Genomic DNA, 144,179 nt, shown 5'->3' with positions numbered 1-144,179 from the left:
TACTATTCTGTAAGAAATGTCTCCGTAAATAAGAAACTGCCAATACCAAAAAATAAAGTGCCTAAGAGATATCTGCCATGGAAGAAAAAATTTATAAATATTCATATTTTATAGAGCAATCAAGATGTTGATGTTAATATTAAAGCGGTATCTTTAATTGTATTTCGGCAAACGGATGCCAATTAGGAAACAAATTATCTCACAGAAGCATGTCTTGCACACAGTTTTGCCCTGAAGGTAAGCCGAGGGCCATGCCAGCTTCCTGGATTTTAATGCACAAGCGAACACCTCCAAAATTATTAAAATTAAAACTAAGCATTTAGAGGGCTTTAAATTATGCCAAAAAATAAATGACAGCTACCTGCTTACTGGTAAAGGCAGAATATTTTCTCCCATAGATGGAAAAAGAAAAGCACTTGTAAGATAAAAAAAAAAGGAGGGCCATTTAGGCTGTTCCTTAAGTGATGGATTTGAGATCCTCACGTCATTTCTGATAAAGCACTCAGAATTGTAAATTGCCATGCAAACCTCATTTGAACTTTCTAAACTCTCTAAAACTCCACATTCTTAAAAATAACAAGATTTTACTTCAAATTTCTCAGTGCATATCTAGAAAAGCTCCAATGTGAAGGTCCAACAGGGTAGGAAACGGGCATCAAAAGACAACTGTTCAAAAGGATCCCAGACGGGCTAGGAAATGGTTGGTTTTTCATGGTCTCCAGAAACTCTAAGGCATCTAATTCTGGTGTAATGTGTCCCAGATGTTATGGCTCATAGGACAGAGCAGGCTCTGTTCTCTGAGCTCATGCTGTACAATTCACCTGTATCAGGGAGCCTTTGGGCATCCTAGGAACTAGTCCCCAGTTTGAGCTTTCTCTTCATTGCCATGGCAAATTGTGCACATTCCTGACAGTGCATGGATCATGTTGCAATGTTAGTGTTTGGCCACAATGGTCTCCCTTACTAGGATGGAGGTATTTCATGGGAATAACTTATTTTCAGAAGCATTTCTGTGTTTTTAGTGGAAGCTAGATTATTCCTCAGTAGAGTGTAGCTCAGATCTTAGCTGGGATCTCTCTGGCTCCTTGGTTTTTATGTAAGGTTATCTGGAACACCATGAGCATGATGTGGGGAAGTCTAAGGCCTCTCCCCTACCTTGAGGGACGTTCCTTGGAACTTATATTTCCATAGCCCTCCTTGCTTCTGAGTTCATACCTCTGAACATGTTATACAGACCCTGACCTAATACACTGGTTTCAACACACACACAATTCACTTACCTATTTTCCCATGAAGAAAGTAGACCTCACTGAAGTACCATTGTGCTTTGCATACCCAAAATGAATTAAAATCCCATCTTAGACATACCTGTCTTAAAACAGCCTTGCCAAAATCCCAGTCATGGGTTTCCTTACATACTCCTCTGGTCCCTTTCATTTTCTCCTCTCTTTTCCTCTGTCCGCTCTACTCCCAACATCCACACTTGAAAATAACACATTTATTTCTATATCTCATTCACATTTTTTTTTTTTTAGCCTCCACGTTCTTATAATAAGCTTACCTGTAAATCAACCCTGAACACAGTTATCAAGCTATTTTATTTTATCACACAAAGACTGATACCTCACAGCTGGTAAGAACATTTTTTTAAAAAAATCTCATCTATCAAGAGAGTTGAGAGACATACATAAAGATCAGTCTATTACAAGGTGGCGGCGAGAGTTCAATGCGCTAGAAGAATAAATAGCTGAAATAACCAACTTAGTGTATGGTTTGTATAGCTGGATAAATTCTAGGGTCTGTTTGCCTAGCTCAGATTTATATAATTGTGCAATCATTGCTTACGTGGAGGAAATGCTAATCTGCACGTTGGAAATTAGAAGTCACAGTCCTGTCCCTATGCTGGGATTAACTCATCTCTGAGTTAGGTATTCCACATCCTATAAGGTACCAAAGGCTGCTGCTAAAACCATTGAGCAAGGACTACGCTGGTTACAGTGGAGGCAGATTGAGGGCTGTTCAGGCTAAAATTATGAGATGAAAACAAAGGCTGGAAATTTCCTCCATATACATCTCTCTTCTTCTTTTTCTCTGACCATCCAATCTGTTTATTTCTAAGTACTCTCAAGAGAAACTTTTGTTTTGTTTTGTTGCTAATTAATTATTCTAGAGAGAAAGACTTCTACAGATTCTTGATCCGCCTTCAAAACAGCATTCTAATGGTAGTTAACAACCTTTGCGAAACTCTGAGTTTTTAATTTCTCCCTTAAGCAGTGGCAATAATGTCTCCGGTACATCTGACAAAGTCTTGAGCTAATTTGGAAGTTCAAGACCAGGCTGTGATCAGCTTCTATCCTGATGGTGTTTCCAGCCCAATTTCCAGAGTGGGATTTATGTTGGCTCCCAGTCAGTTTTTAAGGCACTTGCTTTGTAGGAGCACCTGCATTTAAAATGCATCACTGAAACTAACTCTTCAAAGGCCTTTCAAATTGCTGAAGAAGGGGAATCCAACCTGCTGTGGGATTAAAATAAATGAAGGCCCCAGTTCCTCTATTCTCGTCTGCACACAGACTGGTCAGGACAACCATTCCATGAGCTGTTCAAGCATATTATAAGGAAAGATCCAATGATATGTAACCCCATGCCTCTACTGGTATTTGTTTTAAACTGTGGCCTGTCTGCAACTCATCTGGATTTTATGTCCTTAAACGTGTACTAAGATAGTCGCCAGCTTTACGGACTGTGCCAGCAAGAAGATCTTTGGAAGCTTTAAAATTAGACCTACAATTCCAAGTCTGAGAAGCTGTTTTCCTGATGATAGCCAACTGCCAACTACCCTCTCACACAGGCTCCCTTTGAGGCATAAAACTGAATGTACCAAGACGCTTGGTACTTATATTTAGTTAATTGTGGGTGCAATCAGCCAATTGAGGATACAATTAGACACTGCAATTAGCTGCTGTGGTCCCAATTATTGGAGAGAGGCAAAACAGGAAGCCTAGGCATTGCCCCTTTAAAGATGCAGGTCCGTGCATGAAATCACTGATGAAAGTCATTCAAATTAATAAATCCATGAAGCCAAAGGAAAACAATGGGAAAATAGCATAAGCTAAAACTTATTTCTAGAACAGTCAGCTAAAAACAGTATTATTTCGCATGCATATGTGTATACATTTTTTATAGTTTACAAATCTGATATCAAAGCCATTTTATTATAGGCTTATTGTACCTATAAGATATCCACCTAATCTAGCTAGCAGAAATTGTGGTGTACAGTTTTGAAGTAATGATAGAAAAAAGTCTCTCCCACTTGCATATACCAAGTAACTGAGGTCAAATGTTCCCTCTCTTGCTACAATTCCACAATTATATAAGGCAAAAGGGGGAGGAAAACTAACATTTATTGATCATCTCCTATGTCCCAGGGCCTTCTGTGGACAGGTGACAAGTGATATTACATGTAATCTTCATAACAACTCCACGTGAGAGACTTTTTTTTTTACAGATGAAGAAACCGAGCCTCAGTAAAATTAATGGTTAGACAAAGCTCAATACCACTGATAAAGGGCAAGCTGAAATCTCTCTGACCTCAAAGACTTTCCTCAAAATTATGGGACTTCCCTGGTGGTCCAGTGCCTAAGACTCCACACTCCCAATGCAGGGGGCCCGGGTTCGATCCCTGGTAAGGGAACTAGATCCCACATGCATGCTGCAACTAAGACCCAGCACAGTCATATAAATAAATAAATATTTTTTTCAAAAAAAGACTTCCCCCAAAATTATGATCTTCCAAATGTGTGATTTCTTTCATGTAAGATTAGAATAATACCAAATCTAACACTGGAAAACATAGTTTGAATTGGGATCTACACTCTCAGAAAATGTCAATCTCCTAGTACATGCTGGCCTAAGACATTTAGAGAAGGATCCCTTTACTTGGTGGGAGATCACATGGATAATGAATTAAACCTTCATAACTGTGATTCTATTACATCCATTCTCATAATTTATATACACAGTACTTCACATTGTTGTGGTTCCTCAAAATATTTGGGAGAGGGAGGGGAACTGCGTTGATGATTTGCCAGTGAGTTCTTCTGTAGAATTTTAATTTTGAATTATGTCTTTGTTTCAGCATTTAATTAAATCCTATTTTAGAAATTCACCAAAATGGTTAAAAGAGGGCGAAAGATAAATGGTCATATGGAATTCAATGTTTTTTAATTACAGGAATCGGTTCACTTTGTAATATCAGTGTAACAATTCCTTAATGAAATTGAATTATTTCTTTTAAAATTGACTTAATTAATGATTCAATTTATATTAGATTGATTTTACAATCCAATTTTAACTATAATAGCAAAGTTTAGAGTTTCTTAAAAAGAGACTTTTAAAAACTATTGAAATCTGAATTTCTTTGAAATGGAAGTTTATATGGAAAAAGAAAGATAGGTTTAGTTAAGACATTCAAAATTTTACTACTCTATTTTGTTTAAGGAAAAATGCAATAATTTTATATTATAATTAATTTCGGGGCTTTAAAAATCCAATTATTTCCTGAATAAGCTATTAAGCTTACTTCCTTATGTAAGATGTGAACTGAACGGCTTAGAGAAGAATGGCTCTACAGTATTTAATAGGCTTTTAGTCTATTAATAAATCCCAACACTTGCAACCTGCCAGGCTCTCAGAACTGCTCACATTAAACCTGCCTTCCATTCTGCCTAAACCTAGGTGGAGGCTATAAGTCTGATTCTTTGTGTTTAAGAGCTTCTTCATAATAATGGTTCACTAAATAGTTATAGAGGAGATTAAAGGAGTTAATTCTCTTTCCCAATTTCTCATAGATTCTCCCTAAGGAAGCCTGCATTGGCTGTCCCCTGGCAGTCAGCCTTCCAGAAACTTCAAAGGCTTGGAATATACCTGAAAATCTCCCAGTGGGAATGAAGTAGTGGCAACAAAGCTCATATATTTTTAATGCCCTCACCTTTAGAAAGGTCCTTCGTGTACAAAAAGAAGGTGTATATTTACTCCCTCACCAATATTTGGAAATCAGAATAATTTCCAGAATAAAATTGATTAATTTACCACTTAGCCATCATTCCTGCATTTGCTTCCTATTGCTGCTATAACAATTTCTCAGAAATTTAGTGGCTAAAAGGAACACAAATTTACTCTCTTCACAGTTCTGAAGTTCAGATGTCTAAAATGGCTTGGCAGGGCTCATTCCTTATGGAAGCTTTAGAGAAGAATCAGTTTCCGTGTCTTTTCCTGTTTCTAAAGGCTGCCCACAATCCTTGGATCACATCCTCATATCACTCAAATCTCTGCTTCCATCATCCCATCTCCTTCCTTGGTTCTGACCCTCTTGTCTGTTTCTTTTCTTTTCTTTTTTTGCGATACGCGGGCCTCTCACTGTTGTGGCCTCTCCCGTTGCGGAGCACAGGCTCCGGACTCGCAGGCTCAGGGGCCATGGCTCACGGGCCCAGCCGCTCTGCAGCATGTGGGATCTTCCCGGAACGGGGCACGAACCCGTGTTCCCTGCATCGGCAGGCGGACTCTCAACCACTGTGCCACCAGGGAAGCCCCTGTCTGTTTCTTATAAGGACCCATGATTTCATTGGGCCCACCCAGATAATCCAGGATAATCTCCTCATCTCAAAATCCTTAATTTATTCACATCTGCAAGTCTATATTGAGAGCTTTCAGGGAGTAGGATGTGGACATCTTAGGGGAGCCATTATTCAGCCCACTTCAATTTCATTTAGAATCCATTTCAGGTTATCAACTCTTTCCTTGGGTGGGACAGAGAGGAAGGTGGGAAAACAATGTTCTCAGTTCTTTCTTACCCCTTTTCTCAACTCCTCCCCTCGTTGTCACATAACTAAGCCTATATGTGCTTGTACTTGTACACACACACACACACACACACTCATATTCATATTCACATACACACACTCACAAAATTCCCAATTCCATCCTGGAAAAGTGACAGTCTATTTTAAAGACTTGAGCTTCTCTTGAACTAAAAGGGAGCACAGACATACTTGGAGGGAAAAAAAAAGACACTGATGGTGTTTTAATACATCAGCAATTACCCCTCCTCTCTTACACACACCTTCGAAATGATAAAAGATGCAGAAAAAAAAAGGGAGAAAAAAGTGAAAGTAAAATTCCACCCTACCACATGTAGCTATCTGAAACTCCCCAGAACAAGTCTCTTTTAGTTTATAGGATTAACGTTTTGAAGCCCTAATTTGTGTATTGCCCACTTCTTTCCCCTTTCCCTTCTAATCCCATGTCTTTTGAAAGAAGCTAGAAAAGCCAAGAGCAAATTTGTTTTTTCTATCTCTTACCTTCTACCCAGGAAAGTACTGCCTCCTGAGGTCATTTAGTGGAGATGGTTCTCTTAACTTTGAAAAAGAGTTTATTCAGTAGTAAAATATGGCTACTATATAATTCCTCTTCAGCCCAACATATGTATTGTGGTTCAAGATTCCTCTCCCCTGCCCAGTAAAATCCTCTTTTTCTCTTCCTCAAGTCTAGAACCAATTGAGAGACCAATAGACAGGTGGAAGTCAAAACCTAAACTTTGTTTCCAAAAGAGCGATTAGAAAAATGTGGTTTATTTAAAATCTGAGACCAAATGGGCATGCTACCACTTCACTCCTGAATTAAAGCTTAAAGCCAAACCATAGCAGCTGACTCTGACTGTATGTCCAGCTTATCTTGAATATGAGCAGAGCAGGAGAAAAAAGGGGCTGTGTCGGGTATGCCTGGTTCCCTCTTCTGAAGTCACCAGTCAGATGAATTATGTAATCTCTTTCCCCAGGCAACAGTGAGTGGTAATTTGGGAGAAGTTGAAATTACTTTCAGCTTCATGGAGAATTAAATGAATATAGCCCTTACTTTGGAAACAATTCAGATTGGGAAAAAAAATATCCCATTCTAACAGGGAAATTTTCTTTCCAAAAGGGATGACATGAAGTCTAAATTCTCTCAACCAAGTCCTATTAGCAAAAATGTCTTTCAAAGCCAACTATAATGAAACAACTGAAAATTGTTGTATTACCAAGTAGGAAGACAGTGAAAGAAGGCATCTGAAAAGGTGACAGAGTATGGAAATATTGGAAAGATTAACTGGTTTGGCAAAGGGATCTGCATGTTTCAGGTTAGTCAAGAGAACTAAAGAAAAAGAATTTCAGATTGACTAACAGATCCTAGCTGGGCTATAAATTCCTTAAGGGGAGATACCGAGGCTTATTCTCTTTGTGTATCTGACTAATGGCAGAGGACTGAACACACAGTAGGCACTTTATACCTGTCAATTATGTCAAAAGAATATTCAGAGAGCTTTATTTGATATGAATATTTTACTGAGTCAGAAACAAACAGTTCAGAAACTTCAAACCTAAACTGGTATGAAGTTCAGGGGCAGGATGTTACGGGACGGCTTAAGAAGTAAAAATGTGAAACTTGTTTAACCTTTACAGTGTTTTAACAAGGGGGTTTCCAGATGGCAGGGCGCTGGTTAAAAATGATTATCTTACACCATTCAAGGAAGATGACTTAAGTTTCATTCATGATTATCAGAAGAATTTACAAGGAATAACCTGAAGTTCACTTACACTCACGAAATAGGCTAGACTTGGTTTTGCTTACGGGGTTTAAATGGTTTTGTCTGGTCCAGGTATTTCTCAAGTCTGGGCTCCATTTTATTTTATTTTACCAGTTAACAGATTTTAAAGGTCTTGGTTATTGCCTTCACCCTTGGAGGCCCCCGTTTCCTGTTTTGTTTATAGTATATATTTCCAAAGGCCCTATCATATCTAAGAATTTTCTATTTTAAGTGACTCTTCTCTTTTCCCTCCCTAACCAGACCTGAAACCAATTATTTTTGTCTTCTCCTGGATAGTTTCCTGACACATTTTTTTTTTTAAATGGCTTTAACCTCATTAACAAACTCCCAGTGAGCCCTTTCATACACTACCTTAATGTCCAAATTTGCTGTGAGTTCCAGGAGAGACAATGCTTCTTAGGGAAACCCCGGGCTGGGTTTCAGATATTCTTAATCCTGTCTATATGAGAAGCAAGAGTTAGATAATTTCAAAAGCATACGCCTTTAGGTTTCAAGCTGGTAATGTTTGCAAACCAGACAAACACCCTTAATACCACTGCTGGTTTATTGACACAAACTCTTCGCTTCCCACAGCTTGTAATTGAATCTCCCCACTGCTTAATTGGAAATAGAATGACTCCACAACCAGATTTGAAACATCTTCCGAAGCTGGTGGGAACATGAGCACTCCCTTTCAAAAATAAAAATTATATCTTTAACTGTGTTAAGTGAAGACTGGTGTTCTGTTGAATATCAGGAAATGAGTGCACCCCAGGACTGTCTGAATACAGGGCAATTAGGGGTATCTTCTGTTTTACAATGTGTGTACACACGGCCTCCTTCCTCCCCAAAGCATAAAGGCTAAAGTGGGATTAGTTTGTACCTTCCAGGAGTCCTAATGTTTGCACTGTTCTGATCCCTTTAAAACAGGTTTTCTCTTAAACTTGCTCATATCCTTTGACCAGGAACTGCATTCAAACAAATAATTATTAAGCCCTTACTGCAAGCCAGGCACTGATCTAGGCATGAAAGATAAACAGTGCAGAAGAGACAATAAAAAGAAAAAAAAAAAGAAGATAAATTATATGTTGTTTATATAATACATGTAAATATATACATATATTCAATTCTATCAAACTATACAGAGAAAATAAATGAATCTTATTATTTTTAATGATTTTTTTTTTAAAATTTCATTTTGCTGTAAGTTTCTGTATACTTTTTTATTGTGGCAAAATATACATAATGTAAGATTTACCATTTTAACAAATTTTAAGTGACTATTCAGTGGCATTAAATGCATTCACAATGTTATTCAACCATCACTATTATCTACTTTATGAAGACTGCCCTTTTGTTTTCTTTTTCTGAGATACAATTGACATACAGCATTACATTAGTTTTAGGTGTAGAATATAATGATTCAATATTTGTATATATTGTGAAATAAACTTATATGACCATTCCCTGCAGCAGTGGTTACAGTAATAATAAATTTGAAACAAATTAAATGATTACAAAAGGAAATGGGTAAAATAAACTATGGTATCTATGGTAAGGTATTATAAAGACAAGAAAGTAATAATTGTAAAGTATATCTAATGCCATGGGAGCACGTAAGTAGAGGAGTATAGTACAACTTAGATATTCTATTTTAAATATGTGTTAATATATCAGAGAAAGATGATGCATGATAATAACCAGTGTTCACAGGGCTTATCTATATCCACAAGCGTTTGGATTTTATATAACTTTGCCTCTAATAATTTGTTTTAAATGGTTACTTTGAAGAAATATTTCTTATGACAGTTAATATTATATTTTAAAATGTGGTGTGCTGCAGGCATCCATCAGCCTTCCCTAGCTGATGGGGGGTTGTGAGGTATGACTGTTATGAGTCTGGACTCCAGAGTCTCTACTTGATTTCCTATCCTGCCTCAGACATTTATGATTGTATAAACTTGGGGAAACTGTTTTAATATGTGTAATCTAACTACTCTATTAGAAAACATGATTATCCCCATTACACAAATAAGGAAAATGGTCGTGGCATTTGTTATTTTAAAGGTTTAGTAGATTGCCTGGCTTTTTTTTTTTTTTTTTTTTTTAATAATAACAGCTAGGGCTTCCCTAGTGGCGCAGTGGTTGAGAGTCCACCTGACGATGCAGGGGACACGGGTTCGCGCCCCGGTCCGGGAAGATCCCACATGCCGCGGAGCGGCTGGGCCCGTGAGCCATGGCCGCTGAGCCTGCGCGTCCGGAGCCTGTGCTCCGCAACGGGAGAGGCCACAACAGTGAGAGGCCCGCGTACCGCAGAAAAAAAAAAATAAATAAATAATAATAATAACAGCTAGCATTTTTTGAGCATTTACTACTTCCTGGTTTCTCGCCTCTCCTCGTTTTGTGTCCTTCCTTACTTCAGAGTCCCCTCCCTCATCTGGTCTCCTTACCTGGACCCTTGGGTTGGGTTCCCTGTCATCATGTCAATGTCAAGTCCCAGATGTTCCACGAGGATCCCACACACTAAGTCTGCAGATGTGGTAGGGTGATGGCAGCCATTCACGCTTTACCAGCTCCTCACCACGGCAGCAGAAATCTAGTACTTCTCGTCTCCGTGTGGTTCTCCAACAACCTCTCCCCGACCCCACTCTTTCCTCTGTGCGTGGATTCCAGCTGCAGAGCCTTTCTTTCTCTGAGGCACATCTGCAAAATCATTCGTACCTCACAGCCTCTCCCATTGCTGTGCCTTCTGCTTGAGGTACTCTTCCCCTCGATACCTGATTGACTCATTTCTTCTGTACCCAGGGGTCAGATACAATGTAGCGTCCTTGGGGACGCCTTCCTTGAATGCACTATTCAAAACAGAGGGGGATTTGCATCATTACCCTGTCTTACTTTCATTACAGCTCTAATTGTGAACTTAAATGATGGTATCTATAATATTTGGGGAGGCAGGCACTCTACATGTCAATCAATGTTTGTTAATTCATCAATTAATTGGGGTTGACACCCCACATGTTGAGGGGATTTTATCACAAAATCCAAAGGAGAGAACACATTGTACCCCTCAGGAATTTGTTCAAACTCTATTCAGTCACACAGTGAAAGGAGAGCTTTTCTGGAAGACTTTTTCTTTATCCAAGCATTTAATAAGCAATCCAGTCAGAGCCCACAGAGGAAATGACTGCCCTTTCCAGGATAGCCTATTTTACATCCTAAGACTCTGCCCTAAAATGATGAGAATCTCTGCACGCTGCAGAGCACTTGAGAATGAGCCACTGTGTTTAGTAAAGTAGCGTGTGCAGTAAGACACTCAGGATGCTAAGGGGAGACAAATGATTGCCTTCTGTGAGACACACATGTACATTTGCAGCCATGATAAGAGCTATGATTAGGGGGCACACGTTCCTTTGGGAGCGTCAGACTAGGTTAAATCGCCCTATTAAAGAGATGTGGCCAGTCTTCCCTCAGCAAGAGACTACTGGGCTGAGATCTGAAGGGTCAAAAAGAGTTAACTAGGCATGTAGGATGGAAAGAGGCTCCAGCCTTCCAGAGAAGGGATGGCATGTGCACATTTCCTGGGCAGAAGAAATAAGGATATGTAAGCATAGCACTGACCTTAAATCTCAGTAAGAGGGATCCTGCCTTGGGTGTCTCCTGGTTTAAGCCTTGAATTTCCCACATCTGAGGAACCCCATAGTCCTGGACTAACCGGAACATTAGGTCATCCTATCTGAGCTTTAGAAGGTTACCACTCTGGTCCCTCTCCAGCTGTACCACTCTCAACATAATATGGTGCCTCCAAGGACAAGGGGACAGGTCCACCTGAATGCCTCCCCTTCTAGACCCTTTTCTAGGTATGTACCCTCCCCCCAATTCCTTTCCCTAAAGGTCCTAAGCTTGCTTTGACCTCTCCTTATGCCTCTTCCTAAGTCTGCTCTTCTGAGGATGGATTATATCACCAGTGTATGCATCCCTTACCCTGACAGACAGCAAAGCGCAGTTATTTGTGGAAGTTAAGGACAGTGGTTGGAAATACAGGCTGGAGTTTCACATATGTTGATGTGAGCTCCTTGTGGTGCAGAATGAAGCCAGAGTCGGGATGCGCAAGGGAACAGATCATGGCCTGCTGCCTGGGGACTGGCTTCCCCCACACCACAGTATACAGTACAGCACTCCAAGGGGTCCGAAATCTGTAAATTTGTCCTTAGCCTTTCAGGTCATTATAAAGGTATATCCTTCATAAGATACAGCATACATATGCATTTAGTTTTCTGGTAGCCAACCTTATACCTTTTATATATTCAGACGTGCAGTATGTGACCCTCCATTTGTACCTTTGCACTGGCCTCTACAAATGATATATTTTGTGTAGGGAACAAAAGGATGGAGTAAAGTAGTTCAAGATGAACAAAGGAACCGAAAGGATCGTAATGCTTCGGTGGTGCTCTATTGTGCTTTAAAGATCTGACCGTGTAACCGAAGGACTTGTAACTATCACAGCTGCTTTGACTGGCCCTCTCCGGAAACCGCTTTCTGCTAAAGAGAGCTGTCTCCCCAAAAGGGCAGACCCTCACCCCAACTTAGGACAATTCAAAGGGGTCCTCTGAGATCCAGAGCCCCCTCTGGGGTTGACAGAGACCTTGCGACTGCTTTACAGCCCAACTTCTCACGCTGCCCAATCCAGTTTCCTCGGGTGTGGACCCCAAGATCACTTCCTTCGTGTTCATCTCTGTCTCATAGTCACTTTCCTGTTAACCAACCAGCCAAAATGCTTGTAATTACTATTTTGCTCTTCCCGGGCATTTTCCATAAATTATTTCATTTAATTCTCCCAATTTTCTGATGTAATAGAGAAATGATGAAGCTGAAAGTTACTCAGTCCATATGGCCGAGTAACTGAAGACCATGCATATAACATGGGAGCAGGAACCTCCACTATTAGTTAGCTTTTGGACCTTTCTCTACCTATGGTAGGCACTCTTAAGAATTTGAAATTATATTTTCATTCACGATTCACTTATTCATCTGTTGTTTTTTACGCCAATGAACTGTCGGGGGAGAATTAATCTGGATCCACTCAAGACTGTACTTTGAAAATGTCCATGTAGCTATCATTTCCATAATTTTTATAACAGGAAAGAAAGTAGGACAGGATGCTGACAATATCCAAGAAGAAAAAAGAAATGATGTGTTCAAAAGGTAGGAAAACACCAATTTATTTTACTAGATCCCCTGCCGAGTCCTGTAATGCAAGAGGTCCCTTGATACCCCAAAGCTGCCGTTTGGTAGAATGTTGGCAGTAAGAGCACATTGCTCTGATAAAACAGAAACCCATGGACTCACACAGGTAGCAGACTGATTCTCAGGCTGACATCAGTCCTAAATGAACTTTTTTTTTTTTTTTTTCTGTTTAGCTTCCAAGCCAAGCAGCTGTTACTTTTGTTTTTCCTTTGACGGAGGAAGGAGTGGGGGAAATGTTAGGGTGATAATTTACAGGGATTTCCAATGGGATATAGTATTTGAGATGTGTTTCTATGAATTAGTAGAGGTGAGTGAAGTTTTTTTTAAGCAGCTCCTATGCATAACATGCCTTCTTATTCTTGCCTCTGGGTCCAACCTTAAGATATTCCTTCTTAGTGGAAGCATCATTAATCTCATCCTAATAATTCCAACTCTTCCTAAAGTGGAGTGACGTTAAGCAAATTCTTGAAGGCTATCATCCTTGGTAACTCCCTCTGTGACCACCCTGTTAGGTTAATCATCCTTGCTTTGTATAGCTTGTACTGTTCTCAAGTCTTTGCAATTAAAGTGCTGAATCCTATTTTTCCCTATTTCATTCTCAAATTGTTACATTTCTCAGAGCCTCAAACTCATCTATAAAATGGGAATACACCCTCCTATCCTAAAGGGCAGCTGTAATTATTTTAATTACTAACGTCCTGGCCATGGTAGAATCTTGTGAAATTTTAACTCTTTTCCTTCTGCACATAATTCAAAACCTTATTTATGGAAATACGCAAGGATGGCCTGGGAAGAAGAGTTTAACCTTTACAATCCAATCTCTTCTCCAGTTTCAACTGGGGAACAGTTAATAACTGATTCAGTTTTGCCGAATGCCTGAATCATGTCCCTGTTTCTCTACAGACAAAAGAGCAGCCTGAGGGATAACACCTGGTTACTAATAGCCTTTTTCTGGGAGCGAGTTAATAAAGGTACAGCCTAATGCTCTTTTTGATGAGGAAGTTTGCGTTCTTACTGCCTTAAGGACCTGGCAGTAGGTCCTTAAGATAGAGAAAGAGAGAGACAGAGAGAGAGAGAGAGACACTAAAAATGAAGAATACAGGTTCATCCAACCAGGTCCTTATCATCCAAGAAAGAAGACTGGGCAAGCTACTCCAAACACCTGGCTCCCTCGTGGCTTCTGAAAACTCACAGGTTCAAGAGGTGCTAGTGAGTTTTCACTGGAGTCTAACACTTTGTCTTAAACCTACTGGCCTTGCAGAGGGCTCAGTCTGCAATCTGATGCAGTCGTGGGTACCCTGGCAAACAGAAGCTTTTGACACCGGAGAGAATGATATACCATTCAACAAAAGTCCCCTGTCATCTGCTTTGTAACTGGGAATGAGGTGGGGAGCAGTTTCCCAAATACTGTATATTACTGAGCAGATGTATAAGAATCAAAAGGAAAATGGTTGCCAGGGAGACAGGACACTCATGCCAACTCTGTCGCAGACTAATCATAAAATGTCTCCAGGGGGCATTGTATAGCCACAAGCACAGACAGGAACACAGCCAAGCCAGGGATCCAGATGTTGCCCTTGGAACCAGGCACAATTTCGGGGGGTGGCATCTGCCTTCTGCCAAACAGAACGTGTGTGGCCACATCTGTTCACTGCAGAAAGTTAACACACACTGAAAGCAGAGGAAAGGTTGCCATAAAATAACGAATTTGGCACCTTGCATGGGGAAGATATTAAACATTAGATAACTCTTCTGTTAACCCTGAGCACATTCTGCACTGCTCTTTCCTAACTCACAACTCACCCATATCCTCTCTCTCCGCAGCTTCCATTTCTGTTCATCTGAGAACAATCGTGTTTGCAAATAGTACCAGAATAATTTACAATCTACCTAAGTGAGTATGACAGCAAAGGAGAAAGAAAGTTGGAATGGACTAGTTTCTCCAATTAATCCCATAAAATACAGCTTTTACTTTACAGCTCTTAAAGAAGACATGATATACATTTGTATCTGAGACCCTGCCATTAAATTACTATCTCCGATAAAAAGAGCGGATGACAACAAGGTATTTTCAAAGTGTTTATGTTCACTTTCATCTTCTCTCACTTGGAATCATGAGATTTTCTGAACAATAAGTTACAGTATTTTAACAGCCCAAGAACTTTCTTTATGACCAGAGAAAAGTTCAATGAGGCGTAATTTATTTTTATTTATTTCTTTTATTTATTTCTTTTTTTGCTGTATGCGGGCCTCTCCCGTCACGGATCACAGGCTCCAGATGCGCAGGCTCAGTGGCCATGGCTCACGGGCCCAGCCGCTCCGCGGCATGTGGGATCTTCCCGGACCGGGGCACGAACCCGTGTCCCCTGCATCGGCAGGCGGACTCTCAACCACTGCGCCACCAGGGAAGCCCAATGAGGCATAATTTAAATGTACACTGTATCCAATCCTGTATATGCGTCTAGCATTTTCACAGTTTACAAGACTATTTTCACTTACTTTGTGTGTTATTCTTAACCTATCTCTAGCAGTAGGTTAGAACAGCTGCTATTCATCTTTTCTTTTTTCAGTTGAGGACACTGAGGCCAGAGAACTTTAAAGATTTCTTCAAAGTCAAGTCAAAGAAGTAATAAGAGAAGGACTTACGATGAGACTATCATATGCATATTGCCGACCATAAATTTTTCGCTCTCTGCGTTAGAAAGACTATCCTTAGATCTTGAGGAACGATGATGAGAACGTGTTTCTTACCCATATATGAATGACAAGAAATTGGTTGGTTGTGTTGAATTAGAACCTTCCTACTTGTATTAGCTTCCCGTTGCCCCATAATAATTACCACTAATTTAGCAGCTTGAAACAATGACCATTTATTATCTCACAAGTCCTGTGGGTCAGGAGTCTGGGTACAGCCTGGCTAAGCTGAGGCACGTGAGGCAGAGACCAGGGCTGCATTCTGGAGGCTCTGAACATGAACTTCCCTCAAGCTCAGTCAGATTGTTGGAATCCAGTTCTTTGAAGAAGGTGTAAGTTGAGTTGGAGGATTCCACTTCCTTCCTGGCTGTAAGGTGGGGGCCACCCTCATCTCCTTGTGGCTGACACAGCCCTTTTCACATGCCCCATCCGCATTCAAAGAGCATCTCAAACCCCTCTTAGGCTTCAAATTCCCTTGACTCTTCTTTTGCCTCCCTAGTCTGCCTTTTAAAATGTCTCGTGAGATTAGATCAGGCTCAACTGGATAACCTCCATGTCTTAAGGTTAACTGACTTCAGCCTTTGATTACAGCTGCAAACTCCCTTCCCAGCAGTACCTAGATTGGTGTTTGATTGACTAACCAGGGTCCAAGAATCTTGGATGGAGAGGGGCATCTTTAGAATTCTGCCTAAAACACTACTCAAAATGTGGTCCTCAGACCAGCGGCATCAGCATCAGCTGGGAGCTCGTTAGAAATACAGAATTTCAGGCTTCACCCCAGAGCTTCTGAAACAGCAATTTATCAAGATCTCCAGGAGATTCATATGCATATTAATAAGCACTTGTTCACACTGTCGGTAACTTTTTTTCCCCTTTTTCTTTCTTTTTCTTTTTGTAGCAGACACTGGGTTGGCAGCAACCAGAAGCAAGCCACTCAGATTTTTTATTCCATCTTGTGTATGTCTCTCCTCTCCCTTTCTGACATGGAGAAAAGGGGTCAGATAAGGCCAAAGGCAACTTTATGGATCATGGCCTGAAAGTGTAAGCAGAACTGTGTCCTGCTGAGTCATGGAAGGAAAGGGATTTTTCAGAGCATTTGCAACGGAGCTTTTGATGATTTATTACGTCTTAGCCTTTAGCATTCTTAGTGGCACTTCTTTGCTGCTGAGAGAGGACAATCTCGAGAATATTATGGAATCTTTTAGTGTTTGTTTATGGTGCATGGGTGAAATGTTTTGAGACTTTTAATGAAAATAGATCCCTCTGCACAGCAAAGATAACAATTAGAAGACAAAAATCAATTTTGTTTTAGATGGAGGGAATTATACACCATCTGACTGTTACGATATGCTGCATTATTTAGAATGTATCTCACAGGGGTCAGCTTTCCACGAGTGCGTATTGATTTCATGTCCACTTAGCTATAGATAGAAATGGGACCATGAGGAAATCCAAGTGCTGTTGGCCAAGGGTTTTAAACATATGCTCAGCTACCCAGCACTAATCAACATTACTAGGAGTCTGTTGAAACAATGGACTGCACCTCTACTTGGTGCCAGCATGCCCAAAAGATGGCAGCTCCTCAATCCTAGGTATAACGCAGGATAATGTAAAATGGATGTAATGAAAGAATAATGAGATCAAAGTTCTACTGGGACTACTGTAGTTAATGGCAAAATGAACAGCTGCTGAGAAAAAAGGGAAGGTCTAGATCAGGAAGTGTTTGAATTTAGGAGGTGAGTATTTGGGGCGAGGGGCAAAGGGAGGCACTGAATGCAAGAAGAAGCCACAAGACCCTTTTAACAATTCAGAGCCAGAAATGTCTAGAATACATTTTGAAGAAGGGATATGATTCGCATAATACATGCCATGAAAGGTTATATGCTGCATTACATTTAAACTGCATCATTATTTCTGGTATATAATAGGTATGCTAGGATTTTTTTTCATGCTTCACGTGGAGCACGACGTAAAATTTCTTTTTTGATGACTGATTTTCTCCCTAATGGCAATGTGTCCAACACTGAAATACGAGTGTCTCTCTCATGTTAATAGGACTAACATTAGTGGGCTAATGCTATTACATTTAACAAGCGTGCACTGAGCACCAACTCTTTGCCAGACGCCACGCCAAGTGCTATGAATATAAAAATGAATAAGCCTCTCAAGAAGCTTGCTGTCTGGAGATATAGACAGGCATGCAGACAACTGGAAGATTATCTGATGTGAGTACTAACAGGTACATGGAAATTGCTATGTGCGCATAGAAGAGGAATGGCCACATGTGGGAGAAGTAGGTAGAGGGAATGAATAAGTGTTCAGAGAAGAGAGGACATTTTGATGTGTCTTAAGAATAACAATAGCTCATCCAACAGAAGTACAAGAGGGATTCTCTGCAAAGTGAAATTAGTAGGTTAAAAAAAATACAAAAAAATGAAGGTGGGTATTGGTGTGGATGAGTTGTAGCAACTCTACAGATTAAGCAGATGAAATTCCCTGTTTTATAAGAAAGGAAATTTGAAGAAAAAGAAACAGAAAAAATAAGACTAAATGACTGTATTACAATGTCTGATAAATTACTTTATAAATTCTATTATTACACAAATAGTCTCTCATCATCTGAGGACTGTACCCCCATCCTGTTGGGCCATAGCAAGCAGTACTGTTCACATTTTACAGATGCAAAAGTGGAAGCCCACGGAGGTGAAATGACCTGTGCAGGCTTTTAGAGCAAGTCAATGTCAGGGACTCCATTTCTACTATAACCATTGACCTCCTGCAAAATAAAATTCTCCATTCCATTTTTTCCTGGCTGTTGTTTTCTGGTTAATTCTCAAAGTTTCAAACCTAGATGCATGAATTAATAAATGTGGGACAGAGCACAGTGCTTGCTCCTTGCAATCAATTAATTGGCCCCTTTTCTTATTCTTTGGATGAAACTACATTGGTGTCACTCTCAAGTAAACTCTCCACTTGTTAAGCTGTGACACCATCAACACCTCTGCTCTATTCTCCTCGCCCATTGACCAAGCCCCTTCAACTAGAGCTCTACATCAACCATCCTTAGAAGTGCCTTCACCAGCTTTTTGTTCTAAAATCTATAATGGTTTATTAATAATAATAATTAACGTTTATGAGAACTTAATGTGTGGTAACCTCCAGGCTAACCATTTTGCATATATTATCTTCTTTAATATTAAAAACCACCCCTCCGAGGTAGGCACTCTTATCATCTCTCTTTTTAGGTAATGGAGTAAAAGCCATGAGTGACAAGGTCAGGTTTACTTACACAACATGAAAAGCAGGGTCCTGATTCATACCGGTCTGTCTGTAACACACATGCGCTTAACCCCTAAGCTTATGCTGCCTCTGGCAGCAAGCCAGTAGCCAAAAAGGTAAAAATAAGAAATATTTATTGAATACGCAGAGTAGATGTGCCACAGGTGAGGAGTTATAAACTTTCTCTTTCTTGATTTTGATCTAGGCAAGTGAAGACAGAAGTATATCTGTTGAAAATTAATCTTTTGCATTTTGAGAAAGCAGTAGAGCATTTTCAGACGGAAACAATTTCTTCTTTTTCTCTATTTTTTTTCTTTCTTTTCTTTTTCCTTTCTTTTTTTTTTTTTGAGGTACGCGGGCCTCTCACTGCTGTGGCCTCTCCCGTTGCGGAGCACAGGCTCCAGACGCGCAGACTCAGCGGCCATGGCTCACGGGCCCAGCCGCTCCGCGGCATGTGGGATCTTCCCGGACCGGGGCGCTAACCCGTGTCCCCTGCATCGGCAGGCGGACTCTCAACCACTGCGCCACCAGGGGAGCCCTTTTCTTTTTTTTTTTTAAATTTAGAATCTCAGAATCAATTGTTTGCTTTCCTTGGCTAAAGTCATTTTAGGGAATGGGTATCGTCATCTCCATCAACAGTAGCAAATATGATCATTAGGCTTCAAATTGCCCTTACATACTTGGTCGTTTCCTAGTGCAGTCGGATTAAACTTGTTTATTACATTACAAAATGGAATGTATTAAGTTTGCTCAAGTTCATCTCTGGAGTTTACATCAGAGTGCTGTGACTGTACAGTATTCGGACTGAAGCTAAAATTGACATTTTCTTAGAATATAAAAAGATTAAACTACTTCCCAAAATAAACAAAGACTAAGAAAATCCCAATCAGCTTAAAAGTCTGAAAATAGACCTCTGACATCATATGCAGAATTGATTATATGTGCAGGAGCTCCCATGTCCGATTCATAGCCACAGCAAGTGCTGCCCAATTATAAAATTTATTGCCCGAATCTATCAGCCAGAAGTCCTTGGAAATGTTCACAGCTGGTAGATAGTCAACAATAAGGGCCCGACAGTTACTTACAGTAGATATAAGGAGGTGACTTCTTGCTATAGCAATCATCAGATCCTGTTTGGCCATTTCTTACCTCTCCCAATCTTTTTTTTTTTTTTAATTAATTACTTTATTTTTTGGCTGTGTTGGGTGTTCGTTGTCACACGGGCTTTCTCTAGTTGCGGCAAGCAGGGGCTACTCTTTGTTGTGGTGCGCCGGCTTCTCATTGTCGTGGCTTCTCCTGTTGCAGAGCACGGGCTCTAGGAGCACGGGCTTCAGTAGTTGTGGCATGTGGGCTTAGTAGTTATGGCGCATGTGGTGCACAGGCTTAGTTGCTCCGTGGCATGCGAGCTCTTCCCCAACCAGGGATCGAACTCATGTCCCCCCAATTGGCAGGTGGATTCTTAACCACTGCGCCACCAGGGAAGTCCCATCACCTCTCCCAATCCTGATTTTATATGTAAATTGAAAATTCCACCAATTACAATTTTCTTCTATAATAGTACGCTATGGTGTAGTGGTTCTCAAATGCTAGTTGTTCAAATGCAGATTCCTGGGTCTCGTCTCAGAGTTTCTATAGTTCTGGAGATGGGGTCCCCAGGCAGAGATATTACATGAATGACACTCCCTGAGTATATGCAAATGAATTCCTCCCTAGGAATCTACATCCACAGGTGAGTCTGCTACAGCTGATCCATGGACTACAGTTTGAGAAACTTACATGGAGAAAAGAATAATGGCCTTGTAGTCAAAATGACTCGGGTTTGAATCCTGGGTTCTGCCATCAAGGACTCCAGAACTCGAGAAGGTCTCTTAATCCCTGGCAGTCCCAATTTCTTCATTTAAAAACAGATATTAGAACATTTACCTGGCAGGGTTGTTTAGAAGATGGAAGTTAATGTATGTTTATCACTTTGTGTTGTGCCTATACAGTTGGCTCTCCGTATCCATGGTTTAGCATCTGCGGATGGGGAGGGCTGACTGTCTTCACTGTACTACACCATCGGATACAAGGGACCTGAGCATCTGTGGATCCTGGTATCCATGGGGGCTCCCGAAACCAATCCCTCATGGACACAGAGGGACAACTCAGTAAGTACTCAATAAAATAGTCTATTTAAATGTTTTTAGGGTAAAAAAGTGAAAAATGAGGATGGTGACAAAAACAGCCGAATTATACAGTTCACAGTAACACACTCTCTTCTAAGACAAAAGAATGTACCCACATCTCAACTGACTATCTTCTTACCCCAAACACACACATACACATACATAAACATACTTATAAACTATGTTTTAGTATCTAACAGACCATAGATTCCTCACCCTGTTGGAAATACAGACACCTTTCTAACAAGTTCCAATTTCATGAACACCCACATAATATTTGTTAAAACTTAGCATTCACTGACTGAGAAGTGTTAACATGTTTATGGACTGCTGGATCCCTTTTATAATTCTACATCCACCTCTGCACATGCTACCTGCATCCTTTCTATCCCTGACAAAGGGGTCTACAACTCAGGTTGTGAATCTGTAACCTAACACACCTTATAAAAAAGTTTTTTAAAAACACGTTAAATGGAGGTTTTGACAAAAGAAATTCAGGACCATTTCTCCACTTTATGATTTTTAAAGTCAGAGTTAATTACCATGACTAATTCAACTTAATTGATTTCAGTTTAATACAACAAATATTAAGAGCTGTCTATAAGCCAAAATCAATGCTAGTGGCCTGTATATGCCAGAGGGAATAAAAAAACATAGCCCCTGCTCTTTTTGAGCAATCAACCTAGAAGGGGATACTGTATTAAGAATATTTTAGCAAACACACATAATTAAATATACGCACCATCATTGTGGCAAATTAACACAGGGTTTCAGGAGTGTATAAGTCAGAAAGAACATATGCACTTTGAGAATGTCAGAAAGCAGGGCCCTTTAGGAAGTGACAAGATGAAGAGTTAGGGACCCCCTAAGAATTTTGTTATTTGGAAAGCAGAGTTCACAGTAACCACTGAAAGTTCCTTCTTTTGTCATGAGTTAAGGGCAAAGACCATGCCATGCAAATATTTCTGATTTTGTTTTTAATCTCTACTGCAGGTTTATCATCCCAACTTCATAAACAAGGTGGAGGAAAGGAAAAAAGAATGTTTATTTCTCTTGTTTGGACACTGTAAGTCTATATAGTTCTCTTCCTAAAAAAAAAAGTCAAATACAATGAAATGGGGATATTTTAAAAAATGATTTTCATACTTAGTAAGAAAATTCTATCTGGAGTGTCATCCAGGTATATACCTTAAAGTGACAGTGGCCTAAACACTCATCACCAAGTTCAATTCAACTAGAGTTATCCAATAACATGAATGGCATACCTTAATGGAGGAAAATCAGAGAAATCTTAAATAGTAAGTAATCTGATACCATGTGTGCTCTTTTCCTCCAGTTTAACTTAAGACCTTTGAAAGTCTATGCTGCTGCATATCAATGAAGAATTTCTGACATTTTAAAACTGTAGAGTATAATTTATCCTGTTATCTTTTGCTATTTAGAAGTTGAAGATCACACTTTTGAGCTTGAGTATGCATAAGTCTTAATTCATTTCAAGTATCTACAGAGCCCACATTCCTTATGGAGGAACACAAGTTCTATCACGATGCAACCCAAACCCTAACTGCTTATAACTTCTCCTGCATCTTTTTTTTACCCTAGACACACACATGAGCATGCATACAAGAACACGTTGCTACTAGGCCATCGTTTGCAGCTTTCTAAATACGACGTGACCTTCCACATTTCCGAGACTTTGGACATGACATTTCCTGTGCCTGTAATGCCATTTCCCACGGCTGTAATGCCATTTCCCATCCTTTACTGGCTCAGAGAATTCAGATTTAGATTCAAAACCTAGCTTAGATTGTCACTCCTATAGTAACCATCCCTTCTCTGCACTGGATTTACAGGATTAATAACAGCCTCCTCTATGTTAGTTCTATACTAAATACACACTCCTGTTGTTCTGTTAAACTATGGTTCTGTCTTGTCTACTCAGGGCTGGCTTCATGGTGGTATGACCAGTCACTCATCACCACCTCCAGAAGGGTTTATGCGTGGGGAAATAATACTCTATAGTTGCCATTTTCAAATATTTTAATTTTTTCCTTTTAATTTGTTCTTTGTAAAATGGTCCATAGAGCTTGTGCCTGGGGCTCGGAGCTTTGGTTCGCAAGTGGTCCCACCTTCCACAGCCTCCTGGGAATAGATTCTCAGCTGTCCATTCCCTCAACCCCTGGGACCCCAGCCTGGCCAGCTTCACTCCCTAACCCTGCCGTCTGCTGCTGCCTCCCTCCACTCCCTGCAAGGGTGGAAAAGGTTGGGCGCACATACCCCAGAGCCTATTGGGAAGGCATGGAGGCAACCACCCTACACTGAGCTGACAGCACCCCAGAGTATCTGGCAGGTGACAGGCCAGAAAAAAAAAAAAAAGCTGCTTCTTGGTGGGAGTGAGCCTCTGTTACCTGTATCCGGGTACCTAGCATTGCTGGCACACAGGTTTAAAGATCCTTGGGGAGCTTGCCCATCTGCCATGCATTGGGTGATGGGCTCATGAGAAAGGGGAGATACTTACCTCAATTTCCCAGACCCTATCCCTGGCTCGGACATTGGGATAGGTCTAGAGAACCTATCTGTGACGGTCCTCACTTGCTCCAGAGCACCCTCCTGCTACGGAATGGAGCTCTCCCTCCTGTCCAGGGAGCCATTCCCTTCCTCCTTCCAAGCTTTGGGAATCTGGTTTGCTTTTGTCTTTTCTGGCAAGTTCAAGGTACCCTTCAGGGATGAGCCATGTAATAAAAGTATGTAATTTTTGTGATTCTGCAGAAGGGTTACATGCTCTGATATGCATTTAGAACTGTCACTGCACAATATAAAAATGAATTGGAAAATTAATGCTCATAATTTAAGGTTTTAATATTTCTTCACTTAGAAAGGCATTTGTTAGCAAATTTAAAAAAAAAAGACGAGAGGGAGAGACCGTGGGAAACAAGGAAAATGTTTCTGTGTACCTTTAATTGTGTTTGTTCCTGCGTTTTGAACAAAGGATCCCATATTTTCATCTTTCACTGGGACCTACAAATTTTGTAGCCAGTCCTGTTCCTACCTGAAACTGACTTCCTTAAGAATGCAGCCCAGGCTTTTTCATTTGGCTCTTCTGTTTCTACCATAGTATCTGGCATTTGTCAGGTATTCAAAAATGCTTTTTGAGATAATTTATATTAATTTAATTTGATTTATGCTATACATGGGTGCATATATCTGTATAATACCTGAGTATCTACATATTTATGTTCATACATTTATATACTGTAAATTAGTATAAATATATACCATGACTATATAATGATATATGCAGCAGATAGGTATAAAATATTTAGAAAACTGATTTTTAAACATTTTAATCTTTCAGTTATCATTCTGTATTAAGAGACTACTGCTGGGCCTCCCTGGTGGTGCAGTGGTTAAGAATCCACCTGCCAATGTAGGGGACACGGGTTTGAGCCCTGGTCTGGGAAGATCCCACATGTCGTGAAGCAACAAAGCCTGTGTGTCACAACTACTGAGCCTGCACTCTAGAGCTCACGAGCCACAACTACTGAGCCCACGTGCCACAAATACTGAAGCCCGCGCACCTAGAGCCCCTGCTCCGCAACAGGAGAAGCCACCTCAATGAGAAGTCCACGCACCGCAACAAAGCGTAGCCCCCGCTCGCCACAACTACAGAAATCCCGCGTGCAGCAATGAAGACCCAACGCAGCCAAAAATAAATAAATTAAATAAAATTTCAAAAAGATAAAAAGAGACTACTGCTTCAATCTCTCTGAATTTAAAAGGTCATTAATCCAAATGCTAATTTACTCAGTACTATATTTAAAAAGCTATAAAAACTAAATTAATATCAGGTAAGCAGATTTACTGCACTATAAGCTTTTCAGAATGTGCCTAGTGTCAGCACATTTCTATGAGAAATGAGTCCTGTTTACACCAAACAGAACTCACTTATGAAAATCTTGGACTGACTGTTCCTCACTGTTTATACTTTGATTCACTGTGAAAGCTCAGATGAATATAAATACTCTTACAATTTTTGGCTTGTCTACTTTCCAAGTGCTTATCATTTTTTAAACACCTGTGGCTAAATGTAGACAAAAAAGAATTTGGTATAAGCAGATGTCTTTTAATATGAATTTTTCCAGAACATTAGGTTCTAAGTAGCTTATTTTTTCTGCAAGCAACACATTCATTTATTTAAGAAGTAGGAACTATGCTTAATGGTGCATGTGTATAGACACACAAACTTACACAAGTAGACACACATACAGGTAGTCACCTACACACACACTAATCACACATACAGACACACATACACAAAGGCGTATATGTCCACAGAGACACACAGATATCTACACAGGCACATAAATACATATGGATTAACAGATACACACATATTGGCAGGTACACACACATTGATGCAAACATATACACACATACAGGCAGACACACGTATGTCTATATACAGACCCAAGCCCACACATGCAGATGCATATGCACACACATACACATCCATATGCATGTACACAGCTCATACACATAAACTCATATGTATACAAACACACAGGGACATGTACATATACTCACAGATGCAGGCATATATACAGACAAACTCACGGACATGAAGACACACACTTATACACACACAGACTTGAACCTCTTCTGACATTTCCCTTGGGAGCTGAACAGAATTGTTTGGAATTAAAGGATAAAAGTTGATGGGATGCTTTAACAAAGAGGGGGATACAAAAGAAAAAGAAGGAAAGAAAGACAAAAGAAAAGATACAAAATCATTACCTATACAAAATCTGCACACAAAAAAAGCTACCACCATTTTCTCTCTGATAATTAAGTAACCTTAGTTAAGCATTCAGTAAATGTTTCCTGTGTATCTATGTGGCAGGTCCTCTCTAAGTGCCACAGTCCGCATGAAGCATATATCACATTGACATGGATGAGTACATGAGCCTTGTTTTATTTTCCTAATACACTGTAAATTCATTGCACAATTACAGAAATAACATGGTGTATGATCAAAGTTCAGAAGAGGTACTAATAACTTTAAGGAAGTCAAGATATGCCCCATAAGGGCTTCCCTGGTGGCACAGTGGTTGAAAGTCTGCCTGCTGACACAAGGGACACGGGTTCGTGCCCTGGTCCGGGAAGATCCCACATGCCGCGGAGCGGCTAGGTCCGTGAGCCATGGCCGCTGAACCTGCACGTCCGGAGCCTGTGCTCCGCAATGGCAGAGGTCACAGCAGTGAGAGGCCCGCGTACCCCAAAAAAAAAAAAAAAAAAGATATGCCCCATAAGAAAGCTGGCCAGCCACATGTAAATCAATGAAGTTAGAATACACCCTCACACCATACACAAAAATAAACTCAAAATGGCTTAAAGACTTAAATATAAGACATGACATCATAAAACTCCTAGAAGAGAACATAGGCAAACATTCTCTGACATAAATTGTAGCAATATTTTCTTAGTTCAGTCTCCCAAAGCAACAGAAATAAAAGCAAAAATAAACAATTGGGACCTAATCAAACTTACAAGCTTTTGCACAGCAAAGGAAACTATAAACAAAATGAAAAGACAACCTACAGACCAGGAGAAAATATTTGCAAAAAACACAACTGACAAGGGCTTAATTTCCAAAATATATAAACAGCTCGTACAACTCAATAACAGAAAAACAAGCAACTCAGTCAAAAAAAGGGCAGAAGACCTAAGTACACATTCTTCCAAAGAAGACATACAGATGGCCAACAGGCACATGAAAAGATGCTCAACATCACTAATTATCAGAGAAATGCAAAACTAAACTACAATGAGGTATCACCTCACACCAGTCAGAATGACCGTCATCAGAAAGTCTACAAATAATAAATGCTGGAGAGGGTGTAGAGGAAAGGGAACCCTCCACCACTGTTGGTGAGAATGCAAATTGGTGCAGCCACTATGAGGAACAGTGTGAAGGTTCCTTAAAAAACTAAAAACAGAGTTACCATATGATCTAGCAATCCCACTCCTGGGCATACACCCAGAGAAACTCTAATTTGAAAAGATGCATGCACTCCAATGTTCATAGCAGCACTATTTACAATAGCCAAGACGTGGAAGCAACCTAAGTAAGTGTCCATTGACACATAAACGTATGAAGAAGATGCAATACACACACACACACACACACACACACACAATGGAATACTACTCAGCCATAAAAAAGAATAAAATAATGCCAGTTGCAGCAACGTGGATGGACCTAAAGATTATCATACTAAGTGAATTAAGTCAGACAGAGAAAGACATATATCATATGATATCACTTATATGTGGAATCTAAAATATGATACAAATGAACTTATTTACAAAACTGAAAGGGACTCATAGACATAGGAAACAAATTTATGGTTACCAAATGGGCAGGGAGGGATAAATTAGCTGTTTGGAATTAGCAGATACAAACCACCATTTATAAAATAAACAGCAAGGTCCTACTGTATAGCACAGGGAACTATATTCAGTATCCTATAATAAACCACAATGGAAAAGAAAATGAAAAAAGAATCTCTCTATCTATCTCAAAATCATTTTGCGGTACACCAGAAAATAACACAACATTGTAAATCAACTATATTTCAATAAAAAAAAAGATATTCCCCATAAGCCCTTATTTCTCCACTTGGCTCTATGTGTGTGTGTGTTTCTGTTTCCAGATCAAAAGACAAACACATATCTTGAGAAACTGCAGAAATACCTCTCCCTCCATCTGACTGTCTGTGTTTCCTCCTGTCTTTGCCATTTGAATTGGTTCCTGTCCTTGTTTTGTGGGGTTGTTTGCATGTGTGTATGCTTCTTTTTATTTGGTTGTGTTTTGTTTTTCAGGAAGATACAACATTTAACAGGAGAAGGTTTACATAGTTTAGCAGTTAGATGTCAAAATCACAATATAATTTTAAACAAAAATATGTAGATTACAAACATTCTTCTAATGAGATGGATGGATTAAAAAGCGCAGCGAAGAGTTCATTGTCATCTCATGGGTCTTCCTTCTACCCGTGATTTATAGAGCATGGGATGTGAGTTTAAGAAGATAGAATGGTATTAGGTTTATAGAAGGCTGTCGCTACAATCATATGGATTATGGTTTCTGCTACTCAGCAATGTAAATTATGTTCAGTTCTCCAACCACCAAAATACACACACACACACACACACACACACACACACACACACACACACACACTCTACTTTTCAGTATCAATAGGATTCTCATTCAACCAGTATAAATTAAGTGCTAACCATGTGTCAGACCCTTTACATCCTGAGGTTGTTCAGGCCATTAAATAAGGAAAGATATCTACATGATCCTACTGATATCAAAGGTGGAAAAACTGAAGTGCAAAGAAATTACATTTGTGGTATCTCCCGCCTACCTTTCCAGGCAAATCTCCTTTCATCATAATTTACCCCCAATTCTGTCTCCTACCCCAACTCACACACACACTCACACACACACATACCCGTAGACTGTATCCACCTGCCTTTTGACCTACTCATATAGTCTCGTGGAACATAAGAGGACATTGTAAATGGCTCTTTGCTCTGTCTTACTTCCTGCCACTTCAAAATCTCCCACTAATAAATTCTTCATGCATCCGCTGAAATGCCAGAAATGCCTCCACTTCTATGAAGATCTCTCTCTCTCTAACTCACTTCGGCAAGTTTTGGTTCTCCATCTCCCAGGAATATTCCTCCTTATTATAATTCTGCCTATTATTCAAATTTCTCTTCTTACAGGAATTGTCTGTAACCATGATTGTCCTGCCCAATGGACTCAGCTTCCAGAGCACTTTAGTTTTTTTTTTTTTTTCAGCTGCACCAAGCGTCTTGCGGGATCTTAGTACCTTGACCAGGGGTCAAACCCCAGCCCACGGCAGTGAAGGCACCAACTGAGTCTTAACCACTGGGCCTCCGTGGAATTCCCTAGACCAAGCTTCTTGAAATCAAGGGCATATGATGATGCGTACTTAATGTGTAGTATAAGTAAACCAAGGGTATACCAAGGTCACAGAAGTGTGACTCAAGCTTGCATCTTTTTAGTTTTGTTTTAATAACTGTATCAGAATGACCTTGATACCAAATTCTTACATTGACTTCTCACTTTTCAACTAACGTTTTCTCTCCACTAAAAGGGACCTACTGTTATGAGAAGAAAGAGTCCCTGGTCTCATAATAATTCTCCACATGCTGGAGGAGTTTGAGATAAGGTCCTGGATCACATGTAATGTTACTGACCTTTACTGTCTCTGTTCTGAACATCCACAGGAATTGTCTATAGAATTAGAGCAGCTGAAAATAGAATTCTATTCATTTAGTTCCAACATACATTTTGGGGGATTAGTAGTAGCAGCACTTAGTTTGTAATTTTCTTGTTTTCCTTCCTAAATAGTGATCACTTACGTTAGTAAACAGTAAAATGACATATCTTTCTGTTTCTTGTCTAAGCACTAAGAAATCCTGAACCATGGCTTTACATTTAATCTTTTGTTTTGATATTATTGTGAGACATAAATTGGGATTATTGATAAACCCACAATTATTCCCCTTCCAGTATTGGTATTTTGATAACTATATATTTAGGTAAATTATGTTATACCTGACCAGGGTAGACTTTTGACCCAAGATGGACCAATAACTCCCCGCTACCTACAGAGGTTGCTTCAAACTATTGGCATGAAACTCTAGCCAGGCCAATTATGTCCCATTCTCCCTGGGTAGAAAAAGTCTATTTGTACTTGAGTAAAAATGTTTCTCTGTCTTCATATGCTATGGAGAGAGACTGGAGGTAAAAACTAGGAGAGCAGTAAAAGAAGAGAGAAATCAGAAAATGACAAAGCTGTAGCTTTGGTATGCCTGAGGTACCATCCCTGCTCTTTCCTAGGTGATACTAAAATAAACAAGAAAATCCCCCTTTTTGGTCATAATGGCAGAAACCAAACTCCATCTGGCACTTTATTACTCAGTGTGGTCTGTGGACCTGGAACACTGACATCACTTCCAAGGTCTCTCTAGAAGAGCTTCCGCTTTCAGGCTCCACTTCAAACCTACTAAACCAGAACCCGCGTTTAAAAGAAAATCCCCAGGTGTTTTATATGCGGGGAACAATTGAGAAGCACTGATATCGCTGCATTGTTTCCCTGCTCCCTGTGTTACACTGTCACTGGCTTTTTTCAAAATTCTACAACCTTTCCAACCACAGGGCCTTTGCAAATACTGTTCTCCCTGCATTGAAAACTCTTTTCTATTCCTCTTCACCTAGTTAACTTACCTTTAAACCTTAGATCTCAGTTCAGGCATCATTTTTGTCATAAGCATCTTTCTGACTAGGTGAAAGTCCCTATTATACATATCTGTATTACAAGATCCTTTTGAGTAAATACAATGCGTATTAGCTTCATGAGTCATTGATAATAATGGATTTTTTTCTCATGCTGTATTCCTAGTACCCAGATTGGTGTATATTAGATGCTCAGTATATACTTGTCAAATGAATGAATGCAGGTATGAATGATGGAAAATTTTTACAGATAAAGAAGCCTGAAGCCTAGAGAAATTGACTAATTAACCTAAGATCATCTAAAAAGTGGTAGATCTAACTTTATAATCCAGGTTCCTGCCCTGATGTCTCAGAACGGTATCTTCGAATTCTCTTTATTCAACTCAACTGAGAAAATTACAAACAAAAAAGATGCCAGACAGGAACAAACCCACCTTGAAAATTCATGGAAATGAGAGAAACTCTAAAGCACCTTCTTCTCTTTAATCAGAGAGACTGATGAAGATTCTACTGCTGAATGGGTGGCTTGGATAATACGAGCATATCCATTATCAAGTGATTACACTTTTGTTAGGAGGTCAACGTCTTTGGCTACAGAAAAAATAAAATGTAGTGGACCAAAGTGAGCCTGCAGAACCTGATCAGCTTCTGACCAACTGGCAAGTGGAAAGTCAGGTAATGAGCTGATATGTGCTCCATCCCTGATAGACCTCCCAGATATAGAACGAGTTCAATATATCAAAATAAACTTTATGGCATTTCTATTTGGGGGTGCAGTGCAGTTCTTATGATTGGAAAGCTTATATCAGTAGAGCAATGTAGGGAAGGGACTGTGGAAATTTAAAGCAATTGTCATTCTGGCCTGCCTTGGCATAAAGCGGATGCAAAGAGATGAAGGTATATATGTATGTATGTATGTATTTCTGCAGCTTATCTGAACAACTTCTATACTATTAAACTTATCAACTGGCCCTACACCCTCAAAATTTGCCACCTCCAATAAATTATTCTTACCCTTATTATAGCCAGTATCCCAGAGGATTTCTCCTTGCCCATCTTAGAACCCCCATTTCCTGAAGTGTTTATTATTGTCCTAGCTTCTGAATTGCTCTTTTGTATCACAATAAGAGTCCCGTGTTTGTATTTCCTTTGAACTTTGATATCGTGCCACTAATACTGTTCTCAAAAGCTTTCTTTAGGCATGACTAAATTTATGTCATTTTTGGATCTATTTATATAAACATTTACTTTGTACATACAAGATACCACACACTGCTAGATGCTGGAAGATGAAACACAGCACTCTCGTTCATGTGCATTTAATTAAATTGTGTTTAATATACATTATAGTGTAATTATAATACAAAGAGATATTTCTATGGAAACACAGACTGCCTCTGGATGTATTAAACAGAGGCCTCAAAGACCCATGCCCACTAATATAATATTGCAAGTCAACTGTACTTCAATTTTTAAAAAATTGTAAAACAAAACAAAAGACCATGCCTGACCCAGGACCCTTCTTGAGTACCAGGCTACTTCCTCAGGTCTGTCTTATCTCTGTCCCCATGTCATCCATGGCTCTTTAACTTTGGGGCAACCCATTAGGTCCACCTGTGCCCGCCCCTCCCACCCTTTGCTTACTTCTACCTGTATGTTTATAAAAACAGGAAATTAGAAAGCTCTGTTCCATTTGTAACTCTCACTAGATATCAAGTATCTTGATGGAAGTGATTGCTCTCAAGTCAACTTTATAACCTAATACTTTATAATATAATACAATATTATAACCTTTATAATCTAATACTGTGTCTCCATTCAGAAGCACTCAGTAAATGGTGAACTCATTGGCTCATTTGATAAATGCAAGACAAGTTTTAAGCGTCATTTTCTTCAACTGAAACTCCAAATAGGATTAACTTTGTCATCCCTCAGAAATGAAGCCATTTCTCATATGTCTTTTGGTGACGGAGAAGAAGAAGAAAAAAAAAACATTTTGCAAATTACGACAACTTGACAGCTGCTCGCTAAACAATACCGCATTAATTTTCGATGTTCCACACTTGGCTGAGTGGAAGATCCCTTAATCCCAGGTCCCATTTTGTGTCTGTCTCATTGTCTCTGTCCCCTCACTGTATCACTTGCAGAAATCACCAGTGGCTGTGTACTCTCTTAAACTTTATTATTGCCAGAGAAGTCATAGACTAGGTTAATGCAGATCTCTGCTTCCCAGAGGTATATTAAAGTGGATTTAAGTTCTTTATTTTGAGTGATTGACTTTGAGAAATCCCCTTCTTTATCAGTTACTACCAGAGAAATAGAACCTTTCAGGAATGACAGTAAACTAACCACATCTTCTTGAGTTCTCCAGGCATAATAACTTGTAAAGAGATGGAGATTCATTTGGCCATTTATGCATAGGCATAATCAGATGACCCTGTGCGTTTGGGGCCAATAAAACAGTGTGTCACAGGTTTAAATTACTGGCTCCCAAAGACCTGCATTTTGGGAACTTTTCCGAGCAAATTCTCTAAGCTTTAGTCATGCCACTGTGATTCTTTTGTTCTGCGCTTACTGTTTCCAACGTATGATTACCTTCAAAGGAAATGGAAGGGACAGTCTTTCTTGAAGGGGCTCTTTGCTTTTCAAAAACTCAAACTGTGTTATCTTATTTTTGAAAACCTAATAACCTGCTTAAGAAAACTAAAGATATCTTTCAAATACAGAAAATGAGTGGCACAAAATATGGTCTAATAGGGAAGAGGAATGGTAATTGAAATTTAGTTAGCTCTCTGGTGAGTAAAATGTTGTTTGATACGCCCATTCTCATCCAATAGTAAATAAACGGATTGGGACAATTCATATCTTTTTGCTATACATAGCTATATTTATTTATTTGTTTATTTTGGCTCTGACAAAGTTCAGATATCAATAGGCATTTTAGAAATCACTGACAAAGTATATCCGGAGTGCTTTTTCTAGGAATGATGATGTGGGCTGGGAAATTATGGGCCAAAAGGACACTCTGATAGCACATTCCTCACAAAAGCTGAGCGGCACCTCTACATCCTTAGGAAGGTATTCTCCTGGGGACTAATTAAGCCTGAGAACACAAATGATTTCAAGAAGCATGGAGATGACAAGGGCAAAAACTGGGCCGTGTTCTCTATCAGGACAGTCACTGGGATGTTGTGTGATTTTCTAATCCTATTCAAGTCACACTTCATCAGGACTCAAAACAATAAGGAAGGGTAGAAGAAACTCTTTTTATCAATTGTTCAAGTTTTGAGTACTGTTCAAAATGAAATAAGAAAGAAGACCAGTCAGAAGGAAGCAAACTGTGACTATTCATGTGAGAGAAAAACAACAAAAGATGTAAAACAGAAGGGGGAAACAATTATCAAGCTCACTCTTTTGCAAGTATGTACGGATTGATAAAAGTATAGCTTGTAACTTGTACTCCCAAAATAAATACATCTATGTATGCACTGTGTACAAATATGCATATATAATGTGTATATATTTCGAAAATATCTCCAAATTGCCAGCTAAAACTTGGCACTTGCCATCTGCCTCTACAAGGATCAGGTCACTAGCCACTGCAGCCACTGACCTTCAACACAACCTGAAAGGAGTTCAGGGCGGAGATCAGGAATGAGGCACTCTGTGCTCTGGGAAAAACTGGCACAACAGGCCTTCAGATAGAGATTTTCAGGAGTTGACAAAATACTATATAATATATATATTTATATATATATAATTTATATTTATATAATATGCATATATAATTTGAAAAGACTCCAAAATGACAGCCAAAAGAGACAAAGATGTGCTTTTGTGCGTTCCCTTTATGGTTCATGGTCCACTGAGCCCAGCCTACCTCTGCTTTCTTAGCCTCAACTGTCACTCTAAACATGAACCTTTGCACGTGAGCTTTGGAGCCATATGGAATCATTAGTCATAAGGAACCATCTGCAGTCTCAAGTGTATATTTGTGCATCTTATTGTGGTTTCCTCTCTCACAATATGCCTCACCTTATCCATCTGACAGATGTCCACTGGTCTTTCATGAACAAAAGAAAATGCCACTTATTTTAGAGAACCATCCCTAACTCCTTCAGCCTGTTAAGGGCCATATTCTCAATCTTCCACTAGAATCTCTTTCTCTCTGCTACACATTCACCACATCTCTGAAACATCTCTGATTTATTTTTTTCAGAAACTTGGACTCTACTGACTAGGAGACACTGGAGTGCAGGCAACATGTATCACTGGTTTTTCCTCCCAAACACCTAGTACTACATTTTAGATGAGGATTCTAGATTCTAGAATGCAGTTATATTCCACAAAACATTGCTATATGAATGGGCTCCTGTATATGTGATTTTCCTTGTAAACACTCTTCTATTTATAAGCTCCATGTTCTCACATTTTAGTTTATATCACCCAATTCATAGGCATGAACTTTTGCCAAGAAATTATAAATGATGTGGTAGTGGTGATCTGTATGAGCCTATCAATACTTTGCCTACACAACCTCTCAGAGTTATCCTTCAAAAACAGTATACAGGTTTAATTCTTTATCTTTGACATTACTGAATTGCATCTAGAATTAAAAATAAAGAAAAGTGTGTCTTGAGAAGACCACAGGTTTATTTGAGTTTGGAAATGCTCACCAAACCTTTCACTTTTCTCTAATTGATAGTGAAATTTTTCTAACCTTAACAATCTAGACTAAGTTCAGTTTTCTTAATAATTATAGAATCCTATCTCCTGGGTTAATAGCAAATATTACTTTTATGTTGAATAAATACAATTTACTATATCAAAGCAGAAAGAACATTTGTAGCACTCTTTTGGTAAAGTCAAAAGTATGGAATTTATTCGTTTTTGTTTTTTACTTAAGTTTTGTTTCTCTCTTCTTTAACATAATAACTTGATGAGGTATTGATAACATGTAAAATAGCCGATTAATTATTTGGTGCGTAATGAACATTCAATAAATATTGAGTCCCTTACTCTAACCTTGTTATAATTGTTTATTCTTTTGTCCATTTATCTTTTCATGAATTTATTCTTTCATCCTTTTATCCATTCATCTAACCATCCCACAATTCCACGACCCTCCATCCTTCAATCCATATATACATTGAGCACCTTTTATATTACAAGTAACTTTGCTAAGTGCTGAGGATATAGCAATGAAAAACAATTCCTGCCCTTAAGAAGATCCCAGCCCAATGGAGATGAACTCCACATGATTCACAAATAGAATACAACTTTTGTTACTAGAGAGAAATTAACAAAGTACGATTGAGCACAAAGCAGAGTACTGTCAGGCGTGAGAAGCATTTGGTAAATTTAAGTCTATGTTTTGTAGTTTGTAAACCATGCTAACACTTTACCTAAATCATTTCATTTAGTCCTGACAACAATAATTGCCCTTACAAAATTATACTAATTTTAGAGGTAAAGAGTCTGAAGCTCAAATAGGTAAGTCACATGGCTAAAGTCAAGGTATAAGTAGTAGTCTTGGACTTGACCTCCAAACTAGTCCCCATATGAGTATACTGTTGCCTTTATGGACAAAGGACTTTAAGACAGGTATTAACAGCACCATGGTATAAAACTGAGGGAAAGCAGAACCGTGTTCTCCAGTTTTGTATTTATATTGTCCAGAATAGAGAGAAAAAAGAACTTGAGTATGCAATGATTAAGGATAGACTTTTCCCACTAGGAAAATACCTACTTTCCTGATAGCAGTGAGTAGATAACTGAATAGCAGATCAGATAAGGCAGACTACAAGATCGTAGCACCAGAAAAGACATTACACACACACACACACACACACACACACACACACACACACGCACACGTGTGCAGTAATTCCTGTGGAGTATATAATGAGAAAGAACAATGTGTTTGTTATTTCATCTGGCATCACTTTGAGCACTTTTCTCAAATGAAAGCAATACATTTCTACATGTCTTTTATTTTAAACTAAAAGTTATCCTTTGACCTTCTTTCCTGTCTCCCTTCCTTTTTTCTTCCTTCCTTTAAAATCCTATGTAGTAGCCATTAGGTGAGAATGAGTAAGGTAGGCTTAGGAGGGTCAGAACCTGAGTGGGTGGGAGGTGAGTAGGGAACAAGCATGGTACTGGTGGTGCGGGAGAAGGAATGGCCATGGTGGTCTGACACAGGAAGTCAGAGCTCAGGTGGGTAGAGGAGGGATTTGTGCAGGAGTGTGGTGAGTGGCAGCAGAAGCCCAGCACAGGCTGTTGAAGCTCAAACAGAACGGAGTAGACTCTAAAACACTTTACTCAGGTGGTCAATATTATCATCTTCAAAGTTGGGACAAACTGAAATTGTATATCACCTGGTGGTAGACAATGACAAGAACACAGCAGCATTTCTGCCATCTTCCTACCCTAAACACCATATAACATGAGTCTAATCATGAGGAAATATCTCATAAACCCAAATTGAGGGAGATTCTTTAAGACAAAGGACGTAATATCTTCAAAAGCCACAAGGTCATGAACACCAAGCAAAGAATGGGGAATTCTGCAGGTTGAAGAAGACTAAATAAACATGACAGTTATATGCAATGTCTGATCCTGGACTGGATCTTTTGCCGGAAGGACATTATTAGTATAATAAATTATACTTGAATAGAGTCTTACATTAGAAAAAAGGTATCAATTTCAATTTTATGATTTTGATGGTTATAAGATTAAAGCCTTGGTTGTAAATATTACACAATAAAGTTTTTAGGGATAGTAGTGTATCATGTCAACAAATTACTCTCCAACAGTTCAAGATAAAGACATAATGTTGTTCTTACAACTTCTTGGTAAGTTGCAAACAGCTGCAAAAAAATTTAATCTGCCATGAAGATGAGGACTAAATGTCCAGTCTCTAAAGTGTCCTATAACCCTGGGCTCAAATTCAAGTCCATCCTTCAGTAGCTGTGTGATATGGGCAAGTGATTTAACCTCCACACATTTATGAGTATAATATTAAGTTTCACACAAAGATTAAAGTAATTCATAGATTTCATGTGTCGATTAAGTTCTTCAGTGCTTGAAAAGTGATTACAAGAGAGCTTGACACATAGAAGCACTAACTCAGTTTAGCTATTCTTATTATTACTATTATTACTAATTATCATCATTATTTTATTGAATGTTCTCATTCTAGGGACTTAATGAGAAATAAGCTGACATTTACAGTAATAAAAACCTGGGTTCAAATTATCACTAATTAGCTAGGTGGCCCAGAGAAATCAGCTCCTTAACTTTGTGAAATCTCATTGTTTTCCATCGGCATCTGTGACCCCTCCATGAGCTATAACTCGCCTTTGTTTACTAAGTCCAAACTACACTGGTCTTCTTTCGGTTCCCCAAAAACATCTGTTTCCAGCTCCAGAGAATCACACATTCTCTTCCCTCTTCCGAGAACATACCTTTGTCTTTTGCTGACCTAGGTTTACTCTATAACTTTCGAGCTCTGCTTAAAATTAATTCCTCAGTGTCTCTGATTATCCAACTATTCTCTTTCATAGGTCTCTATTTTTATGACTTACTGAAATTTAGAAAATATATTTTTCTTTTTTATTGTCTGCATCTTACTCTAGACAAAAATCTTTTTTAGATCAGTGTTTAGGTCTGATCCTGTATCCACCATTGCACACCCAAGATGTATCACAGGTCCAGCACATAGGTCTTCTCCAAATAAAATGAATTAATATATGAATGAACTGTACCAGGCACTTGAGATTTATTCTGTCAACTCTGTAGCAACCCTATAATAATAACATCAAAATAGGTACTAATGTCACTATTACCATAAACACAATTTTGCTCCTTATCCCAGGCAAAAATAAAAAGTGTCAGTAGATCTTGAAAATTCTCAGAGAAAAACTAATTATTTTCAGGTAGTAAAAATTCAGACAATTGAGTAAAGGAACCTCACCCAAATTATGTAAGGAGACAATGCTGCATGCCAATTTCCAATTCACTCTAAAAAAACGAATGATTTTACTTTGGAAGAAAATAATTGTTTGCCGCTAAATGTAGCTGTTATTTGTGTCACATTATTTATAAGACTGATGTGCATAATATTCCTCCAGTCCTACTATAAATTAAAACAATTCAGGAACATATTATCTACAGACACAAGAAGATGTGTTTACAGCTGCAACACTGTTGATTCTAATAAGAATAGAATAGGGAATTTTCTCCAAGATAAAGACCTTTCACGGGAAAAAATGAACAAAAAGCCTCATCATCGCCATGCTGGAATGATGACCAACCAATAACTAAGGTATGTGGTATACAAATGTCCTAATGATTATAAGCCACTTAGCTTCAGTCACATGATCTTAGATGAAAATAATGTACAAAGAACTGTAAATGGACATTGCAACCAGAAAATGTGGTTCAAACTCCAGCCTCTCCCATGTTACCTCTAAAACGTGGGGCAGATTATTCACCAAAATAGGTCTTCAGCTACTTCATCTATAAAATGGGGATAATAATAAAACTTACCTTGTAAAGTTGTTTGAGGGATTAAATGAGATAATGTATGTAGCAAAGCCCAGTGATGGCTGTCTTGGTCTGCTAGGGCTGCTGTAACAAAATACTATAGACTGAGCGGTTTAAACAGAAATTTACTTCTCACTGTTTTGGAGGCTGTAAGTCTGAGATCAGGGTGCCACCATGGTCAGGTTCTGACAAGGCCCTCTTCTGGGTGGTAGACTGCCAACTTGTATTTGTGCCCTCTCATGATGGAAGGGGATAGAGAACTCTGTGGGACCTCTTTTATAAGAGCACTAATCCCAGTCATGAGGGTTCCCACCTTCAAAACCCAATTACCTCTCAAAGGCCCCACCTCCAAATATCACCAGCTTGGAGATTAGGATTTCAACATACGAGTTTTGAGGGGACACAGACATTCAGACCTTAGCAATGGCCATATAGAAAACGTGATGAATAGTGATGATGAAGAAGAAGAAGAAGAAGGAGAAAGAGAAGGAAAAGAAGGAGGTATGTGATTTCATTTTGGATGAAATGATTTAACCCCTTCTTAATGAGTTTAGAGCACGGTTATTGACAATACCTACTGACAGTGGTATCCGTGACTAGCCTATTATTTAGTATTAAGGGGGAGGGAAGAGGGCTTGTCTTTACTTGATGACCATGGTACAGAACATAGTGAAAATGGAGGCAAGATAAACAAGATGATAACACCAGGGGCACCATCTTAGTTTTACCTGGTCATGGATGAGATCGTCTAAGCAGGGATTAGAGTACAAGCAGAAACACCTCATCTAAAAGGACTGTGTTAGGTACCTGTTGTGAGGATAGGATGAAATGTCACAGAGTACTCCTGTATATCAGATTTTATCATTTGCACTGTTTTACTGATGAGGGAACTGATACTTAGAGCAACAGAGCAATTTAGCAATTTACCTCTAAAAACTTAGAGCAAGCTCAATGACGACCTTAGGCCAGGAGTTTAAGGAATTGCTCAGTGGTTTTCTTCTCTGATAAAACCAAAAGGGAAAACTTGATTCCTATTCCTCTAGTAGTAGAAGCCAGTGATGCAGGTGAAGAATATCAGCTTTAAAGCGAGTTTAACGGTGTGTTTGCATGAAACAAGGTGACTCTGGGTGGAAATGCCTTTTCTGGGTGTTCTATAAAAAAGAGAACCCCAGTGACCCTGGAGAACAAGTGTCTGTCTGCAGGTCTCATCAGAAGCATATGCCTGACCTCGCTTCTCCAGCCAGAACCCAGACCTAAGACCATCTACTACCTCTGCTTCACTGCCACCCTTGCTTCGGGCCCCTTCGGAGGGTGCACCGACTGTTTTGCTTCTAGAGGAACTCATTCTCTCTTTTTATGATGGGAATTTCTTGGAGCAAGGACTATAATAACAACAGTTACCGCTGCCACCGGTGCTGCTGAATGCTGAACATCTATGTCAGGCCCAATGCTAGATGCTTTAGATACATTATCTCTAACCCATCAAACAAACCTGGAAATGGAAATTATTATCCACCTTTCATAGAGGCAAAATGCATCGTCCGATGTCATGAAGCTATGAAAACAAAAGCCTGGAGTTCATTTAGGCCTGTCTGACTCCAAACCTGGGCTTATCCAACTACACCACAATCCAGACAGGTTTATAATTATCCTAGTACTTTCTACTATCATTATTATTAGGGCAATTAAAAGCTAATATATGCTTTGGTGATTCACAGTTAATCATTATTCTGTTCGTCTAATGGCACCTTAGATGTATATTGTGCAATATAACTTAACACGTGCATTTTATGTGATTTACTTCATTGGTCCTGAAGGGGAGCAGAATACTTCACCCCAAAAGATGCCCCATTAGCATACAGATTATTGTGAATCAAAGTTACTTAAGAAACAGCAAGTGCAAGAATACTCTGACCCTTCTTTGTCCCCCGAAAGCAAGACATAAATCTCCCACGCATTGCACAACACAGGGAATATAGCCAATATTGTGTAATAATTGTAAATGGTGTGTAACCTTTAAAAATTGTAGAAAAAAAATGTAAAATAAATGATTTTTAAAGATCTCCCTTGTGAAAGGTGCCCTCCATGTTCCAGGAGGTAGAGAGGCATCCTTATCACCAGAGACAGGAAATTCAGGGCCAAGAAGCCTAGAAAAACAAACCTTGTGACGTCTTCACTAACTAGCTCCCCCAAGCCCAAGTCAGTTCTTCCTGAATTTTTATTATTTATTTGTCTAAAAGCTGCCTGCTTTGGTCACTACTTTAAGTCTCATTATTTGTATGAGTTCCCGTACACAGGAAATTGCATTTGTTTTGCTCCTGTTAATCTGCCTTATGTCAACTTAATTATTAGACCAGTCAAAGAACCTCGAAGAGAAGAAAGGAAAAGTTTCCCTCTCCTCCAGTCCTCATAGCAATCTTGTGTTTCTCACATGCAGCTTTCCCTTCCCCCAAACTTAGAAGACCATCTAGATACATTTGGATACTAGAAACTGAAGTTGTTTGTATTTATGATTATTTTTCTTGTTTCAGGGCATTGGTTGATGGGAACAATACCATAGTTGACCCAACTAGGGCTAAGATAAAAAAGCAGAAAAGTTTTTTAAGCAGAAAAGTTTATATGTATTCTTTCCTTTGTTAAGTTACCCTTTCCCACAGCTTAGTATCAGTTAACATCCCCTATGATAACCTAATTGAAACTTCTGAGCTAGTGTGTGCTTTCCCCCCTCAAGGGGGTTATATGCCAATTTGAGGGAATTGGCTTGCCCAGATTCAACTAACAGATGTTAAGATATAGCCTTCTACTAGCCATTCCAAATTCCCTGTTATCTCCTTAATGTAAAAAACAGACCAACACAAAAAAAGCGACCTTTTCTTATAGCCAGCTAATGGGCAGAAACACTTTCACATGCCTTAGATCAAAACTGACCAAGAGGGCTTCCCTGGTGGCGCAGTGGTTGAGAGACCGCCTGCCGATGCAGGGGACAGGGGTTCATGCCCCAGTCCAGGAAGATTCCACATGCCGCGGAGCAGCTGGGCCCGTGAGCCATGGCCACTGAGCCTGCATGTCTGGAGCCTGTGCTCCGCAACGGGAGAGGCCACAACAGTGAGAGGCCCGTGTACCGCAAAACAACAACAACAAAAAAAACCCTGATGACTAATAAGAACTTGCTGTTTAAAAAAGAAATAAAATAAAGTTCAAAAATTTTTTAAAAAACAAAAAAACTGACCAACAGATTTTAGATGCAGTCTCAAAACTGAGTTCTCTCAGAGGGGAGACACCAGCTTGCCTGGCATGGGAGCAAAATGGAACATGAAAAAGGAAGAAATGTGCTCAGAGGTGGCCTAGGGAGATGTGACTCAGGAAGGGGGATTAGTGATTTCAGAGGTCATGACATGCTCACTTAAACTACTTAGAGACTTTCAAGTTAAAAATAAATATTAACTAACATATGGTGTCCATGATCACAGGTTAAATAATTGCCTTTATCTTTTTTGCTGCTCTTAATTTTTTAAATGATGGCTTAATGAAAGGAATGCAAATATTTGAATGCTCAATTATGAGAATAAAACTGGCACCCATCATCTGGATTCTTCTGTGGGTTGAAGATGCTAATAAGCAGTGAGCATTCACTAAGGCCTCACCTTCGTATAATGAGAGATTAGTAAACTAGATTGCATTGCCCCTTGAAACTGTGCATTTGAATCATCTCTCCCTACAAAGCAGCTCTTTCCAAATGATACATTCTATAGCGGGTCAATAACTCATTTCTGTCTCCCTGAAGTTTTCTCTCCCTCGCTCTGAATGCAAAATGAGTTACTCATAAATATTAACATTTTGTTAGTGAGGGATCCTAGGCCAATTTGAATTGTTGAGGTCGGGATGTGATTTGACTTGAAAAGAGTAATGAAGTTACAGTGAGCCCAAGGATAAAAATGAGTTTTATAGAAAGAAAAAAAAAAATCTGAAACAGTGCGTAAAATAAGTGACAAACTTTGGTTTGCTTAATTGCAGTACAAATAAGGAAAATCACAATGGAGATATTAAGGCCCATTTTTATAGTCTTTAAAGAGGATACTGACCCTGCAAGCTCATTTTATTTCTCTTCTCCAAAATCACAAGAATAGCCTTTTTTTAAAATAAAAGAATGCCTAACACATATTAGCTGTTATTATTAACATTTCTAGGGCTCCCCTGGTGGTGCAGTGGCTAAGAATCCGCCTACCAATGCAGGAGACACAGGTTCGAGCCCTGGTCCAGGAAGATCCCACATGCCTCAGAGCAACTAAGCCCGTGTCCCACAACTACTGAGCCTGCGCTCTAGAGCCCGTGAGCCACAACTACTGAGCCCGCGTGCCAGTAGGGCTTAGAGCCCGTGCTCCGCAACAAGAGAAGCCTCCGCAAGGAGAAATGAGAAGTCCGTGCACTGCAATGAACAGTAGCCCCCACTCACCACAACTAGAGAAAGCCTGCGCGCAGCAACGAAGACCCAACACAGCCAAAAATAAATAAATAAATTTATTTTAAAAAAAATGTATCATTTCATGAAATCGTCACAAAAACTAAACTGAATAATTATTATTATTCTCCCTGAGACTTATCATCCTGTTACTTAACCTCCCTACAAATTGCAGAGGTGAGATTTGAACGCAGAGCTATTGGAATCCAGAGCCAGGGATCTTAACCACTAAGGCCACCTCTTAAAGTTGACATAGTATGGGGGAGAACAGCGTAGGGCAGAAATTACTCTGCCCCTTGCTTTGTAAAGGTCTTCCTTGCTGTTTAGAGAATCATTTTGAATTCACATTTCTCCCAGTTTAATGGTGGCCACACATCATTAGGCTCAAATAGGTGAACTTAACCTATTTTTCTACATGCTTTTTTGGCAAAATAAGAGGCTGTGTTAGACACCTTCAAAGTGGTATTTGTGAACAGTGCACATTTGATATCTCTAAATGTATCTGTATTGATGGGCTCTTTGACTACTTAATGTTTTAAGGTTATTAAACCACAAAAACTTATTGGAATAATGTTTAGGGCTGACTTAAACCCTTAAAAGCCATTAGCTGTTAACTGCCAAGTTGCTCTGAGTCTCTGCATGAAATTGAATCATATTTGAAAGGTTGTGTAGGCTAGTGGCAAGATTCATAAAACGCCAACAGCTTTACATCTTTCGTCACAAACCAGGAATTCAGAGGAAGAGAGAAAAACTGAATTTGGGAGGGAAAATGGAAGTTGATTTTTCAACCAGTGTGTCTCTAGAATCTTCAGCTAATTAACCCCATTTTGCCTTCATAGGGTAAAATTGCAAGTATTCGTTTACCATTTGCTTAATTCATTTCAAGTCAAATAGTGTTCATGCTATACCTATAGAGATTGGTACAGGGGACAGAGAGATTAATAAGGCAGTGACCTTGCCCTGAAGTACCTTTAGAGTCAAGACAGACAAGCAGATGAATAAATAACATTCAGCATGGTATGGTAAGCACACCAAGAGAGGAACGCACAAAGAAGAAAGGATTATAAGTGGGATCAAGGAAGGCTTCATGGAAGAAGTTGAATTTAAAGGCGTTACCAGGCAAGGGAAACAGCAAAGTATTTCAGACTGAAATTAAAGAAAAAAAAAACAAACACATAGGGGGCGTCCCTGGTGGCGCAGTGGTTGAGAGTCCGCCTGCCGATGCAGGGGACACGGGTTCGTGCCCCGGTCCAGGAAGATCCCACACGCCATGGGGCGGCTGAGCCCGTGAGCCATGGCCGCTGAGCCTGCGCGTCCGGAGCCTGTGCTCCGCAATGGGAGAGGCCACAACAGTGAGAGGCCCGCGTACAGCAAAATATAAAAAAAAACCACATAGGAAAAAGGTAATATTTTTTCACTCAGATTAAGACTTCAGAGTATTAATGCGTATACTCTCTCTCTCCCTCTCTTTCTCTATCTCTCTCTCACACACACAGCTCTCTGATTTTTAAACTCTTGGCATTCTGATCAAGATTATGTGATCACCTGCTGACCCTGCTCATTGATGACTCTCTCCATAGCTAAAAATGCTTTCGTCACGGAAGATCATGGCATGCTCAAAACCCTATTCCTCCTCGTCCCTACCCATATCCACCTCCTGCAGCCTGTCCTCTGGTCACTATGGACAAGATTGGGGTCTGGGCCTCAGACGAGGCAGGAAATCTTCAGAGTTTTGAGCTACATGTTCAGACAGATACAGTGAGTAGATTTCAAATAGACTCAACCTTAGTTTAGCTATAAATTAGGTTATGTAGGGGCTTCCCTGGTGGCACAGTGGTTGAGAGTCCGCCTGCTGATGCAGGGGACACGGGTTCGTGCCCCAGTCTGGGAAGATCCCACATGCCGTGGAGTGGCTGGGCCCGCGAGCCATGGCCGCTGAGCCTGCGCGTCCGGAGCCCGTGCTCCGCAACGGGAGAGGCCACAACAGTGAGGGGCCCGTGTACTGCAAAAAAAAAAAAAAAAAAAAAAGTGCTTGATGAAAATCTTATAAATTAGGTTGTATAGGCAAAGAACATAGCCAGCTTTCCTGGTACTGATTTTATAGGTAAACATATTAATTTCCATCAGTGTATGGTGTGTGGAAAAACATACATCTTGTCTGAAATACAGGTTCCCCTAAATTTATTTCCTATTTCTCTCAGAGTCTTAGCTGGCATTTCTCCATCTGTAAAGTTGAGGTGAAACAGGAGGGAAGGGGGCAGGGCACAACCTTTAAAAGAATGATATAGCCATGGCACATGATGGAAGCTGGTGAGAACCAACTAGGTCCAAGATGGCGGAAGATTCAACTCCGGCAGACCTTGAGCCTCATTATACGCTCATTGTAATACATTAGCATATGCTAAATGACACACCCACCAGTGCCATGACAGTTTTGAGGCCAACCATAAAAGTTCAAAAAGTGGGCGGTGGCCCTATTCCTGGAAATCTCCGCCCCTTCTCCAAAATCGTTGGAATAATCCTCCCACTCAGCCTATGAAAATATCCAGCCCATAAAAACTAAACATGCCATATTTCGAGGCCTCTTGCCTGTTGTCTTCCGAGATGGCCCACACTCTGTCTGTGGAGTGTGTTTCTCCCAAGCTCTCTCTCACCTTCTGAGATGCCCTGTGGAGTGTGTTTCTCCCAAGGCCTCTCACCTTCTGAGATGGCCCAAGCTCTGCCTATGGAGTGTGTTTCTCTCTAAGTAAATCCACTCCTTACCTATCACTTTGTTTCTGAATTCTTTCATGACAAAGAAAGAACCTTAAATTCACTGGCATCAGGGGTATTTTAATGTTTACTTCCTGTGTTTGTTATGTGGATTAACAAAATAAGGTATATAAAGTACCTATAATTTAGGCAATGCTTACAATATGAGAGCTGCACAATAAGTATTTCTCACTTTAGTTAATGCTTTGGGTCATTAGAAGGTGGGCCATATGATACAATAACTTCTCTTTGTCTATGGAAAAAAGGTGACTAAAACTGATTACACAACTCTCATCTTCTTCCTAATAAGTTCTGACAAGCATTTGACTACATACTTGTTCCTCAAATATATATCTCATCAAAGGTGGATGAGCCCACCTCTCAGCCTGTGGTTGCATCTTCTCTCTTTCTGTCCCCAAAATTCTGTTAAGAAATACTGAATAAAGCGTTGGACAGGTTGCTTTTTCCATTTGTACTATTGCACTTAACCAAGAAGTCAGCCCGAGGTCCTTTTCCTGTTGTTTTGTTCTATTGCTACATTTTATCTTTTCACCAACATTCTGTGGTGCAAGGCTATCTTTTATTTACTAAGCTCAAGTCTTAAGGGAAATAAATGAATTCTGTAAGAATTCTGATGATCGTCTTCCCTGGGTTCAGGCTAAAGTATGTTCTACAAATATTCCTAAGGCCCTTAAGGTTAAACAGGGCCACCTTGGTTGCCCAAGCCCAGAGCCACCATTTTATATTTTAGGATAATGGTACTTTACTCACTTGGAGTACAGCTGCAGCAGCCTAGCTATCTAAATTCAGTAGCAAACCACTCTTGAACCTGTACCATATCACCTTCTTTATTACCTGCAGGTCCCTCTCCATAATATGCAATCACTAACTTTATGTACTGTTGATATACCAACAATTTCCTATTCTAGAATATAAGTTCCTTGAAATCGATGACCCTATTAATATTGTCTAACATTTGCGTTCTTACTATGTCCCAGTTACTGTGAATAAATATTTGAATAAACAGTTGGTGAATGTAGAAATGAGGATTAAATGGAATTATATACTTAAAATAATTTTAAACTTGAAAATGCCATGAAGTCCCACATCCTTTTTGGTAATGCCTCAGTTGTACAATGGCTCTCAAACTTTACATACAGCCACCACTCCTCCCACCACTGTTCCCAAGCTACCAAGGAATACCTATTTATGCTTAATATTATACAGACATTACCCTGTTAATCATCATAAAATATCTATGATACAGCATTATTATTTCATCTCTCCCTTCCATCTTATAGGTAGAAAAACTGAGGAGCATAGAACATAAGAGATTTTAAAAGAAGTGGTGGGAAACAGGTCTGAAGGAAATTATCAGCTCAGGACAGGCTTAATGTGTATTTTCTCTATTAAGTGTTCTGATTCTGACTTTAAGTAACAGAACAACATTGAATGATACCTAGTTTTTTGGGGTTTTTTTTTTAGGATTCTCAGACTGTGTGAAAGAAAAGATGAAAAGAATGCGCACACACGCACGCACACACACACTCACGTTGTACTCATATACGTACAGAACATAGCAGGAGGACACACAGAAAGCTAACTTTGACTCTGAGATAGGAATTAGGGCTCTAGGGTGGAAGGGATCTGATTTTTATTAGATATCTTTTGTTACTTTTCAATTGTTTTCCTCACATGCATGCATTAATTTTTTTAAGATAAAATGAAATGAAATAAAATAAAATGGAAAAGAAAGGAGAATCAAGGAACTGAACCAGATCAGTAGCAGTGAAGAAGGAGAAGTGATGATGGATTTAAGACTTCCACTGGAAACACAGTTCAAGTGCTTTGAGATATTAAGACTTATCAAGTTTTTTTTAATGTATTTTTTGGAGTATAATTGCTTATACATAAGCAAAGTACATAAGCAAAGAAGAACATTCTGGTTGAAATGAAACCCTTCTCATAGTCACTTTGTAAGTCCAGCTCTTCTACCCACTGAGGAGCAGAATGTTTAGTGTACTTTACAAACGGATTTAAAAATGAAAATGACAGAATCTTGGCCAACCACATTATGCTTTATTAAATTTTTAAACATTCACCATAATTGCTGAAATCTGAGTGCAACCTGCCAAACGAGACGGAGCTGGTACAACAGTACTAAATATCTCAGCTTTCACCCTGCAGTTGAGGAATTGTATGAATTCCCTGAAATAATGTTGGCACCATGTCCCTGTTTCATGATTTGACTTTCCTAGGGAAAGATGGCTAATATTTTTGCAATTGGTTTCTTTCTAACTGAAGTGATGGTTAATCTGATCACAAATTGAGTTTAGGCAGGTTACTCCTACCAGACAGCAGGCATGGCTTCGCTCCTGGACCTGATTTCTGTGAACACTAATGATACATCTGTTTTCTCCTTAGGTTCATTTGAATAGAACTCAAATTTGTCCAACTCCACAAATGTGATGAAAATGTTTAAAAGGTAAATTATTTTAATAAAATGTGAATGTAAATCTCACAGCTAAGATGGAATTAAATAAATGTTATTAACGAACTTTGCCTAAGCACAATTTCACTGCATTTTAATTTGGAACACCTCAGCATCTGGAATGATCATTGCTTCAGTTCTTGTATACCAAGGTTGAACATGCCATTGCATCAAGACTATTATCCTGAAAATTGGCTTTTAAAGCCTTTTGAAAATAAAGGTCTTAAACATGCACTGTAAAATTTTATCAAATAACTCAAAAATTCTTTTCCATTAATGCGTTTTCCCCAGTGTGGCATCTTTCAAGAGAATAAAATCCTATCATCACCACTAAATCCTTCTTAAAGTTCTCACTGATCATAGCCTTAGAACAAGATTATAAAAAAAATAGTCCTATACTGAGGTAATGTGTAAGAGATTTTGGAAAATCTCAACACTCTATTTTGCATTAAATCTAGCAGGTTCTCAGGCTCATGTTCCATTCCATTGATAAAGATGGATTATCAGTGTTCACCTTTTAATTAAGGAAAAGCAATAACTATTGCTTTGTTAGTTGTAGCACAAATACCATAACCTTTCCTTTCCGTATTAAAAATCCTATATTTGATCTATTAGTCATTTATGTGAATAATACAACTATTGTGCCTTTAAAGAATCAAGTATTGACTTAGGAAGGAGCAATCTCCCTTGGAGTAGGATTGTGGGGTTTTCTTTTGTTTTTGTTTTTTTTTTGCGATACGCGGGCCTCTCACTGCTGTGGCCTCTCCCGCCACGGAGCACAGGCTCCGGACGCACAGGCTCAGCGGCCATGGCTCACGGGCCCAGCCGCTCCGCGGCACGCGGGACCCTCCCGGACCGGGTCACGAACCCACGCCTCCTACACTGGCAGGCGGACCCTCAACCACTGCGCCACCAGGGAAGCTCTGTGGGTTGTTGTTTTTTTAAATCATGATTCGATTTAAAACTTTGCCACTATTGCCACTAGTTCAAAACTGAAAGAAGAGAATAGCTAAATTTTAAGTCAGCTTTTGATGGTGATAATGGATATGTAATTCTGTTTAATTAAAGTACTTTTAATTTGGGGAAAAAAGCCAATTAGGAAGACATTTCATGCTTTAAAATTACATAAGCAGTTCTGGATCAGAAGTGTTAATGATGGCAAATCTTCAAAGATACTTTTTGTTGTTGTTGTTGTCATGTTGCAGTATGTTGGTATCCATGAGCCAAAAATCAAAGCAATATTTACTCTTTGATAAAACAATATTTTTTCTTAGATCAAAGAATAATTTACACATGGAGCAACCATTTAACACCACTATGATCTAGTACCAAAATATAAGAAACAATTGTGTTAATCCATATTTTAGACAGCATTTGATAGCTCTAGAATCATAAAATGAAAGCAATTAAGAGAATCATCTATTGCAACCCTGTCTTTTTCCAGTCTGGTGAAGAAATAGAGACCTAAGAATAAGTGAATTGTTCAAAGATGTATTATCTGGAGCTGGAGATCCAGATGTTGAGAAATTTCTAAAAAGCCCAGGCTTTTGTTTTCTCTCTGTTTTGTTTGTTTTTGTTAGAAGCAGATGCCAGCAGAGGATCTGATCACAAGAGATTTATGAGGAAAAAGTCCTGTGAGAGAAAAAGAGGGAGGGGGAGACTGGGTACACCATCAGACCCCAAAGCAATGGAATAAAAAGGGAAGGGAAGAACTGCGAGAAAAGACTTAGACTGCAGTGCTGTTCTCAGACAGTTTCCCTAATTCCAGTAATGAGTCCTGGAGCCAAGGCTGCCAATCAGAGGAGTCTCGTGTCTCCCAGTAGCCAACCTGCCTTAGAATCTCTGCCAGGCTCAGGCACTGGCCTGGAGCAGCCCATGGGAAGCACAGCTTCTGCATGCAAAGGCTGTGAAGGAGTGTAGAGAGCAGCCGTTGAGGCCATTCGTCAAGTCGGCTCCCTGCAGTTGGAGATCAGAGAAGGACATTTTTATGGCCACCACATTTTCCTAACCTACTGAATGCCACTTTTCTCATATATCTATAGTTTGTCTTCTAATATTCTTCACCAGTTGTAGTAATGTTTTCTGTCCTTTAAAGAGAAGCTTTATTCAGCAGTGGGTGACAATTCACTGTTGGAGAGAAACAAGGGCCACATTGTTAGGAGGACTTTAGATGATGAAGAGGAAGGAGGAAAACTGTAGGTGATGGTGATGATAATAATAAATAACAACAATTGTAAGCGCCTTCTGTTCCCTAGTTATTCTAACAGTCATTTCACACGAGTTAACTCTGATCCTCACAGAAGGTAACAGTAACTCCATAAGAGGTTGTTTTGTTGTTGCTGTTGTTTTTCCTCTAGTTTAGAAGGATAGAACAGACCCAGTTTCTACGCAAGGTCACTCACTCAGCTAAGTGTCAAGCCACATAACTTCTCTAAACCTTATTTTCTAATCCACAAAATAAGATAATAACAGCTACTTTCAAGAAGGTGCCATGACGATTCAATGGTACGATAACTTGGACTAAACACCTAGTATATCTACTAGATGCTTTTACATGTATCTTCCTATTTGCTATTAGATTACTATGGGATAGCCATTTTCCCTTACTCAGTACTTTCTCAGTGCACCTACCTTGCAGAAGCCCCCATAAGAATCTCAGTTATTTGTGTATTAGTCTATCATTGTCTTTGACTAGAGAGCAGTACCATAGCATAGCAGTTCAGAGAATAAATTTTGAAGTTAGAGTCAAAAAGTCAACCTAATACAACTTCCCTCTTTTTGATCTCTAATTAACCTCCCTCTAACTGACACAAGCTAGCTGTAATATTTTTTTTTTACTTCATTTTGCTTAAGTCTCAGTTTCCTCATTTCATATAAAGAGGGGCAATAATCCTAATCTTTCAAAGTTCTTTGGATAACATAAATTTATGCCTGAATGATATGAAAATAGGAGTTATTACTATAATTATTATGATTATATCGTTTAAAAAAAAAACAGTCCTAAATGGTAATGCTCTGGTGCATGGTCTAAAACTAAACCTTGAATTCCAGCCTTTTCCTCTTTTGTCTCTCTGGTAATGATAAACATGAGTGTGAAAGTCAAGAAGGTAACTGGAGAAATGAAAGTTACTTACAGGCTAGCTAGTTCACCAAAATGACCAGAAACTGTCTTCAAAACTTGCCTTACTCATGGCAGGACTAATGTAATGTTTTCTAATATAAAGTTAGAAATTAGGCTCAGACCCCTAATTTGGAAAAATTAAAATATTTCGTGGAAATAAATTTTCTTGAAAACACCCTAGATTTATATGCTGAAGAAAAAGCGTGGTTAAAGGAAAGTGATAGTCCAGAGACCTAAAATCCATAAATGCAATCCATATCATGATTACTGCATTTCTGTAAACTTCTTTTTTTTCTTGCGGTACACGGGCCTCCCACTGTTGTGGCCTCTCCCGTTGCGGAGCACAGGCTCCGGACGCGCAGGCTCAGCGGCCATGGCTCACGGGCCCAGCCGCTCCGCGGCATGTGGGATCTTCCTGGGCCAGGGCACGAACCCGCGTCCCCTGCATCGGCAGGCGGACTCTCAACCACTGCGCCACCAGGGAAGCCCTGTAAACTTCTTAACGTGGCATGAGGAGAACAGTATTGATTTATTTGAAACATGGGCAATTGGCTGCTTTGAAGACTTAAAAAATATTTTTGTGAAAATTCAAATAGGCATCAAATTTTGAATAGTCAAATAGGAATATAAAGGAATGAAGCCCCAAGAAGAAAATACATGATCAGAAATGCATTTGCTTTCCTTCCTATACACAACTTTAACACCATATAATGAGAATAAATACTGAAATGAGATTCGATGCCTCCAATTCCTCCAGCTTTTGAGGGAGCTTTTCAAGGCTTCAGTTACCAATTCATATGGTTTAAGAAATATGTTCCCTAACAAAAATAACTCCAACTTCACCCCACCCCTCTTCTATACTCTTTGTATATACCTTGATTATGTTCATTATAGCATTCATCCTAAACTCTACTCATTTTATTTTTAATTTAAGTTTTATTTTATGGTCTTTACTAACGTGTAAGCTCCAGGATGTCAGAGCCATTCACCTCTTCCTTACTCCTGTACTGTCGAATACCTAGCAGGCTCTGACACCTAGAAGAAAGTCAAACACTTTCCAAGAGGAAGGGAGGTAGTAAGTAAGAGAGGGAAGAAAGGAAGGAAGGATAAGAGGAAAAGAAGAGAGGCGAAAGCAAAGTGAGAGGCAAAGAAATAGGAAAGAACAGAGAAAGGGAAGAGAAAAATACCTCAAACCTTATCTCATATACTGGGAAACTTAACTATTCCCTTATGAGTCCCCATCACCACCTGCTTTATCGTTTTGTAACAATCCTAACTTCCTTTCTGGTCCTGCCATGCTATCTCAATTGCCTGTCAAGTCACACTGTGGAAACCATCTTTCCTCCATGTACTATTAATCCCAGGCTATTGTGGTAGTAGAATTTACTAAAGGTTTGCTGTGGCAGAGGGGAATTCTTTAAGCAGACAACTCTTACACTGAATGTAAGATTTCACTGTTCCTACAGACCGATGGACATTGCCCACACAGAGAATTTATCCCTGGTAACTGTATTTTTTTCTAGCTTTTCTATCTCCTCACATCTCTTTATTTCCCTGCTTCCCAGGAAATGCCACCTCATCCCCAGCCTAGTTTGTCATGCAGAGTCATCTACATCTCCTTCCTCTTGGTCCTGCTTCTATATTCATTTTGCTTCCTGCTGCAAAGGTATTGCTTACTTACTCATAATTTATTTATACCTTGCCTCATTCCACAAAGGATTTGTTGTACTACAGGATCACTTGCAATAAAAAAAAGAAAAGAGAGAAAATGTAAGAACAATATGAACAAAAAATATGATTAAACCCGTTCTGTTCAACTGGAGTCAAAAATGGGGGCAGGGCAAACGAGCTAAAGTAAGATATTAAGGCCAGGAAAAGTATATCGTAAAAATGTGAGCTCTACACTTGGGCTGAGTGATGAATTAAAAAAAAAACAGAAAACTTACTTAAAGCAAGTTTTCAGACTCTTAATTAACCTGAGCTTTGGTTCTGAGCTTCCAGGCAGCCAAAATTTAAAGGGAAACATGGCTTATCATTCTTATCCTCAAAATACCAGCTCCTTGGGGAGAAACACAGCTTTCCTTAACACTTAACTCTAAAATAACATTTCATGAGCACAGATATTGAGAAATAATAAAAGGAGGGCAGAAAAATTAGGTCAGAGGCAAGACTCCAGGCTTGAACTAATAAGCTTATAAGAGTGACCAAAGAGCTAATGGGAAGTACAAAGGCGGGTGGATCCTAAGATGGGAGAACCAGCAGGAAACAGGTGTCCGGTGAATAGAGGTGCTCCGAGAAGAGGGAGTTTAAGTGAAGAGTCAGCGTTCTCTTTCAGCTTCTTTTGGATCATCCCAGGCCCCACTTTTCTCATGAGTCAGCTTTATGGCTAGATTCCTTGTATATACATCCTCGAGATGGTACCAACGCAGCCTCCTCACTGAGCCACGATGACATATATTGGAACCAGGAGCAGACAGAGCTCTGGGCTAGAACTTTAATATGCCACTCACTGACTGAAACAGCTACTTCCCTTGATGGTCTCTATCCAAAGAATAGCCCAGTGAAGGTGACATTGGCTATTAACCTATTCTGGGTGTGGGAGGCCCACATAAATGATGCCTGAATTGTTCCTGAAGAACAATTTGGGTGTGAATACAAACTGCAAAATAGGCTCTGTCACCCGTGAGTAAAGGATCCTTATCATACATGCAGAAGTTATTCTTCAAGATTCCCTAGTTAAGTAAGCAGGCTTATAACCATGAGTAGATATATACAAGAATGATTTTTCAAACCAGTAAAACAAAAGTAACAGGCTTTACCACTGATTGTGTTTATTAAACTGCTCAGCAAGACATTGTTAACAGTCTCAAAAAACAATTTGCGTGTGCAAAGCGACCCAGAATAGAGCCTGTTATGATGCGTAGATTGCTTTAAATATCCACTGAGTGTTTTTTATGAGTTGCCCTTCAAGGAAGGAGATTTTAAAGGCCTGAGAGGTAGCTTTTCTCCTGCTTGAATCACAGTCTAATTGCAGGCTAATCATTGAGACATCCATGGCTTTCCAGTGAATACAGGTCAGAAAGACACATCTCAGTCTTGCCTTTGGTCTATATCCCTGAGTGCAGAAATATGGGCATGTGTGTATGTACATATACATGTCTCTATACTATATATATAGTATATACATATGTGTGCGTATCAATATACGGGCACATATATTTGTATGTATGCATACTTATGAATATACACACGTGTGTGTGTTATTTGCACCAAAACCACCTTCACCTGATTCCGCAATCATTATTAACTCAGAAAAGGGACAAAAACGATGGCAGCATTTGGAAAAACTTTTTGTTAGAGAATATTCCTAGTGAATTAGACTCAATGCACTGACATAACTGCCAGAGACACTTTAAATAACAACATGTCGGGAAGTAGAAAATTCATAGAAAAGGGAAATGGGAGATTAGGGGGGGAAAGATGAGAATATTTAGGAAAAGGGAAAAATCTCATAGAGTAAATGCTGTTTGGAAGTCCAATGCCCTGTGTGAACTTGTGCTGAAACATACAGCTTTGCTATAGGGAGAATGAGGGTTGAGGGATGGAAGCCCATCATGTCACTGGGGAAGCTAGAAATGGGCTATATATTAGGGGAAGGAAAAGGGCAAAGGTCAGGAAGGGATGAGCATTTAATATGCACCTGCAGATAGCCAGATGTTTGCTAGGCATTTAAAATATACTACTCCCTACAATATATATGATAAACTTCCATTCTAAGATCCTCAGTCTTTTAATAATACATTATTGTAACTTGGTAATGCAAAATCTGATCTGACCTACACTCGTTGTGTGGCAGGACATGATCTGAAAGGATGTAAGTCAATTGTAGGATTTTAAAAATCTGTCTTAATATACAAAAATTATTGGAATTATTAATATTTCCGTGCTATATAATATGGAATATGTACTCAATATTATCTCTCTAAACTCTAAGTTCTGAACTTTGAAACGTTTGACACCAAGAGTTTAGACTAGAGATTGTGGTACTTTTTTAGTAACGGTTAAGACCTCGATGTGTGACAGCTATTTTTATGCTTTTTTGAGTATTTTCTCATTTATCCTCATTACACCCCTCTGAGGTAGATATGATGATCCCTGTCCATAAATAAGGCTTTTTGAGGATTATTTACTTGCTCAAGGTTACAGGGTTCATAAACATCCAGAATGTCTTTCTGACTTTAAATGTCATTCTAAATCCTGTGATTCTTATCAGAAAAGTGTCCAGATGAGCATAAATACAGGAGAAATATAAAAAATGATGTTTAAAATCTATTTCTCTGATATCAGTGCTCAAGGCCAATGATCCAATCAGTCCCAAATCTGTTTTTTTTTTTACCAAAGCAGACAAACAATAATTAACACTATTAAAAATGAAATACATTTTAAGAAGAATTGGTTAAATCACAATTGCAGGAGTACTAGGAATCCATATTTGGGGTTTAGGAATCAGCTTTGCAAAGACTGCACCTCTCTTTGCTCTTCGATTCAGCAGTTTTCACCTTTAATTAGAACCAAATCAATAATGGTACCTTCCCAAAGATTTTGACAAATGTAAAATTATCAACACCCTGGCTAAAACTCCCCATTCACATTGAAGGTACTCAATAAATATATATGAATGTATCATTGTTTAATTGATAAAACATTTGTTTGGCTATACTTTGTAAAAAGTGTGTCATTAAGCCTCAAAACTTTCTTAATGGTAATTAACTGCAGACTTCCTCACAAAGTGGCTGAAAACTGCCACCGCAATCTAATACTTCCAAACTTGTTTCTCCAAGGATTAAAACAGGACTTGCTTGGGCAGCAGCCTCAAAACAGCATCTCCTCAGAAGAATCAAGTTAAAAGACAAACTGAGGCATATTAAACATGGTGAGTTTATCTGAGCAAAAACAATTTGAATCGGGCAGTGCCAAACTGGAATGGTAAGCTGTGCTCCTCAGACAGGAGCCAGGGGAAAGACTTATACAGAGAAAGTCTGGAAGCAAAGAAAGGGAACTATTTGTTTGGCTACAGTGTAAAACCTGGTTGGCTATTTGTGATTGGTTGTCCTTAGTGTTTTTATTTTGTAAGCTTGAGGCATTCACAGGTTTAAATTTTGGTTTATTACATAGGCCACCACAACTTGAGAGCCACCTGTGTCTATAAATTAACTACTGTGTGCACACGCGCGCACACACACACACACAAAGAAGTACAAACAATCCATTTCTATTTTTAAATAGAAATAAAATGGGACTGACTTTCAGAGGAAATCAAATGCTTAACAAGTTGATATTTAAGCAGAATGCAAAGCTTTTTGTTCTTCTGGCAGTCATCTATTGTGCTAAATACATGGCATTAAGTTATTTACAAGTTATGTAACTTTAAAAAATTTTATTTATTTAATTTATCTTTGGCTGCGTTGGGTCTTCGTTGCCGCGTGTGGGCTTGCCCTATGGAGAACAAAGCTGGCAAACTGTTTGAAGAGACCAAAGCTAGAGAAAGGACATTCCCCTAATCAAAGCGTTTAGAGTGTAACTGTTTACCGATTAATAATTAAGTTCAGCATTCATTCATTCAACAATTGTTTGCAGAGTGCATACAATATGCTAAGTACTAGGACACGCTATGGACGCGTGAAAATGAACAAAACATATTCCTGTTTTCAAAGGGTCACAAGTCTCAGTTATAAATTCTACAGACGAGGGCAAGTCATGCACACTAGGGAAGCTGGTCGTTCATAAGACAATAAGAAAAGTGGCAGATGAGAAGCATTCGTGATCCCAAGCTCCTAAAATACTCAATAGCAGTTCTGTTTTTTGTTTCTGTTTTGTTTTGTTACAAAAATATGTCTGGGGACCAAATTTAGTCTGTATAGCCTGTGGGCTCTCTGGTGTCCAATCTCTGGTCTTAATATTTAAGCAAACAACTGAATATCATGTAAAAGGTTCTATGGGAAAAAGGAAAGTGTTGAACTCTCTGAATTCACTTATAAGTGTCATCCTGGAAGAAGTGATATCTAAATGCTAAAGAATGAGTAGGCCTTGCACAAGTAAATGGAGAAGAGAATCCCAGCCAGATGAAACCATGTGTTCTAAGACCTGGAGGTCAGGAGAAATCTTGGAGTACTAGGACTTACACAAGGGCTCTCCTCTGGCTGGAACACTGAGTCTCAGGGGAGAATGAAAAATGAGGCTGTGGAGTTCAGCTTTTTAGCAAGGTTGTGTCCAGGCCTGGGTGCTTTTTGGCGAAACAGTTTAATCTCAAATCTAACGCATTTAATAGTAAACAATAAAACAAAGGAAACCAAGGTGCACCTTATAACGCTGAGTTAAGACTTGAAACTTACTGCTGTCTTGAGATTTTCTTCTGCTGGCTAAGCTTCTTATGTTTAGCACAAAACAACCTTGTCAAATGTAAGCTTGATTCCAGCAGGAAAAATTAAGATACTCTAGTCCCAGTTATTTACCACAACGGTGCTGAAATCCAGATACTTGCTTAGCTGACAATACATACAGAGAATGCCCTTAGGTTTTCGTATAAAACTCACTATTTGGTTTAAGCACATTAATAAAACTGACAGGAATCAAAATGAAACAGTATAAAGAGAGACAAGAGAAAAAAAGGGTGGGCTATTCCGCTGACTAGATTTCTTCTTTCAGTAGAAAGTTCATAATAATGCAATTGACACGGAAATGTTTATGCAAAAGTCCCGATTTATACTCCATAGATCAGAAGCTCTTTGAGGGCACAGACGATTTCCAATTCTTCTTTCTGCCCTCAATGTACTGAATAATAGTACTTGAAGCATACTCCTTATACATGTTCAACCAATATTTAATCAACTGAATTGAACATTGTATTATTATCCACTGCTGCATAACAAATTATGCCCAAAATTAATAGCTTGAAACAATAAACATTTATTATTGCAAAATTTCTGTAGGTTAGGGACTTGAGAATGGCTTGGCTGGTGGGTCTGGCTCCGGATCTCCCATAAGGCTGCAATCAAAGTGTTGGCTGGGGCTGTAGTCATCTCAAGGCTCAACTTGGGGGGACTGACAACCAAGTTCATTCATGTGGTGCTGTCAGGCCTGTCAAGGTCCCCTCCCAAGTTCATGCATATGGACCTCACCACGCGGCTGCCATACAACCTGGGAGTTGGCTTCCCCAGAGCAAGCAATCCATGAGAGAATGTGGGAGAACACCCAATACAGAAGCTGTCGTTATTTATAACCTAATCTCAGAAATGACAGCTCGTCACTTCTGCCATATTCTGTTAGTTACAAGTAAGTCAATAACCCCAGCCCACACTCAAGGGCAGGAGATTACATAGGGTATGAACACCAAGAAATGGGGTTCACGGTGGACCATTTTTGAGGTTGCCTGCCACAAACACCTTAAAGAGAAACTGGGAAATAGAGGACATTGCTACTCTGAATAAAACTGGGATACTCTTACTGAGGAAGAAGCAGACAGTGGACATGAGAGAGGGAATTACTGTAGATTGAGCAATTTCGCAGAAGACGTGACTTCACCTCATGACTTCTAAAATCATCAGTAAAATCAAAGAGCTAAGGAAATCAATGCAACAACTATTTTTTCATAGTACAGAAGCAAGTCAGATAAGATAATACAGAAGTACAGAGGTAGAGGGAAGAATAAGGCGGCATATCCCAGGAACTCAGAAATTTGTGGGAGATACAGGGAATCCTACAACTGTGGGAATAGAGCTGAAGATTTTTGTAACCAGATCTGAGGAGTATAGAGATTTCCATTGTTTTCTTAGGTGCATATTTATTGGTGAGATTCCATTTCAATGTCCCTTTCTCCTGCATGGCTCCATGAGGTAATGGGCCATATTTTATGAACCAACTCAATGGAATTGGAAATTATATTTTTGGAGAAGAAAGAAAAACTGAAATAAGAAGGATATCCTTTGTTTTTCTAGTCCTTTGAATACCGAATGGTGCAAAACAGATTTCTTTTGTTTTTTTAGCGGACTGAAAGAAGGAATAAAAGAATGTGTTTACCTATCTTGTCTCTGCAATGTAGCGATCACTTGTTTTATAAATGCCTTCCCTTCTGGAGGAAGTAGCTGCAGGCTATTGCATTAGACACCAGCACCTTCCATCCACAACACACACTGCCTCTTGACAAACTGCACAGAAGCCTGTAAGGGACTTGGCATAATAGGGTTCCTCAAAAGGATGGTTTGCAGCCCAACTGTCTTCTCACAGTAAGAGTTATGCGGAGAAGCAATTAGTTGAAGTCAGCAAAGTATAGAAGCAAAAGAGACAGTGACTAAGCTACCTTCACGGTAAAACACCAGAGTAGGTGCTGCTAGGATACCAGATGACTAAACCCTTAACTGTGTGTAAATAATCAGAAGAGAAACTCTAACTCTTGGAAAGAGATTCTAATTCTTAGTGAGAACTGACTGTGGCTATCAAAGCGCTGTTTCCTTCCTTTCTTCTTTTTTTAATCCCTGTGATCCTGTTAACATTAAATTCCCATCATCTAAGCTAAAAGAGTGTGTCTCCCAAGGGGGGAAAACCGCGGTGGGGTGGGGATGGTGGTCTGCTGAATTGGGCAACTGGGATTCACATGTATACACTGATGTGTATAAAATTGATGACTAATAAGAACCTGCAGTATAAAAAAACAAACAAAAAAACTAATACTAAACTTTCTTTGGGTTATTCATATGGAAATATGTTAACATAAATGTTTCAGACATTACATGAAATTCCTAAAACTCTTATATGTTCTGGTATAATGTTATAAGTCATAGTTCTAGTTATTACTTTAAAATGTATATCTCAGAAATAACTAAACTTCCGTGTCAATTGCATTATTATGAACTTTCATCAAATCTTTAACCGTGGTCACTTTTAAGTCCTTCGTCATTTACAGACAGTTCTGGGTGTGCTCTGATGCTTCTGCAAAAACGTTCCTATAAAAGGGTTTCATCTTCAAGGAATTCATGGAAAAGCCTCTGACAAGTACAGGTTTCTGGTAACTGACTATACTGCTGAACTGAATGAATAAGCATTTTCAGAACTCTAATGGAAAACTGATGACTTCATAAAAGTGCTAACAAAAGATCAAGATGAAAACAAATGAATTACATGGGACTGAGTGAACTGATGAGGATCATTATAATTTTTGTGACTTTCTGTTTGAATAAAAAAAAAAAAAAGAAATCCCACAAGGACTCAGAGGCAAAAAATATACAAATCATTTGTCACTGCAAAATAAAGGAGCTGTTACAGTGGAGGATTCCTGGACTGAATGTCACTATTATGACATAGTATGAGTGTGTTTCGTGTTTGGTAACTGCAATCATTGTTGCTTTTGTTGTGGTCATCCATTTACAATGCTTGGTGTCAGTTTATCTCTTGTAAAAATAAAATACAGTGTGTGTGTGTGTGAAAAAAAAAGTGATATGAGAGAAAAAAAAAAGGCTATAAGGTCTTTCTAAGGTTACGCAATTAACAGTCTCTCAGTCTTTGTATCAATAGTCCACCTATTTCCTTGTGCATTAAACTTAGTTATTTATAAATTCTTAACAATTGTTTTTGTGTAGTTCACAGCTTTCACAATCATTAGTTATTGTGGCATATTACTTTTGTAGTAATAAATATACATTATTTAACCTGACTGCCACAATTTATACATATGAAACTTATAAGGAGTATTTTGTATTTGGAAGAAAAATGTAAAAAATAAAATTAAGGGCTTCCCTGGTGACGCAGTGGTTGAGAGTCCGCCTGCCGATGCAGGGGACACGGGTTCATGCCCCGGTCTGGGAAGATCCCACATGCCACGGAGCGGCTGGGCCCGTGAGCCATGGCCGCTGGGCCTGCGCGTCCGGAGCCTGTGCTTCGCAACGGGAGACGCCACAGCGGTGAGAGGCCCGCATACCGCAAAAAAAAAAAAAAATTAAATAAATAAATTAAATTAAATTAAATTAAAAGTACAGCTAAATAAATAAATAAAATAATAATAAACAAATAAAAGAGTGTGTCTCTGGCTCTTGGCATTTTGTATGTGAGTAAATATCATTGAAACCCTGTATTCATTAAGAGCAAAGGTCATGTTATATTCTTTAAAGAGAACTTTCTTTAACCTTCTTGTCTCCCAGCAAACTATTCACATGGTAAGTTCTGTGTACCCCACGCTAGATAGTAAACTCCAAAAGGGAAGCAAGATTATATGTCTAATTTACTAATGTTTCCGATATAGCACAATTCCTGGAATATATTAATAGTAGGTTTTTAATAAATAACAAGTGACTGTTTAATGTATTGGCATCGTTTTCAAAGCCTCATTATAAACAGGATATGAATTTTCATTCTCCCCTGCCCTAATTGAATAGCTCAAATTCCTTTAATAAATCATACATTGCAGGGCTTTCCCAGTGGCGCAGTGGTTAAGAATCCGCCTGCCAATGCGGGGGACACGGGTTCGAGCCCTGGTCTGGGAAGATCCCACATGCCATGGAGCAACTAGCCCGTGAGCTACAACCACTGAGCGTGCGCTCGAGAGCCCGCGTGCCACAACTACTGAGTCTGCATGACACAACTAATGAAGCCCGCGTGCCTAGAGCCTGTGCTCCACAACAAGAGAAGCCACTGCAATGAGAAGCCCACCACCGCAATGAACAGTAGACCCCACTCACCACAACTAAAGAAAGTGCAGCAACAAAGACCCAATGCAGCCAAAAATAAATAAATTTATTAAGAAAAATCATACATTGCATAAATATACTGTCACTAAAGACAAAGACACATCATATTACGTTTGCTTCTTTTTTTTTCTTTCTTTCACACCATTGATTCCTTTCTGCCTAAACAATTATGATGTCCAGAATGATACTTATGCTCAAAATTTCAGTGAAATTGAGAATCAGATTTTTTGGAGAAGAAAAAACAATACTGAAAGAAGCAAGGGAATTCTCAGTTTTTCAATTTTGCATAGGAAGATCAAAGAGCTCATGTGATTTGCTTAACCATAACCTTAGAAACTGTCTCTATATAACTTCTCTTTGTAAGTAAATGCATCAGATGCCTCTGGGCTCCTTTTCACATCCTCTCCAACCACCTTCTAAAATGGATGCTGCTATAACAAACCAACTTCCCACAAACATAACTTGGTGGCACTTTTACGTGAGCTACACCACTTAATTCTCCATTTCTTCCCTAGGTCTTTTCTGAAAAACAGCTGCATATATCTGCCAAGGACTCAGAAGAACCCCAGCCTAGGAGAAAGTTGACACCCTGTTTTGGAGATAGACAGATAGAGAGATTTATTATAAGGAATTGGCTCACATGATTATGGAGGTTGGTAAGTCCAAAAACCTGCAAAGCTGCTGTCCCAGTTTGAGTGTTAAGGCCAGTAGCTACTGCAGGACCGGAAAGAACTAAGGTCCCTATTCAAAGTCCTGAAGGCAGGAGATTTACCTTTTACTTAGGGGAGGGTCAGTCTTTTGTTCTATTCAGGCCTTCAACTTATTGGATGAGGCCCACTCACATTATGGAGGGCAATCTGCTGTATTCATTCTACCCATTTAAATGCTCATTTCATCTAAAAACACCCTCAGGGAAATACCGCAAATAATTTTTAACCAAATATCTGGGCACCCTGGGGCCCAGTCAATTTGACACATAAAACTAACCATCACATATCCCATGGAGAAAATCTTACAGATGGTGAATGAGAGAGGAATAAATGTTCCCCGTATCCATTCTTCAGGTGAGCAATTGTGAGGCACATTTCACCTGAAATCTTAGGAGTCCCCAGCAAGAAAAAGCCCCATGACCAACTCAAGAGCTCACCCTCCTGGTGGTTTTCCCTCAATGCCTGCTTCACTCGCTTCAGTATTCCACTCTTCCCTACACACACCACCTGTCACTTTCTAAAGTAAGTTATCTCCACTTTCCTGGAGGAGGGAGACAAGCTAATACAACAAGATCATCAGAACACAATTTTTTTCCCCAGCCTTAGTGAGGTATGATTGACAATAAAAATTGTATGTTGTTAGATTATAAAAAAAAATAACTATGTGAGGTGATAGACGTGTTAATTAATTAGACTGTGGTAATCATTTCACAATGTATACATACATTAAATCATTGTGTTGTGCCTCTTAAAAACAATTCGCTCATGTATGTCCTGTTGGCAATGCAAAACTGTCTTTGATATATGATGCATTTTGGTCTCCCAAATGCTCACTACCAAAGCATTTCTTTGGAACCCATTTTCAACCATCTCCAAAGGAAGATTTACATACAGAGCCTGTAATGCCCACAGTTAGGTTACACAAACAGAACTTGAAGAAATAGATTGTACAATTCTTCACTACACTGTAAGCTTCCTGAAGGCAGAGGAAGCATCTGTTTTGTTCAGGGCTAATCCCCAAATGTCAGACATGTTGAATGAAAGACCGTAAAGCTGGTAAAATGACCTAGAGGACTGGAAATCAGAAGTTTCTGACCTTAAAGCCCGAGTTAACCCCCAGGCACCTATACTGCTTTTGACGTGTCCTGTAGGAAACCATTCTTTAGCTTGTTTTGATTCCACTCGTAGGTTTAGCTCCTGAACCTAAGATTTAGATTAGAGCCCAAAAGTAGAATTATTGCACCAATGAATATCTACACGTGACCTATTAAAATTTATCATATAAAACTGACTCTTAACTGCAAAATGGAAAGCAAAAATAACACTCCATGCTCTAAAGTAGTTGTGAATTCATAATGCCATGTTATATTAAGACACACTCAGATCCATAGTCTAAGAATAACACTAATTTATCATATAAACCCTTCAGCATTATCCTCTATTTTTAGTTGCATCATGGTTATACCTCCGGTGGTAGTATATTGCCTATTAGTACACAGACTGACCAGATTCAATTACCTCCATGAAATTTCTTTGATTTTAACAAAAGCCAATCAGAGCCTATTAGCAAGATTTGATAGTGTCACTGCACCAAATTAATATGACTTAAACTCAACTCAAAGACTTAAGGCCTCAGAGAATTGTTAACAAATTTGGCTAGATCTTTTGAAAAAGTTTTTTAAAGTAATGAGTCTTAATTATAATTTTATGAATGCTTGAAGTTCAGAAATGTTATGTTTAGAAGGGCTTACTAAAAGACTGTAGTCAATATACTGAAACAATAAATATATTCCTGTTAACAGATAGGACATGTCAAAAGAAGATAATTCTGAGATTGTAACTCCATACAAACTTTGATCCATTGTATCCGTGTCCTCCTATCCCACTTACTAATTCCCATGGCTGTGGAACATCAAAGAGGCTGCACTAAACATTTACTAAGAATAAGGATTTTGGAGTCTGACTCTGTGGGTTTGCATATTAGTTTCCTTTATTATTAGCTGTGTGGCCATGATCGAGATATCTGGCATCTCTGTGCTCAATGTAAACTGAACGTTTCTATCCCGCCCCGCACCAATTTACATATTGAAGCCTTAACCCATGGTGTGATGGTATTTGGAGATGGGGCCTTGGGAGGTAATTAGGGTTAGATGAAGACATGACAGTGGGACCCTAATGATGGGATCTACACCCTTAAAAGAGAGCTAGAGGCTTGCTCACTTTCTCTCTGCAGGCTTACACAAAAGGATCATGCGAGCACACATTGAGAAGGCTGCTATCTGCAACCCAAGGGGAGAGCTCTCATAAGAAACCAACCTTGCTGGCTCAGACTTCTAGCCTCCAGAACTGTGAGAAAATAATTTTCTGTTGTTTAAGCCACCTAGTTTATGGTATTTTGTTATGGCAGCGTGAGCTGACTAAGACAGTACCTCAGATTCCGCATCTGTAAAATCAGGATAGCAATAGTGTATTTTTATCCTGTGGTATTATTGCAAGAATTATGTAAGATAAGATAAGAGAACAGTACTTAATATGAAATAAAAGATAGAATATGGTTGTTTTTGTTGTTTTTCTTTACTAATAGATTTAAGTTAATTTCTGTCTTTGAAATATGTATCAGTTTAAAAAGGAAGACAGTCTCAGAACTGGGATATTTCAAAGGGCTCTTATTTTTCTCTTGCAGAGGAGATGTGACCGTTGGCTTTGTGTTTTTCAAATGCTCAAGGATTTGAGAACACAGAGGTCTATAAATAAAATCCCTTGAGTTAAGCCTTCATATATGTCTTCTAACTGGATTTCTCTATTTACTGTGTTCCAGCAAGTCAAACATGTAATATCAGAAAAAAATATTCTGATAATGTTGAGAAGATACAGTTAAATGGAGCAGACTGAAGATGATTTTTCTTGGCATTGTGTAGATTTTCAGATGAGAAATTAGAGATGCACCATGCTTACCCCAAGCAAAAAAATACACAGGGAGTTTATGTGATGTGAGCCAACTTATTCTGGAACATCAAATCTGAAACTCCTGACAAAATGGCATCAGGCGCTGTTATATTCTGGAGAGGGGATGATACTGAATACACCGTGACAGCCCACCTGGTAAATGTGAATGTCATTTAGTGGTCTGTTTCCCAATGAGTGGCATACTAACATCTCAATAAAATAAGAATGCAGGCTGGGTGTCAATCATCCCATGCCTTCTCAGTTTCCAAGGGACCTGTCTCATCTGTAATAGCATAGAAAAAAGTTGCTCTTCTTCTTAATAGATAAAAATATTAGAGCATCTAGTAACACAACCCAGAATACCATCAATAAAAAAATTCTGCATAGAAAGTAGAACTGGGGAAATGTTAGATGATTTTTTTCCTGACTGATGTAATAATACTTTTCTTTTTAAACTTATCTTGCTTAGTGTATCTGTTGCAGACAGAGATAGTCCAATTGCTATCACCCATTTCCTTCTCCCTTGCTAGTCTTTTACCATGGAAATTAGGAAATGCCATTTACTTACTTCTGTGGCCTCTCTCAAACTGTAAGGAGCCATGAACAGATTGAGCTATTAAAATATATGAAGTCTGCTGGGGTAGGGCATAAAAGGAGAGACTCATTCCAGGAAGAGGGCCTTTTTTCATCATCAGCTTTTCCAGTCCACATACCTTCCTGCCTTTAAAAGTAGACCTGATGTTGAGAGCTGCAGCAGCCATCCTGTGACCATGAGGCAATGGCCCAGCCCTTACATGACAATGCTAGAAGCCTGACTTTATCAGTAAAGCTAGGGATGATCCAGTTCTGAAATGGAGACTCCCTGTGGTAAGGCAGAATTTTGGCATCCATGAACTTCAACTTACGTTCTTATAAATGTGAATATATATATTACTTGACATGTCAAAAGAGACTTTGCAATTAAAATTAGTTATAGATTTTAAAATAGGGAGAGTCTACTGGTGGCAGCAATCTAATCACTTTAGCCCTTAAAAGCAAGGTTAAGTTCCTCTGGCTGGGGTCAGTCAGAGAGATGCAGTGGAAGAGGAAGACAGAAGAGAGATAAGGCAGACAGATTTGAAGATGAAAAAGACTTGACCTGCCAAGCTAGCTTTGAGTCAGGGAATGCAGGTGACCTCTACAAGCTGAGAACAATCCCTGGCTGACAGTCAGCAAGGAAAGGGGGACCTCAGTCCTACAGTCATAGGGATCTGAGTTCTGCCAACAACCTGAAAGAGTATTGAAGCAGATTCTTCCTGAGAGCCTCCAGGCTAGGAAGTAAACTGGCCAATCCCTTGATTTCAGTCTTGGGAGACTCAGAGCCAAGGAATCAGATGAGCCCACTGGACTTTAGACCTAAAAACCTCTATAATACTATTTTTGTGTTTTTTCAAGCCACTAAGTTTGTGTAATTTGTGATAGCCACAACAGAAAACTAATACACTCCCCCAAAACAAAGTTATTCACTAATGTGTTGTAGAAGATATACTATTCTAGGAAATCAAATAATAAAAGCAAAAATAATAACAAAAATGTAATAATAGCAATGAATAATGACTTAATATTTCTTCTTATTATGTGTCAGGTTCTGTTCTAGAACAAACAGGACAGAGTAGAATACCATTTCCTTGGAGCTTCTGTCTTAGTAAAAAGAAATAGATAATAAACAAATAAATGCACAAGATAAAACTATTAATATTATGTAGTTGATTAAAATTGGGTAATTTAAAGCAAATTACTCATCATATAATACAGATTGTATGGTCAGGAAAACCATCTTTGAGGAAGGAATATCTAAGTGAAATCTGAATAAGCAGCAGCAAGGTAATAAAACATTGAAGAAGGGTAACACGGACAACTGCAAGACAGGGGTATGGAATTTAGAGTTATAAACTACTATGTAAGAAGTGAATAAGCAGCAAGGTATATATTGTACAGCACAAGGAAACAGAGCCGTTATTTTGTAATAACTTTAAGTGGAGTATAATGTATAAAAATGTTGAGTTACTATGGTATACACTTGAAACTAATACAGTACTGTAAATCAACTATATTTCAATTTAAAAAGAAAAAAACAAATGGTCTGCACATTGTTTCTTTTCCAGGACTGCTTCTGTACAAATGTGTAAGAACAGACAAGCTTGATTTTGTTTAATATAAAGATGCTGAGTCAACTTGGTTAGACGAGAGAGTTAAAATATTATAAAGCTCCTAATTGTTCCTTGCTTTCTAGACATAATTGTGCACTTGTGTGTATGTGGGGTCAGGGCAGGGGACTGGGTGCTGATAATTTCTGCTCCCTGAGTATTCCTTCGAAGGCCAGCGAGGAACAGGATAATTTGGTCCAATAGTTGGTGCGCTGCCACTCCCTGGACTCTTCCCATTTGCCTAGGTATGAGGAATTGCTAATCTGATTGGCTACATACAACTGATCAAAACAACTAATGGGAGGGATTAATGCATTATAAAAAGGGAGCAGATAAGGCTTTCCTCGTTCTTCCCTTTCTTGAGCACCTACACAGCAAAGGCTTTTTTAAGCTTCTGCCAGTGATTTGGTCTGTCTTCACAAGTCCAGCAGCCACCACTCCAAGTTTCTAATTCCTTCACAACGATTAGATTAATACATCAGACAGAGCCTGCACAGGCATCTGAAAATTTAAAGGGTTGAGAGTTGGAAGTCCTGTCCCCTTCCAGACCTAAGTCTGGTCTCTAATTCATTTTTATCAGAGAAGCTCTATACCTGAAGAAGAGAGCTGAGGAAGGTGAGATGGCATATACAAGAGGTGGTGGCCCAACCATTACGAGGAATAATTTTACTTTTCGGGCTAGGCGTTTAACTCATGAAACTCACCGCTTTATGTCCTCTAGGGTTTTCTGCTGAGAAAGCTTTATACATGAAAACAAAAGCCAAATCCCTAACACTCTTTGATGTGTTTGTAACATATGCATGTGCTTTATGTTCCCTTTCACAGTTGCTTGAAGAGTCCACCGCTGTAAGTCACTGTGTATCTAATCAGGCTAAATATTCTCTTCTGACACTCCTAATTATTTCCACATTTGTCTCCAGTACATTTTTTATAGACCTCTATTTCTTATTCTTAGCATCTGCCCTGTCTTCTATTTTCCTGTCCAAAGTCTACAGAAATGGCATATATGCATGCTTGCACACATTTTGTTTCATACATATAGATGTATTTTTCTAGCAATCACAGTTGGTAACAAAGCTGAAAATTAACGGTGTCCCTCAGTCATCACCATCATAGCTAACTCAAAATATTCATTCAGCAGCAAACAAATTCCATGTGCAAAAGGCAAGAGAAAAGTATGAAGGAGCACTTGCTTTATTCTGAAATCAGTTGACAGAAGATCAATGACCGATGATATAAGAACCTCATCCCTACCCCTAGGGACCTCAGTGTTACTGGAGTAGATTCACAGTTCATACGCACATACATGTTTTCTCAAACAACACGTGCTAACATTATAATGACTAACCTTTTAAATGGTTCAAAGTTTTTAGCATTTGACTACACATGTCACAGTGTTTCTCAAAATGTGAACCCTAGATCAGCAGCATCAGCATCCCCTGGCCACTTAGATATGTAAAATCTCACATCTCACTTCAGATCTACTGGATCAGAAACTCTGTGCATGGGGCCAGGCACCTGTGTTTGCACAAGGCCACCAGTACATTCTGATGCACACTAAAGTTGTTTTTTTTAATTTATTTATTTTGAATGTTTGAATTTTATTTTATCTATTTATTTTTTTATGCAGCATGTTCTTATTAGTCATCAATTTTATCCAGGTCAGTGTATACATGTCAATCCCAATCTCCCAATTCATCACACACACACACCCCAAGGCTTTCCCCCTTCGGTGTCCATACGTTTGTTCTCTACATCTGTGTCTCTATTCCTGCCCTGAAAACTGGTGTATCTGTCCATTTTTCTAGATTCCACATATATGCGCTAATATACAATATTTGTTTTTCTCTTTCTGACTTACTTCACTCTGTATGACAGTCTCTAGATCCATCCACATCTCTACAGATGACCCAATTTCGTTCCTTTTTATGGATGAGTAATATTCCATTGTATATATGTACCACAACTTCTTTATCCATTCGTCTGTCGATGGGCATTTAGGTTGCTTCCATGACCTGGCTATTGTAAATAGTGCTGCAATGAACATTGGGGTGCATGTGTCTTTTTGAATTATGGTTTTCTCTGGGTATATGCCCAGTGATGGGATTGCTGGGTCAAATAGTAATTCTAGTTTTAGTTTTTTAAGGAACCTCCAAACTGTTCTTCATAGTGGCTGTATCAATTTACATTCCCACCAACAGTGCAAGAGGGTTCCCTTTTCTCCTCACCCTCTCCAGCATTTGTTGTTTGTAGATTTTCTGATGATGCCCATTCTAACCAGTGACACTAAAGTTTAAGAGCCATGGATTTATAAAAAAAGTTAAAGAAGCATTCCTTTTGCATCAGTGCTAATTACAGAAATTTATTCTAATGACATAACTGTAGAATATGGAAGTGTCCAAAGATTTATCCAATAGGATGTTCATCACAGAACTGTTTATAATTGTGATAAGCTATAAATAATGAATGTTCTAAAATAAAGAACAATTTCATGGGAACTATTAATGATTTGTTATTTTTTAAAAGGGGATTTTAAGCAGCATTCCTGAGTATCCCAATTTTCTCAAAATTATTCAAATGACTACATACAAATATCAAAACTGCTCATCAAAATAAACAAAATATCTAGAAAGCTTATCTATCTGTGGGATCATGAATGTTCATAATTTTCATCTTTATAAGGGTTTCTGTCAATGTCTATTATGAATATTTGTGTGTGCACATACGTACATACATACATATATGCCTATACATATAGATATATACATACATATATGTATTTACATTTGCTTTCAATTGCAAAAGATTTAGCAAAACCTACTTATCATTCTCCATGGCTTTGTTGTCTGAATAGACACCATCGATAGCTCTTTTCCTGGTTCTAAAACTGTGAAAAATATTTTTACTTAATATGAGCATAAAATTAAAGTTTACTACTCACTCATGTATTACATGTGCCTTTTTTAAAACATTTGACACCATGTCTACTAGAGAATAATTCTGGTAACATAGTTACAATTGAGTACATATAGAACATGAGGATTCTATTGGAATTACTCCTTATGGAATCTAAAATTGTGCTTTTACTTTAAAAGATGTGTACCTGAGGAAGACCCTGCCATACAGAACACATACCTGAGTTTGATGATTTATTTTGTCTGGTAAACCAATGTTTTCATTAAAATAATGCTAATTTGACAACTAAAATCCCTGAAGTCCCTTCCCCGTAACTTTCTTTGGCTTTCTTTTCATTTATGCACTATGCAGAAGAAAAATAGACCTGGTAGAGTCCAATAAATGCTAACAGGTCTTGAGGTTTTCTTTTTACAGTAAGTAATTCAATCATTATCATATATTCCGATCTTTTCAGCTATCAAATCTGCTTTTTGTTTAATGGAGGAATTCTTCAGGATATGGAATGCCTGTCTGAATGCCAGTTCTATTTTATGAAAAACTACAGTTCAGGATTTTCTCTTTTCCTATCCTTGAACGCGTCTTACGACTGGAAAGAGTGATCTCTGGATGTAACTTTAAATGAATGGATGTCTCAAGGTTCTTCACAAGTTACAAGTTTTGTTCCTAGGTGCCAGATAGATAGCTATGTGTTTCTTTTGCAACAAATAAAAGCAAGCTACTGTTTCTAAAACATCAAATAAAAATGGAAAAAATAATAAACTGCTTTCAAAATAAAGAAAAGAGTTAAATTTCAGAGGAATTACTTAAAGTTTTTTGTCTGTACCCCTGATCATCAGACATTCACGTTCTCCAGGATATTTTTCTTTACTGGTCTTTGTTATAAGGACAGACTCTAAACATTCTTTACATATCCAAATTACTTGATAAATCACATACATAATGAATGGAAAGCCAATCATTTGCCTTTGACATTTTGGTTTAATTTGAGAGTTTTCTTATTTTTCAAATAGAAAGAACTATTAAAATAGTTTTTAAATGGAAGAAAAACACAGTTTATCATAATCATTTTATTGATCACTAACATGGTAAGAAGACTAAAACTATCATCGTGGTATAATATATAGCAGAGTAACTAAGTATTTCTTTTTAGAAAAAATTTTGAATTGAGAGAAACCCTCCTTGCCTTACCCAATAGATATAGGATATACGAATATAGGATACTAGAAAATGCTCAGGTAACCAACTGTTCCAGTTTTTCTGGGTATGAGGGATTTCCTTGGAAGTGGGACTTTCAGTGCTAAAATCTGGACAGTCTCAGGGAGATGTGAACTGTTGGTCACCCTAATGGAGAAGGAAGTGGGAGTTGGGTTTGGGATTAGTCCATGAGTTTCTATCTCAGGAGTATGGCCACCCTAGAACTAAAAGATTGTAAAAAAAAAAAAAACCAACATTTTAGGGGTACTGGCCAGAAATATCAAGAAGAGTATGTAGAATTAGCAAATATGATTAGCAGAAGGGCAGGATCTGACGTTCTCTACTGAACAGTGTTAAGAGTTCAAGCAAACGTTGCGAGACCTTGAAACTCTACACACCTTGGTGTTTTTTCCTTTATGCTCTTACTGGTGAGTGGCAGGTCTTCTCAGAAGACTGCTGGTAATGAAGTCTTTTTTTTTTATTATTATGTTTTATAATATAAAGGATATGAGTCTTTTTTCCATTCCTTAACTTTGATGTCTTCAATCTCCCTATACCCGAAAACATGCTTTTCACCTTCTGTCACATGCTGATAAGTAGGATTTCAAGGGGAAAAGTATTCACACATTCCAATTATTATAATATCTAAGGGAGCACTTTACCCTATTTTCAAAGGTTTGCCTGCTGCAAATATGAGAGTGATTTTAATTCTCCTCTTTAGTATAGTCTAGTGCTCACATACTAATCCTTATTATATTGCCGTGAAATTACACGAAGAATACCATAACAGTTGTGTGTTTATTCTAAATATGCTAGATAAGCTGTTAGCATTAATGTGGCTGAGATTTTATCATTTTTCTTCCCAGAAAGAATGGAAATAAGTTTACTTAATATGAAATGATGGTTTCATGTAACTGTTAGGATTAGGCGATGTTGAAAAGAAGAAATCTTCATAGAGAAAAAAATTGCTACATTTTTATTCAGCTGTAGACTTCAACAGCAAGGTTGTAGCAGCTGGTCTGATCTAGTCTTTTGTGGCAATTAATTGATAGAATGCCTCATTCTGTAATCATCCTCGCCAGACCCCACTCGCGTTTATAACATGCACTGTCTCTGGCTATTCCTTTTGGAATCTCATACAGAGCCTTTCCATAATTAAACTTGTTTAGCCGTTTCATCAGAGACCCTTAAAGCATATTATGTGTAATTTGACTGCAAATGTCTACTTATAGATTCGCTTAAATATACAGACAAGGGGAAACAATGTATTATTAACACACCTCAAAAAATAACTCTTCTTTATTCCTCCAACGGTATGGCATTTGGGAAACAGCAAAACTATGGAGACAGTAAACAGATCTGTGAGTTTTAGGGAACTGGGGGAAGGGGAGAGATGAACAGGAAAGTACAGAGGATTTTTAGGATGTTAAAACTATTCTTTATGATACCATAATGGTGGCTAGGTGGCATTACACATTTGTTAAAACCCACAGAACTGTACAACACGGAGTGGACCTTAATGAAAACTATGGGATTTAGTTAATAATAATTTATCAATATTGATTCATTAATAGTGACAGACGCATCACATGAATACAAGACGTTAATAACAGAGGAAACTATTTGGGAGGGGGTACATGTATCTGCTCAATTTTCCTGTAAATCTAAAACTGTTCTAAAATTCAATCTTAATTAAAATTATACGCTCTTAAAAAAAAGAGTAAAAAGAGCTGCTCGATTTTAAGTGATTCCTCAGCCTTGCAATCAGAAACATTTAGGTTTGAATCCTTATTCCACCCTTTATCTGTGGACCTTAGACGGTTCTCTGATTCTTTGGAAAATAGGGATAACCATGCCTCTCTTATCGTATGGCTAGACATCTGGCAAAATCTTTTCAATTCCAAAATCCACGACCCTTTCATGATGTAACACTCCTTCAAATTAAAATGTGTAATGATGTATAATAGCATTTCCTGAAGTGACAAAAATAGTTTTGCTACTCTACCTTTTATTCTTTTTGAGGAAGGGCTACCTACTGCTGACAGTCTTAATGCAGCTGGTAATGGTGGGATAGAGGAAGGTAGGGTATTAAGTATCTCATATTTCAATGTTGAAGTCAGAGGTGGTCTTTACTATAAAATGTTTTAACTTGAATATAGCCCTTTGGAAAAATATTCAATAAGACAAATTCTTTGTTGCTGTTGGGGTTTTTTTTGGAATTCAAGTCATGGTTTTCCTTCTCCATTCTAGATAGTTGCAAATACTCTCTCCTTTCTACTCATTAGTTCTTATGTACTTAAGTATAAGTATTCTTGTGGACATGCATTTTCATTTCTTTTGGGTAAAATCCTAAGAGTGTAAGTGCTGGCTCATAGGGTAGATGTATGCTTAACTTAATGAGAGACTTCCATTCAGCTTGAAGAAAAGGGAACTAACATTTTCTGTGTACTAAGGACCAGACACTAGGCTACGTGCTTTACGTTAATTATCTAATCTTTTAACGTTGTGAGTTAGATTCTATCTTATTTATTTATTTGTTTGTTTATTTATTCATTTTATTCTTGGCCTCTTCAGGTATTAGTTGCGGCACTCAGGATCTTCACTGCGGCATGCGGGATCTTTCATTGCAGCGCACAGGCTTCTCTCTAGTTGTAGCACACTGGCTCCAGAGTGCCTGGGTTCTGTAGTTTGTGGCCTGACAGCTTAGTTGTCCCGTGGCATGTGGGACCTTAGTTCCTCCACTAGGGATCGAACCTGCATTCCCTGCATTGGAAGGCGGATTCTTCACCACTGGACCACCAGGGAAGTCCCTAGATTCTATTTTTATCCCTGATTTACAGAAGTGTAAATTGAAGTTTAGAGTGGTTAAGAAGCGTGCCCCAAATCACACTGTTATTTAGTGTTACTGTAGTATCCTAAGTCTTGGTATGGGAAACACGCTCTCTTGCATAGACATTAGCATGAACAGGGAGAAAAAAAAGACCTAGTCCTTGTCCCAGATATTCTCCTGAAGTTCAAGAATTTCAATTAGGACCAATGAGACAGCCCAAGTTGTTCTTAGGAAAGTAACTGTGTGGGTCAGCGGAAGGTTTATTTTTCTATATCTTGAGAAATATTTCCATTTCTTCCAAGTTTCCCTTAACTAGTGACACGCTAAAGCCAAAGGAAGTGGATGTTGCAGGATTATTTTATTCTGGAGCCAGTGGAGCCAGATTATCAGTCTCTCCTCTGCTATTGTGCACAGCCCAGCACGCATGGCCACTACCCTACAATTAAACTATCTGAATTAGGCTTCCAGTTACTAATTAAGGACGCCAGCAGTACCCTTTGGGTATTCTCGATCAGGGGCTGAGTTAAACATACATTTACATGTAAATGGTCTCCTTTTCTCCTTCTTCTCAGCCTGCTAATGAAATATTCTGCACCGCTGGGCAAACCATGTCACATACACATTTTGAATAGGAAAATGCTTGTGGTGAAATGGAAAAATTAGAGCAATATTACACATTAAAAAATAGCCCTTGGAGATAGCCATTGAACTTTCTCATTCCATGTGTTCCACTATTCAATGCATATGTGAGTGCCTTATCAAGTGCTGGAGGCTGCGCTCCTCACTGGGGAAATACTTCTGATGATCGGGAACAGGGGACCTGCCCTCAGGGGTTTACTGGATTTGAAGGAGCCAATCATTAAATTCATACGTACGCCAATAATTTTTAAAATTCTGAATTATAATGAATACAGGGAAAGACAAACACAGGTGGCTGTGAGACCAATTGACAGGGAAATCTGACCTAGTCCGAGGGCAAGAGGCTTCCCTGAGGAAACTACAAGGCAAGAAACTGCTTAAAGCTGTCAGAATATGACTATTAATCAATGCTAGCTATTATCGAATGCTCACTATGTACCAGGCACAGCTCTAAACACATTACATCTATTATCTCTACAGATTTATGAGGTTGGTACTGTTATTATCCCATTTTACAGATGGGGACGAGCAGCCAGGATTCAAAGCCAGGCTGCCTGATTCTGGAGTGTGCACACTGGAACACTAAATAAACACACAACTCTGGTTGCTGTTCCTTTTACTTTCTTAATATTACTTCCTACTGTAAAGTATACTTTTCTAAGTTGGCCAAATTACTATTTTATTAAAACACTTAATTTGTTCCTTGATCTAAGCCTATGCTAACTTATTTCCTACGTGCACAGATTGTTACTTTATCAGCAAGCAAAGGTGACTTAAAAAAAAAAAATCTCTCAGTCATTAATATCCACCAGGAACTGTAGGAAATGTTTTCTCCCAGCACTTCTTTGGACACCTTTTAGCATCCCTGTCACATACATGAGAGGGTGAGGTAAAGAGAAGTTTAGTGTCTTGTCCGCTATCACCTGGGTAGAAAGCCTGATGCAGCTGGGATCGGGGAAGCCAGATTTGCCCATGTTGCTACAATCCCTGGGCTGCCTCGCTGATTTTATTACTAGTGCTTCACTGGTCTCAAAAATAAAGCTATGCAGATATTGGAAAACAGCTGCATTTCCACTTCTTGGGTATAACCAACAAGCCCTACCACAGTCTCATCTTTGTATTATAAAATAAATCAATTCTGATTAAATGAATGAAATGATCCAGGAAATCATTTCGGTTTCTTTGCCTTGATCATTGATTTACCATTCAATATTCTGAGGATTAATTTGTTTTCCTGTTATTTTGATATTGGGACTGAGCTGTCCTGAGTGTCTGAAACATACTTAGTTGTCTTGGTTAAATGCTTTGCTTTGTAAATTTATTTTACTTTCATATCCAGTTCAGTTTCCTGAGAATTTGGATGGTGTGAGATTTCCAGAGACCTGATATGAAAGTCACTAGTCTCGTTCATTTCTTTTCTTGATCTATTCCAAAACCTCTCTGTATTTTCCCTCAGTACTTAGTGTTTCTCTCTCCCCAGAACTTACTCACCTTTTCCTACTCATTCCTTTCAGAGTTTACCTTTTGATCCTCAAGAATTGTAAGGTAACACTATATACATGACAGTTCCTATTTCAAACTCAGAGCTACTGTCCATACAAATACACTCACACCTGTCAGACTACATATCCTGATGTTGGATGAACAAAATAGATCTCTAGCAGCTCACACTGACATCTCTCTAAGAGCAGTCAGCTTTCACAGCCAGTCTCTAGAGAGGTTAAAAAAAAAATGCAGAGAGCACTGCTGGCGTCCTGGTAGCCCGCCTTCACCGCCCCACACGACCTGCCTGTTGTTCCACAAAGTGTAATTTCAACTCCACGGACTTCTCTTAAGTGTTCTCTTTTGCTTGGCCTCACATCAGATCACCATCTAATCTAGCCTAGAGACTTCTCATTAGGTTTCATTACAGGATGTTACAGTTTCTGTTGCATTGATGTGCTCTCCACAGAGACTTTTCACTGAATTTATTCCGAGAAATTAAGTGATCTCAAGTGCAGCAGTAGTAGCACCCATTACGATGTCGGATTTTAAAGCCAAAGAAAACTGAAAGATCATGTTTGGAATCCTGAGTATGCCAAAAGGTCCAAAGACAGTTTATTAAAATAATAACAATGATAATAATAATATTAAACAAGAGCAAAAACTACCTGTTTTGAAAAAATCCATTTGTGCGTTCATTCCTTCTTTTGTTATGTATCTTTAATCATCAGATACACAATGGTGAAGAGAAATTTGGGGCTATTTGGCTAATCTGAATATCAGAAGTATATATATTCTTCTACATGAAGAAAGGTAAATGTTTATGTCTCAGGAGCAGCACATAACCTAGATAGAATTTTAGTAACTGGATCCCAGCTCTTTCTTGTGCGTTCCTTAGGAGAAGTCTCAGAGTATTTTCGTGTCCAAGGACCACAGATTCAATTGCAAAAGTAGGGCTGATTTACATAAAATGTAGTAAAGTTTTCCTAAGTAAACAGAGAGGTGATAGTATATGTCATTCATCAAGCAAAACTACATAAATATTCCATTTTTATCCTGTCTTTTTCCTTTCATTTCCTCATCTGAATAGCTATCCTTTGGACTCTCACTCATGCTTTCTCTGTCTCCACTTCTGTCTCTCTGTCAATCTGTGTCTTTCTGTCTGTTGATCTAAAACAAATAGACTGTCAGTTATTTCTCCAGCAAAAAAAAAAAAAGAAAAAGAAAAAAAAAGGGGGGACAGTGGGGTTTAGTCAGGATTAGCAAAGAATTGCAATCCAGGGTATAAGTGTCCACATGGCAAGGGGAAGAGAACTCTTTTATAGAGGGGAAAAGGAAGCTAGGTTGGCTATAGAAAACAAAGTGTCCATGGTTTTTCATTGGCTGACTGCTGCCTAGGAAAGAAGGAGCCCTTATCCCTGCTGGGCAGTTATCTTTGAAGGATGTGAGCGCTCCCCTTTCTGGTATCCCAACTATATTTAATTGAGGTTTCTGTTTATTAATTTTGTATTTCTCTCTTTTTCTCTGTCTGCTCTCTCTCTCTCTTGCTTTCCACCCCCTCTACCCATACCCTCTCCATTCCCCTTTTTTCCTGCCTTCTCTTCTCCCACCTCATCCCTCCTTTCTGGAGCTCTGCCACTGGGTCATGGAAAGCCTCTTTTTCATAAAAAGCAGGGTGTTCCTCATTCTGCTCCTCTACTTAGTCTCCTTGGTCCCAGAGAGTCTCCCCACTCAGCATGACAAAGCACGTTTCTTACATTCCAAGATCCTCAGAAGACAGAGAAGGAATTTTCCTGATGGTGAAAACTGTTCTTTTTTCTAATTATTTTTTTTTCTTGTCATAGTTCCTTTCATCACCTTCATTTAAAAAAAAATTATACTGGTAAATCCACAGGATTTCAACAGAATCCCAGGAGTAACTTTTTTTTAAAGATGGCTGCATAATTTTAAAACCTTTAGTAAAATGGAATACTAAGTTGGAAACTTATGGTGCCCACTTATGCAGATTTAGTTATTATTTAACAGTGAGAACACCATTTGGGGCATATGATAGGGGGTCTACAAAAATTTCTGCATCATCAGGATTTAGTGTTTGCAGTCAAGAATGCAGATGGATTTCCCTACAATGTTTTCCTGATAAATGGCAAGTTGCAACTTTTCTTAATAAAGTATCAACCCAGGAAGGGAGCATTGATTGCAAAAAGACATTTTTGTGAACTCCAATATTTGAAAATATCTGTTTTCCATTTACTTCAAAAGTAACAGCCCAGGGGCTTCCCTGGTGGCGCACTGGTTAAGAATCCGCCTGCGAATGCAGAGGGCACGGGTTCGAGCCCTGGTCCAGGAAGATCCCACGTGCCCCAGAGCAACTAAGCCTGTGTGCCACAACTACTGAAGCCTGTGCACCTAGAGCCCATGCTCAGCAACAAGAGAAGCCACAGCAATGAGGAACCTGCACACCGCAAGGGAGAGTAGCCCTCACCACAACTAGAGAAAGCCCACGTGCAGCAACGAAGACCCAATGCAGCCAAAAATAAATAAATTAAATTAATTAAGTTTAAAAAAAAAAGAGGGATGGAGGGAGGGAGCCTAGTTTAAAAAAAAAAAAGTAACAGCCCAAATTTTCCATTTGCTCTAAAATAATCCTGTCAATTTCGGAAATAGTATAAAAACCTTAACACTTTCAGCTGCTAAGTTAACTTGTACTAAATTGAACACTGTAATCTAATACAGCAAAGATATTTTTATTTCCCTAAAGACATGCCTCTCTCATTTCCTAAGACATGTTTTGGGATTTAACAAACTTTTGGCATGGATAGAAACAAGATGGTTTCATCGTACTGTAAAGTAAAAAACAGAAAAAGAAAACCCAAGAAACCTGTAAATAACTCTAAACCAAGCTGTGTGGATTTGTGAATTTTTTGTTTTTCCACAGCTGGAATATTAGTTTTTATTACAGCTCAACTGGCATGGCAAATTAAAATTCATCTCTGTTTGTGAAACTGCTACTTAAAATGGCTTCCACCAACTGTTATAGTTGAATATTATGTTGTCATTTATGCATTTAGTGGGAATGGTTCGATAGCATGAATATTTTAAAACAAGTGCATAGAAGGTACTTTTCCCCCCATTGGTTTTCAATAGTTTACTAACTGAATTATGTTTTGAGTTCTTAGTCAAACGCAGCTTAATTTTCACTGGTGATAAGGCAGATGTTGACTGAATTAATTAAATAGTCCTTATAGGTACATTATAGCTGTAATTCCTGATTATAGCCAAACAACTCTACTTTATTACTTCTCTGCAGATTTGCTACTTATGGAAACCAAGGGGTTTCAGTGACAATTCAACCTTCCACACACAATAAGTGACACACTGTTAGCAACAACAAGGACAAAAGACCCTCCCCTTTGTCTCTGTGCATTTTACATTTATTTTTATTGAGCACAGAAGTCTGCAGACTATTCAGAAGGAATTACATATCTGGCATCTGACTGTTTACTAAGCTAAGATTGCGTGTTTACAGCCACCTTTATTTTAGGTCTTAATAAAATAAAACAAAGAAAAGCACTCAGTGTCACGGTATATCTGCATACGAAAATCAGCATATTACTCCTTCCTTTAAAACCCATAATGCTAATTACCTCCTTCGGGGAAACTGACACCCCAGACAGAATAAACCATATTCTCATCTGAGTTACTCTCTCTCTTCTGAATCATTCTGTTTTTTTCCTTACTAGAATGTTTTTTAAACTCTTTATCTGTCTGTCACAGTGGTAAGATCATGGGATGTATCCTGCACTTCATTATACATGGGGATGCCCAGCAGTTTCCTTTACTCAATAGCCCCTATCACCACTGAAATATTGAAGTAGGATTTTTATGGCTTGTCTGAACCATGAGGAAAAATAGTAAAAATGCAGCTGAATTATTTTATCTAAAACTCTCTGTTCTATTTTTTTTTTAATGAATTTATTTATTTATTTTTGGCTGCACTGGGTCTTCATTTTTGGGTCTTAGTTGCTGCGTGCAGGCTTTCTCTAGTTGTGGCGAGTGGGAGCTACTCTTCGTTGTGGTGCACGGGCTTCTCATTATGGTGGCTTCTCTTGTTGCAGAGCATGGGCTCTAGGCGCTCACGGGCTTCAGTAGTTGTGCCTTAAAGGCTCTAGAGCGCAGGCTCAGTAGTTGGGGCACATGGGCTTAGTTGCTCCGCGGCATGTGGGATCTTCCCGGACCAGGGCTCGAACCCGTGTTCCCTGAATTGGCAGGCAGATTCTCAACCACTGCGCCACCAGGGAAGTCCCAAACTCTCTGTTCTTACCAAGTCTTGAAGTCATAGTTTAAATTTGTTTATTTTATATTTGCCACTTAAATAGCCTCTCTTTTCCTAAAAAAAACAGACCTTCATGGATGATAATTTATTTAAAAGTGAAAGTACCTTCACGTTTATTTTTTTCTTGTGATTTTCATGCTTTAACTTCCAATGAAAAGAGTAGCTTTTTATAAGCCTTAAATTGAGAAAAAGAGCTCAGGTTCAAAGACACAGGGTCATCATTTTGCTGAAGAAAATAAAAATGCAGTTACAATTAACCATTATTTTTTCCAGGGCCATCAAAATTACAATTCATCTACTATTTTACAGAACAAAGAGATTATGTAGATTGTTTCTTAAAGGATCAGATTCTTATAAGCATCTAACACTGAGAAGGGTAAAACACACATCTAATTTATAACCAATTTGTTTTCAAGTGTTTTATCCTAGGATACACCAAAAAAAGATGACAAGAAAGGAGGAGAAACCTTTATGATGGTTTTATAGCCACCAGTAAGAAAAATGTTAACCTTTTCTTCCTTTAATATCTTGCTAGAACAACATCTTTACCTGGCATTTATCCTCTTAGCTATCTTAATCATACTGTACACTGTGAATGCCAAGAAAAATGTGCATTGGCTGGCCTTAGTAAAATGTCATCTATCTGACAACCAGCCTGTTACTTAACACTCAGGCCCTGAATAATTTGATGTATTCTGTTTGTCATACTGCTTAATATTAGGGAAACTGAGGAACACAAAATTTATATGACAAACATAAGTTTATAAGAAAACAGCTGCAACAAATCACTTTGGATGAGCCAGGAACCATAACTGATAGATCCAAGAAGTGAGCTTTAGGCTAATTTGCTAAATAATGCTTATCTTCTTTATAGATTCTTATAGAATATTGTTTATAAAGAATGCTTAATTTTGTTAAGTAGAAAAGGATGGTTAGCATAAATTGTATTTAATTTTAAAAAAAGAGTAACATATTCCTTAAGCCTTGGACAAATGACTGTTTTCCACATTAATATTTTTCTACCCGTAGATAAATATTTTCCCATCCATCATATTTCATCAAATAAAGAAGTGGCAGTTTTGCTGCTTACCAACTGGGAAATACTGTGTCCAACCTGAAGGGTTTGTTTTTGGTTTTTTTTCTTGCTCTCTTCCTAGGACTGAAATAAAGCATTCTTGAGGAGTTAGTTGCAACTTTGTAACTTCGTAAGTCATATAATCATGTCATAACGGAAAGTTAAAAATAACATTCTGTAGTATTTGGGACAAAAGGAAAATTATTGCTTTACTAAGGAATACACTAAGTGTAGTTTGAACCCTAGGTGGGATTTTTATATGATTATCTTTAGGGTATATTAGATAAGCATCTTCAAGTCTGTCCTTTGAAGTATCATCTCTAATCTCACTACGAATTCCTAACAAGATTTTCACATCATTTTTTTAACACTATTGAAAGAAACTGCATGTCTACATAGAGAAGAAGGTAGTGACACATATACACAGAAATCCTTTACATGAAAACTGTCAAGTATGATGCCATAATGGCACGATTCTAGAACGAGCACGCCACAATGGCTGAGTAAAGGGTAGAGAGCATTAAGCATCTCAGGTGGCAGAATACGCCATCCCAAAATGTGCCACTTTGGCATAAGCATTATTTTGAGCTGAAGGCAATTGGGAAGAAGGTTCAAGAAAAGCTCTCTGCCTTCCCCCTATTTGCCTAAAAGCAGGACATAAATTTTGAAAGGTATACCCCCTCTCCTCTGTACCAGGAAGGAAACAAGCTAATCATTCAAGACAATTTTAGAACTTTATCAGCTGGGAGACAGCACCAGAGCAATCCACATAATAAACTTTATGAGCTAGTCTTTATCTATCATTAGTTTCCATATATTTGCCTTCTCACAATTTGCTGCCCAAGAAACTTAAAATCCTTTTCCTTTGTCTTGTCACTTCTCTAAAGAAGTACTGTGCCTCTGCTAATATACTACATAAACCCAAGTTCTAACCAGCCCTTTGTGTTACGCATCTGTGAGTGCTCCCAAGTGTAAGCGTGATGCACATGCCAATAAACTTCTATTGCATTAGTACCCTGGCTATTCCTTGACCAAAATTTACTTCATACAACTGACAGCCTAATTAACCTACTGGAGTTTTTTTTTTTTTTAACATCTTTATTGGAGTATAATTGCTTTACAATGGTGTGTTAGTTTCTGCTGTATAACAAAGTGAATCAGTTATACATATACATATGTTCCCATATAGCCAAGGTAGTAATGCAGTAATAAGTTATAAATGTGCTCACTGTGCTCTAGAATGTCACGACTGGAATACAAGAAATATGTGTAAGAAAAAAGACAAATATTCAATATTGATGGTTGAATGAGCTGGATAAGTTAGATGACTCTCCTTTCAATTTAAGAAGTTTGCCAGTGTTTGGATACCTTTGAACAAAGAAAAAATGGAAATAAAATTTTTATTAAGCATAAAAAAATAAATAAATAAACTTCTGTTGGTTTTTCTCTTGTGAATCGTCTTTTGTCAATCCAATTTACAAGACCTCAGCCAGAGAACCCAGAACAGTAGCAGGAAAAACAATTCCTCCCTTGCAGCACCCACTTGATTAGGAGTATAAACTGCTTCACTTAAAAATAAAATTGTGAGGTCGTATGCCTGTTTAAGTTCTTCTATAACCTCCGCATCCCTTCTGATATTTTGCTGACGTTTCCCAAGTCATATCATTTACCATCCCATCCACTCATTTATTCAAAAGTATTTATCAAATCGATTTGCTCTGCCAGTACTTTCCCTAACAGATCCTAGCACAGTGAAGATGGGGTTACTAATACATATTAATGTCTATTTGCAAATGGTGGGACAAATTGGAAAGAAAGGAAGAGGAGTCTCATAAGAGTAAAGAACAAAGAGATGTGACTCACTGGGAAAGAAGAAGGGGAGGAACAGGTCAGATTCAGTTTACCTAAGGAAGTAAAATAAAAATCGAGTTCTGGGCTTCATTGTTCTGTACAACATGGTAGCCATTAGCTACATGTGGCTACTGAGTACTTGAAATATAGCCTAGGTGATGGAAGAATTAGGTTTTTAAGTGTATTCAAATGCAATTAATTTAAACAGCCAGATGTAGACAGTACAATTCTAGATACACTAAATGTCTCCTCTGGTTCCATACATATGGTGCTCCCCTATTTCTTGGGGTTGCAAACACCATTGCTTTTTCCCCAAATATAAATTTGTGTGGTTAAAAATACAGTCCCGGAAACATCTGATGGAAAAAAAAAGGAAGACAAAAATTATGATTTAAGATCACCCATGTTTTTCTATCTTACCATTTAAATAGAGGTGTCTCGGGCTTCCCTGGTGGCGCAGTGGTTAACAATCCGCCTGCCAATGCAGGGGTCACGGGTTCAAGCCCTGATCCGGGAAGATCCCACATGCTGCGGAGCAACTAAGCCTGTGCGCTGCAACTCCTGAGCCTGCACTCTAGAGCCCGCACACCACAACTACTGAGCCCACGTGCCACAACTACTGAAGCTTGTGTGCTAGAGTCCATGCTCCACAAGAAAAGCCACCAAAATGAGAAGCCCGCGCACCGCAACCAAGAGTAGCCCCTGCTCAGTGCAACTAGAGAAAGCCTGCGTGCAGCAACAAAGGCCCAGTGCAGCCAAAAATAAATAAATAGAGGTGTCTCAATTGCCATCTTAGAGTAGGATGGAGGTAAAGGAGGAAGGGAAGATAGAGAAGGAGCAGAACAGGGAGAGAGAAAAATCAAAATCCTTTAACTTATCTCTTGATGGTTTTACAGAACCTTGTTTCCCACTTTGAGTAAGAGACTTAATGATGTAGACTATCTAATTTATCTCTTGTCTGCATGTACCAATTTAACTTGGAAATGAAGAGGATACAAAGGTTATGGGGCTCTAATTTTACTGATGAATTTCAAGTATCTCTCCAGTAAAAGCTATGAAGGTAGACTTTGCTGTTACACAGTTGTTCTAATGCTACCTTGAACCGGAGCTCTCCCTGTAAACGTTTTAGATTTTAATTACTCTTGTCTAGATGCATAATGATTTTTAAGGGTCTTACCTCTTTCCTCTTTGAGGTACAACCTATTGTCCAAATCAAAGCCTGAATAATGCTTTTTCAAAGCCTGAATAATGCTTTTTCAAAAACAGCAAAGTCTTTCTACAAGTTATAAAAACATTTGAAGAAGAAAACTATAAATAAACTAAAACTTAGCTCAGAGAGGCTCTAATGTAAATTAAGTTGGGTATAATACTCTGATTTTATCTTTCAGCTTTGTAAATCAGCAAATTTCATGGGTCCAAGAACTAGTATTAAATGTATTTGTTTAAACAAGTGGTATTCGGCTGTTGTATGTACAGAAGTGCCAGCTGGTGTGTGTATGTGTGAGTATGTGTGTGCAAGGAATGGTGAGGAGAAGGCAACGCTAATAAAGCCTCATTCTATCTTTGCCTGAAATGACTTATTATATTAACTAGTTTATTTATTAACATATTAAGAATTGTTATATTAACTATTATTAGTCATCAGTTACTTATTTAATCAATTCATCATTAATTAATTTATTAAGTTTTGCAGTAGATACGAAGTATGGAGGGGTGGTGAAGCTCAGAGTCTAGCATAGAAAAATAAACATCCATGTGAAGACTGAAATGGCATGCAGTCATTTAGAAGCACAGAGGATGGTTACCCGCAACAGACCAAGGAGTAAGAAGGCCATACACAGGGGTTGTACCTGAGGAAATAAAACTTGAAGTGAACCTCAGAAAGTTTTGGGAGGGTGGGTGTTTCTAAGCATAATAAACATGTTATATAAAAGCAGAGAGGAAAGGGATTTAGAGCATGGAAGCAGACCATTGTGGCTGGAGTATGGAATATGAGGGAAAAAAAAAAGGACAAGATGAATGTGGAGATAGAGGCAGAGACTAGATAATGAAAAAACCCTTGTAAGTAACTCTATAGGGCTTGGTGTTTATTGTGAAAGTCCTGTACTGTGTAGAAGATATCTTTATTTTTGCAACGTTAGCAGCATTTCTTTTAAAAAACCCTTCTTCATCCATCTCATGGAATGTTGGTAATACCACCAGCCATGAACCATGAGAATTTTAGACACACATTTTGTGATCCCTTGGCCACCTGCCAGTGGAAGCCTCCAAGTATTAGATATGTGAGTTTGATTCAACTATTTGACTCCTACCAAGATGTTTAGTAACTTTGGGAAGTATAACTGTCAGATTTGCAAACAAATGGTATACACATGGAAACAAAAGAATACAACTTTACAATGAGAGATAAAGACAACTTTTCTCAGAGCTGTATAGAAAGAAGCAAATAGTTCTACCTGAGGGGAGTCACAGCCTTACTGATGAGATACCATTTATCTGGATCTTGATGGAGGGATCCTATCTATCTATCTATCTATTCATCATCTACTCTTTTTTCAAAGTAGGGAGAGTAAGCCATTCCAAAGAAGCATCACACACAAAGGCATCGAGTCATAAAAGAGATCAGCATCTAGGGTTGTTACCCTCTAGCAAATGAGGATCCTACATGAATTTTTGTAAAAAGGAATGACATATATGTCAATAGATTTATGTTTTCCAAAGGTAGCTCCTGTGGAAATATGGGAACTTATTGTAGTAAAGAGAAACTGCTGATAAGGGATATGTTTTTGAGAGTAAAACTGAAAGATAAGAAGGTAGTAAACTACTTTTTTTTAAAAACATCTTTATCGGAGTATAATTGCTTTACAATGTTGTGTTAGTTTCTGTTGTACAACAAAGTGAATCAGCTATAAGTATACATAGATCCCCATATCCCCTCCCTCCCACCCTCCCTATCCCACCCCTCTAGGCGATCACAAAGCACCGAGCTGATCTCCCTGTGCTATGTGACTGCTTCCCACTAGCCATCCACTTCACATTTGGTAGTGTATATATGTCAGTGCTACTCTCTCACTTCATCCCAGCTTCTCCTTCCCCCACTGTGCCCTCAAGTCCATTCTCTATATCTGCGTCTTTATTCCTGCCCTGCCACTAGGTTCATCAGTACCATTTTTTTAGATTCCACATGTGTGTGTTAGCATACGGTATTTGTTTTTCTCTTTCTGACTTACTTCACTCTGTATGACAGACTCTAAGTCCATCCACCTCATTACAAATGACTCAATTCCATTTCTTTCGATGGCTGGGTAATATTCCATTGAAACTACTCATTTTTTAAATGTTTTCTTTGTCTCATAAAAATAATATGGGCTTATATTCAACAACACAGGTGTTTATACCTCACTCAGAAATTCTACTAAGTTTAATGTCATAGATTAATTCTTAGTCGACTAAAGCAGTGGCAGAGTTAGTGATGGAAATGGCCAAATTATTGACATGTCTAAGTTTGTTGTCTTCAGGATCCATCCATTTTTCCAATATTTTAATCAGTTACTATGTATCAAGTATTTTCCTAAATGCTGGGGATACAAATGTAATGAGTCATGACCTCTGTCCTAAATAATTTTATGATCTAAATGTCGCTTTTCTCACAATATGGTCCATAGACAAGCTACATCAGAATCACCTGAGGAGCCTGATAAAAACACACATTTCTGGATCCCAACCCAGACCATTCCCAGCCTGGAATCTACAGGTGCCTCAGGTAGGTCTAATGTGTGCTAATTTTGAGGATAATTGGTCTAATGTGATGAAAGATAGGATTGGGATGTATCAAGGTTATTTCAAGCAGTACTTGGAGAAAATAGGTGGATGGTGATTCTATTAACTGAAATTGAGATCAGAGGAGACATGTCAGCATTGGGAGTAGATAAAACATACTGAAGCATTCTCAAGTAGATGAAATCAAATAGGTATCTGTCACTTAGGGAAGTGGAAATAAATATTTGGGAGTCATCAGCACAAAGATGGTCACTGAGATTGGTAATATTACTCAAGAAGAATGTTCTTGAGTAGAGTAAGATTTAATTTCTTTTTAAAGAATTAAAAAAAAGGATCCTGAAGAAAAATCCTCCAAAGCAAGCAGAGAACAGAAAGTAAGCAGTAGCAACTAAAAGGAGCAACTGAAGCATTTCAAATTACATAAATTAACATTTGAAGAGGTGGTCTGTCTTTATCCCCGGTCAGATTACAAGACTCCCATGCTGGCATCAAGACAGGATTCTCCACCTTTGCCTATTCCACCGTCTTCATTGGCTTTGTTATCCACCTTGATCTCCTCTGTAGGCCCAATTAAACCTTCAGCACCTACAGATCTCATGTTCTCTCAGGTCCAAAAGCTCTAGTGCAGAGAGGAGCTACTTTCTCTCAGTGAATAAAACAAGTTCTAGCTCTATCTCTCATCGATCCAAGTGTGTCACATGCCCCCCCCCCCCCACATCAACAAATCACTAGGATCCGGGAAGTACTGATAAAATGTGCTGATTGTCTTAAGTCCCTCAGAACTCATCTACAGGAGCAGTGGTAGGGTTAACTCCTAACACAAACTGCAACGACCAAATCATATGACCTGAGATTCAGAAAGAAAATAGACCTGAAAGAAAACCTGTAATCGCCTTAGGAAGTAGGAATGAAGATTAACTAGTCAAACAGAACAAAAATGTCAACTTCATTGGGTATTAAAGTCATGCTCACAGCTCATCGTTTAAGGAATATAACTTCCTTGTCTTTTTGAAAACTAGTATATCACTTTCCTGCCTTGTCTCCCTGTTCGTCTCCCACTCATTATTCTTCTTCAAAGATCAGTAGTTTGTCAATCTAATTTCCTACTTACTTCAGTACCCTGGGAAGTCATAAATCCTAACCGGGGTCCTTAAACTCATTTAAGACCTCTATTTTGGTGCCATAATGTATACACACATCTGACTGTGAGATGCATTAAATATAACTACTCATTTCCATAATCATTCAGAGTTTTGCACTGTACTAAATAAGACTCACTGAATTTTTTTTTTTTTTTAAACTGCTCTCTGGGCTTTGTCCATGGAAGAATGCTGTTTAAAGGGCAGCCTTAGATAATTCACATAGCTAAAGGTCATGAAGTTGGAAAAGGAAGAATGATAGAGTTGCTCATAAAAGAAGGCAAGTGATATGAAGTTGAGGTTACCTGAGTGTAAAGAAATCGAATAATGAATAGGAAGAGAGAGGAAGTTTGATTGAAAAAGTATATACGTATACCTTAAATATTGGGATATTATAGAGTTATTAAAAAGTAAACATTATAAAGGAGGAAAATATATTTAAGTCATGGAAAATATTGGTTAGTAAAGTACTAAAACTGCAATAAAATTGCATGCATTATGTATTTTATTCTTTATACTCTCCTTTATTTTCCAGACTTTCTAAGCACATATTACCTTGAGATTAAATCAAAAGAACATAAACATCATCTGTTTGAGTGGCACTCTTCTTCACCTCTCCCATCAAAAAATTTTAATTTTATTGCTTACACTCAGATTTTTCTTCAAAAAATGCACAGGTCTTGAAGCCATATCTCAAGGATTCCTATCAGAGTTAACCCAGATAAAGTCATAAAATGTATGACGGTCACTACATTATTTTCCAGGGTCAGTGATCCAGTAACTTCAACTATCCAGAAAATGTCTGTGAAGCTAGAAGGAAGGTATAATCAAAACATGTAGAAGTATGGGGAATGCTGCTATATGTAAGCAATACGTTCCAAAATTTTGTTGGGTGTGCAAAAAAATCATATAATTTGTCATTTTTCCCTGAAATATTTTAAATAATTTTATGGTTTATCTTAAGTGACTAACTTTTTTAAAGACAGTAATCCAAAAAATCACATAGAAATCAATCCTAAACAAAAAGAAACAGTGTTCTCATTAATGTCCATGCTATGCTTAATCTGGAGGTCGACTGAAGTAATTTCTGGATTGATACCTTTTCCTTTCCTTTCTGTTCCTTGCTCAAACCCTCCTCTTATGCACTTCAACTCATTTGCCAGTTTTCAGCTAAACTGATATTTCTCACGCTTTTTTTTTATTATCAATCCCCAGGAATATTTTTAGACGTATTTTTCCTGATTGTTCTCCATGAAATTTTAATACCACAGGTATTTATATATACTATATATCTGTTCTTTCACTGTTTGTGTATTTGCGCTTTATACATAACAAAAGGAAGATTGTTTTCTGCCCCAAAGAATCAATTTTCACACCCTTAGAGGTGACATCACCCCCACTGAGAATGCACCTACTACAGAGCTTCACAAAGGAAGAGCTATTGGTGTTTAGGGACATGTAATTTTTGTTATACAGAAATGACCCCCAAATTGCAGAACCCTTAGCTTACTTGGATCCTGCCCAACAAATATCAGTGATATCTCTAGTAACTGGGGTAACAAAAACTGCTTCCTAAGAGAAGAGATAATGTCCTTCTAGAAGAATTCCCAATAGTGTATGTAGATACTCCTCATCCAGGAAGCAGAGCTTTAACCCCTCCTTTGCTGACCTTGGACTAGATTTATGATTGGCTTCCAATGAACTGAGTAGGGAAAGAAAAATAATAGCAACTTTATAGAGGAGGAACCTGGCATATACCATGTTAACATGTGATAAAGTTTACCATCCCCAGTGATGTCATGTAGATATCATGTACCCTGATATGATGTAAGTGCACTTAGTGATATTCTTTTATAAAAGGCATAACTGTGATCTAATCATGAGGAAAATATTAGACAAATACAAATCAGTGAGCATTCTATAAAATGTCAGATTGGGGAGTACTCCTAAAACTGTCAAGATCACAAATAACAAAGAAAAGATGAATAATTTCAGAGACCAGAGGACACTAAAGAGACATGACCATTTAAGGCAAGTAATACACTAATTTAAATCCTGGAACGCACACACAAAAGGACATAAATGGAAAATTTGGTAACAGCCAAATGAAGTTGGGAATGTAGTTAATACATGTTTGTATTAACTAATGTTTGCTTTGACAAACATATTGTGATAAGATACTGACAAAATAGGAAATTAAATGAGAGGTATATGGAACTCTCTGTATTAACCCTACAAGTATTCTGTACATCTAAAATTACTCCAAAATAAAAAGGTTTATTTTTAAAATGTCCCCTGTCCCCACACATGCTTCCAAACACTCCCTCTGATCAACAGTACCCTGAATGGAGGAAACTATTAGACTAACCTTTTAAAAATGCACATCCAATCATGTCACTTTCTTGCAAATTCTTAAGTGACTACCTCTCCTTATTTATCACACAAGATCCTCACTGCATCTCTTCTGATGACCTTTTCAAACTCATCTCTCGCTACTCTACCTCAGGTGCCCTTCACTTCCTTCACTACTCCTGGCTTTTCACATTTCCCTAAATGCATCTGTTGTTTCATCCTTCCACACTACCTAATATCAAGATAGTAGACATGATTTAGAAATAGATTACAATGAAGATTTGTCTGAGTTTAAGAAAGATTAAACGGGCCAAGGAGAATAGCTGTTTGTGTTCGTTTTAGTTATTCCCTGCTACCTACAATAGTCATCCTGTCTGACAGAATCTTTTTTTTTTTTTTTTTTTTTTGCGGTTCACTGGCCTCTCACTGTTGTGGCCTCTCCCGTTGCGGAGCACAGGCTCCGGATACGCAGGCTCAGTGGCCATAGCCCGCAGACCCAGCCGCTCCGCGGCATGTGGGATCTTCCTGGACCGGGACATGACCCCGTGTCCCCTGAATCGGCAGGCGGACCCTCAGCCACTGCGCCACCAAGGAAGCCCTGACAGAATCTTTTGATCAAAGATCTAGTCACGTAGATTGTTGCCTGATTGAAAAATGGCCTGTGGTGCCCCAGGAATGAACCGGAGGCAAAGCAGCCCATAGTATGTACAATATCAGGCCTCACAATTCTATAGCTTGGATGCGCTCATAGCACAACTTTGACAGATGGCTCTCAGAAATGATACACTTAATTTAAGTACTTGATTATTGTGATAATGAGAGGATGATAATGATTAACACAGGTTTAACCTCTCAGGCAAGGGCAACAAAAGCAAAACCAAGCAAATGGGACCACATCAATTTAAAAAGTTGTTGTGCAACAAAGGAAACTATCAACAAAACAAAAAGGCAACCCAATGAATGGGAGAAGATATTTGCAAGTAATATGACTGATAAGGGGTTAATCTAGAGAATACTGAATAGAGTAAACCTGATATTTTAATACAAGTTGGTTAACTGAACATAGTATGTCTCTTTCCTTCTCTCTCCCTCTCTCTGTCTCTCTCTCTCCCTCCATAAAATACTGGATGTAAATTTGAAGAAGTTACTTGTCTTGTTCCATGGTTAACTTGTTAGTCTGTGCAGAGAACTGTTTTGAAGATTTAAGAAAAAAATCATGTTAAACAACTTAGCACAGTGCATGGAACATCTTATTATCTAAACAGAGGGTTGCTGTTGTCGTTAACATTATTTCATGATCATCATTATCAATGACAGCAGCAGCAGCAGCCTCTATATACAAGAGAACATACCCAAATAGTCAATTGTAGGAACAGGAATGTCTTTATTCATTGACATTTATTAAGGGCCTACAACAAACCAGTCCCATCTTCTCTGAAAAATGTTGGGGAGGCAAGTACGGCTGGGGCAAAGAAGTTAGTCAATTATACTTGACTAATGAAAGACAGTAAGAACCCAGATACAGTGGGGCTCATAACTAGAGATGCTGAAGTTCTCACAATTCTTTAAAAAACAAATACAAATATCATACCATTTAGCATTTGGACTTTATCATTTTCATATAATATGATCAGATCTAGATAGAGGATTTGCCATTCTCAATGAGTCAGCAGACTACCCTTCTCTCCAAGTTCAGGTGCCTGCCTGCGCTTAATTCTTCATCCAACATAAGAACCACCCAGATATGTTTTCTGAACATTCAAACAATGTTTAGAATAAAATGGGTTTGAGGAGAAGCATAGGAGTTACTTAAATTCTAGTAAATTCCAAGAACTCTTTACATGGATAGTGTTTATCATATTATTTACTCATCGTAACACTTAGAGGTAGAAATGAGTATCCTTATTTTACAGATTAAAAAATTCAGAAGTCAGAGAGGTTCAGAATCTTGCCCAAGGACACACAGCTAACAGGCAAAGGAATGAAACTACAGTTTGTGTAACTCATACTCTGATTTCCACTCTAGCATCGCCTCCCTAACTCATAAGAGATGCCATGATTTTGATCCACTATGCAGAATTATTGAGTCATGTAGGTGGTTAACTATTTAAACCTTTGAGCAAAGTTCACTTGATGCATCATAATTAGCAACAGAGATTAGCTAATCAAAGTACTAATGATAATCTAATTGGTGTAGTGTTTTACTGCTTACAAAGCTCATTCATGTAATTGTATAATTTTTTGTAAAATGGATGACATGTGGCAGAGATTTCCCCCTAACTTTACAGGTGAAGAATTTAAGGCTCATAAATTTATTGACTTTCCCCCAAATCATTAAACCTATAAAGAAGTAAAGTTGGGAAATGAATGAATTCTAACTCCATATCTTACGTTCTCTAAATACAGTATATGCCACTATCCAACAGGTCAAGATGATCAAAAGCAGAGTCCTTAGGAGTCCTTCCCCTATTCAGAAATGGTTTGCGGTACATTCTTAAGTGAGTAATTACCCTTTCACCTGCGATCTTAGATCCTGCTTTTGATTCTGGTCTCTTCTCCATGGAAAGCATTTTTGAAAGGCTATTGCACTGCCCTGTGAACACAGGTTTGGGTTTGACTGTTTTCTTACCATATACAACCTGGAAACCTGGCTAAGACTCCGTGCTCCCAACGCAGGGGGCCTGGGTTCAATCCCTGCTCAGGGAACTAGATCCCATGTGCATGCCGCAACTAAAAATCCTGCATGCCACAATGAAGATCCCACATGCAGCAACGAAGATCCTGCATGCCACAACTAGAACCTGGTGCAGCCAAATAAATAACTAAATAAATATTAAAAAAATAAAAGATAAGTGTATATAGTCTCTCACTGGTAATCAAGGAAATGCAAATTAAAATCATAATGAAGATGTTTTTGTTTAGAGTTGGTCAACTCAACACATGCATGAAGTTTCTCTTCCTCAAAGACTTGTATAGTATAAATAAAGGGACAACGACAACCAAAGGCAAGCAACTGGTTTACTAGTTGGGAGGGAGTGATTAAGTGAAAGATTACATGTTGAATTCTAAGAGCTTCTCCCCAGCCTTTCCCTAATAGCTCTTGGGACACTGGCAAAAAGACTTCTTCTGCCACATTGGAGACTATAAATATCTCGTCAGAGGAATCTAACCAGCTCCAGTGAAAAATCTAAAACTACTAGTGTCTGAAGTTACATAGTGAAATGGATCAACCAGATCACCCTACAGTGTGGCTCACATTAAACAAGCCCTTCCCAGAGCTTCCCATCAGCTTTTCACTGCTCTAGTCCTCATATGAGAAAAAAGTTAACAATCATCAGACTTGTGAAAATTTTCTAACATGAGTATCACAAGCCAAAACAAGTAAAACAAATAAAGATAGATAGGACAGAGGGTAAAAAATGACAAAAGCTACTTGGAGGAAATAAACTATAGAAGGGGAAGAAAACTTAAAAACAACTATTAATGTCTTCAGGGAGAGAGAGAGGAAGAGATTCACAGGCTTACAGGATGGTGGTCTCCTCTATAGTGGGCAAATAGAGGGACATCAAAGGAGCTGATAACGTTCAGTTTCTGAAGATAGAGGTCAAAACCATCACGAGGTATAGATTCTCTTTGCAATCACACTACGTGGCCAACAGAACAGCAATAATTGCTAGAGACAGAAGATAAATGAAGGGCACTTTTCATCAGTAAGATATTTTAGAGCTGGAGGGACTTCCCTGGTGGCTCAGTGGTTAAGAATCTGCCTGCCACCTCACTAGAAATATCTCAATTTCGTTTCTTTTTATGGCTGAGTAATATTCCACTGTGTATATGTGCCACATCTTTATCCATTCATCCGATGATGGACACTTAGGTTGCTTCCATGTCCTGGCTACTGTAAATACAGCTGCAATGAACATTTTGGTACATGACTCTTTTCGAATTATGGCTTTCTCAGGGTATATGCCCAGTAGTGGGATTGCTGGGTCGTATCATACAGAGTGAAGTAAGCTAGAAAGAGAAAAACAAATACCGTATGCTAACACATATATATGGAATCTAAGAAAAAAAAAAAAAGATCATGAAGAACCTAGGGGTAAGATGGGAATAAAGACACAGACCTACTAGAGAATGGACTTGAGGATATGGGGAGGGGGAAGGGTGAGCTGGGACAAAGTGAGAGAGTGGCATGTACATATATACACTACCAAACGTAAAATAGATAGCTAGTGGGAAAGCAACCGCATAGCACAGGGAGATCAGCTCGGTGCTTTGTGACCACCTAGAGGGGTAGGAAAGGGAGGGTGGGAGGGAGGGAGACGCAAGAGGGAAGAGATATGGGAACATATGTATAACTGATTCACTTTGTTATAAAGCAGAAACTAACACACTATTATAAAGCAATTATACTCCAATAAAGATGTTAAAAAAAAAGAATCTGCCTGCCAATGCAGGGGGCATGGGTTCGAGCCCTGGTCGGGGAAGATCCCACATGCCACGGAGCAACTAAGCCCGTGCACCATAACTACTGAGCCTGCTCTCTAGAGCCCTCAAGCCACAACTGCTGAGCACGTGTGCCACAGCTACTGAAGCCTGCGCACCTCGAGGCTGTGCTCTGCAACAAGAGAAGCCACTGCAGTGAGAAGCCCCTGCAGAGCAACAAAGAGTAGCCCCCGCTCGCCGCAAGGAAGAGAAAGGAAGAGAAAGAGGAGCCAGATTATACAAACGAAAACATTCCGAGAGCAAAGATTGCTCTGCTGTGCCAGATTAAAATATGTCTTGCAAACATTCACTTCTGCTTGAAGTTGCCAGGGAAAATGTGCCTGCATGTTATATCCCTCTAACGGACCCAGATTACCCTTTGAAATCAGAATGATCTGTGGTTACACGCGTTCTGGTTTCCAGTAGGTGCCATATTTTTTTTTCTTCATTCGGCAGTCAGATACCTGAAGCTGGTGGCAAAGTCATAAACTACAAAGCTAAATGAAAAGGCATTTGGGTGATAATTTAATTCACACTTAATTGTGCCTAGAGCAATTAGGCCTGATGACAACCACTTTTTCAAAGAGTACAATTTGGATCCATTCTATGTCATCCCAGGAGCTCCAGACAAGCTCATACGTGAGCTGGATCAAGAGATCACCAAACTCTCTTTAAGCATTAGACGTCGAGACTTTTTGTTTTTATTATTATTATTTTTTAATGGAAGCCTTTCAAGGCACTGAATTCCTTTGAATCTTTGTAAATGAGGACCCTATATCCACCCAGATAGCATTAACTTCTCTCAGTCAAGGCTGCTGTAGAAATGATAATATACATAGTGACGGCAAACGCTTACGTTACACAAGGAACAGCGTGAAAGCTTCACGTTGACGAGTACATCTAATGCTCACAACCCCGTGAAGAAAGTATTAAGCTGTTTACCATAAAGATAGGAAAAGTGAGGCCTAGAGAGGAGAAAAGAAGTGACTTGCCCAGTTCCACAAAGGCAGTGTGACTGAGTGGACTGTGAGTTCATCAAAATCCATTTTCTTCATTTATGGGGTACTAACCCACACTTTCCAACTTTTCCTTCAATTAAGCATGGCAATGTAATTAACTCTGGCCAACAGAATATGAGCAGAAATAGCATGCTTCCAGGTGAATATGTTTAAGAAATGGTGGTCTGCCACACGGGGCTTTCCGAATCCGGGGCTGAATCGAGAACACACCAAGGCCGTTTGAAAATGGTGGAGCCACAAAAGAGTAAGAGCCTGGGTCTTGAACCGACTAAAGAGTGTGCAACCTACAAACTCCCTTAGCCCCCCATTACACTTTATTTAAGCAAGAAATCAACCTTTAGAATGTCAGTGGCTTAATACAATAAGATTTATTGGTTACTAGCTACAATATTTACGTAAACGCTAGCTGCCTTTAGGGGCATAAACTGAGTGTTGAACTTGGATTTCGTGACTTTTAGAGAACAAGATATTAAACATTATGATGTACCACTCTAAGTCTGATGAATAAATCCTCCTCACTAGAATTCTGAACACTTGCCTGGGGAAATCAATCAGTAATTTACCCTGACTGTATATCCACTAATATATATATATATATATATATATATATATATATATACTATTTGAAAAATCATAATATAATATTTTCAAAGTAAGGAAATAGGGAAGTTATCTTTGTGGAGCCATTGTTTTGAGCCCTGGGTACTTTGAGATTAATGACTCAAACAATCTGACAAATCTGGTAAGTTCTATGAACACTTATATCCCCCAAATGCATATAAACACAATATTTTGCATAAAATTCTAGGGTCCATAGGAACGAATTTAGGACTCCTGACACATGTGTTCTCATATAATTCATGCAGAAGGTTTGCCTGGTAGCAGTTTTATTATCCTCATTTTACAGATGACAAAACATAAGATACAAGTGCTAAGTGACTTGCCTAAGCTCAGACATTTGGTAGATGGCAGAACCAGGATTTAAATTCAAGACAGTTTTACTCCACGGTTCATGTCCTTTCGACTGCTTTATGATTGCTCAGTCCCTGTGGTGCAATGAAACATCACCCAGTTTCTCACAACTACCTTAAAACCACTGTTTTAAACATAAAAATTTGGAAGATATGCCAGCCTTTACAATTCCAAATATTTACTATTCATGCAATTGTGCAGTCATTGTGTGTGTGTGAGAGAGACTAATAGAAATATTGTGACTGAGAAATGAAGAGAGATATATAGAAAGATTGAGAAAGATACTATCTTCATAAATTTTTATGTAAGGCATTACCTTTAAATGACATTTATCTTCATCCACAAATCTTATAGAAAGCTACTGGTAAACCTCACATGAAACAGCCTCGTGTGCTTATTCCCAAAGTTCACCTACCCTCCAGACATAGGAGCAGCTTGGAGTTACAGAAAAGCACACAGCCCTCTTTGGTGTTTTGTAACTTGGACTGAGAAGTTTCTCCTGTCCCAAATTATTTTTCCTCTTTGCCTTGATATATCCCACCCATCTTACTTAACACATACTCTGGCCAATGACCAGTCTCTTCCCCTAAATCAAAACAAAATGAATGAAACAAACCTAAGGAACCTACCATTGTCTCGTTTGGGTGGGGATAAGAACAGTGTGAAGGGCTGACATTATAATATTCCTCCCTAACCTGCAGTTTCACTTTCCATGGTTTCAGTTACCTACAGTCAACCAGGACCCCAAAATATTAAGTGGAAAATTCCAGAAATAAACAATTAATATGTTTTAAATTGTGCACTGTCCTTCTGAGTAACATGATGAAATTTCATACTGTCCAACTCTATCCTGCCTGGGAGATGAATCATCCCTTTGTCCAGAGTGCTCTCACTGCATATGTTTCTCGCTCACTAGTACAGGAGTAAATACAGTACGTATATAGGAATACCTCATTTTATTGCATTTCACTTTGTTGCACCTCACAGACTTTGCATTTTCTACAAATTGAAGGTTTGTGGCAACCTTGCATTGTCAGATTACAGCTAACATTTTTTACCAATTAAGTATTTTTTAATTAAGGTATATCCACTATTTTTTTAGCCATAAAGTTATTGCACACTTAATAGACCACAGTATAGCATAAACATAAATTTTATAGTCACAAAACCTTCATGTGACTCATCTTTTTGTGATATTTACTTTACTGTGGTGATCTGGAACTGAAACCACAATCTTCGAGGTCTGCCTGCATAAAGTTTGGTACTATCCATGGTTTCAGGTATTCACTGGGGGTCTTGAAACATATCCCTCTGGATAAGGGGTTCTGTTATATAGTCTGTATCACCAGGGTGTGGTAGATAATTGCACATCTCTTAATAGCAATTATTTCTCTGGGGGTTGTTAGGCTTATTGTCCCTTCCCCCCAATAGACTAATTCTCCAGGAAGACAGTGACTCTCATGTCTTTTTTTCTCTATTTCATTCCCCAAACCAGCACAGCTCCTAATAAGAGTAGGTACATCATATTTGTTGAAAGACTAAAATGTGATAGCTTTAGTGCAATTCAAGGATTTGGGGAAATCTCTAATGATAATAGATAGAGAAAGTTCTCTAGTTTGCATCGTTCCTGAATGGCTTCAGCACACCTCACAATTGTGTTTCTAAGAATCTGACTAATGAAATGAGTCTGGTGGGGCCCAGGCTGATAGGAAACACTTGCAACACCCTAGATGGAAGAGACCACACAAACATTCTTTTTTTTTTTTTTTTTTTTTCCCGGTACGCGGGCCTCTCACTGTTGTGGCCTCTCCCGTTGCGGAGCACAGGCTCCGGACGCGCAGGCCCAGTGGCCATGGCTCACGGGCCCAGCCGCTCCGCGGCATGTGGGATCTTCCCGGACCGGGGCACGAACCCGTGTCCCCTGCATCAGCAGGCGGACTCTCAACCACTGTGCCACCAGGGAAGCCCCACAAAAATATTCTAAATTGCTTTTTCTTCCTCCTCAGAAGCAGCTGGGCTGGGAACGTGCAGAAGGGCAGATGGTGTCGCTCTGCCACACTCTGGAAGTGCCTGTCTCAGTTCCACACCAAGAACATCTGCTTCTCTCAACTCCTTATCACAGCACTCCCTCCCCAGCCAGGAGACCAGCACGAAAGGCTCTGGCCTCCACAGAGCAGGGACATATTTTCTGCTAATTCAGAGAGAGATCACGAAGAGCTGACAGACAATTGATTAGTTAGAACTCAGTGGTGTACACCCCCCAGGGAAAAGTACCAATGGCAAACTGTTGCTGGACCAGCAATGCACCTTTATTTCCACATCTGAATTTTTTTTTTAAAGATTGAGAAGAACAGCCTGAGTCATTGTCTCAGTGTCTTCATTATAGCTTGTATCATAGATACCTAGCAGAAAGTACAGAATCTTTGATTTGACCTGGCTTTGATTCAAGGCTTCTTCATTTACTGACACTCTTACCTAAGATTCTCTAATATTTCATATCTCAGAGGCAGTTTCCTTGCTTATAAAATGGCAGTAAGGGGGCTTTCCTGGTGGCGCAGTGGTTGGGAGTCCGCCTGCCGATGCAGGGGATGCGGATTCGTGCTCTGGTCCGGGAAGATCCCACATGCCGCGGAGCAGCTGGGCCCGTGGTTCATGGCCGCTGAGCCTGCGCGTCCGGAGCCTGTGCTCCGCAACGGGAGAGGTCAAAAAAAAAATGGCAGTAAGTAGATCTGTATCATGGACTGCTATGAAGATTCATCTTTTTCTTTTCGCCTATCTCATTATTCCACTAAAGACATTATTCTTGTTGTGCACACATCTCAAAATGTCCACAGACCACCTGCATCAGAATCACTCACTGCCCTGGTGATTCTAATGCACGCTCAAGATTGTTATAAACTATTCGATTAAACAGAAATCCAGGTTGCACTGGCTTGGCCACAGACAAAATGTGCTTCCGAATCTGGGAGTCAGGTTCCTTAAAAACCTCATGTAGAGTTCTTTATGATCAAGAAATTTAGGACCTTATCTATATAAAACAATTAGCATAGCAAAATATATGCTTGAGTAAAGCATCCCACAAAAAAGCCTTTACAGATTATTTTTGATATGATCATAAAATCATTTAATATGGACAGCACACACTAACTACAACATTAACAACACTATTATACTCCTCTTGAGGCATCCTGATGGTGGTTTTCTTGATATCTATTTGCCATTAGTTGTTTTATATACACTTAGGGATATCCCTTTTCTACATTTTTCTATAAAACATGGGTAAGTTCATCTGGCTTTGTAGCAAATCATCAGGGCATGATGTGGTGCCTCTTTGTAATGTTTAATATGCTTATCATTTTAAAATAAGATGGGAGATTGGGGAAATTTAATCAGTGCTAACTAACAATTATATATATTCAATCTAACATTCACATAGGTTCAGAAAGGATAAAGAATTTATAGTTTCACTTTCATGGCCCAGTAGCTTACAGATGAGAGAGATCACCATCCCAGCATCAGGCCAAATCCAAGATCTATACGTACAGAACTAGTTGACAAGCAGTGTGTTGCTAACCAATACCTTTATACCAGGTCAGCAGGATTGGAAAAATCAGTCTAGGGACTGAAGCTTGGTCTAGAATAAGGAAACAATGCCAGAGGAGGAGGAGAGAAAGGGAGAAAGAGAAAAAGCAGAAGCAACTTATCATTTACTGACTTCTTAGCATCTTACTTACATTACTTCAAGCTTAGGGAAGAGGTACTATTAGCAATTTCCTTTTACAGGAGGGAACATGGGTCTTAAATTACATCACGTATTAGCTAGATTAAGAAGAAGAGCCATTATTAAAATCTGATTTTTGTTTTGTTTTTGTTTTCAGTTCCAAAGTAAACCCATCTTACTGTAGTAAGCCACAAACCCTTCTCAATTTTAACAGATGTAGAGAAAAAAAGCATCTCTTCAAAGAATAAGACAAATACACTTATAAAACCAAACAAAATATTAAAGTGCAAATTTTTCAGATTAAACAGCTAACAGTGACTCTATACATTTACCCAAGGGGGAAAATGGCTGGCTATATGTGGAAATTAAAAGATCCCTTTACATAGATATACCATAACAAAAGGTGAGAAACTAGAGTTATTTAGGGAACACTGGTGTTTTAAGGAAAAAAACATTATAATTTGTAGTTTTGAAATAATGAATGTTAGGAGTTGAACAAATGTAAGTGGAAACACAAATAATGTTAATTTGCAGACATGATATCTTCTGTATTTCATCAACTCAGACTGAACATTTATTTTACATTTTAATATCTCTGAAATCAAAATGAGTAATATATTAGATGGCTCCATACAGTCACTCTCAACAGGGTGAAAACTGTCTGATTCCAAGGTTAAGAATTTTTTTCCCCACCATACCCTTAGTTTCTTGGTTGCAACTCCTGAGGGCATAATTGAATAATGGCAAACCCTATATATTTCAATAAACAAACCAAAAATATCAAACCAGTTGAGAAAAGGACATGAATCTGAGTTGTCTGACAACATTCCATTGTTATTCTTTGGTAAGATCAAGAAAGAGCCAGCAAAAAAACCCTGAGATAGATGTTACAGAAAATACTGGAGTAATAAGCTTAAAGACCTGCTCCTTTCAGCAAAGCAACCATTACATTGACAAATACTGATAGAATCAATGTTTCTGGAAACTCTGGAATCTAAGCAAAAAACTTAGAGCAACCAGGGGTGTGTTTAATGAAGAAAGAGATTGCTAAATTTTGGTTAAAAAGTGATGTGGTTATTTTGCTTCCTTGCCTCTTATCCCCCATTCCCCAACTCAACAGTGGTCATAGAAACAGTGGATTGCATTCTTGATTCAGTTTGCTGGTGCCAGAAGGTGAAATACGAACCGTGTTATCAAAATATTGTGCCTAGGTATTGTGACTTGTCTGGTGATTACCTAAGGGACCAGCATAGAAGCTTGCCTTTGCTTTGCCCTCCTTTGGTGGAAGCAGCTTCTCAGACTGATGTCTATCAAAATGTTTAAAGACACATATCACTTATAACTGCCTGGGGCAAAGAAAAACATATGGGCGGGTGGCATGGAAGGCAAGAAACAGATAGACTGAAAATCCTGGGAAGGAGAAGGCTGAGGAGGAAAATACTTGGGAAAAAGGGGGCCTTTTATGGATACTGAGTATGGGATGGTCAGAGCCAGGCATGTGCTCAGAAAAGAGGTGAGAGGACCCTAAGCTTGACTTCTGGTGGATCTCTGAGGTCCGTGCAAGCAGGAGGTAAATATTAAGTCAGAGTCATAGGTATCTAGAATAAGCATTTCACAAGTGCCCCAGCTCAGAGCTAATCGGCAAGGACCAAGAGACCATTTTCTTTTTTTCTTGGCTCCCAGTTTAAGGAAATCTCTGTCAAGTCACTGGGGACCGCTGAAATAATAGAACAGAGACTTTGGTGGTCTCACATGACAAGGAATAAAGCATTTGCAAAAATAAAAAAAAAGTTTGGAGAAGTTACTGAACAAATGGATGGCTAAAACCATAACAACAGAAAAATATGGGGAAGACAGGAGGAGAATTCGATTTCCAGATTTACCACATAATAATATTTAAAATTTCCAGTTTTCAACCAAAATTATAAAGGACACAACGAAAAAGGAAAGGATGGCCCAGTCACAGGGGAAAAGAAAAGAATGGACAGAAACTAACTCTGAGGAAGCCCAGACATTGGACTTACTAGAGAAACAGTTAAATCAAAGGTCTTAAATATGCTCAAAGAGCTAATGAAAACCTTGAGAAAAGAACTAAAGGAAACCACGAGAAAAATATATAAACACACAGAGACTAAAAAGAGATAGGTATTGTAAAAAAGAACAAAATAAAAATTCTGAAGATGAAAAGTCAAAAGCTGAAATGAAAAATTCACTAGGGTGATTCAATAGCAATTTTAGCAAAAGCAGAAGAACGAATCAGCAAACTTGAAGACAGAACAATTAATATCCAGTCTGAGAAGCAAGAAGAAAGAAAAAATGTAGAAAAATGAACAGAGACTTGGGTAACTGTCAGGCACTATCAAGTGTAACAATGTATGCATTATGGGAGTTCCAGAAGGAGAAGACAGAGAAAAAGGGACAGAAAGAATATTTAAAGAAATAATGGGTGAAAATTTCACAATTTGATGGAATACATGAATCTACACATTTGAGAAGCTCAACGGACAACAGGTAGGATAAATTCAAAGGAGCTACACCAAGGCACATTATAATCAAACTCCTGAGAGCCAAAGACAAAGAGAAAATCCTGAAAGTAACAAGAGAGAGTCAACTCCTCACATAAAATGGATCCTAATTAAGATTAATAGCCAATTTCTAATCAAAAAACTTGGAAGCCAGAAGACATTGGGAAGACAAATTTAAAGTCCTGAAAAAAATAATCAAGCAAAAATTCTATAACTGACAAAACTGACCTTCAAAAATGGGGAAGTAAAGACATTACCAGATAAACAAAACCTGAGATAGGTCTTCAATAGTAGTCCTTCCCTACAAGTAATGTTAAAAGGTGTCCTTCAGGCTAAAATGGAAGGCCAACAGACAGTAACTAGACTAGAAGCCACATGAAGAAATAAAAAAACTCCAGTAAAAGTGAGTATATAGGAAAATATAAAAGCCACTATTACTTTGGGAAGTGGGGAGGTAGTAACTCCTCTTTTTGTTTCTCGTATGACTTTAAAACCAAATGCACAAAACAATAACTATAAAATATTTTAATGTACACACAATGTATAAAAATATAATCTGTGACATACTAATATAAAGTGGGAGCACAGCTGTATAGGAGAGATTTTGTATTCTATTGAAGCTAAATTGATATCAATTCAGACTAAACAGCTATAAATTCAGGATGTTATTTTAATCCCACGGTAACAAAAAGAAAATAACTAAGAGACAGAAAAAGATATGAGGAGGGAATCAAAATAATATATTATGAAAGAGTTTTAAAAAGAAAGCAATATTGAATTAAGGAATGAAAACTGATATAAGACATAGAAATCAAAGAGCAAAGTGGCAGGAGAAACTCCTTCTTCATTAGAAACCAGTATAAATGCAAATGGAGGGACTTCCCTGGTGGTCCAGTGGTAAAGAATCCATCTTCCAATGCAGGGGGCATGGGTTCGATCCCTGGTTAGGGAACTAAGATCCCACATGCCACAGGGCAACTAAGCCCACATGCCACAACTACAGAGCTCATGTGCCTCAACTACAGAGCCCATGTGCCACAAACTACAGAGCCCACACACTCTAGGGCCTGTGTGCCGCAAATTACAAAGCCCACGTGCTCTAGAGCCCATGTGCCACAACTAAAGAAGAGAAAACCCACACGCCACAACTAGAGAGAAGCCCGTGCGCCACAACTAGAGAGAAGCCCATGTGCCGCAACTAGACAGAAGCCCATGCACCTTGACAAAGAGCCTGCATGCTGCAACTAAGACCCAATGCAGCCAAAAACAGTTTTAAAAAATGCAAATGGGGGCTCCCCTGGTGGCACAGTGGTAGAGAGTCTTCCTGCCAATGCAGGGGATACGGGTTCGAGCCCTGGTCTGAGAAGATCCCACATGCCGCGGAGCAACTGGGCCCGTGAGCCACGACTACTGAGCCTGCGCATCTGGAGCCCGTGCTCTGCAACAAGGGAGGCCGCGATAGCGATAGGCCCGCGCACCGCGATGAAGAGTGGCCCCCGCTTGCCACAACTAGAGAAAGCCCTCGCACAGAAACGAAGACCCAACACAGCCAAAAATAAATAAATTAATTTAAAAAAATGCAAATGGCTTATGATTTACACAACACAGAATGGATAAAAAAAATACTATACAACAATATGTTGTCTTCAAGAGACTCACTAAAAAAAAAAAAAGAGACTCATATCCAAGGACACAAATAGGTTGATAGTGAAAGGATGAAATAGGATATTTTATACAAATAGTAACTAGAAGAGAAGTGGAATGGCTATACTAATAAACAAAATAGAATTATAGTAAAAAAAAAATGGTTAAAGAGACAAAGAGTCACTATATATTGATAAAAGGGTCTATTCATCAACAAAACAATTATAAACATATTTAAAACAAATTAAAAAGCCCAAAATATATATAAAGAAAACAGTGACAAAATTAAAGAGAGAAAGAGGTCTACAGTAATAGTTGGAGACTTCGGTAATCCACTTTCAGTAATGATTAGAATATCTACCCAGCAGGTCAATAAGGAAGTAGAGGACTTGAATCACACTATAAACCAACAAAACCTAACATACAGAGAACACTCCACCTCCCAAGAAACAGAAGACACATTCTTCTGAAGTGTGCAGGTACACATGGAATAGTCACTAAGACCATATGTCAGGCCACCAAAGAAGTCTCAATAAATTTGTAAAAATTGAAATCATGCAAAATATCTTCTTTTACCATAATGGGATAAATATAGAAATCAAAAACAGAAGGAAAACTAGAAAATTCACAAATATGTGCAAATTAAACAATGTAGTCTTAAACAGTGGGTCAAAAAATAAAAATGGAAATTTGAAAATACTTGGAGATGAATGAAAATAAAAACACAAGATACCAAAATGTATGAAAAGCAATGAACTCAGTGCACAGATGGAAATCTATATACAGCTGTAAATACTTACATTAAAAAAAAAATCTCAAATCAATAATCTAACTTTACAACTTAAGGAAGTAGGAAAAAGAAGAGTACGTTAAAGCCAAAGCTAGAAGAAAGGAAAAATTAATGATTAGTGTAGAAATAAATTAAATAAAGAATAGAGAAAATGACACAGAAAAACAGTTAACCAAAGTTTGATTCTTTAAAAATATCAACAAAATTACCAACCTTTAACCAGACTGACTAAGAAAAAAGAGAGAAGTTGAAAAGATCTGAATTAAAAGCAGATAAATTACTACTGACCTTACAGAAACAAAAAAGAACCACAAAAGAATGCTATGAATAATTCTACATGTAAAAAATGAGATAAACTAGATAAAATGAACAAATTCCTAAAAACACACAAATTACCAAAACTGACTCAAGAAGAAGTAGAGAATTTAAATAGATCTGTAACAAGTGAAGAGACTGAATCAGTAATCCAAAAACTGCCAATGAAGACAAGTCTAGGATCAGGTGACTTCACAGATAGATTCCAACAAATATTTAGCAGGAACATCAATCCATCTAAAACTAATATAAAAACAGAATAAGAGAGAGCATTACTTAATGCATTCTGTGAAGCCAACATCACCCTTACAGCAAAGCCAGATAAAATGTCAAAAACTGGGAAAAGCAGACCAATATCTCTTCTACAGATGCAAAAATCCTCAAAAAATAATAGCACACTGAATCCAACAGTATATTAAAAGGACTTTATACCATGGCTAAGTGGGATTTATTTCCCACACCCAATGCAATGGTGTTTCAAAATTTAAAAAAAAATCTCAATCAGTGTAATACAGTGCATAAATAGAACAAAGAAAAAAACACACAGTATCGGGCTTCCCTGGTGGCACAGTGGTTGAGAGTCCGCCTGCCGATGCAGGGGACACGGGTTCGTGCCCCGGTCCGGGAAGATCCCACATGCCGTGGAGCGGCTAGGCCCGTGAGCCATGGCCGCTGAGCCTGTGCGTCCGGAGCCTGTGCTCCGCAACGGGAGAGGCCACAACAGTGAGAGGCCCGCGTACCGAAAAAAAAAAAAAAAGCAAAAAAACAAAAAAACCCACACATTATCATCACCTTGATTGACACAGAAAGGCCATTTGACAAAATCCATCACTTTTTCATAAGAAAAATTCTCCACAAACTAGGAATAAAAACAGATTTCCTCAAACTGATAAGGAGCTTTTATGAAAAATCTCAAGCTAATATCATATTTAATGGTGAAATCTGAAAGCTTTCCCTATTATCAAGAACAAAACAGAGAGTCCCACTTTCACTACTACTACTCAAGCTTGTACTGGAAGTCCCAGCCTTTAGGTGAGAGCAATTAGGCGAAAAAAAGAAATAAAAGGCATCCATGTTAGAAAAGAAGAGGTAAAACTATTTTTATTTGTAATTGGCATGATCCTGTATATAGAAACTCCCAAATAATACACACTCGCAGGTGCACACACACAACACACACACACACACAAACTGTTAGAGCTAATAAATCAATTCAGCAAATTTTCAGGGTACAAAATCATTATGCAAAAGCCAGTTGTGCTTCTATACTGAAAAGGAAATTAAGAAAACAATTCCATTTAAAATAACACCCCAAAATATAAAATGCTGAGGAATAAATTTAAGCTAGGAGGTGAAAGACTTGTATACTAAAACCTATAAAACACTGCTAAAAGAAATAAAGGAGATATAATTAAACAAACAAACAAACAAAAAAACCCCACATGTTTAAGAGTTGAAAGACTTACTAGTGTTAAGATGGCAATACTACCTAAAGTGATCAAAAGATTTTTGTTTGTTTTTGCAGAAATATTAAAGCCAATCCTCAAATCCATATGGAATTATAGGGGAGTACTTGATAGCCAAAGCAATATTGAAAAAGAAGGCCAAAGTGGAGACTCATATTCTCAATTTCAAAACTTACAACAAAACTACAGTAATCATAATAGCATTGTACTAGCATAAGGATGGACATACAAACCAATGGAAAAGAATTGAGAGTCCAGCCATATACCAATATATCTATGGAAAACTGATTTCAACAAGGATGCCAAGACCATTTAATGGGAGAAGAATAGTATTTTCAACAAGTGGTGCTGGAGTAACTGGATATTCACATCCAAAAGAATAAAGTTGGACCGCTACCTCACGTTATATACAAAAATTAACTCAATAAAGATGTTAAAAAAACTTAACTCAAAATGGATCAATATTATAAATATAAAACCATAAATTCTTAGAAGAAAACATAGCAGTAAACTTTGGATTTTGGCAATGAATTCTTCTTAGATATGACACCAAAAGAATGAGCAATAAAATTTAAAAAGAGGGATAAATTGTATTTCATTAAATTAAAAATATTTGAGTGTCAAAGAAAATTATCAAGAAATTAAAAAGACTATCTACGAATGGGAGAAATAGTTGCAAATCATATATCTGATAAGAGTGCATGATCCAGAATATATATACAGCACAACTCAATAACAAAAAAGCAAACAATAGAATCTTAAAATGGGCACAAGACATGAATAGAGATTACTCCAAAGAAGATATAAAAATGCTCAATGAGTACATGAAAAGATGTTTAATATCATTAGTTATTAGGGAAATGCAAATCAAAACCACAATGAGATATCACTTCATATTCACTAGGATGGCTATAATTGAAAAAAAGAAAAATAACAAGTATTGGCAAGGATGTGGAGAAATTTGAACACCTGTACATTGCTGGTGGAATCTAAAATGGTGCAGTCACACATGAAAATAGTACCATAGTTCCTCCAAAAATTAAACATAAAATTACCATATGACCCAGAAATTCCATTTCTACCTAAAAGAAATAGAAACAATTATTCAGATATTTAGATACTTCTCCACATATGTTTATAGCAGCACTATTCATGATAGGTGAAATAGCCGAAAGGTAAAAATGATGCAAATATTCATTAACCAATGAATAGATAAATTATATGTACATTAAATGGAATATCATTCAGCCATACAAAGGAATGGAGTACTAATACATGCCATGATACAGATGAACTTTTTTTTTTTTTTTTTTTTGCGGTACGCGGGCCTCTCACTGTTGTGGCCTACTCCCGTTGCGGAGCACAGGCTCCGGACGCGCGGGACAGATGAACTTTGAAAACACTTTTCTAATTGAAAGAAGGCAGACACAAAGTTACACATTTTATGGTTCCTTGTATATGAAATACCCAGAATAGATAAATCCATAGAAACAGAAAGTAGGATGGAACTATGAGGAGTTACTGCTTAATGGATATGAGTTTTCTTTTGGGTGATAAAAATGTTTTAGCACTAGACAGAGGTGGTGGTACAGCACCTGTGAATATTAAATGCCCCTGAATGTACATGTTAAAATGGTTAATTTTATGTTATGTGAATTTCACCTCAATTTTTAAAAATACAAAGTTAATGTCAGCAGCTTGGAAGCAAATCTCAGAGTTACTAGAGGTGCCCTCTTTTAGAAAATACAACATTATCAGCACTTTCGACTGCACAAAAGATGACACCAAATGGTAAAAAATGAACATTAACAACTCTAAATAACTTCTCAAAAAAACTTCAAAGGGGGCTTCCCTGGTGGCGCAGTGGTTTAGAGTCCGCCTGCCGATGCAGGGGACACGGGTTCGTGCCCCGGTGCGGGAAGATCCCACATGCCGCGGAGTGCCTGGGCCCATGAGCCACGGCCGCTGAGCCTGGGCGTCCGGAGCCTGTGCTCCGCAACGGGAGAGGCCACAACAGTGAGTGGCCCGCGTACCGCAAAAAAAACCAAAACCAAACAAACAAAAAAACTTCAAAGGGTCTGCCTCTGAATATTAGAATGCTTTATAAATACCTTAATTCTGCCTCCCCCACACACAAAAAGATGATAGGTATAAAAAAATTGACAAAGTCAACAGGAGATTTCAATAGTAAGTTATTAACATTATTCTAAGTGATAAGAAAGCATGGTTAGAGTATAATTGGCAATGTATTTATTTATATTGGCATATAAAATAATGGTGCTTCCTACAATTAATAGCATTTTGAGTTTAGTGAAAAATAGTAGCTATAATGATATCACTACACTTTCAACAGATGCTTTTCTTACAATGGTGACCACTCATTCACTTACATTCATTAATCAAGATTTTGAATTTGCGGTGCTGAATTCAGAACATAAATGTTTAAAAGTTTTGCTGTGACAAATCTGAAACACATTTGATTAAAAAGGATTGAATCAACTTCAAGAAACGTTCACTACCTTGCAAAAGTTCACCATGAAGCAGAAAATGCAAGAAACTAGGAGATTATAAACCATACACTAGCGCAGGGGCAGTTAAAGGGACATTTTGGGCACAAAACAGTGATTGTCTCTTCTTAGAGATTTACAGGAGGTTTTGTAGAAGCAATAATGTTTGAACAGCATCTTACAGGACAAATAGGAGTTTTGTGTTTATCTCAATGAATAAAATAGAAAGGTCATTCCACCCAGAGGAAATTATAAGGACCAAGGGGAAAAGGTGTGAAGCAATTTATGAAGAGAGCGCAACTGGACAGACAGAAGGGGTAGAGCACAAGACAAGGCCAGAACCAAGTCAAGAATCCTTTAAAACATCGGATTTCTGGATATCAAATTAATAATCATTTCCTTACCTAGCCCTTTTAACAGAAAGTTAAATGCTTTAGACCACGACATTAATTTTTAGTGATTTCTTTGATAAACCAAACTTGATATAGCACTAGGACCAAAGGAAGGTTTAGACTTTGGCCTGTGTCCATGTCACACTATCTTTGGAATCTCTAAATTCTCTATTAAAAAAAAAAAAAAAAGTAAAAATGCTAACCTTATACAACAGCTCCCAATTATTGAGGATATATTTTGTCCCAGGAATCATATCCAGTACATGTCCAGTACACAAGCACACACACACAAACACACACAAGGATCTTTCAAGCAATATCTTTACATGCTCACTTTAAAAATCATGAAACGTAGCCTCACAGAGGTTTGATAAAATTTGTGTCATTACAGAGCAGCAAGCCACTTAAGTCAAATGTCTAAGATTTCATCATTCATTCATTCATTTAAATATGTATTAAGTAAACACTCTGTACTACCAATTTTGATGAATTATTTAAAGACTCTTTCATGTGCCACATAAAATGTGTTTTTCTAATTTCCATGGGCCGACGACTGATTAAAGCCAAATGTGCCACAACCCATGATCTCAACCTTGAACCTCCTTGGTTAATTGTGTGTGTGTGTGTGTGTGTGTGTGTGTGTGTGTGTGCGCGTGCTGTGTTTAAGTGGTCAATTCAGAGAAGGGGGGATGAAACATCTATAATTTTTGCTACAATCTGCCTTTTGTTATGACTTAAAATATACTCCAGGGGATATTGATTCATATCAGCATCAGAAATAATGCCATCTTTGGCATAACCATGTGATATTCATTTTTGAGTATTCAGAAAACAATAAACAATTATACCTTTCACTTCTTTGGAAATAAAATATTGAGCCTTGCCAGTATGTCCCTTTACTGGAAAACAGAAACTCATTGAAAGCTGTAGTTAAATTACAAAAGAAAAAGAAATTAACCGTGACACATGTGTTCTTGTTCTTGATATTGATATTGACTTTTGTCCAAATATATTTAATTTATCTTGGAATCAATGCTGTTCTTTCTTTTATCATCTGTTCTGCAAATTTGTTGCACTGCACATTTCAATTTACTTTTCCACTCATCTACCTTCCCTTTATACCATGAATTGCTTGAAAGCAAGAACTATTTTGGATTAACCTTTTTATCCCTAGACCCTAAGATTCTCCCAAGCATGGAGCAGCCTCTTGATAATTATTTGAATTGCTGGAAAGAGAATGAGAGAGTGAGATTATCAGTGAGTGACCGAGTGAACATGCTAGTCAGTATATATTATAATTGAATGGGCAACTGTCCTTGAAGCTGTTGCCTAATTCTAAAAGGTCAGTAGCATTATTACCCCCATCTAACAAATGAAGAGTCTGAACCTCAGAGAATTTGAGTGATAAAATATCACATGCAATTATTATTGTCAAGAAAATTATTATGTACCAGGCATTCTGCTTAATATTTTCTACATGAGATTTTTAAGGGGGTCCCTCTCAGCCCCTTGAAATCTAATAAGATGGGCTTAAATCTAGGTGTCCATATTGTTTATTTTACAAACTGCAACAAATGCAAAAGTGAAGAGGGACATTGTTATTAAGTTTCTAGGACTACAGAATCAAACCAGAATTGTCCCAGGAAAACTAGGACATGATATCACCCTAGCTTAAATCTTATTTCATGGATAAGGATTGCCAAAAACCTCTTTGTGGTACATTAGAATCACCATGTCCCCATCTGCTTCTGTGTTCTCAATTTCTTCTATGTGAGGAAGGAACTAAGTATAAATTTGGGGTAAATATAAAGAGAAATGACATCTCCACAAAGCATTTGTTAGCAAAGCAGACTAAGTTATGATTTGGGGTAAAACTGAAAGAAATTTTATCAAAGCACAATCAAGAAGACTGAGCTAAATATTAACCAGTGAGGATATAAATTAACCCACCAGCAAATTTCTACCGGCCACTTTCCCAGATGGACCCAACCTCAAGGAACCTCTTAGTCATTCTTCTCGCTTTTTTTTCCTCCCCCTTCAACTCTAGGAACAAAAACACAGCCCCTCTATTTTTTGTCCATGCATGCAGTTTTACCATCACTTGGATAACTGTATGTGTGAAACCCCTTCATGATCTTACCTTTTATTCCAAAGGCAGTATCCAAGTATTCCCTGCCTCTAAAACCCAATAATTCCCCTCTTCTGGAAGCAATACAGAGTCAATATTCTATTTCACAGTGTCATCAGGTTCGAAAATATGTGTAACAATAACTTGTAAATCCCTGGACTTCTAACTTACTACACAGAGCATTCAGTGTATGTCCCAATTAGGTCCTTGCTTAAGATCTCAGTGGAGTACCTGAGGGTCTATTTCTTTCCTGTTCCTTACAGATTCATGTCTTAAGGCTGACCTTTCATCCCCAGAATGTTTTCTGGAGGGAGGTTCCCTCTCTGACCTCTACCTTCACTCTACTTTTACAGTGCAGTTCTGAAAATGTGCTTCAGATCATCTGTTAGAACTTATCTGGGACTGGTCTGGGTTGGTCATCTTGCTGGATTTGTATTCTAATCATTGTTCTCCCTGTATACATTACTAATCTGTTAGTTACTAGTGACAGAAAATCAACCTAAACGAAAATAAACAAAAACAAATGAAAACAAAAAACTTACTGGCCACTGGGGTTAAAAAGTTCAGGATTAGGGCTACATTCAGGACCTCAGATGACGGTATTAGGAACTGCTCTATACCCATATATGCTTCACTATCCCTCTTTTCTGTATGTTGACTTTATTCTCTGGATGCAAACTGTGTTTAGATGACTGCAGAAGCATGATCTTCAAATCCTCCCAGGTAAAAGAACATCTCATAAAGGAAACCCTCTCTCTGATAGTTTCCCCAAACGTTATGAGTTTCATTCTAGTTTTGTTACAGTCAGTCAATCACTGAATCAATTTCTGTGGCCAGCCGTATTTGGGTCTCTGTTATGCCTGGCCTGGTCACATGCTCCAGGCCTGAAGCTCCACCCAACCAGCATGGAATGGACATAGAAGTGTGTGGGGCTTTATATGAAGGAAACAGATGGTAGAAGGCACACAGCGAATGTCTTCTAAAACCTCATTTTGAGAAAATTACTTTATTCTTCTCCCTTTTTTTTTACATTGCTTCTACTGTCTTTTCTCTATGAACTGCTTCTCTTCTTTCCTTCCACCAAGCTACAGGGCCACACTCTTAAAGTCACTGATACTGAGCTCTGTATCCACTGAATGCAGTAGTTAGAATAAAAAGTAAATGTCTCAGTTTAATCTCTTCCCATCTGTAATACATACAAATAATGTATGTATTCGTATGTATTATAGATGGGAAGAGATTAAATTGAAAGAATTTAACAACACAGGAAGAATTGTGCAAGATGTGCACAAGGCAGTATGTTATAAAGTAGGCACTCAATAAATATTCATGGATAGGCTTTAGGTCCCACTAAACCATTTCCTCAGAGCCCCTCTGGCCCAATTAATACCTCTACTAGAAAAGACAAATCCACAGAGTAATGCTGAAAAAAATAGATTGATTTTGTGTATAGTTTAGTCTATAATCTTCAAGATGTATGTTGCTTGGAGAGGTACCTGAAGTGGTTTGTCATTCCCATCTTGTCTCTTTAGCATCGACAAGGGATGTGATAGGGAAAAGAACAGAATTTGCTACTAAATATTATAGCAACAGACATGAAGATTTACTAGAAAAACTAAGAATATCAATGTGTTTTCTAATTTTAAGAACCTCAGTCAAACCAAGTTGGCTTTAAAGAATGAGAGAAGGTTTTTATTCTTTTTATTTTTGTTTGATGGAGGAAGGCAAACATAAAAGAAAACATTTTTTGTTTTTTGGCAATCAGGAGTGGAATGTCACACAATGCAGTTGCATTTGAGTTTACATAGCAGTGTGTCTATATTCCAGGTCGACCGTGTATTGAGAGTATGACCTGCGGAGTTTATTTCCCCCTGTGAATCTCAAGTTCCTCATCCATAAAAGGGAGGAGGTGATTATTGCTACTTCAACACAGTTATTCTAAGGGTCATATACAATATGCTATTTCCTTTTATTTTTATTTATAATAGTTTAACATAGCAGCTAAAAACACAGACTTGAGTGTTACGTTTTCCTGGTTGCAAGCCTCAGCTGTGTGACTTTTGGGAAATCATTTAAGAAACATGTACAGTATATTTCCATTTGTGTAAAAAATGTTACTGACATATATGCATGTACATGCTTAGGACACTTTTGAAAGGATACACACAAATCTGTCAAATATTGTAGCCTTTGGGAGGGGTACAGAGTGAAAGGGGGAGGGAAATATGTCAAAAATAAAGAAATCAATTTAAAACTATAGCTAAACCAAATAACACCAGCAACAAAGAGACAAATAGAGTAGAAACTTGTTAATGATTTCACATGAGACTTAAAAGGCTATTTTCTTACGTTCTTTAGCTTACAGAAAGAGAGTCAGACAGAATTGGGTTTTGTTGCCTCTTCACCATTACTTGCTATAACCTTGCATAAATTACATACCTTCTCTTTTTCTCAGTTCTTTTCTATAAAAATGAGAATCAAGATATCTACATCCTGAGATAATTTTAAAAAGTAAGGAAAAAGATCTGTATAAAATTTTAGTATAATGACTAACAAACATCACTATTACTCTGCTGTTAACATCGACCATTAAAATCAAGAGGCCAAGACCATAAATTGATGGTACATCTAAGGAGAACCATCTTTGCCCTTGCTTCCCTGTGAGGGAAGTCCTGAGCTTCCCTGTAATTTACTCGATGAAGTGTAAGTAGACTGTTCCTAAGGAATATCGGCTGCCAATGCGCTCCGTGGAGTCTGACTGCTGTTTCTCTCTCAGGCTAGAGTTTTCTGATTCATCAGCTTTTGGACCTATCTAGCACTCAGTGACTGGTTAACAGAGAAGCGGTAAATGGGCTCATTTTGAAGAGCTCCTTTCAGAAGGGCTCCTGCAGGAAAGTGATTTTTCTCTGGCCACCAAAACTGTCAAAATCTTCCAGAAAGTCTTGTGGCAGGAACTCTGCAAAGCACTCAAATCTGCTGAGTGGATGTTAACATGAAACATCATAGAGCACGTACTATTTTTCCTCCAGAATAGCGTCCCATGGCTTTCTTACAGCCATTCCTCCTCTCTTCTCCTTTCCCATCCTGACATGTTGGAGAAAGAGCAGTAAAACAGTGTCGTTTTTAGCTTCTCCTCTTGTTAAACATGACCTGCCTTCTCCACAGGCCAGAATAAGTGGCAGCACAGGTAGCACGTGTGGTTATCAAAACCACAAAGCGGACGCAGACTGAGAGGATGGCTTGAGGACACAGGGAGGGGGAGGGTGAAGCTGGGATGAAGTGAGAGAGTGGCATGGACATATATACACTACCAAACGTAAAATAGGTAGCTAGTGGGTAGCAGCCGCGTAGCACAGGGAGATCAGCTCAGTGCTTTGTGTCCACCTAGAGGGGTGGGATAGGGAGGGTGGGAGGGAGACGCAAGAGGGAGGAGATATGGGGATATATGTATATGTATAGCTGATTCACTTTGTTTTACAGCAGAAACTAACACACCATTGTAAAGCAATTATACTCCAATAAAGATGTTTTAAAAAACAAAACCCACAAAGCAAATGTTTCTCTATTTTTAAAACATGCGGCCACAAGAGTAGTTATTATCCTCACTCCCCTTGGGGAAAATTTGCCCTGGAAGCAAATTTTGAAAAGGCCTAAAGAACAAACGTAGAAAATACTCCTTTGAGTAGGAAAAAAATGGCAACGTGAGAAAAAAATTACTGATGACAGAAGCTATTGCTCACGGTAAAGTTTACAATATGGAATTGGAATTGGACTTTAAACTCTGCTCTTGTGACCTTGTTATGATTAATAACTGTAAGAGGTCCTTCTTTTTTTTTTTGCAACCATTTAAAATCAGTGAGTCTCTTCCCCAGAGAGAGACTTTATTTTCCATAAAAGAATATCCCTGAATCTGCTCAGTTTTATACATCCTTGTGTGTATTTCATAGCAACCTTTGCTTTGATGGCTTGGGAATCAGAAAACTGTGTGTTTGCATCTTAACACTGATGATCGCGGAGCTAGAGCATCTCTGGTGAACTCCCTGAGTCTCAAAAGGTTTTTATATTCAGGTAAGCACATTATTAAATTAAAAGAGAGAAGAATATATATCATATGTATATATATAATATTATGAGGAATTAGCTGACATAATTATGAAGGTTGGGAAATTCCACAATCGGAAGAGCCAGGGAAACCAGTGGTATAATTCAGTCTGAGTTAAAGGGCTCAGAAAAAGAGGAACCGATCTCAGTCCAAGGGAAGAAGAAGATGAGATGTTCCTGGTTATGCAGTAAAGCAGGGAAAATGGGGTGAATTCCTGCCTCCTTGTCCTTTTGTTCTATTCATGCCCTCCGTAGATTGGACAATGTGCCCACACATACTGGGGAGGCCATCTACCTCACTGAGTCCACTGATTCAAATGCAAATACCATCTGAAAACACCCTCACAGACACACCCAGAAATAACATTTAATTTGGACACCGTCCATGGCCAGGCAAGTTGACATATAAAAAACTATCACAAATGGGCTATTGAAGCAGTGGCAATGGAGGGATGATCCCCCACTTGTTTCTAGTAACTTCCAAAGCAATCCTTGGAAGGTCTCTGAGGAAAACAGTCTGAAAATCTCTGATCCCTTTAAATTTAATCGTTTTTGTGAAAGGCTGAAAAATACTCACTCCTCAAAAAAGTCCTAATCCCTGGAACCTATAATTGTCACCATACGGTTGAAAAGAGTTTTTGCAGATGTGATTAAGCTAAGGATCTTGAAATGAAAAAATTAACCTGAATTATCAGGTGGGCCCTAAATGTTATCAAACATTTCCTTATAGAATAGAGGCAGAGGGAGACCACACAGACAGAAGAGGAGAGGACACATACAGAGAGGAAAGTCAGTGTGAACTTAGTGGCAGAGGTAAGAGTGAGGTAGCCACAAGCCAAGTCAGCTGGGGCCAGGGACGGATCCTACCCTAAAGCTTTTGGAAAAAGTGCAGCCCTACTGATGCCTCTTTTCTGGCTCAGCGATACTGATTTTACACTTCAACACGCAAAAAATGTGATAGAATAAACTTAGGTTGTTTTAAGCACAAAGTTTATGGTAATTTGTTAGAGCAGCCACAGGATTTTGCATTTTGGAAATGAAGGCCTACAGAAGAATAGAAAACCTCCTGAGGTCACTTAGCTAAGTAGTGATGGATTTGTGAATAGATTCCAAGTCCAGGGCACTTTCCACTTCTCTGCATGGAGGTACCTTTCCTTTTTTATCACATTCCCATCAGCCCAACTCCAATTACTATAACTTCCCCTTAGACTTGCTCCCTAGTGCTTCTTTTTTTTTTCCATCTGATTGGCCATTCCCGGTTACCTCCTTAAAAACTACCTATTTTTTTCCCAACATTTTAAGTAACAGATGTCACTTTTCATTTGCTAAAAGACCATGTCTGGAAAATGCACATACTTAGAGGGAGTTGGTAAGTAATGTAAATGAGGCAAGTGAAAAATAAAGAACCGGAGAAATCATTTTCCATCTAAAACAGCAGATTCTTAGCCCTGAGTATGTATTAGAATCACCTGGGAGCCTTTCAAAAGGCCAGATCCCAGACTAATTAACTGAAGTCTTTGGGGGTGAGAACCAGGGATTTGTATTTTTCAGACCTCTGCAGCTATTACGATGCACAGCCTAGAATCACCTACCTAAAGAGAAAGACTGCTACTTAGTCCCAACAGACTATCATTGTGGAGAAACGCACATCAAACCTAATTTTACCAGATGTTCTAAAATTTTCAGAGAAACAGAAATCTCCATATTTTACATGAAATCTCCAGATTTTTAAAATGTCAACAAAATTCATTTTTTAAAAAAACATTTCCTGGTTGCCAGGGACTGAATATTTCTGTCTTCCTTAAATACACATGTTGAAATCCTAAGCCCTAATGTAATGACATTAAGAGGTGGGGCCTCTGGAAAGTGATTCGGCCATGAGGATGGAGCCTTCACAAAGGAGATTAGCAACCTTATAAAAGCAAGTCCAGAGGAGTATTTATCTCTTTCTCCAACACAGGAGGATACAAAGAGAAGTCAGCAGTCTAGAAACTAGAAGAGGATTCTCACCATAATGGACCATGTGTCACCCTGATCTTGGACTTCCAGTCTCCAGAATTTTGAGAAATAAAATTTTGTTTATAAGCCACCCAGTCTGTGTCTATGGTACTTTGTTACAGCAGCCCTGAGAAACTGGTGAAACGAATATGCCTGTATGTCAGATTCAGCCTGTGGGCATCGTTTTGCAACCACTGAAGTACATTAACTTGTTTTGTCTTTTAAATATCTTCTTTCTACTAATAAGGTTTTATGCATATTTTTTTTCCAAGATGAAACTGGACAAAACAATCAACATTTGACTGAGTGAGTTTCTATAGCATGGAAAGAAATGTCTTCTCTTTCCAAAAAGACATCCATATGAGAAAAGGTATTAAGCCATTTGGTAATTACATTCTAAATAAATCTTACAATAAATGAAAAATTTAAATAATTATAATATTTTGGGAAATACATTTTAAAATCCTTAGTCTAAATGAGACATAGAACTGATATGATTACAACTCTTCTTTCTGTACCAGTTATTGAAAATGAATTCCATTTCTGCAAGATGAAGGAAGTAGCTACACCCATGCCAGAAAACTGATTAAATATGTTGGAGGTAAGCAATCCTTTTGCCATCAATTCATCTTTAGAATGTTCCTGACTGAATTGTCTACCCTGTGTTATTGCAAGATGCTAAGTCATGAAAGACAAGAACACTAAGAGTTGAGGTGTATCACACTTAAAATCTAGAAGTCTTGACACATTCATGGGTGGACTTTGGGTGTTTGTGACATCTGGCCGAAAATTTTGCTCACTTTTATATTATTTTCTTCTATATTATTTTAGAAAATGAAATGAATCAAAGAGAAATCCTCTAAACAAATTTAATTTTAAAGATCAAACTCCAATATTTAATTCAACATAAGTGACATATAGAGCTTAAGAATTTTTATTATTTATATTTATTATTACATGAGTATCTTGTTTAACTAGATTCATTGATATGTAACGCTAAATGTCACCAGAGAGAAAGATTCAAATCATACTATTGCTAAATATATTAAAATAAAAGGTGGAGGTTCATACAACCCTCTCCTTGGGTTTAATTAATTTGCTAGAAGAGCTCACAGAGCTCAGAGAAACATTTTACTTACTAGACTACAGGTTTATTACAAAGGATATAACTCAGGAACACCAAATGGAAGAGACACATAAGGCGAGGTAGAGGGAAAGAGTGATGAGCTTCCATGCTCTCTCCAAGTCTACCACTCTCCCCAAATTTCCATGCGTCCACAACCCAAAAGTGCTCCCAGTCCCATTTTTGGGGAGTTCTGAAGGAGGTACCATTACAGAGAAATGACTGATTAAATTACTGGCAACTGATGCAACCTCCAGCTTCTATCTCCTCCTTGGAGGTCAGGGAGAGGAACTAAAAATTCCAACCCTTCAATCACATGGTTGGCTCCACTGACAACCAGCTCCCAATCTTAGTTGCTTTCCAGAAGTCCCCTCACTAACAAAAAAAGACACCTTTGTCACTCTCCACACCACTTAGGAAATTCCAAGGGTTTGGGGAGCTGTGAGCCAGGAATCGTGGACACAAAGCCCAAACTTCTATGAGAAATATATTTTGGTCACCTGAATGACCACATGTATATTTTTCGTATAAATCACAATCCTGCAGGCTACAAAAGGAGCTGCTACCCCTAGACAAAATCAGGAAGCTTCAAAATGAGAAAGTTATCTGTTAAGTTGCTAACTTGGTCACTGGCTCCAGAAACACACCTTCACCTGGTCTGTGGCAGAAAAGAATGAATATACCATGTCCTGCCTCTACCCACCTGACGTGTTCTAAACCCAAGTCAGGTTTATTTGATTGGCAGAACCTAAACACAGTTGCACCTTTGTCTGCCAGGGAATCTGGGAAATGTAGGTTTTAACTTTTCCACCTCTACATGCTTGGAGAGGGATAAAATGTAATTTAAGCTAGTTGATTTTTAGTATCCACCTTTCTCAAGTAAAAGATATTAAATATGTGTGTATAACCTTTTCTGTAATTAAGCCTGGGAAGAAAACACAGGAACCTTAAACATATTCAGAGGTTATATTCACATTATAGAAATTCTTTGGTATAAACATAAAATGGATTTTAATCAGACTGACAAATATAATGGAAAAAAGAGAGAGAATGAATGAGTACTGAGCCCCTATACTATGTACACTTTACATTAAGTCACTTTACTTAATGCTTGTGACATCCACATGAGATGGTAAGGACTACCCCCATTGGAGAAATGAAAAAAACTGAGGGTTGGGCAAGTGTCACAACCTCTCAAAGTTCAAAACACTGTCTAATTTCAAAATCCCTACTTATTCCATTTTATGACATCTCAGACCACTTGATACTCTGGGACCTTAGCCCACTTATTCTGGTGAAGTTATGGAAACACTGTCTGTGATGCCCTGGCATGTATTTCACTCTTGCTGGCTCAATAGCATGAAGCTAAGTTTACATCTGGTACATAATCTGCCCTTTTGCAAAATCACTGAACAAAACCAATGAAATGTATGCATACTTCCAAATTCCCACAAGAGAATCTTCAGAAAGGTAAATTTCCCATAAAATCATTTCACTTGTTTTGGAAATATTAATAGTTGAAAAGCAAAGTTGAAAATAACAAGAGCTAAAATGGAGACACTTGAACGTCCATGTGAGAAGAGGAGATTTGCCCGAGGGACTTGGAGAGTAGGAAGTATACTAGAGAAGAGTGCAAATTTATCACAAAGTATCCTTCAGCTGAGCAACAACTACATGCCAATACCTGTGTGTGCCTGGACTTATAAGTGTAGATTAGGGGACACAAACAGAGGCTGGACTCAGAGAAGGCCATTTTGGAACCTGAACATCACCAAGGTGGAAAGACCTTTGAGTATAAGGAAGAATATGGTTTCCAACATATTAGAGCTAAAATCTGAGAGAGATTTCCATGGTAAAATTAGTTAAGGAAATGCTACTTCATCCACCCTGTTTTTTCAAGAGTTGCACTCACATTCCCACAGGACTTCGTAGACCCTTTAAAATGGAAACGCTTATATTTAACAAAGTTGTCCTCAAGCAGATGCGCCAGAGAGCTACTTGTGTATGTGTGTTATGCATCTGCATCTATATCCATATCTACATAATACTTGCTCACAACCTACAGGTGTTATGAAGAACCTACAGTAAACAATGCTGACCTGATCCTACCACTTACCCGTCAAGTAACAGATAAAATCAGATATGGTAGATGGAAGTGCTTTATAAAGGAAATATTGCAGAAAGCACATGGAGGCAAAAATTTCAGCACAGCTAAAGCCAGGTAGAAAGAAATCATATATACCTAATTGGAAAATAGAATTTTCAATATTCTGTGAGAGAGAGACAATTGTTAGATTCTTCTAACTCTAGACTTAAACCTTCAATGAAAGCACTTAATTAGACTCAGACCTACTGAAATTTCAATACACATAGCAATCAGCAAGTTGTAAAATTTATGTTCTACTTTCTGAATAAGACTGGCAAGATAATTGATGGAAAATCAATATTAATACCAAAAGGAAACTGTCTATAGGACTTGGTGATTGCACAATATGTTTGAACTTATGAAGCAGACATCATGGGTTTATTGAGGTTTCATTTAATTGTGGTAAATATATCTGTCAAATAATAACTCTATTAGACAAAGCAACACACAAGTAGAACCAAATGAAATTGTAGTGTCCGAAATACACTTAAAGTTCACTATATTTTACTAGGGAAAAGCCCTCAACTTTTTAGGATATCAGAGGATGAAATTACAACTAGCAAGTCTTTACAAACTTTTAATTTAGGAATTTCTTTGCTTTTTCTCTTTCAGTGTACAGTTTAGATTTTCTTATTTTCGTTTACTGGTTTTTTGTTAACAACTGTTCATACTTCCTTTCACATGTTTCTCTTACTACTTTCCCCTCTCTGCACAAAATAACCGGCTTTATCTCTCTGCCTCTGTCCTCAGTTCATCTCTGCATTCTGGGAGATAAGATTAGAGGCCTTGATCCCCCTGCTGTTAGAACAAGACCTCAATCTCTCACTGTCTCTATTTAATCAGGTCCCTGTTTTAGCTGCCACAAAGCTGTCAACAAAAGAAAATAAGCTATCCCCCATCAAGGGGTTAAATTGGATTTCACAGTATGCAAAGGCTCTTCTGAGCAAGTTCCACCTGCACCCTCCGTCAGGCAAATTACTTCTGACTTTTAATTTATTTCTCTAGGAAATGGAAAGGTATGGCATAGCCAAAGTCAACAGGGAATAAAGTACAAGGTGTCATCGTGTGCTCACCAATCGCAGGCTCCCTTCCCTGTCAGCTTTCATAGGGTCTCAGAACATACAGTTTACAGAATGCATGATATGTCCTCTCTGTTCTGAGTTTTATTTTGGACTTGTCTAGTTAATGGCCCCAACAAGTGACGACTGACGTTTGCTTGATGCAATGGTGCCTGGAAGGTGTGTATATTGTACATTAAGGTTCAGTCTGAGAGTTTGTAAATTAAGATTAAGTAATTGCACTGGATTCTTGACTTCCTAATGTATAACGCCTAAACTGGGGAAGAAATCTGATTCAAGTGACGGCATTACTTGTTTTTCAGGATTATGGTTATCAAGAAGAGGGGTGCATATTGAAAACCAGGGAAATGTATTTTTTAGATGAGGTCATTGCTTTGAGGCCAGATCAGTTTAGCAGTGAATCACTAAATAATTTAAATAACATGGTTTAATATAGTACCTTTTCTAAAATTTAACTGAATGTGAAGTTATTTCTGTGATTTAATTTTACAAAATCAATATTAAGGGATGGAGGAGATTTATATAAATTCATAACTTCAAGTACACATTGCTATGGGGGAAAATGGCAAACATTTCTGTCTCCAAGATCAAAGCCAAAAATGTTTTTAAGATACAAATTTAGTAAGTGGGTAGGGAATGCCTCTTCAGTGAAGGAAAAAGGGGATAATGATGGAAATGTTCATTTTCATTATAAATTAAGAATCGGTGATTTTTCTGGCAGATTTTTTTCTGGTATTATTTAACATTTAATTCAAGCTAGCTTTGAAATAAAAGTTTATATACCCCTGTAGAGTTTATCTCTTTTTCCACTATAAAAGACTGTTGATTAATTTCATATTCTTATGCAGCAAATTCTGAATAATGAACTCAAGATTATTCATTGGGTGGAGAATTAGGGGAAGGTTATTGAGCAGGAATAATTTTTTCAAGCGATATATAAATAAAACACTTTGAGCTGACCTATTACAATTGACTTTCAAATCTTGTTTTCATCCTCGTAATGGTTTCACTGGTCATTTAAATCAACGTTGTCAAACAAACTCTAAATTTTGGATTTCGGGAGAACATGGGGTTAGAGAGAGTGTCTGGGAGTATCATAGGAAAAACAACATTCATAATACTTACTATAAATAGAGACGTGCTAGGATCATTGAAACTTCAAAGCATTGTGTTGGACCAGTACTGTTAATATGTATTTTAAGTAGTGGGGCTCTTTTAACAATGGAAATCTACAATTATCACTCCTATATGGACTTCTAAGGAGGGTGCAGGAATAATAATTCCTGGTCTAGTAAGTTACTACAGCCAACAAATCTCTATGTGGCTTAGTCTATTTTGGATTGGATTTTATTTCGCTGGCAAAAACAAAAACAAAAACAAAAAAAATCCCAACAATTTCATCTACTGATCTCATACGTGGAATAGAAGATACATTTCCTATTGCCTATCCTTTTCTTCTTGGCCTGCTTCCTGGTCACAAAAATTGCCACCAGTTCTTAGATTCCTCATCAGGATGCTCCACCTTATGTACCAGTTTCTTTTCACTTGTCCTCACAAAGCAGAATGCTTTAATCCTGAGGCTAATGTTAAATTCAACATTGATGAAATGTCTCCACTTATGCTACATCTCTATTCTTTTAAATCTGGGTAGGATAATAAAATTAGGACACCTTACAAGTAACATGTGATAGAGAAGTTTTGACCATAAAGTTTATAACCAGCCCAATGAATGTATTTTTCCTGTGTTACATTAACAAATTACTAAACCACAATGTCCCAAACAACGTTGGAGTATATGCCTATAATATTCTTTCTGCACTGCTCTCCTGGATTATGTATAAAAGTAAGTGAGCAAACAACTATGAACAATTTAAAAATTAGTCATCTGTAGAAACAGAGTTAAATATTGATAGTATCATGATGGAAAGGATACCAAGTATCTGAATAAGCCTCCCTCCATCTTCCCCTTGCCCAACTATGGAATAAATGTTTGCTTTTCTCTTTGAGTTTCGTCAGCTCTCTGTACAGTGATCAAGCTCTGTTTTCTACCAGGTTTATAGTTAAGCCTCTTCCCTTTAAATCTGTTCATCTTCTTTGTGATCCAGATGGCAGAAAGCAATTGCACTAAGTCCTTAACTTAAGTCTGTTTGCATATAAATGGCGCCTTCTAGGCCTGATTTACATTACCCAAGCAGGTTTGGTGTGGGAAATTCACTTTCCCTGAGACTTGCATGTGGGTCTCAACTTTCATCAAGGGGGAATCCATTAGTCTCCTTCATTTCCTGATTACTCAAGGGTTTATCAAGTAGAAGGGATTTAACTTGCCTGAAAGATGAGCAATCCATCCATTTCTCCAGATGTGGTAAATATTTCTCTTTGGATCTAACCATAAAGCCAGGTACCTGGGCCATAATATGTTACCCTCTGATGGAATTGCTTTTACAGAATTGGTCTTTGCTGTTCTGGTCTTGCATTAAAGCGCATTTATAAAAGTAGACTCAGGAAAACTTAGCACTTACTTGTATTGAAGCCTGAGAAAATTTGTCAACAACATGTCTTCCATAATAGAGTTTTCAACCAGTGTCTGTGGCATGCTGGTGAACTGGGAGGTGTGCCAAATTATTAGTTCACTCAGTCTTCAGGGACATATGGCAAGCCCCCAGGGCCGGTCCCTTCTGGCTGAGAGCAACCTCATCTATTTATCACTGTGTACCTTAAAAATATGACATTTTCCTTTTGCTCCACGATATAAAAAAGGTTGGGAACACTGCTGCTAGAGACTTATAACAAGAACATCAGTGAATTGATTTTCTAAGTAACTTGTTTTCTTTTGTGTCATGTAGAATTTAAATTTTGTAACTGGTCTTGTTGGTTCCTACTGGATCCTTGGAATTTCATATCTAATATTGGCGGCCCAGTTCTGGCTGCTGTACAGGGCCTTAAAGCACAGGGTTTGAATTTTGACCTTGAATCTACGTTTGTTTCATGCCTTTATATTTAATTTGTCTTCACTACAGTGTTATCCTTTTGGTGTATGGGTGTATGAATGTGTGTATACCTTTGTGGGTATATCTTCGAGCATTTCCTTTTTCATTTCTTTCTGCTTTATGGTGTGTCACCATAAATCCAGTGTGGAACAAGATGAGACATGGGAATAATATGATATACAAAAATATAATATACAAATATAATAGGACACATATATACTGTACATAATAATTACCAATTTATGAAACAGAACAGTCTCAATTTCATCTCAGGTCAATTTAACATATGGTAAAATTCTAAATATCTTTTGAAATAGAGGTGGTGGAAGGAATATTTCTAATCATGAAATGAAAGAAACATATGCAAAAAGTAAACTTTGGATTTTTTTTAATACAAAAACAAGGGGAACTTCTGTTGTTATTTTCAGGTAATCTCAGCTAATGAAAATTTAACATCACTGCTGAGAAAGGACAGAAAAGCAAATGAAAACAGAGCAAACAGAAAAAACAAAGCAAACAGAAAAAGCAAATTATAAATAACAACAATAGAAAAAAGGTTATTATTGGACCAGACATGCAGTGTTCTTTTAGGAACAGAGTTACTGATTTTACAACATGAAAGGGGAGGGAGATACAATTGTTGAGGAAAAATAATGAATCAGGAACTTTATTTGCTTGCTATTCACTTTATTTCTAACTGCCTTATGAAGTATTATTACCCATATTTTCAAATGAAGTAATTGAGGATCACGGCATCTTGGTATCTTGTTCAAGAAAAGAGCATTCATGTGGCATAGCCAGAATCCAAACCACAGTAAGTATCTGTCACCAGGGCAGTGTAATTTCCACTCTGGGAGTTGCCTCTAATAAATCTACGGCCAGTCTTAAAAGTCTTGATAAGTCTTTGTGGATGCCAGTAATGAACACAACTGGCCACTTCTGTCTAGAGAGAATCATTGTGCCAATTGCCCAGCATGGGACAGGTCCCTCACCACAGAGAGCTCAGTTTGATCCAGATAGAATACAGCAGCAGTAGAAATCCAAGGATGATTGCAAACATGAAACACAAATAGAGAAGAAAGTCACACACCCTGCTTTCCAACCATTCCCAGACATAATTTTGAAGCCCTGGTAGGAATGCTCTGAAATACTTATTGGTCTCTGTACATGGTTTTCTATCTGTATATATTGGTTTGACCTTAACTCCATTTCGCTGGTTAAGTAATTATCCCTCCTTCTACTTTCCTATACTTTTTTCATTCATCCATTGTTTATTGAGAACCTCCTATATATAGGCTGGTCCATTAAGCACTAGAGATTCAGAAACTTGTAAGATGTGGTTTCCACCATCATAGTGTTTACAATTTTGTGGAGAAATACATTGATTTGGGCTTATTTGTTTGCCACCAGTGTTTCTCATATATATTTCTGTCACAGCACTTAACCAATTATCGCAGTTATGGGTTTTTTGTTTTGCTTGTTTATGATAGCTTTTTACTTGCATAATATTAATTCCTGGGAACTCAGTAATGTGCAAGGCACTTAAGGGAAGCAGAATTTGCCACTCCAAACATGCCTCTTTGGCATAAAGATTATTTCGAGCTATCTATTAAAAGAAACAAACAAATAGTGCACATGGGAGAAGCTCTGAAAGCCAACTAGAAGTTACCCTTTTGTAAGAGCAATTTACACTTATAATGGAAATCTTTATTTGTAAGGGTATCTTCCCTCTGTACCGGGAAGAGGAGAATGACTAAATCTTTAGAAACTCTTATCTATGGACTTAGTTCTGCCTAACAACCTTACTCTTGTTTACTGTGCTTTGTTTGAAAACCTGCCCCCCTCCATGCCTACCCCACATCGTGTCTTCAGCTGGAGATAGTATTTAAGGTGATGGCCTGGGCCATTTCTGGGAGTTACTCAGTTTTCCTGGGCATCTCCCATGAATACAGGAGACATGAATGTTATTAAACTTCTGTTTGTTTTTCTCCTGTTAATCTATCTTTTATTATGGGGGGGGGGTCTCAGCCAAGAACCTAGAAGGTTAGAAGGAAAATTATTATTATTAATATAGGGTAACAGTATGAATGAATGCATGAATGAATGAAAACTTAGACTGACTAACTTGATATTTCTGGAATTTAAAGAAGAAAAAGTTCAGACAGTGATGTGGTGACCTATTATACCAAGTCTCCGATGAGAATGGGAGAGAGGCTTTTAAATATTCATATGTGCCTTTATCCAAAATTTAAAGCTAAATATAGGTGCCGTGGACAGGGTGGAAAGTCTATCTGGAAGGTGGAACAGAATCTCTAATGTGAATAGGGCATGTTGGTAGAGGGATGGCAGAAGGAACAATTCCTTTGCCACTTTAATGTACGTTGTGATTGGAAGCCATTTAAATTTTCTGAGAAACTGTAAGACAAACAGATTGTGACTATTCTGTGCAGATGTAAAAACTGGCTTTTGCATGAGCTACCACATCTAGAGAAGGCTGAAAAGTGGACCAACTTCCAGGTGTCGTTCTAAAGCATGCGAATAACTGTGAGAATGTGTGCTGAAGTGCAGGCTGCAGGCCTATTCCAGGGATTCAGCTTTATGAGAGCGGTTACATGCTCTTAGATTCTGTGTATTCCATGAGTATTTTCCCAGATTCCTACCTAAGTGCTCTGTGACCCCAATTTTGGGAAGCATTTCGTCATGCAGGCAGGGTCCATGCAATGTGATTAGACTGACAGATGTCCAGGGAACTCTTGAAGCAAGCCAGTAAGAAAAGGGTAGATTTCCCAAGAATATTTTCCCTTTTCAATCTTGAGAAAAAGCTGTGAGTCTTATTCTCTGCATCGCCAATGAAGTCAGTGTTTTGTATTAAAGGTTCCCTGTTGCGGAGCTAGCTCCTCTTACCCCTGAGGGATGAGGCAAGCTCCTCTGTCCTCTTTAGGGGCTCAAGGCACCAGAGACTCTGGTGTGGGTCTGACACTCTAGGAGCTGTCAGATGGGAGAAATTCTGCTAGAATTTGGATTTGACTTTTTTTCAAAATCACTCTCTCACCTTGCCTGTTTGCTGCATGTAGTCCAGAGGTCAGTATTTCAACCTTTCTCAATAGGTAAGTCTTTTTGAGGATCAATGAGTACATTTGGGGTATAAAAGAGTGACAGGAAGACTTGAGATCAGGGACCTGAGTTCAAAGCTTGGCCAATTACCAGATGTTTAACATCTGCTGCTTAATACCTCCAAGTTTCCTCATCTGTGAAATGGGGATAACAAATCCACCACGGTAGGGTCAATCCATTCAATCTACAAATATGTATCGAACCGCAATTAGGAGCCAAGTACCCCAGTAGGCGGTGGGTATAGGTTGATAAATACAGAGGGTTTCTGCCTTTCAGAATTTGTGGGGAAGGCAATCGGTGTAGCTGTCAACATCCAGAAGCCCACTTACAAATTGTGATAACTTCTTGTGAAGCAAATAAAAGGTTTGTTGAAAGATACTTTATAACAAAGATTAAAGGGTAAGGTGGGGATACTTAGGTAGAATAACAGAGTCTTCCTGGGGAAGTAACTTAGAGGAGCATACCAAGCAAGCAAAGGGCTGGATGGAGTATATGAAAATAGAGAAAAACGTGAGGAAGGACTTGAATTGGGGAGAACTTCGCCAATAAGAGGCCAATGGCATTGGGGAAAAGCAGCAGGAGCTAAGGTCTGGAGAGCTGAGCAGGGGCCAAATCACGCCTGGCCTAAGTGGCCAGAGATAGGAACTTACATTTTATTCTAATATAATGGCAGATTATTGAAGAGGAAATGTATGTTTCAGTTATGAGAATTATACATGATATAAGAGTGTGCAAAACAGGTATTCTATAAATAGGTATTGTGCATAATACATATTCTATAAATAGCAGCTCTTCCGAAGTCATGACAACTAAGCTTTCAGTCCCAGAACATGACAGAATAACAGAACCTCATCGTTTATAGAGTTCATCACATTATTGTTTCCCATAAATTGAATGCCCCAATCTGTACAACAGCCAAGTTCTTGAACCTATACATTGAGAATAATATTCCCTCCAAGTGGTGAAAAAAGAGTTAAAGGGAAGAATTTCCTAAAATAGGATTAGGGATGTAAATGCTTAATATGCGTCGAGCGGAATAAAATATTTTGAACAAAGAATGTTTACATACACCGTCAGTCGGTACCCCACAACGAACAGAAATTTCCTCAACACGTACTCTGCTGATCGGTGGTAACCTAACGTTTGCTGATGAAGGAGGTACGGTTCACAGTGGTTAAGTAACTTTTTCAGTGACATCCAGCTAATGAGGAAGGGAGCTAGGAGGACAATGAAAACCACATAGCGATTTCATGTACTTATCACTGTAAATTTCTAGACTTCAGAGTTCCTGAAGTTCTCTTTTGAAATAGAAAACAACGTAAGTAGTGGACAGAACAGGCTGACTAGGTAACTCAGTGCAAAGTTACCAATTATTGATAGCAAGTAAAAAGATTACAGAAATGAACTATTTAATACAGAAGGCAAGAAAAAACCTGAACTTTCATGGGGCTAAGAGCCAAATCACATGCATTTTAATAGAAACAAATTCAAACATGTTAAAAAGTAGTAAGGCCATCCCCGTTAGATATTCAATCTAATGTTAAACAACCTTTGAAACAGAACAGAATGACACTACGAAGGTCTCCTCCAAAGAATACCTAAGCCATCTCTCTAGTTCAGTTCATCTTTCTGGATTTAGCAAGGCAATCTTAATTTATCATCATAATAAGTCACAAAAACAGTGTTAGTAACCATGCTCTACTAACTACATAGTGAAATGCAATTAAGAAATATAGTGCAAAGGAAAATAATGCTTGAGATAGCTAACTGAGATTAAACAAAACAAAACAAACACAACTGTTCTTTTGTCAGAAATCCTAGTTCTGCCATATATATAGCTTGGGTCCTTGTTCACCTGAACACCAGCCAGCCTTAGCTTCTTTCTGCCTTCCCTCCACTATAAAATCCAAATAATACTCACTTTTATAAGGTAATAAAGGTGAATAACACTTTTGAAACACCATTGTAGTGCTTATTTCCACACTGTATGGATCTAATTCACCTTTTAAAAACAATCCATTTAAGGGAGTATGAAAAGTCATGTAAAATATAAATGTCAGCACTAAATTAAATGGATAGAATCATATAGTCTTCTGTCAATCAACTCTTTTCAAATGATTTGCTTACTGGTGTTATCGCTGGTTTCTCCCCCCTTTGCTTTTTCCTTCCACAGATATCAGAGATGCGTTTCTTTCTGAAAGCCAGCAGGTGGCTCTCTGGTGTACAGATGCAAAAAAAAAAAGTCACAGGTCCCAACTCCCTCTTAAATTAGTTTCAAAGTTTATGATAATCTCGAAAAGGGACATCTTGAAAACTCACATAAAACCATTGTAAACATCTCCTCAGCCCCACCTTAGGGCATCAATTTCAATGCTGAAAATGTTAGTAATTTAATTTTTGTTCAAAATTACAAGTCAACAAGTTAGAATGGATTTTTCATCATCCTAACAGCATCACAGAGGGAATTAGTTTGTTTCCCTCCTCCTTATAGTAAGCAGTATCCATTAGAACAAGCAAATAACAACATGCAAATTAGTATAAAAAGACAAATGTGTAGGGCTTCCCTGGTGGCGCAGTGGTTGAGAGTCCGCCTGCCGATGCAGGGGACACGGGTTCGTGCCCCGGTCCGGGAAGATCCCACATGCCGCGGAGCGGCTGGGCCCGTGAGCCATGGCTGCTGAGCCTGCGCGTCCGGAGCCTGTGCTCCGCAACGGGAGAGGCCACAACAGTGAGAGGCCCGCGAACCGCAAAAAAAAAAAAAAAAAAAAGACAAATGTGAATAATTTTAAAGTGGCCTAAAGTGGCAGAGTTTGTGTTACTGGAGGACCAGTATCAATATGTTAACTGACACATAAGTTTAATATAGATTTATTTCTACTCAGTTTTATATTACATTTATTTCGTAAATCACTCCCCCAAATCTTTAAGCTAAACTCCACTGAGGTCATTCTAATATACCGTAAGGTAAACTTCCAGTCCTGTATCATGGATTTTAATGTAGTTTCTGGTAAGTAATCATTATCCTCAGGTTTCATAGGTATTTCAGGCCACGTATGCTACTCAGTTGAATACATTCTACTAAGAATTAAGTTTGTAGTTTACAAGATATTAATCTAGGAGAATCGATTATGATATGGTACCGTGGATGTCTGAATTTGAAGCACAAACTGCTGTTTAGGTAAAAGTTATTAAGAGGACCTTAATTATTTAGCTTTTTAAACATAACTAGGAACTCTGAGTTTACTGTAAATGTGGTTTATTAGGAATGAAATATTACAGTTTGGAGAGTTACTCTAGGCTGGTAACTGAATGAATTAATTACTTATGGCTTTAGAGTCAATTTTTACTTGAGGCTCCACAATCATACATGTTTTAGTATCAAAAGCTAGATGGTGAATATTAAAAGTGATTTTTTTAAAGCCTCACAGTAACCCGAATTTGAAATGGAGCAGGTTGCTTGCATGTTACTGTCTGTAAAAGAGAAAATCAACTGGCCTGGATTTTAAGATAGGACCCCTTTAAGAAAAGAAAAAGGAAAATACCCAAATATTTGGCATTCCCATTTGTAAAAACTGAAGTGTTACAGTTACAGATAACCTGTTTTTTCAAGATCCATAACCATGTTATTAAAATAGAATGCCAGCTTCCTTCCCCACCCACCAGCCCCTTTGCTTAGAACTGCTGAACGATCTTTATATACCAAACTACTGCCCATTAATTTCCTCCTCATCAAGGCAACTAAGAATTACATAATGCATGTCTGTAAACTCAACTTTAATTGCAGGCAAAAGCCTTATTTCCACTTCTACTGTCTACAAACAAACAAAACACCAAAAAAATACAAAAGCAAATAAGTCTCAAGGGCCTCAGTTAAAATTGTACAGGTTGTTAAATTGATTGAAGCAAGGCTGAATTGAAACCTATATAGGTCAAATTTGTGTGAACCAAGGAAGAGAAGATTGGGGTATAGGTATAACCAGACTTCTCTCCACCCTCCTCCACCACACCCACACCCACACCCACACACACACACACCTGCCTCTTTTCTGAAATTTTATTTTATTTTTTTACTTGTCTTGAGGGAATTCTGCGGCTCGACTCAACTGTAGTCATCACATGCTAATCTCCCCAAAATCTAAACTGCAAACAACATCCAAATTGACCGTGAATAAGGGGAAGCTTGTCTGTGCCTGGCGGGTTACACAAATTTCCTTGCACTATTCCATTCCTCCTCAGTATGCACCATTTTTCACGTGTAGGGGCTATAAAAGCCACTGTCAGTCTGTCCCCAGCCTCCTGCTGTTGGCTGTCGATCTGCTGCTGCCTTCCCACTGTGCTAAATCATTCAGCTCCTGTCCAAGCAACACCTCTCATTGATCACTCCAGAGGGGCTGCTTCTGAAAATGCTGATTCAACTCAATGGGGAAGATGGGTCGGGTGCAGCTGAAGGAGGAGGAATGGCAGAGACTCTTGAAAACAACACACCTCCTAATTTTCATGGGCACAAAAGGCAATCGCAACCCCTCCCTTGCCTTTTAAGCAAACTTCTGCCGAACTGGCCAAGTGATTCCAACTTGAAGTGAAACAGGGCAGGTGGATAACCAGTTGAATGGCATCACACACACCAACTGTTTGTTTCTGCCCTGGTGCTACTTGCATATTGCCAAGAGAATCCCAAATCCAGCTGCCTTTGGAGTCATCAAGCTCTCCTTGATTCTAAACCTGGGGAATTGAGATTAATGAAAAGTGCTTTTGCCACTAAAAATACCTTTCCCAAAGCAGTGATTTCCTAACCCACAACTGTTTAGGATGGCATTGTTTAACAATGTTTATACGTCATAAAACATGCATTGGGCTGATGTATGAGTGTGTATCTTTAGAGGAAACTAAAATTGCAAACAAACCAAAAGAAACCCCCAAAAACAAAACTGCAGGGAGAGAGAAAAGAAAAACGTTCTAACAGATGTGTTCACTACTAAATAGAACACACAACATGTGCTGAAAAATAAAAGAACCATTTGGCAACATAAAATATCTTGGTGTTAGATTTGTAACCACAGTAAAATATCGATATGGACCATAAAATTCAAGTTCTATATCCCCATGCTTCTGGGTGACTCTGCTTTGAAAGACTTTTTGCACTGTAGAATTATTCTTGTTTATCAAAGACATTTTATGGCAAACCTGCTTTATGACATTGCATGAATGGCTCATTTTCCAAAAGGAGAGGCACAGAAATAGGAACATCTATTAATTCCAAGCAAGGCATAAATTTGACATCTTAAGTGAATACAGAAGAAACTACATAGCTTGGACCCATTGATAGGAAGATGTACTTAGGGAAGTGTGTCCAGATAAAAGCTCAATGAAGCCTGAAGCTGAGTTTTAATATTAACCTTACATTTGGTTAACATATCATGGAATTGGCTATTTTCAGAAGAATGAACATGGTAAAAGGTAGTGTATAAAAAATTATACAATATACAATATTTAATAAATTAAATGTTTTATATAAATATATACTCTAAACGGTATGACACATATTTTAATAAAATATTAAATATAATCACATATTTTACCTATTTCATAATCATTACAATATTATAAAATATAATCTATACATAAAAAAGTTCATGTAGACAAAATAGTATACTAACTATAGTTTTTTAGACAAAGCGTCCATTCTGCTTATAAATACAACTACTACTTTAAACTTTTTTTTATCTTATAGTTATCTCTATATTTAAAAATATATGTATTTATGGTGCCATTTTCTGTCTTATCAATGTTAGACATTATTAACTTCCTAATATAAAATATGAACATTCTGTCCTTACGTGAACCCCTAATTATAATATTACAATTATGAGTTAAATAATAAGCAGTTAAGCCACTTTTCACAGAGCAATATTCACAGTGTAGTAATAAAGTAACCATAGTATACTGCTTTGCTCAGAATGAACAAATGATCACCTCTTTCTAAAACTTGTACTTTGATTTCCATCTATCATTAATTCATCCCAAACTCCAGCAGATATGTAATTTACCACATTACCAATTTCTCCCCTCCCTTCCCATCTGACCCCCAGCCTTGACTCCCTTCTCTAAGCCCCCTGTTTTTCTAGGCCTGTATTGTGAGGCTTCTCTCTTGGTCTCATGACTGTCATCCTGGAATTTGCCTTCCCCTTTTCCAGGTTCCTCCCTTTACTTCTCTCATATGTTGCAGCTTCTACTTCTGAATCCACTGTCTTCCCCCATGTTGGTTTACTCTCTTTGTTTTGCTGCAACACATATTCTAGTATTTTCCTGATAAATGGTATATGAGAGAATTTCATTTTGAGAACTTGCACACCTAAAATTATCTCCATTTCTCCTTTTCGTTGGATTAACAGTTTGACTAAGCTTAGTAGTATAATTTGAATATCAGTAGCTCCATGTTCAGTATTTTTGTTCCATGACTGTCTGACTTTAAGATGTTCTCTGAAAAACCCAATGTTCTTCTGTGTCACAGTGCTTTCTGAATTTGTAAATATCTTTTCTATCTCAGGTGTCTACAATTTCATGACGGTACACCTTGCTGCAGGACTTTTTTTTAATCATTCATTGGGCTGGGACATGGTAAATCCTTTTAATACAGAAACATGTGTCCTACAATTAGGGGCATTTTCTTGTATTCAGTCCTTTTATAGAAATTCTGGAAAGATAAAAGACAGAAAATGGAATATGGAATTTTTTTCAGGTGGATATTAAATGTCCTGGACTAGTCTTCTGATTTGCTCATTGCTTTCTTCTGGATTTTGATCTCTCTTGTGTTTTACTTGCTGGGATATTACCTCAATTCTGTCTTCCAACACTCGTTTTTTCCCTTAATATTTCTGTGGTTTTATTTTTAATTTCCAAGAGTTTTATTTAAAAAAATTGTTTCTAATTCTTCCTCAGAGAGAATTTTCTTAAGTGACGCCTGTAACAACTTTTCTTAACTCTCTGATGATATTAATTGCTAGATTTCCTAACATTTTCTTCTATTCTTTTGTTATCTCTGTTCCATTTCTCTTGTTATTTGTTTGGTCTTTTTCATTAGGCAACTGTCTTTATACACATGACAGTCAGAGGCCATGTGTTCATATTTAAGAAGGAGACTCTAGGTGCTTCGGTCAGACTTGGACATTTGGTGGGCTTAATCACCTGGAAGGGAAGGAATTTTTTTTTTCCATCCATGGAGATTTATTTTCTATGCGTCTTTTCACTAGAAGAGCCATATTTAACCAAAATAATGTTAGCTTTGCTTTTCTTTGCTATAAAAAAGGAATTTTTAAAAAAGTTTTATTTGGATATTTAAAAATCAATAACACACCGGTCAGAATGGCCATCATCAAAAACCTACAAACAATAAATGCTGGAGAGGGTGTGAAGAAAAGGGAACTCTCTTGCACTGTTGGTGGTAATGTAAATTGATACAGCCACTATGGAGAACAGTATGGAGGTTCCTTAAAAAACTACAAATAGAACTACCATATGACCCAGCAATCCCACTACTGGGCATATACCCTGAGAAAACTATAATTCAAAAAGAGTCATGTACCACAATGTTCACTGCAGCTCTGTTTACAATAGCCAGGACATGGAAACAACCTAAGTGTCCATCGACAGATGAATGGATAAAGAAGGTGTGGCAATATATACAATGGAATATTACTCAGCCATAAAAAGAAACGAAATTGAGTTATTTGTAGTGAGGTGGATGGACCTAGAGTCTGTCATACAGAGTGAAGTAAGTCAGAAAGCGAGAAACAAATACCATATGCTAACACATATATGTGGAATCTAAAAAAAAAAAAAAAGTTTCTGAAGAACCTAGGGGCAGGACAGGAATAAAGATGCAGACATTGAGAATGGACTTGAGGACACGGGGAGGGGGAAGGGTAAGCTGGAACAAAGTGAAACAGTGGAATGGACATATATATATACACTACCAAACGTAAAACAGATAGCTAGTGGGAAGCAGCTGCATAGCACAGGGAGATCAGCTCGGTGCTTTGTGACCACCTAGAGGGGTGGGTTAGGGAGGGTGGGCTGGAGACACGAGAGGGAGGAGATGTGGGGATGTATGTATACGTATAGCTGATTCACTTTGTTATACAGCAGGAACTAACACACCATTGTAAAGCAGTTATACTCCAATAAAGATGTTAAAAAAAAATCAATAACAATAGAAAAGCTGTATTTTTTTTTCATATGGAGCATTGATTGTTGCAATGTTTACATTTTAATCTCAAACCAATTTGTCCTATCTCCTTTACGTTTCTTTTAAAGGGTATGTTTATTCTAAAAATACCTGGGGCCTTTAAGAGTGATAACACAAAACAAATATGTCCCCAGAATGATTTTCTTACATTAAATATAATTAGAATTGGTGAGGAATGTCCCTATAAATATGACCAGTACATATACATAGCACCTAGAAAGACTGCCTTGCCCAAAGAGAGAATGCTGTCATCAACTGTATGAATCAAAGGAAGGAATTATATTGAGAATTTAACAAACAAAATGTACACAAAATAGATGCTAGAAGCCATCAGTAGAAATAAACTGAAGTCTGCCTATAAAGGTATGAGTGAGTGATTTTGAAATAGCCACAGTTCCAATCAAAGTGACGTACGTGTAATCTCAGGAAGGCAGAACCAAAATGCAGTTGAAATTTAGCAAGGGTGTGTCTCAACAATTGCGTTAAATGCTGTCTAGAGAAAGACAACGTGAACGAAAGAGGAGCACCTCTTGATGAAACACAAATAAGGAAAATCCCAAGAGCAGAATGTTGGTAGGAGTTGTCCACCCTAGACTGCTGAAGCGCTGAATTGCTAAGATGGATAGATCAGGGTATGAAGAAAACTCTGCCATCAAGCTTAAGAAACTCCTGTCCAGACCTTAACATTTTGAAGTATTACAGCAGAAAATTACCTCCCCAATTCACCTCCCATTTGGAGATGTTTCTATAATTATTCTGCCATAACTATGATGGCCCCAGGGAGACTGCACCACATTTGATCATCTGCCCAGCCCAGCAGCCTTTCTCTTCATTTTCCGTTGCACAGATAAGGACAGAACTTTAAGTAAAACCTTACTAAATATTCTAATAAGTGAAAGAAAAGGATGTTAGTGGAATAAGCAAAGAAATATTCAACTGGATTTTCTGGTTTATTAGATTCAATGTACTTAGGCTTTGCTTGGTGTTATTTATGTCTCTATTGCCATAAAGCAGAGGCCAAGTTTCCAAGTGTCAAGAAAGGAATAACAAATGCACCTACGTTCACACTTAGCAAGGAGTTTCTCCCTGCCTCTCAGATTCTTTGTGCCTGAGTATTACCTTCCCCTGGGTAATTGGCAGTGGGAATATATACCCTCATGAGGGGATTGCTCTGATATTTATACACAAGGGGTTGATCTTTTTCTGTGATATGAAAAGACTTATTAGAAGACAGTGATTCAAATTGGAAAAATGCACGTACACTTAGCACAGAACTGCCTTCTTTATAGAGATCGGCAATACAATTCAACTATTTAAAAAGACATCTGTCATCAGGACTATGTGTCATGTTCTCACTGAGTGATCATTATAAATAGCCTTTGAATTAGAGGCAGGGATGTTTCATTTGCAACACAGAAGATACTCTGCTTTTCCACATACTTTTTACCATAGGGAAGAGCAATGTTGAAAATACCAGGGAGCTCAGAATTCAAATCAAAAAGATAATTTTAATGGAATATTTACAAGCTACTTTTATGGATTTTTTTTTTTTTGGATTGTGCTGAAATCTTTTATGAAGTAGTTGGGTAAAATTTGCCTCTTGAATCCTAGCCATCTGGGGACAGTGATAATAGTGACTTCTACTTCTTGCCAAGCTGATGGCTAAATCTTGGGGCAGAGTGACCAAAATAAAATAATGTCACCCTAGAAATCTTCTTGATATACATTCAGTCTGCCTTCCCTAGTGATCGTGGTAAACAGCTGATTGCATCCATTACACTGTATCGAAAGGAGAGATGATGTAAAAGACACCACCACTGGACCATGTGTAAAAAAATACCAATGCCCATTTAGAGTAAGTGAGGGGAAATGTCAGCTTCAGGAAATCAAAGAAAAAATAAATAGCAGGTAATCTAACAGAGAAAATTGGGCCTGAAAAATGGTCAGTAAAGACTAGTTTTTTTTTCCTTGGACACCCCAAAGTCAGGCTGGTGGCGTGGGGAGGGCGAGGGGACATGGACAGGGGAACCTAGCAGTCTGAGGGCAGAGGCTTCTGGCTGGAAGTCCCGGATCCCCAGGAGAGAGGGAGGAGGAGAAACATGGAAGGTTGTGAAGAGCAGGCAGGGCCCCAGGAGCCACCAAAAGGCACCAGGGAGGCACACATTCCAAAAAGAGGGTAAAACCAGCCCTTTAAAGATGTAGCTTCTATCCTGGGTCTCGGGGCACACACGCACACACACACACACACACACACACACACACACACACACACAAAATGCTCCAGGGGACATTATTATGGTCATTAAACAAGGGAAGTCATCCCAAAATTGTTATCTCTGTGTTTTCTGTATAACAGGTGTTGGCTCAGCGGTCCTGAGGTCCATTTACCGGCAGAATAGGAGGCGTGCAGGAAAAAGCATTAATGTCTCCTCGACCTCGCCAAAGGATGGCAAAGTGATGCGCTAGTGACACAAGGTCTGTGGACAACCAAGAATGGCTGGCAGACCAAGTCTTTTAAATTGCTGTTAAATTCAAGACTGTCTTTTAGAGTCTTTTAGCCTCTGAGGCACATTCTCTCTCAGGGATCCACTAAATCTGACAGCAGGGTGACAATTGGCACAATCTGCGATACGTGGATGCCCGTCCATTAGGAACTGGGCTGGAACCATCCACTCACTTTACTGAATCTACAGAAAAGAAAGTTACTGTTATAAAGTGATGGCTTCCAGCCGCTTCTGCTCAGGGCCAGCTTTGGATTAGTGGTGAGGAACTAAAAAGGCCTTAAGTAGTTTTACAAATCCCAGGAAAATGTTCTCCTTAGTTAAGTATATAATGATACATGAAGGCAGAAATGGTTTGCTTACACCAAGCTCTCATCTTAGATGTCTATGGCTCTTACTGACATCTTTGCAAGTTACAGACATTCACCTAAGAAAGATGTGAGGCCATTTTCTCATGAAGAATAACCACTTCACAGTAAACACTATTGCTTTTAGCTGTACAAAGAATTATTCAATTCATACATTTAATTTGGTCGCTTCCTTATTGCCCCCACGTTGTTGTTGTTGTTATAACTTTTAAATTAATATGCAGTTCTAAGAGTTTTAACATTTGCTTAGATTCATATAACCACTGCCACAATCAGGATAGAGAACAACTGGAACACTCCAAAGAATTCCATTGTGCTGAATCTTTTTTTTTTTAATGCGGTACGCAGGCCTCTGACTGCTGTGGCCTCTCCCGTTGCGGAGCACAGGCTCCGGACGCGCAGGCTCAGCGGCCATGGCTCATGGGCCCAGCCGCTCCGCGGCATGTGGGATCTTCCCGGACCGGGGCACCAACCCGCGGTCCCCTGCATCGGCAGGCGGACTCTCAACCACTGCGCCACCAGGGAAGCCCTGTGCCAGATCTTTGTATTCAAACGTTCTCCTCATCCCAAATGCTAGCCACATCTGTTCTCTGTTACTATAGTTTTGCCTTTTCTGGAACGTTGCATAAATGAATTCATACAGTTGTCAACTTATAAATCTTCTGAGTAACAAAATGATGGAAGAGGGAATTTTATTCAGGAGTGTATGAGGACTGCAGCTCTGGAGACACAGACCCAGTCATAAAACTAAGCTGTGTTCCACGAGATGAAAGCTACAGTGATGCTTATAAAGGTAAAAACCACATCTGGGAAACTTGAATGGGGTTTGGGTGACCTTTATGACTTGAGTGCAAGTTCCTGGTGGTTGGTCATTGCCTGGGTTGTCCATGGGGGGCATTCTAGGCAGGAACTTTGTCAAAAGTTCATACAGTTGTAGTCTGTGGCTTTTCTGAGAACACAGAGTACGTGACTGAACCCCAGGCCTGTCATGGTTGCCTGGCTCTATTTCGTTTAGGGTCCCTGTTAGTCATACTGAGTCCATTTCCTGTGTATTTTTTTTTCCCCCAGAGAATTTTATTTTTATTTTCATGTAGTGTATAACTTTATGAGTCTGGCTTCTTTCACTCAGCAGAAGGCACCTGAGATTCATCTATGTTGTTTGTGTATCAACAGTTCATTCCTCTTTATTGCTGGGTAATATACCACACTTCATAAATTCACACGTTAAAGGACATTTTGCTTGATTCCAGTTTTTTGCTATTATGAACAGTGCTGCTATAAACACATGTATATATAAATTTACCTTTGTCTTGGATAAAGACCTAGGAGTGAGATTTTGGGTCATGTTATAAGTGCAAATTTAACTTTTGGCTGTTAACTACTTGTTTTTATCCCCAGGTAAGCAGACGGGTAGATTCCGACTGTGTTTACACATAATTACTCTATTAGCATTTTGTCACTAAATACATATTCTGTTCCAGGCAGTGCCAGGCTGAGGACCCAGAGATGAATAATGCATTATGCGTTAAATAAATGCATGAGTGCGTGAATATAAGCAGTGTATTCATTTTCTAGGGCTGCCATAACAAAGTACCACAAAATGAGTGGCTTAAAACAGCAGACGGTGTTCTGTCGTGGTTCTAGAGTCTGGAAGTCCAAAAGCAAGGTGTCAGCAAGGTCCTGCTCCCTGTGAGACCCTGAGTAAAAGCCTTCCTGTTCTCTTCCTAGCTTCTGGGGGTGGCCAGCAGTCTTTAGCTTTCCTTGGCTTGCAGCTGTAGCATTTCAATCTCTGCCTCTCTTCTATTTTCCTTTGTCTTCTTTTAAGGACACTAGGCACATTGGATTAAGGGCCTACCCTACTCCGATATGACCTTATCTTAACTAATTACATCTGCAAAGACCCTATTTCTGAATAAGGTCACATTCTGAGGTACTGGAGGTTAGAACTTCAATATATGTTTAGAAGGGACACAATTCAACCCTAAAGACGGGGACAAAAAATGTATTATGTGCTGATCATCGGCCAGGCACTGTGCTGGGTGGGGAATGGTCAGCAGATTAGGCAAAGCTCTGGGTCTCACAGATGCTACAGTCTAGTGGGCAAGGTAGATTTTAATACAATTATTATAAGGGATCTGTTTATAGAAGTATAGCCCTTCTTAGGCAAAGCACAGAATACTCTAGGAACTAAAATAAGGCGTTCTTTCTAGGTCCAGGGTTTAGAGAAAGCTCCTCTGAAGAAGTAACATTTAAGACGCCCCCAGAAGACCAAATGACATGATATTAGACACACAAAGAAGGGGAAAAGAACATTCCATGCAGAGGGAAAAGCATATAAAAAAGACTGGAAGCTGGAGAGAGTATCATATTGCAGGAATTCAGCATGAGAGTGTGAAGGAAGAGTGTCAGGGGATGCAGACCAGCTGAGAAGGATCTGATTGTGTAGAACTTTGTAGATTCTGGCTTCGATTTTAGACCATGTTTTAAGGGCAATATGAAGTCATCGAAAGGTTTTATTCAGAGGTTGACATGATCAGAGATGTATTTAGAAAGATCCCCTGCCCTGTGGAGAATAGATTAAGTGGAGACAAAATAGATTGCAAAGGAGATAATTAGTATATTCAACTGTTTAAAATAAGATATGATAGTAACTTGGGTTAGAGTGATGTTGATGGAAC

The sequence above is a fragment of the Delphinapterus leucas genome, chromosome 20 (assembly GCF_059928025.1).
Source record: "Delphinapterus leucas isolate spDelLeu-1000000601 "Yukka" chromosome 20, BTC_Dleu_Yukka2, whole genome shotgun sequence".
NCBI classification, from domain to species: Eukaryota; Metazoa; Chordata; class Mammalia; order Artiodactyla; family Monodontidae; genus Delphinapterus; species Delphinapterus leucas.
This window is presented reverse-complemented; position numbering follows the sequence as displayed.